Source organism: Ursus arctos, unplaced genomic scaffold, assembly GCF_023065955.2.
Source record: "Ursus arctos isolate Adak ecotype North America unplaced genomic scaffold, UrsArc2.0 scaffold_33, whole genome shotgun sequence".
NCBI classification, from domain to species: domain Eukaryota; kingdom Metazoa; phylum Chordata; class Mammalia; order Carnivora; family Ursidae; genus Ursus; species Ursus arctos.
In genome coordinates, this window is record NW_026623019.1 from 29605320 (window position 1) to 29744948 (window position 139629).

Here is a 139629-nt window from a genome sequence, read left to right on the forward strand (position 1 = left end):
GCCGGCCAGATCTGTTGGCTGTATGGCGAGCTACAGGGGCTGAGGTGAGGGTGTGGGGAGGGTGAGCGTGGGCCTCAGGGTTGGGTTGCGGGAGGCCGCCGAAGTTCGCTTGTGGCTCAGGAGGGCCCTCCTGGTTCTCCCGCCCTGAATGCTCTATGGCCTCCCAAGGAGCACGGTTTCCTGCAGGGTGACAAACTGAGTCCTGCTGTGGGGCTCAGGTGTCCTGAATCCCCACAGCTGTGCCTCCAGGCTCCTGGGGAGGGGCCCCTCCACAGATGAACTAGGGTTAGGGTTGGGGCCCAGGAACCCCGCAGGCCAGATCTTCCCACTATGAGGCGAGCTCCGCCCCGGGCTGAGTTGAGGACGCAGGTTGGGGTGAGCATGGGCTTCAAGGTTGGGTTTAGGGATCGCCGAAGTTCGCCGGGGGCTCTGGGGGCCCTCCTGGTTCTCCCACCCTGAATGCTCTACAGCCTCCCAAGGGGACAGTTTCCTGCAGGCTGGCAGGCTTTGTCCTGCAGTGGGGCTCAGGTGTCTCCAGTCCTGGGGCTGTGGCACCGGGCACCAGGGGTGGGACCCTACCCAGCCAACCTAGGGTCAAGTCTAGGCCTCAGGAACCCGGCAGGCCTGATCTGCCGGCTCTGCGACGAGCTCGGTGGCAAGCTGAAGGGAAGGCGTGGGGTGGGATGAACGTGGGCCTCAGGGTTGGGGTGTAGGGGGCTGCCGAGGATCGCTGGGGGCTCAGGTGGGCCCTACCAGTTCTCTTGCACAGGATGCTCTGCGGCACCCCAAGGTGCATGGTTTCCTGAGGGGTGGCAGGCTGAGTCCCGTGGTGGGTCTCAGGTGTACCCAATCCCTGGGGTTAGGGTACAGATTAGGGTATGGGTTAAGGTTAGGGTATGAGTTACGGTTAGGGTATGGGTGAGCGTAGGGGTTAGGGTTAGGGTAAGGAGAGGGTACGGGTTAAGGTTGGGTTTAGGGGTTACAAGTTAGAGGTTATGGGTTAGGGTACAGATTAGGGTTTAGGGTAAGGGTTAGGGTTTAGGGTTTGGGTTTAGGGTTAGGGTTAGGGTTGGAGTACGGGTTAGGTTTAGGGTATGGATTAGGTTTAGGGTATAGGTTAGGGTACACATTATGGTACGGTTTAGGGTACGGGTTAGGGTACGGTTTATGGTAAGTGTTGGTGTACGGATTTGGATACGGCTTAGGGTATGGGTTAGGGTTAGGGTACAGGTTAGGGAACAGGTTAGGGATAGGGATTGGGTACGGTTTAGGGTTAGGGTATGGGTTAGGGTACGGGTTAGGGTACAGATTAGCGTTAGGTATGGGTTAGGGTAATGGGTTAGGGTCCAGGTTAGAGATAGGTACGGGTTAGGGTATGGGTTAGGGTATGGGTTAGGGTATGGGTTAAGGTTAAGGTAAGCGTACTGGTTAGGGTTAGGGTACGTGTTACGGTTTAGGGTATAGGGTTACGGTTAGGGTACGGGTTAGGGTTAGGGTACGGGTAGGGTTAGGGTACGGGTTATGGTACGAGTTAGGGTATGGGTTAGGGTCAGGGTTTAGTGTTTAGGGTTAAAGTTAGGGTATGGGTTAGGGTACTTGTTAGGGTTACGGTTAGGTTTAGGGTACGGTTTACGGTACGGGTTAGGGTACAGTTTAGGGTTAGGGTTAGGGTATGGGTTAGAGTACGTGTTAGGGTTACGGTTACGGTTAGGGTACAGGTTAGGGTTAGGGTTAGGGTACGTGTAGAGGTAGGGTTAGGGTACGGGTTAGGGTTAGGTTTAGGGTTAGGTTACGGGTTAGGGGTAGGGTTAGCTGAAGGGGTAGGGTTGGGGTAGGGTTAGGGGTATGGTAGGGGTCGGGGTAGGGTTAGGGTTTAGGGTTAGGGTTTGGGTTTGGGGTTAGTAGTTAAGGTTAGGGTTTAGTGTTTAGGGTTAAAGTTAGGGTATGGGTTAGTGTACTTGTTAGGGTTACGGTTAGGTTTAGGGTACGGTTTACGGCACGGGTTAGGGTACAGTTTAGGGTTAGGGTTAGGGTATGGGTTAGAGTACGTGTTAGGGTTACGGTTATGGTTAGGGTACAGGTTAGGGTTAGGGTTAGGGTACGTGTAGAGGTAGGGTTAGGGTACGGGTTAGGGTTAGGTTTAGGGTTAGGTTACGGGTTAGGGGTAGGGTTAGCTGAAGGGGTAGGGTTGGGGTAGGGTTAGGGGTATGGTAGGGGTCGGGGTAGGGTTAGGGTTTAGGGTTAGGGTTTGGGTTTGGGGTTAGTAGTTAAGGTTAGGGTTTAGTGTTTAGGGTTTCGGGATTAGGGTTAGGGTTAGGGTTAGGGTTAGGGTTAGGGTAAGGGTTAGGGGTTAAGTTTTAGGGTTTAATGTTAGGGGTTAGGTTTTAGGCTTAGGGTTAGACCCCAGTAGGCCAGCAGGACCGATGCGCCGGCTGTGCGGGGAGCGGAGGAGTGCGACGAGGTGAGAGCGCTGGCAAGCAGGAGTATGGTATCCAGTGTTTTGGCGCAGGAGGCCTTTGAACGTTGCTAGAGGCTCAAAGGGCCCTGCCGTTATCCCGCTCTGAATGACCGGCGGCGCCCCTAACGGCCCGGATGGTGGCGGGGTGGCAGTTTGAGTCTGGCACTGCGGTTTGGGGGTCCCCAATGCCATGCGTTGCAGTGCAAGGCCCCTTGGGAGGGGCCCCTCTGGGGCCGTCCTACGGTTACTGTTAACACCCAGGAGTCCGGTAGACATGATCCGCCAGCTGTGTGGTAGCGGAGGGCCAGGCCGAGGTGAGGGCGCCAGCGAGCTCCAGCGTGGGCCCCAGCGTTGTGGGCGTGGATGGCCTTCAAAAGTCACTGGAGTCTCGAGGGCCCTGCCCATTCTCCCACCCTGGAGGACCAGTGACGCCCCAGCGGGCCCGATGTCGACGGAGCAGCAGGGTGAGTCCGGTGCTGCGGCTCGGGTGTCCCCAATCCCCGGCTTTGGTCACCAGTCCCCTTGGGAGAGGCCCCTCTGGGGCCAACCTAGGGTTAGGGTTAGCCCCCAGTAGGCCGGCAGGCCCCATACGCCAGGTGTGCGGCGAGCGGAGGGGCGGGCCATGGTGAGGGCACTGGCAAGCTGGAAGGTGGTACCCAAAGTTTTGGCGCCGGGGGCCCTCAAATGTTGCCAGGGACTTGGAGGGCCCTGCCCATTCTCCCGCCCTGAATGAGTGGCGGCTCCCCTAGCAGCCCGAGTGGTGGCGGGGCGGCAGGGTGGGTCTGGCGCTGAGGCTTGGGGGTCCCCAATGCCAGGCGTTGCGGCACCAGGCCCCTTGGGAGGGGCCCCTTGGGGGCCGACCTAGGGTAAATGTTAGCTCCTGGAGGCCGGCAGGAACGATCCGCAGTCTGGGGCGAATGGAGACGCGGTCGAAGATCAGGGCGCTGGCGAGCAGGAGAGTGGGCCCCAGCGTTTTGGCACTGGGGGCTTATGAAGGTCACCGGGGCAGGGAGGGCCCTGCCCGTTCTCCCACCCTGAATGATCAGCGGTACCCTAGCGGCCCGGTTGTTTGCGGGGCGGAACGGTGAGTCCAGCTTTGCAACTCGGGGCTCCCCAATCCCTGGCGTTCGGCTGCAGTCCCTTTGGGAGGGGCCCCTTGGAGGCCGACCTTGGGTTAGGGTTATCCCCCAGGAAGCCGGCAGGCTCGATCCACCGGCTCTGTGGCAAATGGAGGGGTGGGCCAAGGTGAGGTCGCTAGCGAGCAGACGCGTGGGCCCCAACATTTTGGCTCGGTGGGCCTTCGAATGTCACAGGGGGCTCGGAGGGCCCTGCTCGTTCTCCCACCATGAAGGACCGGCGACGCCCCTAGCTCCCTGGGTAGCAGCGGGGTGGCAGGGTCAGTCCGGCACTGGGTTTCCCCAATCCCCAGCGTTGCGGCGCCAGGTCCCTTGGGAGGGGCCCCTCGGGGACTGTCCTAGGGTTAGGTTAACCCCCAGGAGGCCAGCAGTCCCGATCCGCCGGCTGTGCAGTGAGCGGAGGGATTGACCGTGGTAGGGCGCAGTCGAGCAGTAGCGTGGTACCCAGCGTTTTGGCGTGGGGGGCCTTCTTATTTCATCGGAGGCTCGGAGGGCCCTGCCGGTTATCCCGCCCTGAATGCCCGGCGGCGCCCCTAGCGGCCCACGTGGCGGCGGGGCGGCAGGGTGAGCCCGGCGCTGGGGCTTGCGGGTCCCCAATCCCTGCTGTTGCGGCACCAAGCCTCTTGGGAAGGGCCATTCTGGGGCCCAACTAGGGTTACGGTTAGCCCCCAGGAGCCCGGGAGGCCGGATCCGCGAGCTGTGTGGCTAGAGGGGGGGCGGGCCGAGGTGAGGGCGCTGTAGAGCGGGAGCATGGGCCTCAGCGTTTTGGCGTGGGGGACCTACGAATGTTACCGGGGGCTCGGAGGGCCCTGCTCATTCCCCCACCCTGAATGACCGGCGGCGGCGCCCCAAGTGGCCCGGGTGGCGGCGGAGGGGCAGGTTGAGTACATCGCTGGGGCTTGGGGGTCCCCAATGTCCGGCGTCGCGGCACCAGGCCCTTTGGGAGTGCCCTTCGGGGGCCGACCTAGGGTTAGGGTTAGCCCCCAGGAGGCCGGCAGTCCCGATAAGATGGCTGTTGGGGGAGCGGAGGGGTGGGCTGAGGTGAGGGCTCTGAGGAGCGGAATTGTGGGCCCCTGCATTTTCGCGCTGGAGGCTTCAAATGTCGCTGGTTTCTCCAGGGCCCTGTCCGTTCTCCCACCCTGAATAAACAGCGGCGCCCCTAGAGGCCCGGGTGGCAGCGTTGTGGGAGGGTGAGTCTGGCTCTGGGGCTTGGGGTTCCAGATCCCTGGCGTAGTAGCACCAGGACCCTTGGGAGGCGCCCCTGGGGGGCAGACCTAGGGTTAGGGTTAGCCCCAAGGAGACCGTCAGGCCCAATCCGCACACTGTGCGGCAAGCGGAGGTGCGGGCTGAGGTGAGGGCGCTGGGGAGCGGGAGCGTGGGCACCAGCGTTTTGGCGTGGGGAGCCTTTGAAAGTCACCAGTGGCTCAGAAGGCCCTGCCCTTCTCTAGCTCTCTATGACCGGCAGCGCCCCTAGCGGCCCGGGTGGGTACAGTGCGGCAGGGTGAATCTGGCTCTGGGGCTCTGAGTCACCAATCCCCAGCATTGCAGAGCCAGGCCGCTTGGGATGTCCCCACAGGGCCGACCTAGGGTTTTGGTTAGCTGCCAGGAGCCCGGCAGGCCCTATCCACCAGCTCTGAAGCAAGCGGAGGGGCGGGCCGAGGTGAGGGCGCTGGCGAGCAGGATCCTGGGAGCCAACGTTTTTGCGTGGGGAGCCTTCAAAGGTCAGCGTGGGCTCGGAGGGCCCTGCCCGATCTCCTGCCCTGATTGACCGGCGGGGCCTCTAGCGGCTCGGGTGGCTGAAGGGCAGCAGGGTGAGTCCAGTACATGGGCTCGGGGTCCCCATCCCTAGCGTTGCAACGCTAGGCCCCTTGGGAAGGGCCCCTTGGGGGCCGACCTATGGTTAGGGTTAGCCTCCAGGAGCGCCGCAGGCCCGATACACCACCTGTGCATCGAGCGGAGAGTTGGGGCGAGGTGAGGGTGCTGGTGAACATGAGCCTGGGCCCAAGCGTTTTGGTTCGGTGCGCCTTCGAATGTCGGCAGGGGTTCGGAGGGCCCTCCAGTTCTCCCAGCCTGAATGAATGGCGGCGCCCCTAGCGGCCCGTGTGGGGAGGGTCGGCAGCGTGAATCCGGCGCTGGGGCTTGGGGGTCCCCAATCCCTGGCGTTGCGGCACCAGGCCCCTTAGGAAGGGACCTTCAGGGGCTGTCCTAGGGTTATGGTTAGCGGCCAGGAGGCCAGCAGGTCCGAGTCACCAGCTCTGCGAAGAGCGGTGGTGCGGGCCGAGTTGAGGGTGATGCAGAGCGGGAGGGTGGTCCCCAGCGTTTTTGCGCCCTGGGCCTTCGAATGTTGCCATGTCTCAAAGGGTCCTGCCTGTTCTCCTGCCCTGAATAACCAGCGGCACGCTTTGCTGCTCCGTTGGCAGTGGGGCGGCAGGGTGAGTCCCGAGCTGCAGCTCAGGGGTCCCCAATCCCCAGCGTTGCGGGGCCAGGCCCCTTGGGAGGGGCTCCTCGTGGGCCGACCTAGGGTTAGAGTTAGCACCCAGGAGGCTGGCAGGCCCAATCCTCTGGCTGGGCAGCGAGAGGTACAGGGGCCGAGGTAAAGGCTCTGGCGAGCGGGAGCGTGGGCCCCTGCATTTTGGCGTGGGAGGCTTCAAATGTCGCCGGTTTCTCCAGGGCCCTGTCCGTTCTCCCGCCCTGAATGAGCGGCGGCGCACTAGCGGCCCAGGTGGCGGCGTTGTGGCAGCGTGAGTCTGGTTCTGGGGCTTGGGTTCCCCGATCCCCGGCGTGTAGGCACCAGAATCCTTGGGAGGGACCCTGGAGGGCCGACCTATGGTTAGGGTTAGCCCACACAAGGCCGCCAGGCTGGATCCGCCCTCTGTGCAGGGAGCGGAGGGGCGGGCTGAGGTGAGGGCGCTGGGGAGCGGGAGCGTGGGCACCAGGGTTTTGGTGCGGGGAGACTTCGAAGGTCAGAGGTGGCTCAGAAGACCCTGTCTGTTCTTGTGCCTTGAATGACCGGCGGCGCCCCTAGTGGCCAGAGTGGCAGCAGGGAGGCAGGGTGAGTCTGGCGATGGGGCCTGTGGTCCTAGTCCCAGGCTTGGTGGCGCCAGGCCCCTTGGGAGGGGCCCCTCAGGGGCCTGCCTAGCTTTAGGGTTACCCCCAGGAGTCCGGCGGCCTGATCCGCTGGCTGTGCGTCGAGCGGAGGGGCAGGCCGACGTGAATGAGCTGGGAGCGGGAGCGTGGGCCCAAGCGTTTTGGCGCGGGGGGCCTTCGAAAGTCACTGGGGGCTCAGAGAGCCCTGCCTGTTCTCTCGCCCTGTGAGGACGTTGCCCCTAGCAGGCCGGGTCACGGCGGGGCGGCAGGGTGAGTCTGGAGCTAGGGCTCGTGGGTCCACAATCCCCAGCGTGGCAGCGCCAGGCACTTGGGAGTGGTCCCTCAGGGACCTACCTAGGGTTAGGGTTAGCCCAAAGGAGGCCGGCAGGCCCATTCCGCCAGCTGTGTGGCGAGAGGAGTGCTGGGCCGAGGTGAGGGCGCTGGCGAGCGGGAGCATGGGTCCAAGCGTTTTGGCGCGGGGGGCCTTCAAAAGTCGCTGGGGGCTCAGAGATCCATGCCCCTTCTCCCGCCCTGAATGACTGGCAGCGCCCCTAGCAGCCCGGGTGGTGGCGGGGCGGCTGGGTGAGTCTGGCGCTCACGTTTGTGGGTCCCCAATCCCTGGCGTGGTGGAGCCAGGACCCTTGGGAAGAGACCCTCGGGGGCCAACCTAGGTTTAGGGTTAGCCCCCAGGAGCCTGATCCACCAGCTGTGTGGGGATTGGAGGGGCGGGCTGAGGTGAGCGCGCTGGGAGCGGGAGCGTGGGCCCAAGCGTTTTGACGCAGGGGGCCTTTGAAGGGGGCCGGGGGCTCGGAGGGCCCTGCCCGTTCTCCCGCCCTGAATGACCCGCGGCGCCCTAGTGGGCCGGGTGGCGGCGGGGTGGCAGGGTAAGTCTGGCGCTAGGGCTCGGGGGTCCCCAATCCCTGCCATGGCAGCAGCAGTCCCATTGGGAGGGGCTCCTCGGGGACCGACCCTGGGTTAGGGTTATCTCCCAGGAGGCCAGCAGGCCCGATCAGCCGGCTGTGAGGTGAGCGGAGGGGCTGGCCAAGGTGAGGGCGCTGGCGAGCGGGAGTGTGGGCCCAAGCGTTTTGGGGCGGGGGGCCTTCGAAGGTCGCCGGGGCTCAGAGGGCCCTGCCCGTTCTCCTGCCCTGAATGACCGTCGGCTCCCTAGCAGCCCGGGTGGTGGCGGGCGTCAGGGTGAGTCCGGCGCCGCTGCTCGGGGGTCCCCAATCCCCAGCGTTGCGGTGACAGGCCCCTTGGGAGGGGCCCCTCGGGAACTGACCTAGGGTTAGGGTTAGACTCCAGGAGGCCAGCAGCCCCGATCGGCTGGCTGTGCAGTGTGTGGAGCAGCGGTCCGAGGTAAGGGCGTTGGCGAGTGGGAACGTGGGCCGAGGTGATGGCGCTGGCAAACCTGAGCATGAGCCGAAGCGTTTTAGCACGGGGGTCCTTCAAAGGTCAGCGGCGTCTCGGAGGGCCCTGCCCGTTCTCCTGCCCCGATTGACCGGTGGGCCCCTAACAGCTCGGGTGGCTGAAGGGCAGCAGGGTGAGTCCGGCACTTGGACTCGGGGTCCCCATCCCCAGCGTTCCGACGCCAGGCCCCTTGGGAAGGCCCCTCGGGGGGCAACCTATGGTTAGAGTTAGCACCCAGGAGGCCGGCAGGCCCGATACACCACCTGTGCATCGAGCAGAGAGTTTGGCCGAGGTGAGGGTGCTGGTGAACATGAGCCTGGGCCAAAGTGTTTTGGTTCGGGGCGCCTTCAAAGGTCGGCGGGGGTTCGGAGGGCCCTGCCTGTTCTCCCACCCTGAATGAACGTCAGCGCCCCTAGCGGCCCGGGTGGCGACAGTGCACCAGGGTGAGTCCTGCTCTGGGGCTCTGAGTCACCAATCCCAAGCGTTGCAGAGCCAGGCCCCTTGGGATGTGCCCCATGGGGCCGACCTAGATTTTCGGTTAGCCCCCAGGAACCCAGCAGGCCCAATCCTCTGTCTGGGTGGCGAGAGGTGGACGGGCCGAGGTAAAGGCGCTGGCGAGTGGGAGCGTGGGCCCCTGTATTTTGGCGCGGGAGGCTTCAAATGTCACCGGTTTCTCCAGGGCCATGTGCATTCTCCAGCCCTGAATGACCGGCGGCGCCCCTAGCGGGCCAGGTGGCGGTGTTGCGGCAGGGTGAGTCTCGCTCTGGGGCTTAGGGTCCCTGATCCCCGGCGAAGCGGTACCAGGACCCTTGGGAGGGGCCCATGGGTGGCCGACCTAGGGTTAGTGTTAGCCCCCAGGAGGCCAGCAGGTGGGATCCACCCACTGTCTGGGGAGCAGAGGGCGGGGCCGAGGTGAGGGCTTTGGGGAGCGGGAGGATGGGCATCAGCGTTTTGGCACGGGGAGACTTTGAAGGCCACCGGGGCCTCGGAAGGCCCTGCCCCTTCTTTCGCCCTGAATGACCGGCAGTGCTCCTAGAGGCCCAGGTGGCGGCATTGCGTTAGGGTGAGTGTGGCTCTGGGGCTTGAGGTTCGGGATCCCCGGCGAAGCGGCACCAGGACCCTTGGGAGGGGCCCCTGGGTGGCCGACCTAGGGTTATGGTTAGCACCCAGGAGGCCGGTAGGCGGGATCTGCCCGCTGTGCGTGGAGCGGAGGGGCGGACCGAGGTGAGGGCACTGGCGAGCAAGAGCATGGGACCAAGCGTTTTGGCACCGGGGGCCTTCGAATGTCTCCGGGGACTCGGCGGGCCCTGCCCATTCTCCTCCCTGAATGACCGGCGGCGACCCTAGCAGCCCAGGTGGCAGCGGGGCGGCATGTAAATCCAGGCATAGGGCTCGGGGGTCCCCAGTCCACTGTGTTGCGGTGCCAGGCCCCTTGGGAGGGGCCCCTCGGAGGCTGACCTAGGGTTAGGTTTAGCCCCTAGGATGCCGGCAGGCCCTATTCACCAGCTGTGTGGAGACTGGAGTGGAGGACCGAGGTGAGGGCACTGGTGAGCGGGAGCGTGGGCCAGGGTGTTTTGGCACGGGGGGCCTTTGAAGGTCGCCGTGTGTCGAGGGCCCTGCCCGTTCTCCCGCCCTGAATGAACGGCAGCACCCCAAGCCCCCACGTGGCGGCTGGGTGGCAGGGTGAATCCAGTGCTGAGTCTCGGGGGTCCCCCATCCCCAGCGTTGTGGCGCCAGACCCCTTGGGAGGGGCCCATCGGGGGTCGATCTAGGTTTATGGTTAGCACCCAGGAGGCCGGTGGACCCGATCAGCGGCTGTGCGGCACGCAGAGGGTTGGGCCGAGGTGAGGGCGATGCAGAGCGGGAGTGTGGTCCCCAGCATTTTGGCGCCCTGGGCCTTCGAATGTTGCCATGGCTCGAAGGGCCCTGCCCGTTCTCCTGCCCTGAATGACCGGGGGTGCCCCAGCAGCCCGGGTGGTGGCGCGGGGGCAGGGTGAGACCGCAGTCGGGGCTTGGGTTCCCCAATCCCCAGCGTTGCGGTGCCAGTCCCCTTGGGAGGGGTCCCTCTGGGGCCCAGCTTGGGTTAGGGTTAGCCCCCAGGAGGGCAGCAGGCCCGATCCGCCAGCTCTGTGGCGATTGAAGTGGCTTGCTGAGGTGAGGGCGCTGGCGACCGTGAGCTTCGTCCCAAGCGTTTTGGCGTGGATGGCCTTCGTAGTCGTCAGAGGATCGGAGGGCGCTGCCCGTTCTCCCGCCCTGAATGACCGGCAATGCCCATAGCAGCCCGGTTGGTGACGGGGCAGCAAGGTGAGTCCCGCACTGCGGGGTTCCCCAATCCCCAGTGTGGCGGCACTGGGCACTTGGGAGTGGTCCCTCAGGGGCCGACCTAGGGTAGGGTTAGCCCAAAGGAGGCCGGCAGGCCCGATCTGCCAGCTGTGCGGCGAGCGGAGTGGTGGGCCGAGGTGAGGGCACTGGGGATCGGGAGCGTGGGCCCAAGCGTTTTGGCACCGGGGGGCTTCGAAGGTCGCTGGTGTCTCGGAGGTCCCCGCCCGTTCTTCCGCCCTGAATGAGGATGGCGCTCCTAGCGGGCCGGGTCGCGGCGAGGCGGCAGGGTGAGTCTTGCGCTGGTGCTCGGGGGTCCCCAAGCCCCGGCGTGGTGGTGCCAGGCCCCTTGGGAGGGGCCCCTCGGGGGCCGACATATGATTTGGGTTAGCTCCTAGGAGGCCGTCAGACCCAATCAGCCAGCTATGCGGTGAGCGGAGGGGCGGGCCAAGTTGAGGCTGCTGGCGAGCGGGAGCGTGGGCCCAAGTGTTTTGGCATGGGGAGCCCTCGAAGGTCTCCGGGTGCTCTGAGGGCTCTGCCTGTTCTCCCGCCCTGAGTGACCGGCGGCGCCCCTATCGGCCAGGGTGGAGGCGGGGCGGCACGTTGAGTCCGGCTCAGGGGCTCGGGGGTCCCCAATCCCCACGTTGCGGCGCCAAGCCCCTTGTGAGGGGCCCTCGTGGGCCGACCTATGGTTAGGGTTAACCCCCAGGAGGCCAGCAGGCCCGATCTGCCGGCTGTGCTGCGAGGGGAGGCACGGGCCGAGGGGAGGGCGCTGGCGAGAAGGAGCATGGGCCTAAGCGTTTTGGGGCGGGGGGCCTTCGAATGTCACAGGGGGCTCGGAGGGCCCTGCCCGTTCTCCCGCCCTGAATGACCGGTGGCTCCCCTAGCAGCCCAGGTGGAGGCGGGGTGGCAGGGTGAGTCCGGCGCTGGGGCTTGGTGGTCCAAAATCACGGGCGTTCCGGCACCAGGCGTTTTGGTAGAGGCCCCTCTGGGGCCGACCTCGGGTTAGTGTTAGCCCCCATGAGGCCTGCAGGCCCAATCCGCTGGCTGTGCGGTGAGTGGAGGGGCAAGCCGAGGTGAGGTCACTGGCGAGCGAGAGCGTGTGCCCAAGCATATTGGCGTGAGGGGCCTTCAAGGTCGCCAGGGGCTCGGAGGGCCCTGCCCGTCCTCCCGTCCTGAAAGACCGACGGCGCCCATAGCGGCCCGGGTGGCGATGGGGAGGCACGGTGAGTCCGACGCTGGGTTTCATGGGTCCTCAATCCCCGGCGTTGCGGTGCAAGGCCACTTAGGGGGGATCCCTCGGGGGCCACCCTAGGGTTAGTGTTAGCCCCCAGGAGGCCGGCAGGCCCAATCCGCCGGCTGTGTGGCGTGCAGAGGGGCAGGCCGAGGTGAGGGCGCTGGCGAGCGGGAGCGTGGGCTCAAGCGTTTTGGCGCAGGGGGCCTTCGAAAGTCGCCGGAGGCTCAGAGGGCCCTGCCCCATCTCCCGCCCTGAATAACGCGCGGCGCCCCTAGCGGCCCGGGTGGCCTGGGGGCGGCAAGTTGAGTCTGGCGCTGGGGCTCAGGGGTACCCAATCCCCGGCGTTGTGGTGCCAGGCCTCTTGGGAGCCGACCTAGGGTTAGGGTTAGCCCCCAGGAGGCCGGCAGGCCCGATCCGCTGGCTGTGCGCTGAGCGGAAGGGCAAGCCAAGGTGAGGGCGCTGGCAAGCGGGAGCTTGGGCCCAAGCCTTTTGGCGCGGTGGGCCTTCGAAAGACGACGGGACTCGGAGGGCCCTGCCCGTTCTCCCCGCACTGAATGTCTTGCGGCGCCCCTAGCGGCCCATGTGGTGGCGGGGTGGCAGGCTGAGTCCGGCGCTGGGGGTCGGGGGTTCCCAATCCCCTGCATTGCGCGGCCAGGCCCCTTGGGAGGGGCCCCTCGGGGGCAGACCTAGGGTTAGGGTTAGCCCCCTGGAGGCCAGGAGTCCCGATCCGCCAGCTGTGTGTGAGCAGAGGGGCGGGCTGAGGTAAGGGCTCTGGCGAGCTGGAGCATAGGCCCAAGCATTTTGGCGCGGTGGGCCTTTGAAGGTCTCTGGGGGCACGGAGAGCCCTACACGTTCTTCCGCCCTTAATGACCGGCCGCGCCCATAGCGGCCTGGGCACCGGCGGGACGGCAGGTGAGTCCGGTTCTGGGGCTCAGGGGTCCCCAATCCCCACATTGTGGCGCCAGGCCCCTTGGGAGGGTCTCCTCGGGGGCCTCCCAAGGTGAGGGTTTCCCCAGGAGGCCGGCAGGCCCGATCCGCCGGCTGTGCAGCGAGCGGAGGGGCAGGCCGAGTTGTGGGCGCTGGCGAGCGGGAGCGTGGGCCCAAGCGTTTTGGCTTGGGGGGCCTTCGATTGTCGCCGGGGGCTCGGAAGGTCCTGCCCGTTCTCCCGCCCTGAATGACCGGCCGGCGTGCCTAGCGGCCCGGGTTGCAGCAGGGCAGCAGGGTAGAGTCTGGCGCTGGGGCTCGGGGGTTCCCAATCCCAGGCGTTGCGGCGATAGGCGCCTTGGGATGGGCCCCTCGGTGGCTGACCTAGGGTTAGAGTTTGCCCCCAGGAGGCCGGCAGTCCCGGTCCACCCGCTCTGCAACGAGCGGAGGGGTGGGCCAAGATGAGGGCACTGGCGAGCAGGAGCGTGGGCCCAAGGGTTTTGGTGCGGGGGGCCTTCAAAGGTCATTGGGGGCTCGGAAGGCCCTACTTGTTGTCCCGCCCTGAATGACCGGTGGCGCCCCTAGCAGTCCAGTTGGCAGTGGGACGACAAGGTGAGTCCTGGCTGTTGCTCGGGGGTCCGGAAACCCCGGCGTTGCAGCGCCAGGTCCCATGGGAGGGGCCCCTTGGTGGCCGACCTAGGGTTAGTGTTAGTCCCCAGGAGGCCAGTAGGCCCAATCCGCCGGCGGTGCGGCGAGCAGAGGGGTGGGCCGAGGTGAGGGCACTGGTGAGCGGGAGAGTGGGCCCAAGCGTTTTGGTGCGGGGGGCCTTCGAAGGTCGCCGGGGGTGGAGGGCCCTGCAAATTCTCCCGCGCTGAGTGACCAGCGGCGCTAGCAGCCCGGGGGACAGTGGTCCGGCAGGGTGAGTCCGGCACTGGGGCTGGGGGTCCCCAATCCCCGGCGTTGTGGCTCTAGGCCCCTTGGGAGGGGTGCCTCGGGGCCCGACCTAGTGTTAGGGTGAGACCCCATGATGCCGGGAGGCCCGATCCTCTGGCAGTGCGTGGAGAGGAGGGGCGGGCCGAGGTAAGGGCGCTGGCAATCGGGAGCGTGGGCCCAAGCTTTTTGGCGTGGGGGGCCTTCAAAGGTCTCTGGTGGCTCGGAGGGCCCTACCCTTTCTCCAGCCCTGAATGACCGGCGGCGACCTTAGCAGCCCGGGTGGCAGCGGGGCGGCAGGGTGTGTTCAGAGCTGGGGCTCAGGGGTCCCCGATTCCCACTTTGCGGCGCCAGGCCCCTTGGGAGGGGCTCCTCGGGGGCCGACCTAGGGTTAGGCTTAGCCCCCAGGAGGCCGGCAGGCCCGATACACCTGCTGTGCAGCGAGTGGAGGGGAAGGCCAAGGTGAGGGCGCAGGGAGCGGGAGTGTGGGCCCAAGCATTTTGGCGTGGTGGGCCTTTGAAGGACGACGGGGGCTAGGAGGGCTCTGCCTGTTCTCCCGCACTGAATGTACTGAGGTGCCCGTAGCGGACTGTGTGGCGGCGGGGCGGAAGGGTGAGTCAGCGCTTGTTCTCGGGGGTCCCCAATCCTTGGCGTTGCGGCGCCATGCCCCTTGGGATGGGTCCCTTGGGGTCCGACCTAGGGTTTGAGTTAGCACCCAGGAGGCTGGCAGAACCGATCCGCTGGCTCTGCGACGAGCAGAGGGGTGGTTCGAGATGAACGCGCTGGAGTGCAGGGCCGTGGGACGAGGCACATTGGCGCGGGGGGTCTTCGATTGTTGCCGGTGGCTCAGAAGGCCCTGCACGTTCTCCTGCCCTGAATGAACGGCGGCGACCCTAGCGGACCAGGTGGCGGCAGGGCAGCAGTGTGAGTCCAGTGCTGGGGCTTGGGAGTCCCCAATCCCCGGTGTTGCGGCACCAGGCCCCTTGGGAGGGGCCCCTTGGGGGCCAACCTAGGGTTAGGTTATCCCCTAGGAGGCCGGCAGGCCCTATTCGCCAGCTGTGTGGAGACTGGAGTAGCGGACCGAGGTGAGGGCGCTGGTGAGCGGGAGCTTGGGCTCGGGTGTTTTGGCACGGGGGGACTTTGAAGGTCGCCATGTCTCAGAGGGCCCTGCCCGTTCTCCCGCCCTGAATGAACGGCAGCACCCCAAGCCCCCGGGTGGCGGCTGGGTGGCAGGGTGAGTCAGGTGCTGAGGTTCGGGATCCCCAATCCCCGGCATTGAGGCACCCGGCCCCTTGGGAGGGGCCCCTCGGGCATCGATCTAGGGTTACGGTTAGCCAACAGGAGGCCAGTCAACCCAATCAGCGGCTGTGCGGCACGCAGAGGGTTGGGCCGAAGTGAGAGTGCTGGCGAGCAGGAGCGTGGGAGCCAACTTTTTTGAGCGGGGGGCCTTCGAAGGTCGCAGGGGAAAAGGAAGGCCCTGCCAGTTCTCCCACCTGAATGACCCGCGGCGCCCCTAGCGGCCCAGGTGTCGGCAGGGCGGCAGGTGAGTCCAGCGCTGGGGCTCGGGGGTCCCCAATCCACCGCGTTGCGGCACAAGGCCCCTTGGGAGGGGCCCCTCGGGGGCTGACCCAGGGTTAGGGTCAGACCCCAGGACGCCAGCAGGCTCAATCCGCCAGCTTTGCGGCGAAAGGAGTGGTGGGTCGAGGTGAGGTCTCTGTGGAGCGGGAGCGTGGGCCCCGGCGTTTTGGTGTGGGGGGCCTTTGAAGGTCACTGTGACTCGGAGGGCCCTGCCCTTTCTCCCTCCCTGAATAATGGCAGCACCCCAAGACCCCGGGTGGCAGCTGGGCGGCAGGGTGAGTCCAGCGCTGGGGCTCGGGAGTCCCCAATCCCCGGTGTTGCAGCGCCAGGCCTATTGGGAGGGGCCGCTGGGGGGTCAATCTAGGGTTACGGTTAGCCCCCAGAAGACTGGTGGACCCGATCAGCAGCTGTGCAACACGCGGAGGGTTGCCCCGAGGTGAGGGCGCTGGCGAGCCTGAGCATGACCCCAAGCGTTTTAGCGCGGGGGACCTTTGAAGGTCGGCGGGGGCTCGGAGGGCCCTGCCGGTTCTCCCACCCTGAATGAATGGCGGCGCCCCTAGCAGCCCGTGGGGGGCAGGGCAGCAGGATGCATCCGGCGCTGGGGCTTGGGGGTCCCCAATCCCCGGCGTTGCAGCGCCAGGACCCTTAGGAAGGGACCCTCAGGGGCCATCCTAGGGTTAGGGTTAGCACCCAGGAGGCCGGCAGGCCTGATCCGCCAGCTGTGGGAGGAGCGGAGTTGTGGGCCGAGTTGAGGGCGATGGCGAGCGGGATCGTGGGCCCCAGCGTTTTGGCGCGCTGGGCCTTGGAATGTTGCCATGGCTCAGAGGGCCATGCCCATTTTCCTGCCCTGAATAAAGAGCGGCGCCCCTAGCGGCTCTGTTGGCGGTTGGGCGGCAGGGTGAGTCTGGCGCTGCGGCTCAGGGTCCCCATCCCCAGCGTTGCGACAGCAGGCCCCTTGGGAGGAGCCCCTCAGGAGCCAACCTAGGGTTAGGTTTAGCCCCCAGGAGGCCAGCAGGCCCTTTTCACAACCTGTGTGGAGAGTGAAGTGGCGGACCGAGGTGAGGGCGCTGGTGATTGGGAGCGTGGGCCTGGGCGTTTTGGTGTGGGGGGCCTTCGAAGGTCACCATGTCTTGAAGGACCCTGCCCGTTCTACCGCCCTGAATGAACGGCAGCACCCCAAGCTCCCGGGGTTGCGGCTGGGCAGCAGGGTGAGTCAGGTGCTGAGGCTCGGGGTCCCCAATCCCCGGCTTTGCGGCACCAGTCCCCTTGAGAGGGCCCTCGGGGGTCGATCTAGGGTTACAGTTAGCCCCCAGGAAGCCGGTGGACCCGATCAGTGGATGTGGGGCATACGGAGGGTTCAGCCGAGGTGAGGGTGGTGGCGAGACTGAGCATGAGCCCAAGCTTTTTAGCGCGGGGGGGACTTCGAAGGTCAGCGGCGGCTCGGAGGGACCTGCCCGTTCTCCTGCTCTGAATGACCGGCGGGGCCCCTCGCGGCTCAGGTGGCTGAAGGGCAGCAGGGTGAGTCAGGCACTTGGGCTCGGAGTCCCCATCCCCGGCGTTGCGGTGCAAGGCACTTGGGAAGTGCCTCTTGGGGGCTGACCTACAGTTAGGGTTAGCCCCCAGGATTCTGGCAGGCCGGAAACACCGCCTGTGCATTGAGCGGAGAGTTGGGCCGAGGTGAGGGTGCTGGTGAACATGAGCCTGGGCCCAAGCGTTTTGGTTTGGGGCAGCTTCGTAGGTCTGCAAGGGTTCGGAGAGCCCTGCCCTTTCTCCCAACCTGAATGAACGTCGGCGCCCCTAGCAGCCCGGGTGGGGCGGGGCGGCAAGTTGCATCCGGTGCTGGGGCTTGGGGGTCCCCAATCCCGGACTTGTGGTGCCAGGCCCCTTGGAAGGGGCCCCTCGGGGGCCAACCTAGGGTTAGGTTTAGCCCGTAGGAGGCCTGCGGGCCCTATTCGCCAGCTGTGTGGAGAGCGGAGTGGCAGACCAAGGTGAGGGCGCTGATGAGTGGAAGGGTGGGCCTGGGCGTTTTGGCGCAAGGGGCCTTCGAAGGTCGCCATGTCTCGGAGGGCCCTGCCCCTTCTCCCGCCCTGAATGAACGGCACCACCCCAAGCCCCCGCGTGGCAGCTGGGCAGCATGGGGAGTCAGGTGCTGAGGCTCGGGATCCCCAATCCCCGGCGTTGAGGCGCCAGGCCCCTTGGGAGAAGGCACTCGGGGTCAATCTAGCGTTACGGTTAGCCCCCAGGAGGCCGGTAGACCCGATCAGCGCCTGTTCGGCACGTGGAGGGTTTGGCCGAGGTGAGGGCGCTGGCGAGACTGAGCATGAGCCCAAGCATTTTAGCGTGGGGGGCCTTCGAAGGTCGGCAGGGGCTCGGAGGGACCTGCCCATTCTCCCGCTCTGAATGACCGTTGGGGCACCTAAGGCTCGGGTGGCTGAAGGGCAGCAGGGTGAGTCCGGCACTTGGGCTTGGGGTCCCCATTCCCAGCGTTGCGGCCCCAGGCCACTTGGGAGGGGCCCCTGGGGGGCCGACCTAGGGTTAGGGTTAGCCCTCAGGAGGCCGGGAGGCCGGATCCTCCCACTGTGCGGTGAGCGGAGGGGAGGGCCAAGGTGAGGGCGCTGGGGAGTGGGAGCTTGGGTACCAGCGTTTTGGCGCCCTGGGCCTTTGAATGTTGCCATGGCTCGGAGGGCCTTGCCCCTTCTGGCTGAATAAGCAGCGGCGCCCCTAGCGGCTCTGTTGCTGGTGGGGTGACAGGGGGAGTCCCGCACTGCGGCTCGGGGATCCCCAATGCCCGGCGTTGCGGCACCAGGCCCCTTGGTATGGGCCCCTCGGGGGCAGACCTAGGCTTAGGGTTAGCCCCCAGGAGGCCTGCAGGCCCGATCAGCTGGCTGTGCAGTCTGCAGAGCAGCGGTCCAAGGTAAGGGCATTGGCGAGCGGGAGTGTGGGACAAAGCGTTTTGGCGTGGGGGCCTACGAAATCGCCGGGGACTCGGAGGGCCCTGCCCGTTCTTCCGCCCTGAATAACCGGCGGCGCCAATCGCGGCCCGGGTGTGGCAGGGCAGCAGGGTGAGTGCGGCACTGGGGCTTGGGGGTTCGAAATCCCTGGCGTTGCGGCGCCAGGCCACCTGGGAGGGTCCACTGGGGGCCGACCTAGGGTTAGGGTTACCCCCAGGAGGCCGGCAGGCCAGATCCACTGGCTGTGCGGTGTGCAGAGCGGAGGGCCGAGGTGAAGGCGCTGGCGAGCGGGAGCTTGGGCCCAAGCATTTTGACGTGGGGGGCCTTTGAAAGTCGCCGGGGGTTCGGAGGGCCCTGCCTGTTCTCCTTCCCTGAATGACCGGCGGCGCCACTCAAGCCCGGGTGGCATAGGGGCAGCAGGGTGAGTCTGGCGCTGGGGCTCGGGGGTCCCCAATCCCCAACGTTGCAGCACCAGGCCCCTTCGGAGGGGCCCCTCGGGGGCCGACCAAGGGTTAGGGTTAGCCCCCAGGAGGCTGGCAGGCCCAATCGGCTGGCTGTGCGGTGTGCGGAGCAGCAGTCCGAGGTGAGGGCGCTGGCGAGCGGGAGCGTGGGCCTGGGCGTTTTGGCGTGGTGGGCCTTTGAAGGTCACCATGTCTCAGAGCACCCTGCCCGTTCTCCCGCCCTGAATGAACGGCAGCACCCCAAGCCCCTGGGTGGTGGCTGGGCGGCAGGGTGAGTCCAGTGCTGAGGCTCGGGGTCCCCAATCCCCGGCGTTGCGGCACCAGACCCCTTGGGAGAGGCCGCTCGGGGTCGATCTAGGGTTACGTTTAGCCCCCAGGAGGCCGGTGAACCCGATCAGTGGCTGTGCAGCACGCGGAGCGTTGGGCCGAGGTGATGGCGCTGGCAAACCTGAGCCTGAGCCAAAGCGTTTTGGCACAGGGAGACTTTGAAGGCCTCCGGGGTCTCGGAAGGCCCTGCCCCTTCTCTTGACCTGAATTAATGGCAGTGCCCCTAGCGGCCCGGGTGGCGGCGTTGCGGTAGGGTAATTGTGGCTCTGGGGCTTGAGGTTCCCGATCCCCGGTGAAGCGGCACCAGAACCCTTAGGAGGGGCCCCTGGGTGGCCGACCTAGGGTTAGGGTTAGCACCCAGGATGCCGGCAGTGGTCTCCGCCTGCTGTGCGTGGAGCGGAGGGGAGGGCCGAGGTGAGGGTGCTGGCGAGCAAGAGCGTGGGCACAAGCGTTTGGGCACCGGGGGTGTTCGAATGTCTCTGGGGACTCGGCGGGCCCTGCCCATTCTCCCTGAATGACCTGCGGCGCCCCTAGCAGCCCAGTTGGCGGTGGGGCGGCATGTGAGTCCGGACATAGGGCTCGGGGGTCCCAGTCCACCGCCTTGCGGCGCCAGGCCCCTTGGGAGGGGCCCCTCGGAGGCTGACCTAGGGTTAGGTTTAGCCCCTAGGATGCCGGCAGGCCCTATTCGTCAGCTGTGTGGAGACTGGAGTGGCGGACCGAGGTGAGGGCACTGGTGAGCGGGAGCGTGGGCCCGGGTGTTTTGGCACGGGGGGCCTTTGATGGTCGCCGTGTCTCGGAGGGCCCTGCCTGTTCTCCCGCCCTGAATGAACAGCAGCACCCCAAGCACCCAGGTGGCGGCTGGGTGGTAGGGTGAGTCCAGTGCTGAAGGCTCGGGTGTCCCCAATCCCTGGCTTTGTGGTGCCAGACCCCTTGGGCGGGGTCCCTCGGGGGTCGATCTAGGGTTAAGGTTAGCCCCCAGGAGGCCGGTGGACCCGATCAGTGGCTGTGCGGCTCGCGGAGGGTTGGGCCGAGGTGAGGGCGCTGGCGAGACTGAGCATGAGCCCAAGCGTTTTAGTGCGGGGGGCCTCGAAGTTCGGCAGGGGCTCGGAGGGACCTGCCCGTTCTCCCGCTCTGAATGACTGGTGGGGCCCCTAGAGGCTCCGGTGCCTGAAGGGCATCAGGGTGAGTCCAGCACATGGGTTGGGGTCCCCATTCCCGGAGTGTGATGCCAGGCCACCTTGGGAAGGGCCCCTCCGGGGCCGACCTACAGTTAGGGTTAGCCCCCAGGAGGCCAGCAGGCCCAATACACCGCCTGTGCATCGAGCGGAGAATTGGGCCGAGGTGAGGGTGCTGGTGAACATGAGCCTGGGCCCAAGCATTTTGGTTCGGGGCGCTTTCGAAGGTCGGTGGGGGTTCGAAGGGCCCTGCCCGTTCTCCCACCCTGAATGAATGGCGGCGCCCCTAGCGGCACGTGTGGGGCGGGGCGGCAGGGTGCATCCAGCGCTGGGGCTTGGGGGTCCCCAATCCCCGGCGTGGTGGTGCCAGGCCCTTTGAGAGGGGCCCCTCGTGAGCCCACCTAGGGTTAGTGTTAGCCCCAGGGAGGCCGGCAGCCCGATCAACCGGCTGTGTGGCCAGTGGAGGGGCGGGCTGAGGTGAGCGTGCTGGCGTGCGGTAGCGTGGACCCATGCGTTTTGGCGCGGGGGCCTTCGAAGGTCGCCGGGGGCTTGGGAGGCCCTGCCCATTCTCTCGCCCTGAAAGACTGGCGGGCCCCCTACCAGCCCGGGTTGCTGCGGGGCGGCAGGGTGACTCTGGCGCTGGGCTCGGGGGTCCCCAATCCCCAGCGTTGTGGCACCAGGCCCCTTAGGAAGGGGCACCTCGGGGGCCGACCTAGGCTTAAGGTTCGTCCCCAGGAGGCCGGCAAGCCCAGCGCTAAGTGGTTCTGGCAATGTAACAAAAATGCCATACACTTATCTGTAAGAAATAACAGTGTACAGGAACCCTCTTAGCCCTAACATCATCCTTTGTGAATATGGAAGCCAGCCCCAAAGTGGTCATGGAAGGCTGACGAAAGGGCTAAGCACTTTTCTCTGAGTCACCACACTATACAGGGAAAGACCAATGTACATCATCTTTCACGAGTAGGAAGCATTAATGAAAAGGTTCTGGAATTTCGAGGACTCTGACCCATCCTTATTGGTAATAAACCACCGTGTACAGGAACACACCTTCAACTCTCATCAGCCTCCTCAATCCTGATTCGGATTCAACTTTGGGTGTGTAGGACTAGGGAAATGTCCACATCTTATTACTAAGAAAGAACGATGTCAGGGTAATGCCCTTCAAGTCACATCAGCCTTCCTGAAGACAGCAGGAATCAAGGTGGTTATGTTACCATGAGGTAAGGAAGATGAGCATATAAGTGAGAAACAACAGTGGGCAGGACCTCTCTTCCAAGGAACAGTATCTTTGCTTAATGTTGAATCCCTATGGTAAGTGGTTGTGGGCATTTGTGAGGTCAAAATCTTAAGTGTTTTGTAAAACCTCTTGGCCATTCACAGATGAGACTAAGGTAGTTGGGGACTCCTAGGCAGTGATTTGTCCACTGTCAAAAATATGAAAAGATAAAAGAGACAGATGAGGTCTCCTCAGGCATTGTCCTTTATCCTCATCCTCCGTGAGGATGGCCATCTCTGGACAGCTCAGTGACAGGGTCTCATTCACAGTGGGGGCATCTGTTCCTCACAGACATCAGGCAGGGAAATGGATTTGGTTCTCTGTGCCAGCCCAGCCACAGCTGAGTGTCGCAGCACCCTGTCGTGGGCTCATAAGAGTTTCACTGTCACCAGGCATGTCATTGTATTTGATAAACCACTGTGAGAGTTTGCAATCGCCTTCATCTGCAACCTCCTAGAGGCAAATGCAGATCTCTGGTACCATGTGAAGTCATGTGAAGGCATCGTGAGAAAGTGTCCTTTTGCTTAAGAAAAACATGGCTGGGGCTCCTGGCTGGCTCAGCCAGTTAAGCATCTGCCTTTGGCTCAGGTTATGATCCCAGGCTTCTGGGATCGAGCCCGGGTTCCCTGCTCAGCAGGAAAGGAGGTAGGCAAATAGCTTAGAACCCACAGAGAATGTGAATAAAGGGGAGTGAAATGGAACTTGGTCTGTGGTTTTGCTTTAGGGATTGGAAGTTAGTTTTTTCTCAATTGTGATTGTTCTTGAAACAGAAAAGCTGTATTGGTTTTTTTTTACCTTTAATTTTTTTCTAATAATAATTTTTATTATGATATGTTAGTCACAATACAGTATTTCCTTAGTTTTTGATGTAGTGTTCCGTGAATCTTTATTTGCATATAACACCCAGTGCTCCATGCAATATGTACCTTCCTTAATACCCATCACTGGCCCATCCCAATCCCCCACCCCTCTCCCATCTGAAGCCCTCAGTTTGTCTTCGAGAGTCCATCGTCTCTTGTGGTTCATTCCCCCTTCTGTTTAGGGTCCATTGTCTAAAGGGACAGACAGTGGAAGTTCACCAAATATAAGATCGAAATTTCATTGTTCATTATACATGCCGCCAAGTAGTTCCCAGACATTTCATTCTACTGTAGTAATTCATTATACCTGTGCAGGTGCACGTGGAAGATAATTGATGCATGTATAGTGGTAATAAAACACGCGCCCTCAGTAGTAGAATAATAGAGGATGCACATGTGTAAAATTATTCGACTACAGCTTCCATGCTTTCCCTTTGGTTCCTTATTATCTATGAAATTGGACAATTTTTGTTCTCTAGGCTGAAAACTCATTGTCAGTATTCAGAGTTTTTCAATGCTGATCTTCTCCTGTATAAGTTACCAAAAACCTAAAATATGTATGAACTTTAAAAAACGCTATATTGAAAATGACAGCAGGGAAGTTCCATTTTGTGAATATTGTGTCAGTGGATCTCTATTTTGACATCAGTGTTCATTAGAAATGATGACATTTCATGTGAGTATAAATATCAATGTGAAAAAGAAAAGGTAGGAAGAACCTTGAATGTTTAAGTAATTGGTGAAATGACAGGTGTGTGTGTGTGTGTGTGTGTGTGTGTGTGTAATCGATTTTCAGTGAATGGTTCAGCTTCTTGTAGGGCATCCGAGAGAGCCCAGGTGAACCTTTCAATGAGTTGGTATCTGTTTTCAGAACATGGGAATCTCTTAGTCCAATAGTCAATCAGGCAAGCTTTGAGGTCTTGAAGAGTTTCAGTCCTCAGTGATGGTATTACAGACCCTTGTGAGCAAACCCTAGGGTATGCTCAGAGCCCTCATTAGCTGGTACCAACGTGTGAGGATTTCAGACAGCATTTCCCAAAGAAGTACCTCTTGAATCTCTGTCCTTGTCAGTTCCCTACACTTCCTTACACTAGTTATGTGATCAGTGTGTTTCAGGATAATCCCCACATGTGATTTTTGCTATTTCCTATTAGTCCTATCTTTTTCTCATCTTCTTCTTTTATGGTAGGGGTTGGGAAGCTACCTGTGTGGTGTAGGAAGGATTGTGGTAGTTGTCTGCCTTCAGAGGACCGAATGATGCCTAGAAATTGTACTGTAGTTTGAGGTCAATTGTCCATTCTCTGAGTGTCAGGAATTCCATCACTTTACTTTGATGCTAGTCTGTTCTTCAAGCTGTCCTCAGAAATAAGGATGTCATCCATCTAAAGAATACTGGTTTGTGTGTATGTTTTCATTTTAGGAAAGGCCTTGCTGTTCCTGAAAATAATACTGTAGAGCACCCTTTCCTGTTCTTATTGGCCATCAGTCAATCTTTTGTGAAGTATCCGTTTATAAATAGACTTTCTATGGTTGATGAGCAGGAATTCTTTCTTGACAAGTCTTTGTCAGTGTGTGTATTGCAAATCTTTACTTCCCAGGCTGCGGTTCACTTTTTCATTTTCTTATGGTCATAAAATAAGGAGAAATGTCACATTTGTATGAAGTCCCACTGAATTCTTTTAAATGGTTAGTGCACCCTATGTCCTACCCCAAGATTGACAGGTTCTATGTTTTCTTTCAGAAACTGTCCAATGGGAAGCTACAATCCATCTCAAAGTTATAAATAGCATTTTTAATTCTAATAGGGTATTTATAGACTGGTTTGGATTTTCTATGTACACAATCGTATTATCTGTGAATAGTCACATTTATCCCCTCAATTCTTATACTTTTTGTTTCTCTTGCCTTCTAACACTGGTAGATTCTCCAATGCCACGTTGAATAGAGCAGCATTGTTTGAAGACTTTAATATACCTTTCTCAATATCTGACAGAAAAAGCAGACAAAACATTGGTAACAAATGTGACCTAATTGACATATAGGGAACATTCCATAATAAGGGCAGAATACATTATTTTCAAGTGGTCATAGACTCTTTACCCAAATAGATGATAGGTGGGGCCACGAATCAATTCTACAAATGTTAAGCCCTGAAATTAACTAGATTCTATTCTTAGAAAACAGGGGAATTGAGCCACAGTCAGAGCGAAAAGAAAACCAGGAAGTCCTTCAATGTTTAAAAATTAAATGGAACTTTGCTACATATCCTAAAGGTCAGAGAGGGAATCTCAATGGAAATTCTGAACCTTTTCTACATGAGGGCTCACACACAATGGCACTTTCTTTGTGAAGAGCATTATAATAACCTAGACAGGAGTTGAGCCTTAAGTCAGAGTTCTGCCTGCCCCAGCCACACCTGGCAGCCTTGGCCTGTGGTCCCCCTCAGCTGTCCTTTCTGGTGACCCTGAGCTAAGGGGGTCAACATGGCCATATGGAAATGGGAAGCTCCCCACTCATAGTGATGGCGGTGACCCCTCCCCAGCTGCCCTTTCTGGTGGCTCTGAGCTAAGGGGGTCAACATGGCCGTACAGAAATTAGAAGCTCCCCACTCTTAGTGATGACGTTGCCATCGTATCATCCTCACCAGTCCAACAACATGATTTCTGAGTGAAATATGACACAAAAGCGACTTCTTGGCCTTCCTTCAGGTTTGAAAATCATCTCGTGAGTCATCTATGAGAAATATGGATTCAACAGGTGTTCTTTCTTCTGGAAAAGAAATAGACCCAATAGCAATTATGGCTTCCTGAGCACCTGTTCTTGAGAGACATCATACTGGCTCTTTGTAGCCTTCTCCCTCTTAAACTTCTCAACTAGGGTGTAGATATTTTTAGGCACATTTTCAGGTGGTTAGACAGGGACTCAGATGATGGTGATCATTAAGATCATTATCTCAGTGGAGGACCTCTGGGTAAGATACTCAAAGATCCTTAGAAATACAGACAGTATAATATTTCCTGGTATTAAAGTTACTGAAACCAACTATCTTTTTTAGTCCATTCAGGCTCTGGTATGTTCAGAGGGTGCTGTAAAACAGGTCTGAAATAGTATTTAAAAACTCTCTGCTCAGCCTCTTCTACAACGTGAGCCAATGCTTATAAACATGGCTAAAATATTCCCTTACCTACAATGACTTCCCAGCCATCGTAGTGTTTATATGGTATGACTGTGACTTACATTAGTCAACATTTGCAGAGAAAGAACTTAGTGCATCCAGGGGGCACTTCATGTTGAAATTAGTTTGTATCAACGAGCTACTGTGTTTTATTCTGCAGTCCAAGGGAATGGTGCCAGACATCTCTAAGGTGTCTAGCAGTTCTACAATTCTGATTTTAAGTGGTCTGTGTGCTTCAGAGATTTGAGCAGGAGAAGGGCAGGAGTCGAGAGACTGTGAACACTTCTGTTACCTGTGCTGACCATGGAGCAGGTAGCCTTCTGTGGGCATCATTTTGATTTCTTGGTACGCTTGTGAAAGGTGCTTTTGTCTCGAATTCCTCCATTTAGGAGTAATTATAATGATAAAAGGAATTTTTATCTTATATCATCTGTGGCCCTGATCCTGGGCTCCCAGGGAAGCTATCCTTTAACATTTTACCTGGCTCAAAATGATTGGGCAAAAACTCAAAGCATGGGCCCTCTTTCTGCCCCAAGCACATGTTGTACATCTGCTTCGAGAAGAAAACAATAACCAAAAAATGCCAACATAAAGATAAGAAAAAATAAAGAACCTCTGTGTCTCCCATAAGTTAAAAGTCATACTGACATGTACATAATGAAAACATAAGAAAGAGTCTGTCACTTTCTGGAATCTAAGAAGATCCTCATTGTGGTGTGTAACTCTGTACATAAAACAAAACAGAAAAAAATATATAAGCCTGTCCCAATAGTTCTTTCCCTGAGCATTCCCTTCTTGGTGAAGTTTGTGTCTCCCAGGCAGCTGTCATGACTTGGGTTTGAATATAGGTCTGTTCCTTTCTCTCTAAAATGTTTTTAGAAGTTCATTCACGCAATGTCGACAATAACAGTGTTTTCTATTTAAGTGAGAAATAAATGTTCCACTCTAGTTCCATTGGGAATAGACGAATTGTGGGTTTCTTTAGAAGAGTAAGTCTGCTTTCCAGAAAAGGCAACGTCAGTGGTCTATTGAGAATGAAGATAATTACTGCTAAACAACAAGTATATGTTGCCCCTTTGGCCAGAAACAGAAGCAGGTGTGCAGGCTTTATGTCAGAGGTGCCTTCTTCACCCCAGCTGACAGCACTTCTCTTCTCTGGCTCCAAGACACCCGAGGTTTTGAACATCAGCATTGGAGTCAGCGAGACAGCTTGTCACAGGACGCCAGTGTTCAGAGAAATCACAGGTATGTTTGGCAAAATGTCCTATCTATGTCAGGGCTAGAGGTAAAACTTCTCATTATCCCAAAACCTCCTGGGCTTTTCTCTTTTCTCTAGTTGAGCCACAAAGTAAAATTGAAGTAGCTGTCAGCATTCTGGGTTTGGTGCAAGAATTACTTAGTTTCCCTGCAGGTAGAACTTTGCAGGGGATCACAATTTCTCTGTCCATTTGTTGCTTACAAATGGATTTTGACCATCTGTTTCCTAGGAACCCTCTTTTATTAGAAAGGGAAGGTGAGATTCACTCTGTGCCTGTTTGTAACATCTAATTTGTTCCTTCATCTAACAGTGTTTATTCAATTATGCCTTAGATATAGTTGAGTGGCCAGCATCTAGAGTTAGGTGGCTTTTTTCATCTGATACAGACTTGGATGATGTCATTTGACAAAGGTGATATTTCATAATTGATTAGTTTATTCATCAGAAGAGTTAAAATTAGGGTGGAGGGAAAATTGAAAATTATCCAAAGCGGCCTGTTCCTGTTTAAAAGTTGAGCTTGACTTTCTAGTTTTACTAAATGTATTATCTCGATATTTTGAGGTGCCATATTCTCTCTGTAGTTTCTTTGGTGGTGGAGTCAGAAGGAGAGTCTGGGAATTCTTTTGGATAGTGGCATGCTGGTGGCTTCAAGGGGCTTGGCGTCAGGAGCCTTGGTGTGAAGTCTGCAACTGGTTGCCTGACCCTGGGTGCACCTCCCAGAGGTTTTGTTTCCTGTTATGAAATTGCCGGCAGATAATGTTCTGCTTAAAGGGGAACCCTGCCATCCTGTTGGTGGCAATGCAAAGTGGTGCAGCCAGTCTGGGAAACAGTGGGGGGTTCCTCAAAAAGTTAAACATTGAACAACCACATGATCCACCAATTGCTCTCCTACGTATGTACCCAAAGGATACAAAAATGCAGATTCAAAGGGGGAACATGCTCCATGATGTTTATAGCAGCAATGTCCACAGTAGCCAAACTATGGAGAGAATCCCAAAGTCCATGCACTGATGAATGGATAAAGCAGATGTGGGATACATATATATAATGGAATATGACAAGCTTCAAAAAGAATGAAATCTTACCATGTGCAATGAAGTGGATGGACCTAGAGTGTATTAAGCTAAGCAAAATCAGTGAGGAAAGACAAATATCCTATGCTCTCACGCTTGTGGAATTTCAGAAAGAAAACAGATGAACAGAGTGGAGGGGTGATGAGAGAGGCAAACAAGGAAATAGACTCAACCTTGGAGAACAAACTGAGTGTTGCTGCAGGACAGGGGCGTGGGGGGAAGAGTTAAATGGGTGAGGGGTATTAAGGAGGGCACTTGTGATGAACACCGGGTACTGTATGCAAGTGAGGAATCACTAAATCCTCCCCCTGAAGCAAATATTCCATAGCATGTGAACTAACTGGAATTTAAGTAAGAGAAGAAAGAAAAAAGTGTTCTGCTTCATGAAGAGTGAGGTAAAATTGTAGTGAATTGGGCTGTACTATTCTAGAGATGAGAGTTTTAAAACACCCTGTTGTAGGATACACTAGTTTCTTATCACATAAGGAGTATTCAGAAAGCTGCAGTGAAAGATTCAGGTCTCAGAGCATATTCATATTCCACTGATATGTTACAGTTTGCACAGGTAGGAAAGAAGGTGTAAAGAAAGGCAACAGAAGGGGAAAGTAGGTGTGAACATTTCTTTAGTTAGCGTTATAGCTTTCTCATGAAAGCCTTGCGCCAGTGTGATTTTGGAAGAAGAGAAGGAATCCGGGAGCTTTGCAGGATACGGGAGAGTTCCAGGTCTGGGTAAAGCTGACAGGGGTCCCATAGGAGAGCTGAATGCATTCTGCAGCAGTGTGTGGGCAGGGTGGTCTCCAGAGGTGGCTGTGGGTCTCCTGGGTGGGAGTTGTGACAGGTGAGGGCTGTGTGCAAGTTCCTGGCTGAGGACAAGGGAGGCACAGGCGGAGAGCTGGCAGAGAACCTTCTTCTGGACCACCAGCCTCACGCAACACACACAGCCTCATCTTCTGTCCCTATCACTCCAATTCAGACTTCTCCGAAGGTGAGTGAGAACACATCAAGAGCATTCGAAACAGAAGGGAAAGCATGTACAAAGGCTCTGGGGCAGGAGAATTCCAGGTATGTCCAGGAGCAGCAAGAAGGCCCTGTGGCCACAGGAGACAGCTTAGGACATGAGCTCCGAGAGGTGACAGAGGGTGACAGAAAGCCATTGCAGGGCTATAACCCCATGAGACCCTGTTTCACTGGGCCATCCTGGCGACAGTGTTGAGAACAGATGACAGAGGGTTGAAGATGGCAAGGCAGGTCAATGACAAAGGTTTTCCAGGAACTCAGGCACTGTGGACCAGACAGGTGGCCTTGGATGGAGTGGTTAGACCTATTCTGGGTCCATTTTGAAGATGGAGCTCACAGGATTTGCTGATGGGTTAGCTATTAGGAGCAGGAGAACGGAGGAATTGGGGTACTCCCAGCTGTTGTGGGTTGTCCTGATCGAGGGGAAGGAGAGGGTTTCTGGGGAGTAGGAGGTAGTCCGTGTTCTGGGTGCTGAGGAAGGTGCCTTTCCCGGTGGATCTGCTGAGGTTTGTGTCTGGGAGAACCTTTCACATCTCCTCCCTCAGCAATGCTCAAGTACAAGTATCCCCCACTTTTTAAACGTTCACAGTAAGACACTTGGTTTTCTTGAAAGAACTACGTTATTACCCAGCTTCAGAAAGAGGAAGAGACCTGAAGAGGATTTCCCTCTTATGGAAAAAGGTGAACAGTGAGAATCGCGTCCAGCATCTGTTTTCGGGAGAAGCATGATTTAGGCCGCGTGCACCCCAACCAGCTCCTTCTGCTGGGAACCGCTCTCTGCATCCAGCCACTAGCACTTTCAATGGTGTCTGTGGGCCTCTGCTGTGCTTTATCTTCATTTATGCTGGGCCTCCCTTAGAAACTTGTGTCCTGAGGCCTAAGAAAATCCAAAGAGAAGAGATTTTGGAGTCTGAGCACACTGTCTAATTGTTCGTGTAAATTAATGGCCATTCCTCTTGACACCATTTCTGCTGCGCAAGGTTTCTCAGAAGCCCTATACTTTCAAAGAGCAGGGAAACGTATACCCCATGCTGCGGGGTTAGTTTTAGTCTCCATGCTGGACAGAACATTTCATGACTGTCAGATTTTCTCACTCAAACATTGAGACTTTGACCACCTTCACCCGTTTCTACCACCCCACCCCCGAAACTGGCACCTACCAATCTGCTCTCAGTATCTATGCGTTCAGTATTTGTTTATTCCACGTGGAATGTACATGAGAGCATCTGGTATTGGTCTTTCTGTGTCTGAGTTACTTGCCATAAGGCCCCCAAGGTCTGTGTTTCCATGTCTGGTTCTTGTGAGTAATGCTGCAGTGAACGTGGGAGTGCATCTGTCTTTTTGAGGCAGCATTTTTGTGTTCTCCAAATCAATACTCAGTAGAGCCATTACTGGGTCATGTGGTAGTTGCATTTATTTTTTCAGGAACCTCCATACCATTTGTCACAGTGGCTGCACCAATTTCCATTCCCACCAAGAGTGCACAGTGTCTCCTCATCTGCACACCCTTCACCCCACCTGGTGTCTGTCTCTGGGACAATTGCTGTTCCAACAGTTGTGAGGGGATAGCAGATTGTGGGTTTGACTGATGTTTCCCTGACGATGATGAGTGATGTCGAACAACTTTTTCTGTCTGTTGGCACCTGTGTGCCATCTTTGGAAAGTATCTATTCACATATTCCGCCCATTTTTTATACAGTATTTTTCTTTTTATTTGTATGAGTGTTGTGTGTATTTTGGATATTAGCCTCTTCTAACACATATGATTCACAGATATTCTTTTCTTATTGGGTCAGTGGCCTTTTAAGTTTTTGCTGGTTTCTTTTGCCATGTGGAAGATTTCAGTTTGATGTTGTTCCACTTGTTTATTTTTGCTTTTGTTGCCTTTGCATTTGGTGTCCGATCTGAAGACTCTTTGCCAAAACCAATGCCGAGAGACTTAGTACCTGTGTCTTCTTGGAGGTTTATGGATTCAGGTCTTATGTTCAAATCATTCATCCATTAAAAATTTTGTGTGTGGTGTAAGAAAGTGACCCAGTTATATTCTTCTGCATTTAGTGTCCAGTTTGCCTGTTACCGCTCACTGAAGAGACAGTCCTTCCCTCATGGCATATCTTCTGCTGCTGTGTCGTAAGTTAGGATCATCTATGTGTGGGTAAGTTTCTGAGCTTTCTGTTCTGTTCCACTGACCTGGTGTCTGTGTTTATGCCAGTACCATCCTGTTTTGATGACAACAGCTTTGTAATCTAGCTTGAAATCCAGGAGTGTGTTGACTGCACCTTTCTTTCTCCAGGTTACTTTGGGTATTTGGGGTCTTTTGTGATTCCATACAAGTTGGAGGACTGTTTTCTATTTGCTCGAATAATGCCACTGGAATTCAGATAGGGATTTCATCATATCTGTTGATTGCTTTGGGTACGATGGACATGTTCACATAATTAACTCTTCCAGTTAAGGAGCATGGCGTATGCTTCCATTTGTTTGTGTTGCCTTCCAAATCTTTGACCCATACATCCCGCCTCCCTCGACACACATGCTTTTCATTTCTTTTCTGCCATGTGTTGAGTATACTATGTCTTTCTCATTTTTGGGTACTTTTATTCCTAGATTTTTTTTTGATTCAATTGTAAATGGCATTGCTTTTTTAATTTCTCTTTGCGAAAGTGTGTTATCAGTATACAGAAATGCAAGAAGTTAGGTCATCTGGGTGGCCCCATAGGTGAAGTGTCTGCCTTCAGCTCAGGTCATGAACCCAGAGTTCTGGGATCGAGCCCCGCGTTGGGCTCCCCGCTTAGCGAGGGTCTGCTTTTCCCTCTTTCTGACACTCCCCCTGCTCGTCGTTTTTCTCTTCCTGTCAAATAAATAAATAAAATTTGAAAATAAATAAAGACAAGAGGTCTCTGTATATTGACGTTATGTCCTGCAGCTTTCTTGAATTTGTTTATTCTAACAGTTTTTTTTGTGTGTGTGTGTGGAATCATTCAGGATTTCATGCTATTTGCAAATAGTGACAGTTTACCTGTATGGATTTCATATCTTTCTCTTTTTTAAATATGATGTTAGTCACCCTACAATACTTCATTTGTTTTTGATGTAGTGTTCCATGATTCATTGTTTGCATATAACACCTAGTGCTCATTATGACACGTGCCCTCCTTAATACCCATCATCAGGATAACCCATTCCCCTACCCCTCCCTTTCTGCAACCTTCAGTTTGTTTCCCAGTGTCAAAGTCTCTCATGGTTCATCTCCCCCTCTCATTCCGCCCCTTCACTTTTCCCTTCCTTTACCTAATGTCCTCCATGCTATTCATTCCAATCCACATAGGAGTGAAACCATATGATAATTGTCTTTCTCTGCTTGACTTAATTTCACTTAGCATAATCCCCTCCTGGTCCATCCACGTTGGTGCAAATGGTGGGTATTCATCCTTTCTGATGACTGAGTAATATTCCATTGTACAGATGAACCACATCTTCTTTGTCTATTCATCTGCTGAAGGCCATCTTGGCTCCTTCCACAGTTTGGCTCTTATGGACATTGCTGCTCTGAACATTGGGATACAGGTGTCCCTTTTTTTCATTACTTGTGTCTATGGGGTAAATACCCTGTAGTGCAGTTGGTGGGTCGTAAGATAGCTCTGTGTTTAACGTCTGGAGGAACCTCCATATTGTTTTCAAAAGTGGCTGTACCAGCTTGAATTCTCACGAGTGGTGTAAGAGGGCTCCGCTTTCTCCACATCCTCTTTGACATTTTTTTTATTTCCTGTCTTGTTAATTTTTTTTCAAGATTTTATTTATTTATTCCACAGAGATAGAGACAGCCAGCGAGAGAGGGAACACAAGCAGGGGGAGTGGGAGAGGAAGAAGCAGGCTCATAACGGAGGAGCCTGATGTGGGGTTCGATCCCATAATGCCAGGAACACGCCCTGAGATGGAGGCAGACGCTTAACCACTGTGCCACCCAGGTGCCCCCTGCCTTGTTACTTTTAACCATTCTAACTGGTGTAAGGTGGTATCTCATTGTCGTTTTGATTTGTATTTCCTGATAGCAAGTGATGTGGAGCCTTTTTTCATGTGTCTGTTGGCCATTTGTATGTCTTCTCTGGAGAAATATCTCTTTGTGTCTTCTGCTCATTTTTGGGTGTCGAGTTTGAGGAGTTCTTTATAGATCTTGGATACCAGCCCTTTATCAGTAATATCATTTGCAGATATCTTCTTCGATTCCATAGGTTGCCTTTTTGTTTTGTTGATCCTTTGCTTTGCCGTGCAGAAGTTTTTATCTTGACGAAGTGCCAATAGTTCATTTTTGCTTTTATTTCCTTTGCCTTTAGAGACCTATCTTGCAAGAAGTTGTTGTGTCTAAGTTTGAAGAGTTCTTTTAATTTTGATATGAGACAGGAATCCATTATCTTTCTTTCCTGATTGTATTCGAGTCCTCTGTCTTTCTTGGTGAGTCTAGCTAAGTTTGTCAGTTTTGTTTATCTTTCCAAAAAAGGCAGCTCTCATTTTCATGGTTTTTATTTTTTTGTCTTTTTAGTCTCTGTTGGATTTATTTATGCCTTCCTTTTTGTTATTTCCTTATTTCCACTAATTTGTGGCTTTGTTTGTTGTTTTATTTTCTACTTCTTTACCACATAAATCAGGTTGTTTATTGGAGAGCATTCTCATGGATTGATGAAGACTTGAATTTCTATGAAGGTCCCCAGTAGAGCTACTTTTGCTTCATCCCATAAGTTTTTGTAGGTTGTCTTTTTCATCAGTGACGAGGTACTTCTAATTTTTTTTTCTTCTTTGACTGTTTGTTGTTCAGTAGCATGTTGTTAAATCTCCACATATTTTTTTAAGATTATTTAAGTATCTGACAGAGAGTGAGACAGCGAGAGAGGGAATGCAAGCAGGGGGTTGGGAGAGGGAGAAGCAGGCTTCCCACTGAGGAAGGAGCCTGATTCTGGGCTAGATCCATGGATCCTGGGATCACGACCTGAGCTGAAGGCAGATCCTTAAGACTGAGCCACTCAGGCCCCCCAATCTCCACCTATTATTGACTCTCCCATTTTTTCCTTGATACTGTTTTCTAGTTTCATAACATTGTGGTGGGACAAGATTTGAAGCAGAAGGTGAAGAGAGCATTCAGATGAAAGGTTTGTTTCCTGGAGGGTTTTGAGAGGACAGACCATGAGTTCCGTGGGGACGGAAGAAGGTTTTGTGAGATGGGGGTTGGGGTTAACCCTTGTTAGAATTACTGACTACTATCATGTAGGCTGTGTGCTACCATTCACACCGTAGTCCTCATGGACTTGTACTTCATTAGAAATATTTTCTAGGAGGTGTAGGCATAGCTGTCTCTAAAAGAAAGGTGCCATGTGAGTTCATGCAGTGACCCCAGGTCAGCAATCAGGATGTATGGTATTGTGGGGGATCAGAACCAGGCTTTCTGTGGGAAGTGACAGAAATAGGGTATGGTGAGCTCCATGACCATACTTGAGGTCCCAGGTGACCCACTGGGTGTTGGGTTCTGTGGATCTGTCTCATCAGGTGCTGTGGAATTCAAGGACACCCTCCTGTCTGTGGATTTGCGTGGAGACAGGTAGACATCAGTGTCTGGCCAGGCACGAGGGTCGCACTGGACCACCACCAGAGGTGCAGCGTGTGGGGGAGCCACTGCTTGGTTTCCACGAAAGCTGACCAGGGTCTGTGACCGTGATTCCTAGCAGCTACAAGGGGAGAGGAGGCTGGGGGTGGTGCATACTTCCTAGACTTGTGGTCAGGACTAGTCTGGAGCACACTGAAGTCAACCGCACCAGGCACAGAAGGCACCCAGTCAGTGTAGCTGTGGGCACTACTCCCATGGTACTTTCGGGCCGGCTCCATGCTGCCACCTCCTGCTTTTCATCATCATCTTCAAGGTCATGTGCCTCTGCTCTTGCCCCATGGCCTCCGGGGTATTGTCCGTCCTCCATCTGCCCTTGTCCCTGTTGCCTCGTGCAGGCCGATGCCAGGGTTGCCTTCTTGAGACAAACATCTGGCCCTGATGGAACACTTCCATGGATCTCGTGTGATGCGAGGATGATGCCCAGCCCTGGAAGGGGGCTGCAGGTCCCCAATCAGGAGAGCCATGTCTCCCTTTCCAGCATGGCCTGCCCTCCCCTCAGTCTTCTTCAGGGAAGCTCTCCCAACTTCCTGAGATGACAGCTCTGAACTTAAAAATGAATGTTTTTTTACATATCTCTATGCCTTATTTCATCCATGGCATGTCTTTCAACCCCGTTAGTGGTTTATTTTTAGCAGTTCTGAAGGTCTGTCTGCTCATGGAGGGGATGACCTGGGTGGGGCAGCTTTCCCTCTCATCTCCCTTAGGATGTCTCTGAGCCCTGGGGCCAGCTGTCCCACTGAGGATTGAGGGACCCGAGCCAGCCCATCCTGAGCCCAGGCTGTGTCAGTTGTGTAGACTGATGTGTGTCGGAGCGGTGGGAAGCTGGCATGGTCCAGGGGCAGGCAGTGTTCTCCTCATTCCTTCCCTACCTTCCTCCCAGAGGTAGCTCAGAGCAGCCTTCAACCCTTGCATCTCCAGATCCCTTGACCTATGCCTCCTGTCTTCAGCTGGTGACCTTGGAATTTCACATGGATTCTACCTCCTGTACCCTCTCCTGTAGCAGTTCCTGGATCGGGGGGGTCGGACTCTTGTCTGTTTTTGATCTTCTTCCTGTCTCGCACCAAGCCCCCTCACCGTTGCATCTTCCATGTATGTGCTTGGAAGCAAGCCCATCCACAGGGAACCTATTAGCCAAATGGATCCAGGCAATGAACATTGAAGTAGATATCCAGGATCCATAATAAACCTGCTCTGAAACCTGTCCCAAAGTCTGTGACTCTCTCACACTGAAACAGAAACAATAATAACTTTCTGGACTGTGAAGTGACATGTGTCTCTACTTCCAATCTTGAATGCATAAGTGCTGAGCCTGGACTGAAAAGGACCATGGCTCCCGTGGGCTGGGATCCACAGTAAGAACTCAGTGAAATCTGAATTCGAGGCATAGAGAGAATAATTATTGTAGAGTGAATCCTCCCAAGTAGGGCTTATGCACAGTGCATAGGAAAAGCTTTTTCAAAGAGCTTCCTGAAAGAAAAATCTTTTTTAAAAATTTATTTTAATTGCACTAGAGCTAACATACAGTGTTACATTCATTTCAGGTGTACAAAAGAGTGATTCAGTAATTCTATATATTACTCATGGTCATCAAGAAAAGCGTCCTCTTAATCCGCTTCATCTCTTTCACTCATCCTTCTATCCACCTCCTCTCTGGTAACATCCGTTTGTTCTCTATTGTTAAGAGTTTGTATTTTGGTGTGTCTCCTTTTTCTCTGTTAGTTATTTATTTTTGTTTGTTTCTTAAATTCCCCATTAGAGTGACATCGTATGGGATTTGTCTTTCTCTGACTGACTGATTTCAGTTAGGATAATACTCTCTAGCTCCATCCATGTGGCTGCAAATGGCAAGGTTTCATTCTTTTGCAAGCCGAGTAATACTCCATTGTGTGTGTGTGTGTGTGTGTGTGTGTGTGTGTATGAATACACACATCTATCATCTCATTTGTCAATTTTTCTACAGACACTTGGGTTGCTTCCATATTGTGATATTGTAAATAATGGTGCAAGAAACATAGGGGTGCACGTATCCTTTTAAGTTACTGTTTTCCTATTCTTTGGGTAAATACGAGTAGTATGATTGTTGGATCGTAGGGTAGTTCTATATTTAATTTTTTGAGGAACCTTCATACTGTTTTCCACGGTGGCCACCACAGTTTGCATTCCCACCCACAGTTCGTGAGGATTCCCCTTTATCCACATCCTCCCAACACCTGCTCTTTGTTGTGCTTTTGATGTTAGCCATTCTGACAGGTTTGAGGTATTACTTCATTGTCCTTTGGATTTACATTTTCCTGATGATGGGTGATGGTGAACATCTTTTCACGGGACTGTTGGCCATTTGTATTTCTTCTTTGGAGAAATGTCTGTCCATGTCTTCTGCCTATTTTTTAACTGGATTATTTTTGGGGGGGGCTCAGGTAGTATCAGTTGTATATGTTTTGGACACTATCCCTTTATTGCATATGATCATTGCAAATATCTTCTCCCTTTGAGTAGGTTGTCTTATTATTTTTACGTTTTCATTGTTCTTCTGCCATGTGGAAACTTTTTATTTTGCTGTATTCCCAATAGTTTATTTTTGCTTTCATTTCCTTTGCCTCAGGAGACAGTCCAGAAAAACGTTGGTATGGTCCATGTCAAGAAGTTATTGTCTTCCCTCCTGTAGGATTTTTATGGATTCAGGTCTCATATGGAGGTCTTGAAACTGTTTTGTGTTTGTCTTTATTGTGTAAGAAAGCAGTCTAATTTCATTCTTTTGTGCGTAGCTGTCTAGTTTTCCCAACACGATTTGTTGTAGATACTGACCTTTTCCCTTTTGATATCGTTGCTTGCTTTGTGGAAGATTCATGGACCACATAATTGTGGGTTTCTGTCTGAACTTGTATCCTGTTCCTTTGGTCGCTGTGTCTATTTTTGTGCCGTACTGTCTTGTTAGGCTGACTGCAGCTTTGTAGTATAACCTGAAATGTGAAATTCTGAGTCCTCCAGCTTTGTTTTTCTTTTCCACATTGCACTGGCTGTTTGGAATCTTTAGTGGTTCCATACAAATGTTTAGGATTGTTTATTCCAGGTCTTATGTTCTTTAATTTAAATTCAATTAGCCAACTTACAGTACATCATTAGTTTCAGATGTAGTCTTCAATAAATTCTCAGTCGTGTGTAACACCCAGTGCTCATTGTATCGTGTGACCTCCTTAATGATACTCATCCAGTTACCCCCCCCCCAACTTCTCTTCCAGCAATCATCAGTTTGTTGCGATAGTTAAGAGTCTATCATAGGTTTTCTCCCTCTATGATGACTTCCCATTCTATTTTCCCTTCCTTCCCCTATGGTCTTCTTCCCTTTTTCTGATATTCCACATAGGAGTGAAAACATATGATCATTGCCTTTCTTTCATTGGCTTATTCCACTCAGCATAATACCCTCCAGCTCCACCCAGGTCGGAGGGATGGTAAGTACTCATCCTTTCTGATGGCTGAGCAATATTCCATTATATATATGATCCACATCTTCTTTATCCATTCATCTGTTGATGGTCATCTGCACTCTTTCCACAGTTTGTCTATTATGGATATTGCTGCTATGAACACTGGGATGCATGTGTCCCGTGTTCACTACCTCTGTCTGTTTTGGGTAAATACCCAGTAGTGCAATTGCTGGGACATAGGGTAGCTTTATTTATAACTTCTTGAGGAAACTCCGTACCATTTTCAAGAGTGGCTGTACCGTACTGCATTCGTACAGGGGTGTAAGAGGGTTCCTGTTTCTCCACATCCTCTCCAACATATATAGTTTCATGTTTTCTTATTTTTAGATATTCGGCCTCGTGTGATATGGCATCTATAGGGGTTTAGATATGCATTTCCCTGAACCCAAGTGATATGAGGCATTTATGCATGTATCTTTTGGTCACCAGTACGTCGTCATCAGTGAAATGACTTCCCATTTTAATCCATCTCAAGACCTAAAGCTGGGTAAGGCACTGAAGCTGGATGATGCCATCGGTTGGAAGTGTGGAGAATTTCAAAAGATCTCCATGGAGAGCAAGTTTAAAGGTCAGTGTGAAGCTACTAATTGGATCCGGGGAGATCTCTGAAAGTGGGGGTTCCCTGGGATGGGCTAATGGGGGGCCCTTCGATTTTCCTGCTATGAATCCTTGCTGTAGCCCCAAACGTACAGTTTTCTGCTGTGGGGCAGGCTGAGTCCTCTAGTCGTGCAGAGGTGAGCCCAATGCCTGGTGCCTTGGAGGCAGGCAAACGGGGAGGGGACCCTCAGCAGAAGACCCAGGGTTAGGTTAGGCCTCAAGAGACAGCAGGTCTGAACTGCCCATTGCTCAGAGAACTCCCAGGCCGACTGAGATGAGGGCACAAGGGCGGGTGAATGTGAGCCTTGGGGTTTCATCCAGATGGGCACACAAATGTCAGAGTTCACCAGCAGGTGCTCTCAGGGGGTGCCCCAATTCTCTTGCCCTAAATGCTCTGTTGTGCCCCAAAATGGTACAGTTTCCTGTGGGTTGCAGGCTGAGTCCTATGGTGGGGCTTGGGTGTCCCCAATCCCCCAGAGTGGGGTGCCAGGACCCTGGGGAGGGGCCCCTCTGTGGCCATCCTAGGGTAAGGGTTAGGGTCCAGGCCCGGCAGCGCCAATCTGCAGGCTGTGCGGCGAGCTCCGTGGAGGGATGAGATGAGGCCATGGGGGAGGGTGAGCATGGGCCTCAGGGTTGGGGCACGGGGGCTGCCAAAGCTGAGGACAGGCTCCGGGGGCCTCCCCAAGTTCTCGAGCCCTGTATGCTCCATAGAGCCCCAAGGGGCACGGTTTCCTGCGGGGTGGCAGGCTTTGTCCTACAGTGGGGCTCAGGTGTCCCCAGTCCCCGGGGCTGCGACCCCAGTCCCCGGGGGAGGGCCCTCCCCACCCAAACTAGTGTCAGGTCTAGGCCCCAGGAACCCAGCAGTCCTGATCTGCTGGCTTTGCGACGAGCTCGGTGGCAGGCTGAAGGGAAGACGTGGGGCAGGATGAGGGTGGGCATCAGGGTTGGGGTGTAGGGGGCCGCTGAGGATCACTGGGGGCTCAGGTGGGCCCTACCAGTTCTCCTGCACGGGATGCTCTGTGGCGCCCCAAGGGGCATGGTTTCCTGAGGGGGGCAAGCTGAGTCCCGTGGTGGGGTTCAGGTGTACCCAATCCTCAGGGTTAGGGTACAGATTTGGATACGTGTTAGGGTTAGGGTATGGGTTACTGTTAGGGTACGGGTGAGTGTAGGGGTTAGGGTTAGGGTAAGGTGAGGGTATGGGTTAGGGTTGGCTTTAGGGGTTACAGGTTAGGGGTTATGGGTTAGGGTACGGATTAAGGTTTAGGGCACGGGTTAGGGATTAGGGTTTGGGTTTAGGGTTAGGGTTAGGGTTGGAGTTCGGGTTAGTGTTAGGGTATGGGTTAGGGTTAGTGTACGGGTTAGGGTACGCGTTAGGTACGGTTTAGGATACGGGTTAGGGTACAGTTTAGGGTACGGGTTAGCGTACAGGTTAGTGTATGGTTTAGGGTACGGTTTAGGGTAGGGTACGGGTTAGGGTTACATTACTGTTTTGGTTACGGATTAGGGTTAGAGTTAGGATACAAGTTAGGGAACAGGTTAGGAATAGGGTACAGTTTAGGGTTAGGGTATGGGTTAGGGTACATGTTAGGGTTAGGTACGGGTTAGGGTATGGGTTAGGGTCCAGGTTAGGGATAAGGTACGGGTTAGCGTATGGTTTAGGGTAGGGGTTAGGGTACGGGTTAGGTGTAGGGTTAGCTGAAGTGATAGGGTTAGGGGTAGGCTTGGGGGTAGTGTAGGGGTTGGGGTAGGTTTAGGGTTTAGGTTTAGGTTTTGGGGTTTAGGGTTAGGGTTAAGGGTTAGGGTTTAGGGCTTAGGGTTAGGGGTTAGGGGTTAGGGTTAGGGTTAGACCCCAGTAGGCCAGCAGGCCTGATCCGCCTGCTGTGCCACGAGCGGATGGTCCAGCCGAGGTGAGAGCGATGGTGAGCGGGAGTGTGGGCCCCTGAATTTTGGTGTGAGGGGCCTTCGAAGGTCGCCGGGGGCTCTGAGGGACCTGCCCTTACTCCCGGCCTGAATGAACGGCGGTGCCCCTATCGGACCGGGTGGCGACGTGTCAGCAGGGTGAGTGAGGTGCTGTGGCTCGGTGTCCCCAATCTCTGGCATTGCTGTGCCAGGCCCCTTGTGAGAGGCCTCTCAGTGGCTCACCTAGGGTTAGGGTTAGCCCCCAGGATGCCGGCAGGCCCGATCCGCCGGCTGTGCGGCGAATGAAGGTGTGGGCCTAAGTGAGGGCGCTGGCGAGCGGGAGCGTAGTACCCAGCGTTTTGGCTTGTGGGGCCTTCGAATGTTGACGGGAGCTAGTTGGGCCTTGCCCGTTCTCCCGTCCGGAATGACCGGTGGAACCCCTAGCGGCCCGGGTGGCGGCGGGCCAAATGGTGAGTCTGGTGCTGCGGCTTGGGGATTCCCAATCCCAGGCGTTGCAGTGCCAGGCCCCTAGGATGGGCCCCTTGGTAGGCGACCTAGGGTTAGGGTTAGCCCCCAGGAGGCTGGCAGGCTCGATCCGCCCATGTGCGGTAATGGAGGTGTGGGCTGAGGTGAGGTATCTGGCGAGCAGGAGCGTGGGCCAGAGCATTTTGGCTTTGATTTGGGGTGCCTTCGAAGGTCACAGGTGGCTCGGAGGGTACTGCCCGTTCTGTCACCCTGAAGGACTGGCAACACCCCTAGAACCCATTCTGGCGGTGGGGCTGCAGGGTGCATCCGGCGCTGGGACTTGGGGGTCCCCAATCCATGGCATGCGGTGCCAGGCCACTTGGGAGGGGCCCCACGGGGGCGACCTAGGGATAGGGTTAGGCCCAGGAAGCCAGCAGGCCCGATCCGCCAGCTCTGCAGAGAGCAGAGGGGTGGGCTGAGGTTAGGATGCTGGCGAGCAGGAGGGTGGGAGCCAGAGTTTTTGTGCCGGGGGCCTTCGAAGGTCGTAGGGGAATCAGAGGGCCCTGCCCATTCTCCCTTCCTGAATGACTGGCAACGCCCCTAGCGCCCTGGGTGCTTGCGGGGTGGCAGAGTGAGTCCAACACTGGGGCTTGGGGGTCCCAAATGCCCGGCATCGCGGTGCCAGGCTCCTTGGGAGGGGCCCCTCGGGGGCCAACCTAGGGTAAGTGTTAGCCCCCAGGAGTCCAGCAGGCCTGTTCCGCCAGCTCTGTGGCAGGCGAAGGGGCAGGCCGAGGTGAGGGCACTGGCGAGAGGCAGTGTGGGCCTAAGCGTTTTGGTGCGGGGGGCCTTCGAAGGTCGCTGGGGGCTTGGAGGGCCCAGCCCGTTCTCTCGCCCTGAAAGACTGGCGGCGCCCCTAGCAGCCCGGGCTGCTGCGGGGCGGCAGGGTGACTCTGGCGCTGGGCTCGGGGGTCCCCAATCCCCGGTGTTGTGGAGCCAGGCCCCTTGGGAGGGGCCCCTCGGGGGCTGACCTAGGGTTAGGGTTCGTCCCCAGGAGGCCGGCAAGCCCGGCGCTAAGTGGTTCTGGCAATGTAACAAAAATGCTATGCACTTATCTGTAAGAAATAACAGTGTACAGGAACCCTCTTAGCCCTAACATCATCCTTTGTGAATATGGAAGCCAGCCCCAAAGTGGTCGTGGAAGTCTGACGAAAGGGCTAAGCACTTTTCTCTGAGTCACCACACTATACAGGGAAAGACCAATGTACATCATCTTTCACGAGTAGGAAGCATTAATGAAAAGGTTCTGGAATTTCGAGGACTCTGACCCATCCTTATTGGTAATAAACCACCCTGTACAGGAAAACACCTTCAACTCTCATCAGCCTCCTCAATGCTGATTCCGATTCAACTTTGGGTGTGTAGGACTAGGGAAATGTCCACATCTTATTGCTAAGAAAGAACGATGTCAGGGTAATGCCCTTCAAGTCACATCAGCCTTCCTGAAGACGGAAGCAGGAATCAAGGTGGTTATGTTACCATGAGGTAAGGAAGATGAGCATATAAGTGAGAAACAACAGTGGGCAGGACCTCTCTTCCAAGGAACAGTATCTTTGCTTAATGTTGAATCCCTATGGTAAGTGGTTGTGGCCATTTGTGAGGTCAAAATCTGAAGTGTTTTGTAAAACGTCTTGGTCATTCACAGATGAGACTAAGGTAGTTGGGGACTCCTAGGCAGTGATTTGTCCACTGTCAAAAATATGAAAAGATAAAAGAGACAGATGAGGTCTCCTCAGGCATTGTCCTTTATCCTCATCCTCCGTGAGGATGGCCATCTCTGGACAGCTCAGTGGCAGGGTCTCATTCACAGTGGGGGCATCTGTTCCTCACAGACATCAGGCAGGGAAATGGATTTGGTTCTCTGTGCCAGCCCAGCCACAGCTGAGTGTCACAGCACCCTCTCGTGGGCTCATAAGTGTTTCACTGTCACCAGGCATGTCATTGTATTTGATAAACCACTGTCAGAGTTTGCAATTGCCTTCATCTGCAACCTCCTAGAGGCAAATGCAGGTCTCTGGTACCATGTGAAGTCATGTGAAGGCATCGTGAGAAAGTGTCCTTTTGCTTAAGAAAAACATGGCTGGGGCTCCTGGCTGGCTCAGCCAGTTCAGCATGTGCCTTTGGCTCAGGTTATGATCCCTGGGTTCTGGGATCGAGCCCGGGCTCCCTGCTCAGCAGGAAAGGAGGTGAAATGGAACTTGGTCTGTGTTTTGCTTTAGGGATTGGAAGTTAGTTTTTTCTCAGTTGTGATTGTTCTTGAATCAGAAAAGCTGTATTGGTTTTTTTTTTAACCTTTAATTTTTTTCTAATAATAATTTTTTATTATGATATGTTAGTCACTATACAGTATTTCCTTAGTTTTTGATGTAGTGTTCCGTGTTTCGTTATTTGCATATAACACCCCGTGCTCCATGCAATATGTACCTTCCTTAATACCCATCACTGGCCCATCCCAATCCCCCACCCCTCTCCCATCTGAAGCCCTCAGTTTCTTTCCCAGAGTCCATAGTCTCTCGTGGTTCATTTCCCCTTCTGTTTAGGGTCCATTGTCTAAAGGGACAGACAGTGGAAGTTCACCAAATATAAGATCGAAATTTCATTGTTCATTATACATGCCGCCAAGTAGTTCCCAGACATTTCATTCTACTGTAGTAATTCATTATACCTGTGCAGGTGCACATGGAAGACAATTGATGCATTCATAGTGGTAATAAAACACGCCCCTCAGTAGTAGAATAATAGAGGATGCACATGTGTAAAATTATTCGACTACAACTTCCATGCTTTCCCTTTGGTTCCTTATTATCTATGAAATTGGACAATTTTTGTTCTCTAGGTTTAAAACTCATTGTCAGTATTCAGAGTTTTTCAATGCTGATCTTCTCCTGTAAAAGTTACCAAAAACCTAAAATATGTATGAACTTTAAAAACACTATATTGAAAATGACAGCAGGGAAGTTCCATTTTGTGAATATTGTGTCAATGGATCTCTATTTTGACATCAGTGTTCACTAGAAATGATGCCATTTCATGTGAGTATAAATATCAATGTGAAAAAGAAAAGGTAGGAAGAACCTTGAATGTTTAAGTAATTGGTGAAATGACAGGTGTGTGTGTGTGTGTGTGTGTGTGTGTGTGTGTGTGTTTGTGTGTGTGTGTGTGTGTGTGTGTAATTGATTTTCAGTGAATGGTTCAGCTTATTGTAGAGTCTCTCAGAGAGCCCAGGTGAACCTTTCAATTAGTTGGTATCTGTTTTCAGAACATGGGAATCTCTTAGTCCAATAGTCAATCAGGCAAACTTTGAGGTCTTGAAGAGTTTCAGTCCTCAGCGATGGTGTTGCAGACCCTTGTGTGTAAACGCTAGGGTGTGCTCAGAGCCCTCATTAGCAGGTACCAAGGTGTGAGGATTTCAGACAGCATTTCCCAAAGAAGTACCTCTTGAGTCTCTGTCCTTGTCAGTTCCCTACACTTCTTACACTAGTTATGTGATCAGTGTGTTTCAGGATAATCCCCACATGTGATTTTTGCTATTTCCTACTAGTCCTATCTGTTTCTCATCTTCTTCTTTTATGGTAGGTGTTGGGAAGCAACCTGTGTGGTGTAGGAAGGGGTGTGGTAGTTGTCTGCCTTCAGAGGACCGAATGATGCCTAGAAATTGTACTGTAGTTTGAGGTCAATTGTCCATCCTCTGAGTGTCAGGAATTCCATCACTTTACTTTGATGCTAGTCTGTTCTTCAAGCTGTCCTCAGAAATAAGGACGTCATCCATCTAGGGAATACTGGTTTGTGTGTATGTTTTCATTTTAGGAAAGGCCTTGCTGTTCCTGAAAATAATACTGTAGAGCACCCTTTCCTGTTCTTATTGGACATCAGTCAATCTTTTGTGAAGTATTCGTTTATAAATAGATTTTCTATGGTTGATGAGCAGGAATTCTTTCTTGACAAGTCTTTGTCAGTGTGTGTATTGCAAATCTTTACTTCCCAGGCTGCGGTTCACTTTTTCATTTTCTTATGGTCATAAGATAAGGAGAAATGTCACATTTGTATGAAGTCCCACTGAATTCTTTTAAATGGTTAGTGCACCCTATGTCCTACCCCAAGATTGACAGGTTCTACGTTTTCTTTCAGAAACTGTCCAATGGGAGGCTACAATCCATCTCAAATTTATAAATTGCATTTTTAATTCTAACAGGGTATTTATAGACTGTTTTGGATTTTCTATGTACACAATCGTATTATCTGTGAATAGTCACATTTATCCCATCAATTCTTATACTTTTTGTTTCTCTTGCCTTAAAACACTGGTAGATTCTCTGATGCCACGTTGAATAGAGCAGCATTGTTTGAAGATTTTAATATAACTTTCTCAATATCTGACAGAAAAAGCAGACAAAACATTGGTAACAAATGTGACCTAATTGACATATAGGGAACATTCCATAATAAGGGCAGAATACATTATTTTCAAGTGGTCATAGACCCCTTAGCCAAATAGATGATAGGTGGGGCCACGAATCAAGTCTACAAATGTTAAACCCTGAAATTAACTAGATTCTATTCTTAGACCACAGGGGAATTGAGCCACAGTCATAGCGAAAAGAAAACCAGGAAGTCCTTCAATGTTTAAAAATTAAATGGAACTTTGCTACATATCCTAAAGGTCAGAGAGGGAATCTCAATGGAAATTCTGAACCTTTTCTACATGAGGGCTCACACACAATGGCACTTTCTTTATGAAGCGCATTATAATAACCTAGACAGGAGTTGAGCCTTAAGTCAGAGTTCTGCCTGCCCCAGCCACACCTGGCAGCCTTGGCCTGTGGTCCCCCTCAGCTGTCCTTTTTGGTGGCCCTGAGCTAAGGGGGTCAACATGGCCATATGGAAATGGGAAGCTCCCCACTCATAGTAATGGCGGTGCCCCCTCCCCAGCTGCCCTTTCTGGTGGTTTTGAGCTAAGCGGGTCAACATGGCCGTACAGAAATTAGAAGCTCCCCACTCTTAGTGATGACGTTGCTATCGTATCATCCTCACCAGTCCAACAACATGATTTCTGAGTGAAATATGACACAAGAGCGACTTCTTGGCCTTCCTTCAGGTTTGAATATCATCTGGTGAGTCATCTATGAGAAATATGGATTCAACATGTGTACTTTTTTCTGGAATAGAAATAGACCCAATAGCAATTATGGCTTCCTGAGCACCTGTTCTTGAGAGACATCATACTGGCTCTTTGTAGCATTCTGCCTCTTAAACTTCTCAACTAGGGTGCAGATATTTTTAGGCACATTTTCAGGTGGTTAGACAGGGACTCAGATGATATGAGTCACAGAGGATTTTAGTGTCAGAAACCTAAGTGGGATCCGCAAATTGACTCCAAATCCCTTGTTCCATGCAGGGCACTATTTCCCTCTTATCTCTGGTCTTCTCGATCTGGAAACCTATCAAGTATCAGGATTTTCTTGTCATGTGGACAACTGGAACGAATTCAGCGGGACTTTTCACCTCTGCCCATGGTGATCATTCAGATCATTATCTCAGTGGAGGACCTCTGGGTAAGACACTCAAAGATCCTTAGGAATACAGACAGTATAATATTTTTCTGGTATTAAAGTTACTGAAACCAACTATCTTTTTTAGTCCATTCAGGCTCTGGTATGTTCAGAGGGTGCTGTAAAACAGGTCTGAAATAGTATTTAAAAACACTCAGCTCAGCCTCTTCTACAAAGTGAGCCAATGCTTAGAAACATGGCTAAAATATTGCCTTACCTACGATGATTTCCCAACCATCGTAGTGTTTATATGGTATGACTGTGAAGTACATTAGTCAACATTTGCAGAGAAAGAACTTAGGGCATCCAGGGGGCACTTCATGTTGAAATTAGTTTGTGACAACAAGCTACTGTGTTTTATTCTGCAGTCCAAGGGAATGGTGCCAGACATCTCTAAGGTGTCTAGAAGTTCTACAATTCTGATTTTAAGTGGTCTGTGTGCTTCAGAGATTTGGGCAAGAGAAGGGCAGGAGTCCAGAGACCGTGAACACTTCTGTTACCTGTGCTGACCATGGAGCAGGCAGGCTTCCGTGGGCATCATTTTGAATTCTTGGTACTCTTGTGAAAGGTGCTTTTGTCTCAAATTCCTCCATTTAGGAGTAATTATAATGATAAAAGGAATTTTTATCTTATATCATCTGTGGCCCTGATCCTGGGCTCCCAGGGAAGCTATCCTTTAACATTTTACCCGGCTCAAAATGGCTGGGCAAAACCTCAAAGCATGGGCACTCTTTCTGCCGCAAGCACATATTGTACATCTGCTTTGAGAAGAAAACAATAACCAAAAAATGCCAACGTAAAGATAAGAAAAAATAAAGAACCTCTTTGGCTCCCATAAGATTAAAGTCATACTGACATGTACATACGGAAAACATAAGAAAGAGTCTGTCACTTTCTGGAATCTAAGAAGATCCTCATTGTGGTGTGTAACTCTGTACGTAAAACAAAACAGAAAAAAATATATAACCCTGCCCCAAATGTTCCTTCCCTGGAGCACTCCCTTCTTGGTGAAGATTGTGTCTCCCAGGCAGCTGTCCTGACTTGGGTTTGATAAAGCTCTCTTCCTTTCTCCCTAAAATGTTTTTAAAAGTTCATTCATGCAGTGTCAACAATAACAGTGTTTTCTATTTAAGTGAGAAATAAATGTTCCACTCTAGTGGCATTGGGAATAGACGAATTGAGGGTTTCTTTAGAAGTGTAAGTCTGCTTTCCAGAAAAGGCAAGGTCATTGGTCTATTGAGAATGAAGATAATCACTGCTAAAAAACAAGTATGTGTTGCCCCTTCACCCAGAAACCGAAGCAGGTGTGCAGGCTTTAGGTCAGAGGTGCTTTCTTCTCCCCAGCTGACAGCACTTCTCTTCTCTGGCTCCAAGACACCCGAGGTTTTGAACGACAGCATCGGAGTCAGCGAGGCAGCTTGTCACAGGACGCCAGTGTTCAGAGAAAGCACAGGTATGTTTGGCAAAATGTCCTATCTATGTCAGGGATGGAGGTAAAACCGCTCATTATCCCAAAACCTCCTGGGATTTTCTCTTTTCTCTAGTTGAGCCACTAAGTAAAATTGAAGTAGCTGCCAGCATTCTGGGTTTGGTGCAAGAATTACTTAGTTTTCCTGCAGGTAGAACTTTGCAGGGGATCAGAATTTCTCTGTCCATTTATTGCTTACAAATGTATTTTGACCATCACTTTCCTAGGAACCCTCTTTTATTACAAAGGGAAAGTGAGATTCACTCTGTGCCTGTTTGTAACATCTAATTTGTTCCTTCATCTAACAGTGTTTATTCAATTGGGCCTAAGATATGGTTGAGTGGCCAGCATCTAGAGTTAGGTAGCTTTTTTTCATCTGATAACGACTTGGATGATGTCATTTGACAAAGGTTGTGCTTCATCATTGATTAGTTTATTCATCAGAAGAGTTAAAATTAGGGTGGAGGGAAAATTCAAAATTATCCAAAGCGGCCTGTTCCTGTTTAAAAGTTGAGCTTGTCTTTCTAGTCTTGAGGAAACTCTGTACCATTTTCAAGAGTGGCTGTACCGGACTGCATTAGTACAGGGGTGTAAGAGGGTTCCCGTTTCTCCACATCCTCTCCAACATGTATAGTTTCATGTCTTCTTAATTTTAGATATTCGGCCTCATGTGATATGGCATCTATAGGGGTTTAGATTTGCATTTCCCTGAAGCCAAGTGATGTGAAGCATTTATGCATGTATCTTTTGGTCACCAGTACGTTGTCATCAGTGAAATGACTTCCCATTTTAATCCATCTCAAGACCTAAAGCTGGGTAAGGCACTGAAGCTGGATGATGCCATCGGTTGGAAGTGTGGAGAATTTCAAAAGATCTCCGTGGAGAGCAAGTTTAAAGGTCAGTGTGAAACTACTAATTGGATCCGGGGACATCTCTGAAAGTGGGGGTTGCCTGCGATGGGCTGAGGGGGGCCTTCCGATTTTCCTATGAATCCTTGCTGCAGCCCCAAATGGACAGTTTCCTGCTATGGGGCAGGCTGAGTCCTCTAGTCGTGCAGAGGTGAGCCCAATGCCTGGTGCCTTGGAGGCAGGCAAACGGGGAGGGACCCTCAGCAGAAGACCCAGAGTTAGGTTAGGCCTCAAGATGCAGCAGGTCCGAACTTCCCAGTGCTCAGAGAACTCCCAGGCCGACTGAGATGAGGGCACAAGAGCAGGTGAGTGTGAGCCTTGGGGTTTCATCCGGAAGGGCCCACAAAGGTCGGGGTTCACCAGCAGGTGCTCTCAGGGGGTGCCCCAATTCTCTTGCCCTGAATGCTCTGTTGTGCCCCAAAATGGTACAGTTTCCTGTGGGCTGAAGGCTGAGTCCTACGGTGTGGCTTGGGTGTCCCCAATCCCCTGGAGTGGGGTGCCAGGACCCTGGGGAGGGACCCCTCTGTGGCCAACCTAGGGTAAGGGTTAGGGTCCAGGAGCCCAGCAGGGACAATCTGCAGGCTGTGCGGCAAGCTCTGTGGAGGGCTGAGAGGAGGCCATGGGGGAGGGTGAGCATGGGCCTCAGGATTGGGGCATGGGTGGCTGCCAAAGGATGGGGACGGGCTCCGGGGGCCTCCCCAAGTTCTCATTCCCTGTAGGCTCCGTAGCCCCATGGGCACAGTTTCCTGTTGGGTGGCAAGCTGAGTCCTGCGGTGGGGCACAGGTATCCCAATTCCCCAGGGCTGCGGTGTAAGGCTCCTGGGGAGGCCCCCACAACCACGGCCGACCTAGGGCTAGGTTTAAGCCCCAGGAGCCCTGCAGGCCTGGTCTGCTGGCTGTATGGCTAGCTACACAGGCTGAGGTGAGGGTGTGGGGAGGGTGAGCGTGGGCCTCAGGGTTGGGGTGCGGGAGGCCGCCGAAGTTCGCTGGTGGCTCAGGAGGGCCCTCCTGGTTCTCCCGCCCTGAATGCTCTATGGCCTCCCAAGGCACACAGTTTCCTGCGGGGTGGCAGACTGAGGCCTGCTGTAGGGCTCAGGTGTCCCAAATCCCCGTGGCTGCGGCTCTAGGCTCCTGGGGAGGGTCCCCTCCACAGATGAACTAGGGTTAGAGTTGGGGCCCAGGAACCCCGCAGGCCAGATCTGCCCACTATGTGGCGAGCTCCGCTGCGGGCTGAGGTGAGGGTGCGGGGTGGGGTGAGCATGGGCTTCAAGGTTGGGTTTAGGGATCGCCGAAGTTCGCCGGGGGCTCTGGGGCCCTCCTGGTTCTCCCACCCTGAATGCTCTACAGCCTCCCAAGGGGCACGGTTTCCTGCGGGCTGGCAGGCTTTGTCCTGCCGTGGGGATCAGGTGTCCCCAGTCCCTGGGGCTTCGGCACCGGGCCCCAGGGGAGGGGCCCTACCCAGCCGACCTAGGGTCGGGTCTAGGCCCCAGGAACCCGGCAGGCCTGATCTACTGGCTCTGCGACGAGCTCGGCGGCAAGCTGACGGGAAGGCGTGGGGCGGGATGAGCGTGGGCCTCAGGTTTGGGGTATAGGGGGCCGCCGAGGATCGCTGGGGGCTCAGGGGGGCCCTACCAGTTCTTCACGGGATGCTCTGCGGCGCCCCAAGGGGCAAGGTTTCCTGAGGGGTGGCAGGCTGAGTCCCATGGTGGGGTTCATGTGTACCCAATCCCCGGGGTTAGGGTCCAGATTAGGGTACGGGTTAAGGTTAGGGTATGTGTTACGGTTAGGTTATGGGTGAGGGTAGGGGTTAGGTTTAGGGGAAGGAGAGGATACGGGTTAGGGTTGGGTTTAGGGGTTACAGGTTAGAGGTTATGGGTTAGGGTACAGATTAGGGTTTAGGGTACGGGTTAGGGTTTAGGGTTTGGGTTTAGGGTTAGGGTTAGCGTTGGGGTACGGGTTAGGTTTAGGGTATGGGTTAGGGTTAGGGTACGGGTTAGGGTATGCATTAGGGTACGGTTTAGGGTACGGGTTAAGGTATGGTTTAGGGTTAGTGTTGGCGTACGGATTTGGGTATGGTTTAGGGTACGGGTTAGGGTTAGGGTACGGGTTAGGGTTAGGGTACAGTTTAGGGTTATGGTACAGGCTAGGTTATGGTTTAGGGTTAGGGTTAGGGTACGGGTTAGGGAACGGGTTAGGGATAGGGATTGGGTATGGTTTAGGGTTAGTGTATGGGTTAGGGTACGGGTTAGGGTACAGGTAATGGTTAAATATGGGTTAGGTTATGGTTTAGGGTCCGGGTTTGGGATAGGGTACGGGTTAGGCTATGGGTTAGGGTACGGGTTAGGGTATGGGTTAAGGTTAAGGTAAGGGTACTGGTTAAGGTTAGGGTACGGGTTACTGTTTAGGGTTTAGGGTTATGGTACGGGTTAGGGTTAGGGTACGGGTAGGGTAAGGGTACGGTTTATGGTACGAGTTACGGTATGGGTTAGGGTCAGTGTTTCGGGTTTAGGGTTAAGGTTAAGATATGGGTTAGGGTACTTGTTAGGGTTACGGTTAGGTTTAGGGTACGGTTTAAATTGCAGGTTAGGGTACAATTTAGGGTTAGGGTTAGGGTACGGGTTAGGGTAAGGGTTAGAGTATGTGTTAGGGTTATGGTTAGGGTTAGGGTACAGGTTATGGTTAGGGTTAGGGTACGGGTTAGAGTTAGGGTTAGAGTACAGGTTAGGGTTAGGGTACGGGTTAGGGGCAGGGTTAGCTGAAGGGGTAGGGTTAGGGGTAGGGTGAGGGTATGGTAGGGGTCGGGGTAGGGTTAGGGTTTAGGGTTAGGGTTTGGGATTTGGGGTTAGTGGTTAAGGTTAGGGTTTAGTGTTTAGGGTTTTGGGATTATGGTTAGGGGTTAGGGTTTAGGGTTTAGTGTTAATGTTAGGGTTTACGGTTTAAGGATGAGGGTTTAGGGTTAGGTTTAGGGTAGGGTTAGGGTTAGGGTAAGGGTTAGGGGTTAGGGTTAGGATTAGGATTAGGGGTTAAAGTTTAGGGTTTAAGTTTAGGGGATATGGTTTTGGGTCAGGGTTAGACCCCAGTAGGCCAGAAGGACTGATGCGCCGGCTGTGTGGCTAGCAGAGGAGTGGGCCGAGGTGAGGGCGATGGCGAGCAGGAGTATGGTATCCAGCATTTTGGCACAGGGAGCCTTTGAACATCGCTAGAGGCTCGACGGGCCCTGCCTGTTCTCTCTCCCTGAATGACCGGCGGTGCCCCTAGCTGCCCGGGTGGTGGGGGGGTGGCAGTGTGAGTCTGGCAGTGCAGTTTGGGGGTCCCCAATGCCATGCGTTGCAGCGCAAGCCCCCTTGGGAGGTGCCCCTCTGGGGCCGTCCTAGGGTTAGTGTTAGAACCTAGGAGTCCGGCAGGCATGATCCGCCAGCTGTACGGAAGTGGAGGGCCAGGCTGAAGTGAGGGTGCCGGAGAGCTGGAGCGTGGGCCCAAGCATTTTGGCGCGGGGGGCCTTGGAAGGTTGCCGGGAGATTGGAGGGCCCTGCCCGTTCTCCCACCCTGAAGGAACGTCGGCGCCCCTAGTGGCCCATGTGGGGCGGGTCGGCAAGGTGCATCCAGCGCTGGGGCTTGGGGGTCCCCAATTCCCGGCGTTGTGGCACCAGGCCCTTTAGGAAGGGACCCTCAGGGGCCGTCCTAGGGTTAGGGTTAGCACCCAGGACGCCGACAGGCCCGATCTGCCGGCTGTGTGAGGAGCAGAGGTGCGGGCCGAGTTGATGGCGATGGCGAGTGGGAGCGTGTTCCCCAGCGTTTTGGCGCCCTGCGCCTTTGAATGTTGCCATGGCTCATAGCACCCAGCCCGTTCTCCTGCCCTGAAAAAGCAGCGGCGCCCCTAGCAGATCCGTTAGCGGTGGGGCGGCAGGGTGAGTCCTGCGCTGCGGCTCAGGGATCTCCAATCCCCAGCTTTGTGGGGCCAGGCCCCTTAGGAGGGGCTCCTCGTGGGCTGACCTAGAGTCAGAGTTAGCCCCCAGGAGGCCGGCAGGCCCAATCCTCAGGCTGGGCGGTGAGAGGTGGGCGGGCCGAGGTAAAGACTCTGGAGAGCGGGAGCGTGGGCCCCTGCATTTTGGTGAGGGTGACTTCAAATGTTGCTGGTTTCTCCAGGACCCTGTCCATTCTCCCGCCCTGAATGACCAGCGGCACCCCTAGCGGCCCGGGTGGCGGCGTTGCGGCAGGGTGAGTCTTGCTCTGGGGCTTGGGGTCCCCGATCCCCCGCGTAGCGGCACCAGGACCCTTGGCAGGGGCCCCTCGTGCCTGACCTAGGGTTAGGGTTAGCCCCCAGGAGGCCGGCAGGCCCGATCCGCCCACTGTGCAGCGAGTGGAGGGGCGGGCCGAGGTGAGGGCGCTGGGGAGCGGGAGCGTGGGCACCAGCATTTTGGTGCGGGGGGCCTTTGAAGGTCACCGGGAGCTCAGAAGGCCCTACAACTTCTTTCACCCTGAATTACCGACGACGCCACTAGCGACCTGGGTGGCAACAGTGCAGCAGAGTGAGTCTGGCTCTGGGGCTCTGAGTCCCCAATCCCAAGCGTTGCAGAGCCAGGCCCCTTGGGATGTGCCCCATTTGGCTGACCTAGGGTTTTGGTTAGCCCCCAGGAGCCCGGCAGGCCCTATCCACCGGCTCTGAATCAAGCGGAGGGGTGGGCCGAGGTGAGCGCACTGGCAAGCAGGAGTGTGGGAGCCAACTTTTTTGCACAGGGGGCCTTCGAAGACTGCAGGGGAAACGGAGGGCGCTGCCAGTTTTCCCACCCTGAATGACCCGCGGTGCCCCTAGCGGCCCGGGTGGTGGCAGGGCGGCAGGTGAATCTGGCACTGGTGCTCGGGGCTGCCCAATCCACCACGTTGCGGCGCCAGGCCCCTTGGGATGGGCCCATCAGGGGCTGACCTACCGTTAGGGTTAGCCCCTAGGACGCCAGCAGGCTCAATCCGCCAGCTGTGCAGCGAATGGAGTGGTGGGTCGAGGTGAGGTCTCTGTGGAGCGGGAGCGTGGGCCCAAGAGTTTTGGCGCCAGGGGCCTTGGAACATCCCCACGGACTCGGCAGGCCCTGCCCAATCTCTTCCCTGAGTGACCGGCAGCGCCCCCAGCAGCCCAGGTGGTGGGGCTGCAGGGTGAGTCAGGCGCTGTGGCTCGGGTATCCCCAATCCCCCGCATTGTAGCGCCAGGCCCCTTGGGAGGGACCCCTCGGGGGCCAACCTAGGGTTAGGTTTAGCCCCTAGGAGGCCAGCAGGCCCTATTTGCCAGCTGTGTGGAGACTGGATTGGCGGACCGAGGTGAGGGCGCTGGTGAGCGGGAGCGTGGGTTGGGGTGTTTTGGTGCGGGGAGCCTTTGAAGGTCTCCGTGTCTCGGAGGGCACTGCCCGTTCTCCCGCCCTGAATGAAGGGCACCACCCCAAGCCCCTGCGTGGCGGCTGGGCGGCTGGGTGAGTCCAGTGCTGAGGCTCCGGGGTCCCCAATCCCCGGCGTTGCGGTGCCAGACCCCTTGGGAGAGGCCGCTCGGGGTCGGTCTAGGGTTACGGTTAGCCCCCAGAAGGCCAGTGGACCCGATCAGTGGCTGTGCAACACGCGGAGAGTTGGGTCGAGGTGAGGGCGCTGGCAAGCCTGAGCATGAGCCTAAGCGTTTTAGCGAGGGGGGCCTATGAACATCCGCGGGTGCTCGGAGGGCCCTAACCGTTCTCCTGCCCTGATTGACCGGTGGGCCCCGAGCGGCTCGGGTGGCTGAAGGGCAGCAGGGTGAGTCCGGCACTTGGGCTCAGTGTCCCCATCCCCAGCGTTGCGACGCCAGCTCCCTTGGGAAGGGCCCCTCGGGGGCCACCCTATGGTTAGGGTTAGCCCCCAGGAGACCCGCAGGCCGATACACCACCTGTGCATTGAGCAGAGAGTTGGGCCGAGGTGAGGGTGCTTGTGAACATGAGCCTGGGTCCAAGTGTTTTGGTTTGGGGTGCCTTCAAAGGTTGGCGGGGGTTCGGAGGGCCCTGCCCGTTCTCCCACCCTGAATGAACGGCGGCGCCCCTAGCGGCCTGGGTGGGGAGGGGTGGCAGGTTGCATCCGGCGTTGGGGCTTGGGGGTCCCCAATCCCCGGCGTTGCGGTGCCAGGCCCCTTGGGAGGGGCCCCACGGGAGCCAACCTAGGGTTAGGTTTAGCCACTAGGAGGCCGGCAGGCCCTATTCACCAGCTGTGTGGAGAGTGGAGTGCCTGACCCAGGTGAGGGCGAGGGCGCTGGTGAGCAGGAGCATGGGCCCGGGCGTTTTGGCATGGGGGGCCTTTGAAGGTCGCCGTGACTCAGAGGGCCCTGCCCGTTCTCCCGCCCTGAATAAGGGCAGCACCCCAAGCTACCGGGTGGCAGCTGGGCAGCAGGGTGAGTCCAGTGCTGAGGCTCTGGGGTCCCCAATCCCCGGCGTTGAGGTGCCAGGCCCCTTGGGAGGGGCCGCTCGGGGGTTGATCTAGGGTTACAGTTAGCCCCCAGAGGCCGGTGGACCCGATCAGCGGCTGTGCAATACGCGGAGGGTTGGGCTGAGGTGAGGGCACTGGCGAGCCTGAGCATGAGCCCAAGCGTTTTAGCGTGGTGGGACTTCGAAGGTGGGCGGGGGCTCGGAGGGACCTGCCCTTTCTCCCGCTCTGAATGACCGGGGGGGGGGCCCTAGCGTCTCTGGTGGCTGAAGGGCAGCAGGGTGAGTCCGGCACTTGGGCTCGGGGTCCCCATCCCCGGCGTTGTGGTGCCAGCACACTTGGGAAGGGCCCCTTGGGGGCCGACCTACAGTTAGGATTAGCCGCCAGGAGGCCAACAGGCCCGATACACCACCTGTGCGTCGAGAGGAGTTGGGCTGAGGTGAGGGTGCTGGTGAACATGAGCCTGGGCTGAAGCGTTTTGGTTGGGGGCGCCTTCGAAGGTTGGCGGGTGTTCAGAGGGCCCTGCCTGTTCTCCCACCCTGAAGGAACGTCGGCGCCCCTAGCGGCCTGTGTGGGGCGGGGCGGCAGGGTGCATCCGGCGCTGGGGCTTGGGGGTCCCCAATCCCCAGTGTTGCGGCGCCAGGCCCGTTAGGAAGGGAGCCTCAGGGGCCATCCTAGGGTTAGGGTTAGCGCCCAGGAGGCTGACAGGCCCGATCTGCTGGCTGTGTGAGGAGCGGAGTTGCGGGCCGAGTTGAGGGAGATGGCGAGTGGGAGCGTGGGCCCCAGCGTTTTGGCGCCCTGGGCCTTCAAATGTTGCCATGGCTCATAGCACCCTGCCCATTCTCCTGCATGAATAAGCAGCAGCGCCCCTAGTGGATCCGTTGGTGGTGGGGCGGCAGGGTGAGTCCCGCACTGCGGCTCGGGGATCCCCAATCCCCAGCGTTGTGGCGCCAGGCCCCTTGGAAGGGGCTCCTCCTGGGCCGACCTAGGGTTAAAGTTAGCCCCCAGGAGGCCGGCAGGCCCAATCCTCTGGCTGGGCGGCGAGAGGTGGGCAGGCCAAGGTAAGGGCCCTGGCAAGCCGGAGCGTGGGCCCCTGCATTTTGGCGCGGGAGGCTTCAAATGTTGCCAGTTTCTCCAGGGCCCTGACTGTTCAACCACCCTGAATGACCGGCAGCGCACCTAGCGGCCCAGGTGGCGACAGTGTGGCAGGGTGAGTCTGGCTCTGGGGCTCTGAGTCACCAATCCCAAGCGTTGCAGAGCCAGGCCCCTTGGGATGTGCCCCACGGGGCCGACCTAGGATTTCGGTTAGCCCCCAGGAGCCTGGCAGGAACTATCCACTGGCTCTGCATCAAGCGGAGGGGCGGGCCGAGGTGAGGGCGCTGGCGAGCAGGAGTGTGGGAGCCAACGTTTTTGAGCGGGGGGCCTTTGAATTTCTCAGGGGAAACGGAGGGCCCTGCCAATTCTCCCACGCTGAATGACTTGCGGGGCCTCTAGAGGCCCGGGTGGTGGCGGGGTGACAGGTGAGTCCAGCGCTGGGGCTCGGGGTTCCCCAATCCACCGCGTTGGGGCACCAGGCCGCTTGGGAGGGGCCCCTTGGGGGATGACCTAGGGTTAGGTTTAGCCCCTGGGACGGCAGCAGGCTCAATCCGCCAGCTGTGCGGCGAAAGGAGGGGTGGGTCAAGGTGAGGTATCTGTGGAGCCGGAGCGTGGGCCCAAGCGTTTTGGTGCCGGGGGCTTTCGAATATCTCTGGGGACTCGGCGGGCCGTGCCCATTCTCCTCTCTGAATGACTGGCAGCGCCACTAGCAGCCCAAGTGGCGGTGGGGCAGCAGGGTGAGTCCGGCGCTGGGGCTCGGGGGTCCCCAATCCCCAGCGTTGCAGCACCAGGCCCCTTCGGAGAGGCCCCTCGGGGGCCGACCAAGGGTTAGGGTTATCCCCAGGAGGCCGGCAGGCCAGATCCACTGGCTGTGCGGTGTGCGGAGCAGCAGTCCGAGGTGAGGGCGCTGGCCAGAGGAAGCATGGGCCCGGGCGTTTTGACGTGGTGGTCCTTTGAAGGTCGCCGTGTCTCGGAGCGCCCTGCCCGTTCTCCCGCCCTGAATGAACGGCAGCACCCCAAGCCCCCGGGCGGTGGCTCGGCATCAGGGTGAGTCCAGTGCTGAGGCTCGGGGTCCCCAATCCCCGGCGTTGAGGTGCCAGGCCCCTTGGGAGAGGCCACTCAGGGTCAATCTAGGGTTACAGTTGGGCCCAGGAGGCCGGTGGACCATATCAGCGGCTGTGCAGCACGCGGAGGGTTGGGCCGAGGTGATGGAGCTGGCAAACCTGAGCATGAGCCGAAGCGTTTTAGCACGGGGGGCCTTCAAATGTCAGCGGCGGCTCGGAGGGCCCTGCCCGTTCTCCTGACCTGATTGACCAGTGGGCCCCTAAGGGCTCGGGTGGCTGAAGGGCAGCAGGGTGAATCCAGCACTTGGACTCGGGGTCCCCATGCCCAGTGTTCCGATGCCAGGCCCCTTGGGAAAGGCCCTCGGGGGGCGACCTATGGTTAGAGATAGTCCCCAGGAGGCCGGCAGGCCCGATACACCACCTGTGCGTCGAGCAGAGAGTTTGGCCGAGGTGAGGGTGCTGGTGAACATGAGCCCGGGCCAAAGCGTTTTGGTTCGGGGCGCCTTTGAAGGTCGGTGGGGGTTTGAAGGGCCCTGTCCTTTCTCCCACCCTGAATGAATGGCAGCGCCCCTAGTGGCACATGTGGGGCGGGGCGGCAGGGTGCATCCAGCTCTGGGGCTTGGGGGTTCCCAATCCCCGGCGTTGTGGCGCCAGGCCCCTTAGGAAGGGACCGTCAGGGGCCATCCTAGGTTTAGGGTTAGCGCCCAGGAGGCCGGCAGGCCCGACGCCGGCTGTGCAATTAGCGGAGGTGCGGGCCAAGTTGAGGGCGATGGTGAGAGGGAGCGTGAGCCCCAGCGTTTTGGCGTCCTGGGCCTTCGAATGTTGCCATGGCTCGGAGGGCCATGCCCCTTCTCATGCCCTGAATAACCAGCGAAGCCCCTAGCGGCTCCATTGGCAGTGGGGCGGCAGGGTGAATCCCACGCTGTGGCTTGGGGATCCCCCATCCCCGGTGTTGCAGTGCCAGGCCTCTTGGGAGGGGCTCATCGTGGGCCAACCTAGGGTTAGAGTTAGCCCCCATGAGGCCAGCAGGATCGATCCTCTGGCTGGGCGGTGAGAGGTGGGCACACTGAGGTAAAGGCGCTGGGGAGCGGGATTGTGGGCCCCTGCATTTTGGGGTGGGAGGCTTTAAATGTCGCCGGTTAATCCAGGGCCCTGTCCATTCACCCACCCTGAATGACCGGCGGCACCCCTAGTGGCCGGGGTGGCAGCGTTGTGGGAGGGTGAGTCTGGCTCTGGGGCTTGGGGTCCCAGATCCCCGGTGTAGTGGCACCAGGACCCTGCGGGGCCGAACTAGGGTTAGGGTTAGCCCCAAGGAGACCATCAGACCCAATCAGCACACTGCGGCCAGCAGAGGTGCGGGCCAAGGTGAGGGCGCTATGGAGCGGGAGCGTGGGCACCAGCGTTTTGGCGCGGGGAGCCTTTGAAGGTCACCGGGGACTGGGAAGGCCCTGCCCTTCTCTAGCCCTCTATGACCGGTGGTGCCCCTAGCGGCCCGGTTGGGGACAGTGTGGCAGTGTGTCTCTGGCTCTGGGGCTCTGAGTCACCAATCCCCAGCATTGCAGAGCCAGGCCGCTTGGGATGTCCCCACAGGGCTGACCTAGGGTTTTGGTTAGCTGCCAGGAGCCCGGCAGGCCCTATCCACCGGCTCTGAAGCAAGCGGAGGGGCGGGCCGAGGTGAGGGCGCTGGCGAGCAGGATCCTGGGAGCCAACGTTATTTTGCAGGGTGCTTCAAACGTCAGCATGGGCTCGGAGGGTCCTGCCCAATCTCCTGCCCTGATTGACCGGCGGGGCCTCTAGCAGCTCGGGTGGCTGAAGGGCAGCAGGGTGAGTCCGGCACATGGGCTCGGGGTCCCCATCCCCAGCGTTGAGACGCCAGGCCCTTTGGGAAGGGCCCCTTGGGGGCCGACCTATGGTTATGGTTAGCCTCCAGGAGCCCCGCAGGCCCGATTCACCACCTGTGCGTCGAGCGGAGAGTTGGGGCGAGGTGAGGGTGCTGGTGAACATGAGCCTGGGCCCAAGCGTTTTGGTTCGGTGCGCCTTCGGAGGTCGGCAGGGGTTCAGAGGGCCCTCCAGTTCTCCCACCCTGAATGAATGGCGGCGCCCCTAGCGGGCCGTGTGGGGCGGTGCGGCAGCGTGCATCGGCGCTGGGGCTTGGGGATCCCCAATCCCCGGCGTTGCGGTGCCAGGCCCCTTAGGAAGGGAGCTTCAGGGGCTATCCTAGGGTTAGGGTTAGCGCCCAGGAGGCCGGCAGGCCTGAGTCGCCAGCTCTGCAAAGACCGGAGGTGCCGGCTGAGTTGGGGGTGATGCAACGCGGGAGCGTGGTCCCCAGCGTTTTGGTGCCCTGGGCCTTCGAATGTTGCCATGGCTCGAAAGGCCCTGCCCGTTCTCCTGCCCTGAATGACCGGGGGCGCCCCTAGCAGCCCGGGTGGTGGCACGGGGGCAGGGTGAGACTGCAGTCGGGGCTTGGGTTCCCCAATCCCCGGCGTTGCGGCGCCAGTCCCCTTAGGAGGGGTCCCTCTGGGGCCCAGCTTGGGTTAGGGTTAGCCCCCAGGAGGGCAGCAGGCCCGATCCGCCAGCTCTGCGGCGATTGAAGTGGCGTGCTGAGGTGAGGGCGCTGGCGACTGGGAGTGTCGGCCCAAGCGTTTTGGTGCGGATTGCCTTTGTAGTTGCCAGAGGATCGAAGGGCGCTGCCCGTTCTCCCGCCCTGAATGACCGGCGGCGCCCGTAGCGGCCCAGTTGGCGACGGGGCGGCAAGGTGAGTCCGGCACTGGGGGGTTCCCCAATCCCCGGCATGGCGGCGCTGGGCACTTGGAAGTGGTCCCTTGGGGGCCGATGTAGGGTAGGGTTAGCCCAAAGGAGGCCGGCAGGCCCGTTCCACCAGCTGTGCGGCGAGAGGGGTGGTGGGCCGAGGTGAGGGCGCTGGCGAGGAGCATGGGCCTAAGCGTTTTGGGGCAGGGGGCCTTCGAATGTCGCAGGGGGCTCGGAGGGCCCTGCCCGTTCTCCCGCCCTGAATGACCTGTGGCGCCCCTAGCAGCCCAGGTGGAGGTGGGACGGCAGGGTGAGTCCGGCGCTGGGGCTCGGGGGTCCAAAATCACGGGCGTTCTGGCGCCAGGCCTGTTGGGAGAGGCCCCTCTGGGGCCGACCTCGGGTTAGTGTTAGCCCCCAGGAGGCCTGCAGGCCCAATCCACTGGCTGTGCGGTGAGTGGAGGGGCGACCCAAGGTGAGGTCGCTGGCGAGCGAGAGCTTGCGCCCAAGCGTATTGGTGTGGGGGGCCTTCAAGGTCGCCAGGGGCTCGGAGGGCCCTGCCCGTCCTCCCATCCTGAAAGACCGATGGCGCCCAAAGCGGCCCGGGTGGTGATGGGGAGGCACGGTGAGTCCGACGCTGGGTTTCGTGGGTCCTCAATACCCGGCGTTGCGGTGCAAGGCCACTTAGGAGGGCCCCCTCGGGGTCGACCTAGGTTTAGGGTTAGCACCCAGAATGCCAGCAGGCCCGATCCGCCCACTGTGCGGCGAGTGGAAGGGCGGCCCGAGGTGAGGGCGCGTCAAGCGGGAGCGTGGGCCCAAGCATTTTGGCGTGGGGTGCCTTCGAAGGTCGCCGAGGACTCGGAGGGCCCTGCCCGTTCTCCCGCCCTGAATGACCAGCGGCGGCCCAAGCAGCCCGGGTGGCGGTGGGGTGGCAGGGTGAGTCCGGCGCTGGGGCTCGGAGGTACCCAACCCGGCGTTGCAGTCCCAGCCCCTTGGGAGGGTCCCCTCAGGGGCCGCCCTAGGGTTAGTGTTAGCCCCCAGGAGGCCGGCAGGCCAGATCCGCCGGCTGTGTGGCATGCAGAGGGGCAGGCCGAGGTGAGGGTGCTGGCGAGCGGGAGCGTGGGCTCAAGCGTTTTGGCACGGGGGGCCTTCGAAAGTCGCCAGAGGCTCAGAGGGCCCTGCCTGTTCTCCCGCCCTGAATGACGCGCGGTGCCCCTAGCGGCCCGGGTGGCCTGGGGGCCGCAAGTTGAGTCCGGTGCCAGGGCTCAGGGGTACCCAATCCCCAGCCGACCTAGGGTTAGGGTTAGCCCCCAGGAGGCTGGCAGGCCCAATCTGCCGGCTGTTTGCTGAGTGGCGGGCCAAGGTAAGGGCCTTGGCGAGCGGGAGTGTAAGCCCAAGCGTTTTGGCGCGGTGGGCCTTTGAAGGTCTCCGGGGGCACGGAGGGCCCTACACGTTCTTCCGCCCTGAATAACCGGCCGCGCCTATAGCGGCCCGGGCGCCGGCAGGGTGGCAGGTGAGTCCGGTGCTGGGGCTCGGGGGTCCCCAATCCCCACGTTGTGGCGCCAGGCCCCTTGGGAGGGTCTCCTCGGGGGCCTCCCAAGGTGAGGGTTTCCCCAGGAGGCCGGCAGGCCCGATCCGCCGGCTATGCGGCGAGCAGAGGGGCAGGCCAAGTTGTGGGCACTGGCAAGCGGGAGCTTAGGCCCAAGCATTTTGACTTGGGGGGGCCTTCGATTGTCGCCGGGGGCTCGGAAGGCCCTGCCCATTCTCCCGCCCTGAATGACCCGACGGGTTGCCTAGCGGCCCAGGTTATGGCAGGGCAGCAGGGTAGAGTCTGGTGCTGGGGTTCAGGGGTCCCCAATCCCAGGCGTTGCGGCGATAGGCACCTTGGGATGGGCCCCTCGGTGGCCGACCTAGGGTTAGAGTTTGCCCCCAGGAGGCCGGCAGTCCCGATCCGCCCGCTCTGCAACGAGCGGAGGGGTGGGCTGAGATGAGGGCACTGGCGAGCAGGAGCTTAGGCCCAAGCGTTTTGGTGCGGGGGGCCTTCAAAGGTCGTTGGGGGCTCGGAAGGCCCTACTCGTTGTCCCGCCCTGAATGACCGGCGGCACCCCTAGAGGCCCGGGTGGTGGCGGTCCGGCAGGGTGAGTCCGGCGCTGGGGCTTGGGGGTCCCCATTCACCACGTTGCTGCCCCAGGCCCCTTGGGATGGGCTCCTCAGGGACCTACCAAGGGTTAGGGTTAGCCCCAGGAGGCCTGCAGTCCCGATCCGCCAGCTGTGCGGTGAGCAGAGCGGCAGGCCGAGGTGAGGGCACTGACTACCAGTTGCGTGGGCGCAAGCGTTTTGGCGCGGGGTGCCTCGAAGTTCGCTGGGGGCTCTGAGGGCCCTACCTGTTCTCCCGCCCTGAGTGACCGGCAGCACCCCTAGAGGTCCGGGCGCCGGCGGGCCGGCAGGGTGATTCCGGCGTTGTGGTTCGGGGGTCCCCAATCCCTGGCGCTGCGGCGCCAGGCCCCTTGGGAGGGGCCCCTCGGGGGCCGACCTAGGGTTAGTGTTAGCCCCCAGAAAGCCGGCAGGCCAGATCCCCCGGTTGTGTGGCGAGCAGAGAGGCGGGCTGAGGTGAGGGCGCTGCCTAGCGGCATTGTGGGCGCAAGTGTTTTGATGCAGGGTGCCTTCGAAGGTCGCCCGGGGCTCGGAGGGCCCTGCCAGTTCTCACGCCCTGAATGACCTGCGGCGCCGCTAGCGGCCCGGGTGGTGGCGGGGCAGGGGGAATCAGGCGCTGGGGTTCGAGGGTCCCCAATCCCTGGCGTTGCAGCGCCAGACCGCTTGGGAAGGCCCCTTGGTGGTCGACCTAGGGTTAGAGTTTTCCCCCAGGAGGCCGGCAGGCCCGATCTGCGGGCTCCGCTACGAGCGGAGGGCCGGGCCGATATGAGGGCGCTGGGGAGCAGGAGCGTGGTCCCAACCGTTTTGGCGCGTGGGGCCTTCATATGTCGCCGGGGGCTTGGAGGGCCCTACACGTTCTCCCGACCTGAAAGACCGGCAGCGCCCCTAGGGGCCCGGCCGCCGGCAGAGCGGTAAGCTTATTCCAGTGCTGGGACTCAGGGGTCCCCAATCCCCGCGTTGCGGTGTCAGGCCCCTTGGGAGGGGCTCCTCGGGGGCCTACCTAGGTTTAGGGTTAACCCCCAGGAGGCTGGCAGGCCCGATCTGCCCATTGGGCGGCGAGCGGAGGGGCAGCCTAGGTGAGGGCGCTGGCGAGCGCGAGCATTGACCCAAGCGTTTTGGGGCGGTGGGCCTTCGAAGGACAATGGGGGCTCGGAGGGCCCTGCCTGTTCTCACGCCCTGAATGACCGGCGGCGCCTCTAGCGGCCCGGGTGTCAGCGGGGCAGTACGGTGAGTCCGGTGCTGGAGCTCGTGGTTCAGCAGTCCCAGGCGTTGTGGCGCCAGGCCCTATCGGACGGGTCCCTCGGGGGCCGACCTAGGGTTAGGGTTAGCCCACAGGAGGCCGGCAGGCCGGATCTGCCGGCTGTGCAGCAAGCTGAGGAGCAGGCTGAGATGTGGGCGCTGGTGAGCGGGAGCGTGGGCCCAAGCGTTTTTGCAGGTGGGGCCTTCGAAGGTCGCCAGGGGCTCGAAGGGCCCTGCCTGTTCTCCCGCACTGAATAACCGGCGGCAACCCTAGCAGCTCAGGTGGCGTCGGGGCGGCAGGGTGAGTCCTGCGCTGGAGCTCGGGGGTCCCCAATCCCCGGCGTTGCGGCACCAGGCCCCTTGGGAAGGCCCCCTTGGGGGTCGACCTAGGGTTAGGGTTACCCCAGGAGGCCGGTAGGCCCGATCTGCCAGCTGTGCGGCAAGCAGAGGGGCGGGCTGAGATGAGGGCGCTTGTGAGCGAGGAATGTGGGCCCAAGCATTTTGGCGCCAGGGGCCTTCGAAGGTCGCCAGGGGCTCGGAGGGCCCTGCCCGTTCTCCTGCCCTGAACGATTGACGGTGCCCCTTGCGGCCAGGTTGGCAGCGGGGCGGCAGGGAGAGTGTGGCGCTGGGGCTCAGGGATCCCCAATCCCCGGCTTTGCGGCGCCAGGGCCTTTGGGAGGGGCCCTTGGGGATGGACCTAGGGTTAGGTTTAGCCCCTGGGAGGCCCGCAGGCCCGATCCGTTGCTGTGTGGTGAGCGGAGGGGCGGGCCGAGATGAGGGCGCTGGCGAGCAGGAACATGGGCCCAAGCGTTTTGGCATGAGTGGCCTTCACAGGTTGCTGGGGGCTAAGAGGGCCCTGCCCGTTCTCCCTCCCTGAATGACCGGCGGTGCCCCTACTGGCCCGTTTGGTGGTGGGGCAGCAGGGTGAGTCTGGTGCTGGGGCTCGGAGGTCCACAATCCCCGGTGTTGCAGCACCAGGTGCCTTGGGAGGGGCCCCTCGTGGGGGGACCTAGGGTTAGGGTTAGCCCCCAGGAGGCCAGCAGGCCCAATCGGCCAGGTTTGTGGTGAGCGGAGGGGCGGGCCGAGGTGAGGTCGCTGACAACAGGAGCGTGGGCACCAGCGTTTTGGCGCGGGGAGCCTTTGAAGGTCACCAGGGACTCGGAAGGACCTGCCACTTCTCTCGCCCTGAATGACCGGCGGCGACCCTAGCTGCCCGGGTGGCGACAGTGTGGCAGGGTGAGTCCGGCTCTGGGGCTCTGAGTCACCAATCCCAAGCATTGCAGAGCCAGACCCCTTGGGATATGCCCCACGGGGCCGATCTAGGGTTTCAGTTAGCCCCCAGGAGCCCGGCAGGCACTATCCACTGGCTCTGCAGCAAACGGAGGGGCGGGCCGAGGTGAGGGCGCTGGGGAGCGGGAGCGTGGGCACCAGCGTTTTGGCGCGGGGAGCCTTTGAAGGTCGCCGGGGACTCAGAAGGCCCTGCCCCTTCTCTCGCCCTGAATGACCGGCGGTGCCCCTAGCGGCCCAAGTGGCGACAGTGCGGCAGGGTGAGTCTGGCTCTGGGGCTCTGAGTCACCAATCCCCAGGGTTGCAGAGCCAGGCCCCTTGGGATGTGCCCCACGGGGTCGACCTAGGGTTTCGGTTAGCCCCCAGGAGCCTGGCAGGCAGTATCCACTGGCTCTGCAGCAAGCAGAGGGGCGGGCCGAGGTGAGGGCGCTGGCAAGCAGGAGCGTGGGAGCCAACTTTTTTGAGTGGGGGGCCTTCGAAGGTCGCAGGGGAAATGGAAGGGCCTGCCAGTTCTCCCACCTGAATGACCCGCGGCGCCCCTAGCGGCCTGGGTGGCGGCAGGGCGGCAGGTGAGTCCGGCTCTGGGGCTCGGGGTTCCCCAATCAACTGCGTTGCGGCGCCAGGGCCCTTGGGAGGGGCCCCTCGGGGGCTGACCTAGGGTTAGGGTCAGACCCCAGGACGCCAGAAGGCTCAATCTGCCAGCTGTGTGGCAAAAGGAGTGGTGGGTCGAGGTGAGGTCTCTGTGGAGCGGGACCGTGGGCCCAAGTGTTTTGGCGCGGGGGACCTTCGAATGTCTTCGGGGTCTCGGCGGGCCCTACCCATTCTCCTCCCTGAATGACCGGCGGCACACCTAGCTGCCCTGGTGGTGGCGGGGCAGCAGGGTGAGTCAGGCGCTTCGGCTCGGGTATCTCCAATCCCCAGCGTTGCGGCGCCAAGCCCATTGGGAGCGGCCCCTTGGGTGCCAACCTAGGGTTAGGTTTAGCCCGTAGGAGGCCGGCAGGCCCTATTCGCCAGCTGTGAGGATAGCAGAGTGGCGGACCGAGTTGAGGGCGCTGGTGAGCGGGACCGTGGGCCCGGGCGTTTAGGCGCCGGGTGCCTTTGAAGGTCACCATGTCTCGGAGGGCCCTGCCCTTTCTCCCTCCCTGAATAATGGCAGCACCCCAAGACCCCAGGTGGCAGCTGGGCGGCAAGGTGAGTCCGGCGCTGGGGCTCAGGTGTCCCCAATCCCCGGCGTTGCGGCGCCAGGCCCATTGGGAGGGGCCGCTTGGGGGTCAATCTAGGGTTGTGGTTAGCCCCCAGAAGGCCGGTGGACCCGATCAGCGGCTGTGCAACAAGCAGAGGGTTGCCCCGAGGTGAGGGCACTGGCAAGCCTGAGCATGACCCCAAGCATTTTAGCTCGGGGGACCTTCGAAGGTCAGCGGGGGCTCGGAGGGCCCTGCCTTTCTCCCACCCTGAATGAATGGCGGCGCCCCTAGCGGCCCGTGTGGGGCGGGGCGGCAGGGTGCATCCGGCGCTGGGGCTTGGGGGTCCCCAATCCCCGGCGTTGCGGCGCCAGGCCACATAGGAAGGGACCCTCAGGGGCCGTCCTAGGGTTAGGGTTAGCGCCCGGGAGGCCGGCAGGCCCGATCTGCCAGCTGTGCGAGGAGCGGAGGTACGGGCCGAGTTGAGGGCGATGGCGAGGGGGAGCGTGGGCCCCAGCGTTTGGGCGCACTGGGCCTTGGAATGTTGTCATGGATCGGAGGGCCCTGCCCCTTCTCCTACCCTGAATAACCAGCGGCGCCCCTAGCAGCTCCGTTGGCGGTGTGGCGGGAGGGTGAGTCCCGCACTGTGGCTCGGGGTCCCCATCCCCAGCGTTGCGATGCCAGGCCCCTTGGGAGGGGCCCCTCGGGGGCCAACCTAGGGTTAGGTTTAGCCCCCAGGAGGCCGGCAGGCCCTATTCGCAACCTGTGTGGAGAGTGAAGTGGTGGACTGAGGTGAGGGCACTGGTGATTGGGAGCGTGGGCTTGGGCATTTTGGCGCGGGGGGCCTTCGATGGTCACCGTGTCTCGGAGGGCCCTGCCCGTTCGCCCGCCCTGAATGAACGGTAGCACCCCAAGCCCCCGGGTGGCGGCTGGGCAGCAGGGTGAGTCAGGTGCTGAGGCTCGGGGTTCCCAGTCCCCGGCGTGGCGGCGCCAGGGCCCTTGGGAGGGCCCCTCGGGGGCCTACCTAGGTTTAGGGTTAGCCCCCAGGAGGCCAGCAGGCCTGATCAGCCACTGTGCGGCGAGCGGAGGGGCGCACCAACGTGAATGTGCTGGCGAGCGGGAGCATGGGCCCAAGCTTTTTGGCGTGGGGGGCCTTCAAAATTACCGGGGGCTCGGAGGGCCCAGCAAGTTCTCCCTCACTGAATGACAGGCAGCGCCCTAGCGGCCCGGGTGGTAGCGGGGTGGCAGGGTGAGCCCGGAGCTGGGGCACAGGGATCCCCAATCCCCGGCGTGACGGCGCCAGGCCCCTTGGGAGGGACCCCTCGTGAGCCAACCTAGGGTTAGGGTTAGCCCCCAGGAGGCCGGTAGGCCTGATCCTCCAGCTGTGCCGCGAGAGGAGTGGCTGCCCAAGGTGAGGGCACTTGCGAGCGGAAGCGTGGGCCCAAGCGTTTTGGCGTGGGGGGCCTTCGAAAGTCCCTGGGGGCTCGGAGGGGCCTACCCGTTCTCCCGCCTTGAATGACCCGTGGTGCCCCTAGCGGACCGGGTGGTGGTGGGGCAGTATGTTGCGTCCGGCGGTGGGGCTCGGGGGTCCCCAATTCCCGGTGTGGCGGCGCCAGGCACTTGGGAGGGGTCCCTCAGAGGCCGACCTAGGGTTAGTGTTAGCTCAAAGGAGGCCAGCAGGCCCGATCCGCTGACTGTTCGGCGAGCGGAGTGGCTGGCTGAGGTGAAGGCGCTGGCGAGCGTGAGCATGGGCCCAAGCGTTTTGGCGTGGGGGGCCTTCGAAGGTCCCCGGGGGCTCGGAGGGCCCTGCCCATTCTCCCGCCCTGAATGACCGGCAGCACCACTAGAGGACTGGGTGGCGGCAGGTTGCGTCCGGCAGTGGGGCTCGAGGGTCCCCAACCCCTGGCATGGCGGTGCCAGGCCCCTTGGGAGGGGCCCCTCTGGGGCCTACCTAGCTTTAGGGTTAGCCTCCAGGAGGCCAGCAGGCCCGATCCGCGGGCTGTGCGGCGAACGCAGGGGCGTGCCGACGTGAATGCGCTGGCGAGCGGGAGCGGGAGCCCAAGCGTTTTGGCGTGGCGGGCCTTCGAAGGTCACCGGGACTCGGAGGGCCCTGCCCATTCTTCCGTCCTGAAATAGAACAGCACCCCCAGCAGGTAGGGTCAAGGTGAGGTGGCAGGGTGAGTCTGGCGCTGGTGCTTGGGGGTCCCCAATCCCTGGCGTGGCAGCACCAGGCCCCTTGGGAAGGGCCCCTCCTGAGCCGTCCTAGGGTTAGAGTTAGACCCCAGGAGGCCGGCAGGCCTGGTCCTCCGCCTGTGCGGCGAGCAGAGGGGCAGGCCGAGGTGAGGGCGCTGGCGAGCGGGAGCGTGGGCCCTATCGATTTGGCGCGTGGGGCCTTCTAATGTCGCTGGGGGCTCGGAGGGCTCTGCCTGATCTCCCACCCTGAATGAGGACAGCGCCCCTAGCGGGCTGGGTCGCAGCGGGGCGGCAGGGTGAGTTCTGCACTGGTGCTCCGGGGTCCCCAATCCCTGGCGTGGCAGCGCCAGGCCCCTTGGGAGGGGCCCCTCGTGAGCCGACCTAGGGTTAGGGTTAGCCCAAAGGAGGCTGGCAGGCCCCATCCACCGGCTGTGCTGATTACGGAGTGGTGGGCCAAGGTGAGGGCTCTGGCGAGCAGGAGCGTGGGTCCAAGCGTTTTTGCGTGGGGGGCCTTCCAAGGTCGCTGGGGGCTCAGAGGGCCCTGCCAGTTCTACGGCCCTGAATGAGCGTCGGCGCCCCTAGTGGCCAGGGTGGCTGCGGGGCGGCAAGGTGAGTTTAGTGCTGGTGCTTGGGGGCCCCCAAGCTGGGGCGTGGGGGCTCCAGGCCCCTTGGGAGGGGCCCCTCAGGGGCTGACAGAGGGTTTTTGTTAGCCCCCAGGAGGCCGGCAGGCCCGATCTGCCAGCTGTGTGGCGTGCAAAGGGGCAGGATGAGGTAAGGGTGCTGGCGAGTGGGAGCGTGGGCCCAGGCGTTTTGGCGCAGGGGCCTTCGAAGATCGAGGGTGCCTCAGAAGACTCTGCATGTTCTCCAGCCCAGAATGACCGGTGGCGCCCCTAGTGGCCCAGGTGGTGGTGGGGTGGAAGGGTGCGTCTGGCGTTGTGGCTTGGGGGTCCCCAATCCCTGGCGTGGCAGCGCCAGGCCCCTTGGGATGGTCCCCTCTGTGCCCGACCTAGGGTTAGGATTAGCCCCCAGGAGGATGGCAGGCCCGATCCGCCAGCTGTGCAGAGAGTGGAGAGGCAGGCCAACGTGAGGGCACTGGTGAGTGGTAGCAATGGCCCAAGCATTTGGCGCAGGAAGCCTTGAATGTTCGCCGGGGGCTCGGAGGGCCCTGCCCGTTCTCCCGCCACGTGAGGACATTGCCCCTAGCGGGCCGGGTCGTGGCAGGGTGGCATGGTGAGCCCGCAGCAAGTGCTTGCGGGTCCCCAATCCCCGGCGTGGCGGCGCCAGGCACTTGGGAGTGGTCCCTCAGGGGCCGACCTAGGGTTAGGGTTAGCCCAAAGGAGGCAGCCAGGCCCGTTCCGCCAGCTGTGCACTGAGCGGAGTGGTGGGCGGAGTTGAGGGCGCTGCCGAGCGGGAGAGTGGGCCCAAGCATTTTGGCGCGGGGGGCCTTCAAAGGTCGCCAGGGGCTCGGAGTTCCATGCCCCTTCTCCCGCCCTGAATGACCGGCAGTGCCCTTAGCAGCCCAGGTGGCGGGGGGGGTGGTTGGGTGAGTCTGGCCCTCATTCTCGTGGGTTCCCAATCCCTGTCATGGCGGTGCCAGGACCCTTGGGAAGGGCCACTCTGGGGCCCACCTAGGTTTAGGGTTAGCCCCAGGAGGCCGGCAGGCCCGAACCCCCGGCCGTGCTGTGAGCGGAGGCGCGGGCCGACGTGAATGCTAGGCAAGCAGGAGGGTGGGCCCAAGCATTTTGGCGCGGGGGGCCTTCGATGGTCGCCTCAGTCTCCGAGGGCCCTGCCCGTTCTCCCGCCCTGAATGACCGGCGGCTGAGTGGTGGGAAGCGGCAGGGTGCGTCTGGTGGTGGGGCTCCAGTGTCCCCAATCTCTGGCGTGGCGGCGCCAGGCTCCTTGCTCTGGGCTCCTCGGGGGCTGACCTAAGGTTAGGATTAGCCCCCAGGAGGCCGGCAAGCCGGATCCGCCCAGTGTGCAGCAAGCGGAGGGGTGGGCCGAGGTGAGGGCACTGGCGAGTGGGAGTGTGGGCCCTAGCGTTTTGGTGCGGGGGGCTTTCAAAGGTCGCCGGGGGCTCGAAGGGCCCTACCCATTCTCCCGCCCTGAACGAGGACGGCACCCCTAGTGGGCTGGGTTGTGGCGAAGCGGCAGGGTGAGTCTGGCGCTGGTGCTCTGGGATCCCCAAGCCCCAATGTGGTGGCGCCAGGCCCCTTGGGAGGGGCCCCGCGGGGGCCAACGTAGGGTTTGGGTTAGCTCCCAGGAGGCCGACAGGCCTAATCAGCCGGCTGAGTGGCATGCGGAGGGGTGGGCGGAGTTGAGGGCGCTGGCGAGTGGGAGCATGGGCCCAAGCGTTTTGGCATGGGGGGCCTTCGAATGTCACCAGGGGCTCGGAGGTCCCAGCAAGTTCTCCCGCACTGAGTGACCGGCGGCACCCTAGCGGCCCGGGTGGAAGAGGGGGGGAGGGTGAGTCTGGTGCTTGGGCTTGGGTGTCCCAAATCCCCAGCTTGGTGGCACCAGCACCTTGGGAGGGGCCCCTCGGGTGCCGAACTAGTGTTAGGGTTACCCCCCAAGAGGCCAACAGGCCCGATCCGCCAGCTTTGCGGCGAGCGGGTGGGAGGGCTGAGGTGAGGGCGCTGGTGAGCGGGAGCATGGGCCCAAGCATATTGGAGCAGGGGGCCTTCAAAGGTCGCCAGGGGCTCGGAGGGCCCTGCCCGTTCTCGCGCCCTGAATGACCAGCGGAGCCCCTAGCAACCCGGGTGGTGGCGGAACGGCAAAGTGAGTCCTGGCTGGGGCTCGGGGGTCCCCAATCTCCGGCTTTGCCGCGCCAGACCCCTTGGGAGGGGTCCCTCAGGAGCCGACCTAGGGTTAGTGTCAGCCCCCAGGAGGCCAGCAGGCCCGATCCGCCAGTTGTGCGGCGAACGGAGGGGCGGGCCGAGGTGAAGGCGCTGGCGAGTGGGAGTGTGGGCCCAAGCGTTTTGGCTTGGTGGGCCTTCGAAAGACGACGGGGACTCGGAGGGCCCTGCCCCTTCTCCCGCACTGAATATCCTGCGGTGCCCCTAGCAGCCGGGTGGCGGCGGGTCGGCAGGATGAGTCTGGCACTGGGGCTCAGGGGTTCCCAATCCCCGTTGTTGCGCCACCAGGCTCCTTGGAAGGGACCACTCAGGGGCCGACCTAGGGTTAGGGTTAGCCCCCAGGAGGCCTGCAGGCCCGATATGCCAGCTGTGCGGCGAGCAGAGGGGCGGGCCGAAGTGAGGGCACTGACTAGCGGGAGCGTGGGCCCAAGCGTTTTGGCGTGGGGGGCCTTCGAAGGTCTCCGGTGGCTCGGATGGCCCTTCACTTTCCTCCGCCCTGAATGACCGGCGGCGCCCCTACTGGCCCGGGTGGTGGCGGGGCGGCAGGTTGAGTCCAATGCTGGGGCTCTGGGGTCCCCAGTCCCCGGCGTTGTGGCGCCAGGCCCCTTGGGGGCTGAGCTAGGCTTAGGGTTAGTTCCCAGGAGGCCAGCAGGCCCGATCCTCTGGTTGTGCGCTGAGCGGAGGGGTGGGCCAAGGTGAGGGCGCTGGTGAGCAGGAGCATGGGCCCAAGCCTTTTGGCGCAGTGGGCCTTCGAATGAGGACGGGACTCGGAGGGCCTTGCCGGTTCTCCCGCACTGAACGTCTTGCAGTGCCCCTAGCGGCCCGTGTGGTGGTGGGGCGGCAGGGTGAGTTCGGCGCTGGGCGTCGGGGGTTCCCAATCCCCGGAATTGCACCTCCAGGCCCCTTGGGAGGGGCCCCTTGGGGGCCGACCGAGGGTTAGGTTTAGCCCCCTGGAGGCCGGAAGGCCCGATCTGCCTGCTGTGCATGAGCGGAGGGGCGGGCTGAGGTAAGGGCTCTGGGGAGTGCGAGCGTAGGCCTAGCGTTTTGGCGCAGGGAAACTTTGAAGGTCTCCGGGGGCTTGGAGGGCCCTACATGTTCTCCCACCCTGAATGACCGGCCGCGCCCATAGTGGCCCGGGCGATGGCGGGGCGGCACAGTGAGTCCGGTGCTGGGGCTCAGGGGTCCCCAATCCCCACGTTGTGTCACCAGGCCTCTTGGGAGGGTGTCCTCGGGGGCCTCCCAAGGTGAGGGTTTCCCCAGGACGCCGGCAGGCCTGATCCGCCGAATGTGTAGCGAGCGGAGGGGCAGGCCGGGTTGTGGGCGCTGGCGAGCGGGAGCGTGGGCCCAAGAGTTTTGGCGTGGGTGGCCTTCGAAGGTAGCCGGGGGCTCTGAGGGCCCTGTCCGTTCTCCCGCCCTTAATGACTGGCTGCGCCCCTAGCAGCCTGGGTGGACGCCGGGCCACAGGGTGAGTCCGGAGCTGGGGCTCGGGTATCCCCAATCCCCGGCCTGGCGGCGCCAGCTCCATTGGGAGGGGTCCCTCGGGGTCAGACCTAGGGTTAGGGTTAGCAGAAAAGAGGCCGGCAGGCCGGATCCACTGGCTGTGTGGCGAGCGGAGGGGCAGGCCAGGCGAGGGCGCTGGCGAGCGGGAGCATGGGCCCAAGCGTTTTGGCATGGCTGACCATCGAAGGTCTCCGGGGACTCGGAGGGCCCTGCCCGTTCTCCCGCCCTGAATGAACGGTGGGGCCCCTAGCAGGCCGGGTCACAGCGGGGTGGCAGGGTGAGTCCGGCCCTGGGGCTCGGGGGTCCCCAAACCCCGGCGTGGCAGCGCCTGGTCCCTTGGGAGGGGCCCCTCGTGAGCCGACCTAGGGTTAGGGTTAGTGCCCAGGAGGCCGGCAGGCCCGCTCCGCCGGCTGTGCGGTGAACGGAGGGGCGGCCCGAGGTGAGGGCGCTGGCGAGTGGGGCGTGGGCCAAAGCGTTTTGGCGCGGGGGGGCCTTCGATGGTCACCGGGGGCTCAGAGGGTCCTGCATGTTCCCCTGCCCTGAATGACCGGCGGCGCCCCTAGAAGCCAGGGTGGTGGCGGGGTGGCAGGATGAATCTGGAGCTGGGGCTAGGGGTTCCCCAATCCCCGACGTGGGGGCGCCAGGCCCCTTGGGAGGGGCCCCTCAGGTGTCGACCTAGGGTTAATGTTAGTCCCCAGAAGTCCAGCAGGCCAGATCTGCCGGTAGTGGGGCAAGTGGAGGGGCGGGCTGAGGTGAGGGCGCTGGCGAGCGGGAGCGTGGGCCCAAGCGTTTTGGCGGCGTGGGTGTTCGAAGTACGACAGAGGCTTGGAGGATCCTGCCCGTTCTCCCACCTAAATGACCATAGGCGCCCCTAGCGGCCCCGGTGGCGGTGGAGCGGCAAAGTGAGACCGGCGCTTCGGCTTGGGGGTCCCCAATCCCCGGCATTTTGGCGCCAGACCCCTTGGGACGGGCCCCTCGGGGGGCCGATCTAGGGTTCGGGTTAGCCCCCAGAAGGCCCACAGGCCCGATCCGCCAGCTTTGCGGCGAGCGGAGGGGAAGGCCGAGGTAAGGGCGCTGGCGAGCAGGAGCGTGGGTGCAAGCATTTTGGTGGGGGGGGGCTTCGAAGTTCACTGGTGGCTTGGACGGCCCTGCTCTTTCTCCCTCCCTGAATGACCGGCGGCGCCCCTAGCGGCCCAGGTGGCGGTAGGCGTGAGGGTTAGTTGGGCGCTGGGGCTCGGGAGTCCCCAATCCCCGGTGTTGCGGCAATAGGAACCTGGGATGGGCCCTTCGGGGGCACACCAACGGTTAGGGTAACACCCAGGAGGCTGGCAGTCCCGATCCACCGGCTGTGCAGCGAGTGGAGGGGCGGACTGAGGTGAGGGCGCAGGCGAGCGGGAGCATGGGCCCAAGCGTTTTGGCGTGGGTGGCCTTTGAAGGTCGCCAGGGGCTCGGAGGGATCTGCCCATTCTCACTCCCTGAATGACCGGGGGCGCCCCTAGCAGCCCGGGTGGTGGCACGGGGGCAGGGTGAGACTGCAGTCAGGGCTCGGCTTCCAAAATCCCCAGCGTTGCGGTGCCAGTCCCCTTGGGAGTGGTCCCTCTGGGGCCCAGCTTGGGTTAGGGTTAGTCCCCAGGAGGGCAGCAGGCCCGATCCGCCAGCTCTGCACCGATTGAAGTGGCGTGCTGAGGTGAGGGTGCTGGTGACCGGGAGCGTCAGCCCAAGCATTTTGGCGCGGATGGTCTTCGTAGTCGACAGAGGCTCGGAGGGCGCTGCCCGTTCTCCCGCCCTGAATGACCGGCAGCACCCATAGCAGCCTTGTTGGCGACGGGGCAGCAAGGTGAGTCCGGCACTTAGGGGGGTCCCCAATCCCTGGCGTGGCGGCGCTGGGCACTTGGGAGTGGTCCCTCGGGGGCCGACCTAGGGTAGGGTTAGCCCAAAGGAGGCCGGCAGGCCCGATCTGCCAGCTGTGCGGCGAGCGGAGTAGGGGGCCGAGGTGAGGGCGCTGGCGATCAGGAGCGTGGGCCCAAGCATTTTGGCACGGGGGGCTTCGAAGGTCGCTGGTGGCTCGGAGGTCCCCGCCCGTTCTTCCACCCTGAATGAGGACGGCGCTCCTAGCGGGCCAGGTCACGGCGAGGTGGCAAGGTGAGTCTTGCGCTGGTGGTCAGCGTTCCCCAAGCCCCGGAGTGGCGGTGCCAGGCCCCTTGGGAGGGGCCCCTCGGGGGCCGATGTATGGTTTGGGTTAGCTCCCAGGAGGCCATCAGGCCCGATCAGCCAGCTGTGCGGTGAACGGAGGGGTGGGCCGAGTTGAGGCTGCTGGCGAGTGGGAGCGTGGGCCCAAGCGTTTTGGCGCGGGGAGCCTTCGAAGGTCTCCAGGTGCTCTGAGGGCCCTGCCCGTTTTCCCACCCTGAATGACCGGTGGCGCCCCTATCGGCCAGGGTGGAGGTGGGGCGGCACATTGAGTCCGGTGCAGGGGCTCGGGGGTCCCCAATCCCCACGTTGCGGCGCCAAGCCCCTTGGGAGGGGCCCTCGTGGGCCGACCTATGGTTAGGGTTAACCCCCAGGAGGCCAGCAGGCCCAATCCGCCGGCTGTGCCGCAAGGGGAGGCGTGGGCCGAGGTGAGGGCGCTAGCGAGAAGGAGCATGGGCCTAAGCGTTTTGGGGCAGGGGGCCTTCGAATGTCACAGGGGGCTCGGAGGGCCCTGCCCGTTCTCCCGCCCTGAATGACCGGCAGCGCCCCTAGCGGCCCAGGTGGAGGCGGGGCGGCAGGGTGAGTATGGCGCTGGGGCTCGGGGGTCCAAAATCACGGGCGTTCTGGCGCCAGGCCTGTTGGGAGAGGCCGCTCTGGGGCCGACCTAGGGTTAGTGTTAGCCCCCAGGAGGCCTGCAGGCCCGATCCGCTGGCTGTGCGGTGAGTGGAGGGGCGAGACGAGGTGAGGTCGCTGGCGAGCGAGAGCGTGCACCCAAGTGTATTGGCGTGGGGGGCCTTCAAGCTCTACGGGGGCTCAGAGGGCCCTACCCGTTCTCCTGCACTGAATGACAATTGGCTCCCCTAGTGGCCCGGGTGCGGCGGGGCAGCAGAGTGAGTCCGGCACTGGGGCTCGGGAGTCCCCAATACCTGGCGTTGCGGCGCCAGGCCCCTTGGGATGGGCCCCTAGGGGGCCTACCTAGGGTTAGGGTTAGCCCCCAGGAAGCCGTGAGGCTGGATCCGCCTCGTGTGCAGTGAGCGGAGGGATGGCCCGAGGTGGGGGCACTGGTGAGCTGGAGCGTGGGCCCAAGCGTTTTGGCGTGGGGGGCCTTCGAAAGTCGCTGGGGGTTCAAAGGGCCCTCTCCGTTTTTCTGCCCTGATTGAACGGCGGCACCCCTATTGGCCCAGGGGGCGATGGGGCGGCAGAGTGAGTCTGGCACTGGGCCTCAGGTCCCCAATCGCTGGCATTGCGGTGCCAGGCCCTTTGGGAGGGATCCCTCTGACGCTGACCTAGGGTTAGTGTTAGCCCCCAGGAAGATGGCAGGCCCGAAACGCCGGATGTGCGGTGAGTGGAGGGGTGGGCTGAGGTGAGGGTGCTGGCGAGCGGGAACATGGGTCCAAGCGCTTTCGAGCTGGTGGCCTTCGAAGGTCGCTGGGGTTCCGAGAGCCTGCCCGTTCTCACACCCTGAATGAGCAGTGGCACCCCTAGAGGTCCGGATGGTGGCGGGGTAGCAGGGAGAGTCTGGTGCTGGGGCTTGGGGTTCCCCAATACCCGGCGTTGTGGCGCCAGGCCCCTTGGTAGGGAACCCTCTGGTTCCTACTTAGGGTTAGGGTTAGCACCCAGGAGGCTGGCAGGCCCCATCCGCTGGCTGTGCGGCGTGTGGAGGGGCGGGCCTAGGTAAGGGCGAGAGCGGGAGCGTGGGCCCATGAGTTTTGGCGCGGGGGGCCTTCAAAGGTCGCCGGGGCTCAGAAAGCCCTGCCTGTTCTCCCGCCCTGAAGACCAGTGGCGCCCATAGCCACCCGAGTGGTGGGGGGGTGGCAGCATGAGTCCGGCGCTAGGGCTTGGGTGTCCCCAATCCCGGGCAATGCAGTGCCAGGCCCCTTTGGAGTGCTTTTTGGGGACCAACCTAGGGTTAGGGTTAGCCCCCAGGATGCCGGAAGGCCCGAACCGCCAGGTGTGCGGTGAACGGAGGGATGGCCCGAGGTGAGGGCAATGGAGTGCGGGAGCGTGGACGCCAGCGTTTTGGCACGGGTGGCCCTCGAAGGTCTCCGGGGGCTTGGAGGGTCCTTCACGTTCTCCCATACTGAAACCGGTGGTGCCCCTAGCGGCCTGGGTGGAGGCGGGGTGGCAGGGTGAGCGGGCGCTAGGGCTGGCAGGTCCTCAAACCCCGGCGTTGCGGCACAAGGCCCCTTGGTAGTGTCCCTTTTGGGGCCGACCTAGGGTTAAGGTTATCACCCAGGAGGCCGGCTGGTCCAATCCGCCGGCTGTGCGGCGAGCAGAGGGGCATGCCGAGATGAGGGCGCTGGCGAGCTGGAGCGTGGGCTCAAGCGTTTTGGGGCGGGGGCCTACGAAGGTCGCTGGGGTCTTGGAGGGCCCTACCCGTTCTCCCGCGCTGAATGACCGGCGGCGCCCCTAGTGGCCTGGCTGGCGGCAGGGCTGCAGGGTGAGTCCGGCGCTGCTGCTGAGGGTCTCCAAACACAGGCATGGTGGCTCCAGGCCCATTGGGAGGGGCCCCTCGGGGGCTGACATAGGGTTCGTGTTAGCCCCCAGGAGGTCGGCAGGCCCGATCTGCCAGCTGTGCGGTGTGCAGAGGGGCAGGCCGAGGTGAGGGTGCTGGCGAGCGGGCGCGTGGGCCCAGGCGTTTTGGCGCGGGGGCCTTCAAAGATCGAGGGTGGCTCGGAAGACCCCGCACGTTCTCCTGCCCTGAATCACCAGCGACGCCCCTAGCGGCTCAGGTGGTGCTGGGGCGGCAGGGTGAGTCCGGCCCTGGGGATCGGGGGTTCCCAATTTCCAGCATTGCGGTCCCAGGCCCCTTGGGAAAGGACCCTCGGGGGCCGAGATAGGGTTAGGGTTAGCTCCAAATATGCTGGCAGGCCCTATCCGCTGGCTCTGCGGCCAGCGGAGGGGCACACCAATGTGAGGGCGCTGGTGAGCGGGAGCATGGGCCCGAGCGTTTTGGCGCTTGGAGCCTTCGAAGGTCGCCAGGGTGTCGGAGGGCCCTGCACGTTCTCCCGTACCGAATGACCGGCGGCGCCCCTAGCAGCCCGGGTGTCGGCGGGGCGGCAGGTTGCGTCCCACGCTGGGGCTCGGGGGTCCCCAATCCCTGGCGTTGCAGTGCCAGGCCCCTTGGGAGGGGCCCCTCAGTGGCCGACCTAGGGTTAGAGTTTGCCCCCAGGAGGCCGGCAGGCTGATCCGCCCACTCTGCAACGAGCGGAGGAGTGGGCTGAGATGAGGGCGCTGGCGAGCAGGAGCGTGGGCGCAAACATTTTGGCGCGGGTGGCCGTCGAAAGTCACAGGAGGCTCGGAGGGCCCTGCCCGTTCTCCTGCCCTGAATGACCAGCGGCGCCCCTAGCAGCTCGGGTGGTGCCGGGGCGGCAGGGTGAGTCTGGCGCTGGGGCCCGGGGGTCCCAATCCCCAGCGTTGCGGCGCCAGGCCCCTTGGGTGGGCCCCTCGGGGGCCGAGATGGGGTTAGGTTTAGCCCCAAATATGCTGGCAGGCTCTATCCACCAGCTCTGCAGCGAGTGGAGAGGCACGCCGATGTGAGGGCACTGGCGAGCGGGAGCGTGGGCCCAAGCGTTTTGGGGCAGGGACCCTTCGAAGGTCACCGGGGGGTGGAGGGCCCTGCACGTTCTCCCGCCCTGAGTGACCGGCGGCGCCCATAGCGGCCCGGGTGGCGGTGGTCCAGCATGGTGAGTCAGGCTCTGGGGCTCGTGGGTCCCCATTCCCCAGCCTTGCGGCTCGAGGCCCCTTGGGAGGGGACCCTCGGGCCCGACCTAGTATTAATGTGAGACTCCAGGATGCCGGGAGGCCCTCTCCACCGGCTGTGCGTCAAGAGGAGGGGCAGGCCGAGGTAAGGGCGTGGGCGAGCGGGAACGTGGGCCCAACCGTTTTGGCACGGGGGGCCTATGAAGGTCTCCAGGGGCTCAGAGATCCCTACCCATTCTCCCGCCCTTAATGACCTGAGGTGCCCCTAGCGGGCCGGGTGGCAGCTGGGCGGCACGGTGTGTTCGGAGCTGGGGCTCAGGGGTCCCCAATCCCTGTGTTGCGAAGCCAGGCCCCTTGGGAGGGGCTCCTCGGAGGCCGACCTAGGGTTAGGGTTAGCCCCCTGGAGGCCAGCAGCCCCAATCCGCCATCTGTGCAGGGAGCGGAGGGGCAGGCCGAGGTGAGGGCACAGGCGAGCGGTAGCGTGGGCCCAAGCGTTCTGGCGCGGGGTGCCTTCGAAGGTCGCCCGGGGCTTAGCGGGCCCTGCCCGTTCTCACACCCTGAATGATCAGCGACCTGCTAGCGGCCTGGGTGTTGGCGGGGCAGCAAGGTGAGTCCGGCGCTGCAGCTCGGGGATCAGCAATCAGAGACGTTGTGGTGCCAGGCCCCATCGGACGAGCCCCTCGGGGGCCGACCTAGGGTTAGGGTTAGTCCCCAGGACGCCGGCAGGCCGGATCCACCAGCTGTGGGGCGAGGGGAGGGGCGGACCGAGGTGAGGGCACTGGCGAGCGGGACGGTGGGCCCAAGCGTTTTGGCGTGGGGCGCCTTCGAATGTCGTCGTGGGCTAAGAGAGCCCTGCTTGTTCTCCCGCACTGAATGACCGGCAGCGCCCCTAGCAGTCCGGGTGGTGGCGGGACGGCAAGATGAGTCCTGGCTGGGGCTCGGGGGTCCCCAATCTCTGGCTTTGCTGCACTAGACCCCTTGGGAGGGGCCCCTCAGGAGCTGACCTAGTGTTAGTGTCAGCCCACAGGAGGCCAGCAGGCCAGATCCGCCAGTTGTGCGGCGAGCGGAGGGGTGGGCCGAGGTGAAGGCGCTGGCGAGCGGGAGCGTGGGTCCAAGCGTTTTGGCTTGGTGGGCCTTCGAAAGACGACGGGGACTCGGAGGGCCCTGCCCGTTCTCCCGCACTGAATATCCTGCGGCGCCCCTAGCAGCCGGGTGGCGGCGGGGCGGCAGGATGAGTCCGGCACTGGGGCTCGGGGGTTCCCAATCCCCGGCATTCTGCCGCCAGGCTCCTTAGAAGGGACCACTCGGGGCTGACCTAGGGTTAGGGTTAGCCCCCAGGAGGCCGGTAGGCCCGATCTGCTGGCTGTGCGGCAAGCAGAGGGGCGGGCCGAAGTGAGGGCACTGACTAGCGGGAGCATGGGCCCAAGCATTTTGGCGTGGGGGGCCTTCAAAGGTATCCGGTGGCTCAGAGGGCCTCTCACGTTCCTCCGCCCTGAATGACCGGCGGCGCCCCGACTGGCCCGGGTGGTGGAGGGGCGGCAGGTTGAGTCCGATGCTGGGGCTCTGGGGTCCCCAATTCCAGGCGTTGCAGCGATAGGCGCCTTAGGACGGGCCCCTCGGGTGCCGACCTTTTGTTAGGGTTAGCACCCAGGAGTCCGGCATGAACGATCCGCTGGCTGTGCGGCGAACGGAGGGACGGGCCGATGTGAGGGTGCTGGAGAGTGGGAGCGTGGGCCCAAGTATTTTCATGCGGGGGACCTTCGAAAGTTGCCGGTGGCTCGGAGGGCCCTGCCCGTTCTCACGCCCTGAATGACCGGCGGTGCCGCTAGTGGCCTGGGTGTCAGCGGGGTGGCACGGTGAGTCCGGCGCTGCGGCTCGGGGTTCAGCAGTCAGAGACGTTGTGGCGCCAGGCCCCATCAGACGAGCCCCTCGGGGGCAGACCTAGGTTTAGGGTTAGCCCCCAGGAGGCCAGAGGCCCGATCCGCCGGCTGTGCAGCGAGCAGAGGGGCAGGCCGAGGTGTGGGTGCTGGCGAGCGGGAGCGTGGGCCCAAGCATTTTGGCATGGGGGGCCTTTGAATGTCGCCGGGCCTCGAAAGGCCCTGCCCGTTCTTCCGCCCTGAGTGACCGGCGGCGCCCGTAGTGGCCCGGGTTGTGGTAGGGCGGCATGGTGAGTCCGGCGCTGGGGCTCGGGGGTCCCCAATCCCTGGCGTTGTGGCACCAGGCCCCTTGGGATGGGTCCCTTGGGATCCGATCTAGGGTTTGATTTAGCCCCAAGGAGGCCGGCATGATGGATCCACTGACTCTGCGACAAGCGGAGGGGCGGGCCGAGGTGAGGGCGTTGGCGAGCAGGAGTGTGGGCCCAAGCGTTTTGGCGCGGTGAGCCTTCAAAGAGGACGGGGGCTCGGACGGCCCTGCCCTTTCTCCCGTACTGAATGTCCTGCGGCGCCCGTAGCGGCCTGTGAGGCTGCGGGGTGGAAGAGTGAGTCCAGCGCTAGGGCTCGGGGGTTCCCAAATCCCAGCGTTTCAGCACCAGGCCCCTTGGGAGGGGCCCCTCAGGGGCCGACCTAGGGTTAGGGCTAGCCCCCAGGAGGCTGGCAGCCTCGATCCGCCCATGTGTGGTGAATGGAGGTGTGGGTCGAGGTGAGGTAGCTGGCGAGCGGGAGCGCAGGCCAGAGCATTTTGTCTTTCGCTCGGGATGCCTTCGAAGGTCGCAGGTGGCTCGGAGGGTCCTGCCCATTCTGTCTCCCTGAAGGACTGGCGACGCCCCTAGCGCCCCATGTGGCGGCGCGGCGGCAGGGTGCGTCCGGAGCTGGGACTTGGGGGGTCCCCAATCCCTGGCATGCGGCGCCAGGCCACTTGGGAGGGGCCCCTCGGGGGCAACCTAGTGATAGGTTTAGCCCCCAGGAAGCCAGCAGGCCCGATCCGCCAGCTCTGCAGTGAGCGGAGGGGTGGGCCGAGGTTAGGGCGCTGGCGAGCAGAAGCGTGGGAGCCAGTGTTTTTGTGCGGGGGGCCTTCGAAGGTTGCAGGGGGATTGGAGGGCCCTGCCCGTTCTCCCTTCCTGAATGACTGGCAACGCCCCTAGCGCCCTGGGTGCTTGCAGGGTGGCAGAGTGAGTCCAGCACTGGGGCTCGGGGGTCCCAAATCCCCGGCATTGCAGTGCCAGGCTCCTTGGGAGGGGCCCTTCGGGGGCCGATCTAGGATAAGTGTTGGCCCCCAGAAGTCCAGCAAGCCCATTCCGCCAGATCTGCGGCAGGTGGAGGGGCAGGCCGAGGTGAGGGCGCCGGCGAGAGGGAGTGTGGGCCCAAGTGTCTTGGTACGGGGGGCCTTCAAAAGTCACCAGGGGCTTGGAGGGCCCTGCCCGTTCTCTCGCCCTGAAAGACTGGCGGCGCCCCAGCAGCCCGGGTTGTTGTGGGGCGGCAGGGTGACTCCAGCGATGGGCTCGGGGGTCCCCAATCCCCGGCGTTGTGGCGCCAGGCCCCTTGGGAGGGGTCCCTCGGGGGCCGACCTACGGTTAGGGTTCGTCCCCAGGAGGCCGGCAAGCCCAGCACTAAGTGGTTCTGGCAATGTAACAAAAATGCCATACACTTATCTGTAAGAAATAACAGTGTACAGGAACCCTCTTAGCCCTAACATCATCCTTTGTGAATATGGAAGACAGCCCCAAAGTGGTCGTGGAAGTCTGACGAAAGTGCTAAGCACTTTTCTCTGAGTCACCACACTATACAGGGAAAGACCAATGTACATCATCTTTCACGAGTAGGAAGCATTAATGAAAAGGTTCTCGAATTTCGAGGACTCTAACCCATCCTTATTGGTAATAAAACACCGTGTACAGGAAAACACCTTCAACTCTCATCAGCCTCCTCAATCCTGATTCCAATTCAACTTTGGGTGTGCAGGACTAGGGAAATGTCCACATCTTAATGCTAAGAAAGAACGATGTCAGGGTAATGCCCTTCAAGTCACATCAGCCTTCCTGAAGACGGAAGCAGGAATCAAGGTGGTTATGTTACCATGAGGTAAGGAAGATGAGCATATAAGTGAGAAACAACAGTGGGCAGGACCTCTCTTCCAACGAACAGTATCTTTGCTTAATGTTGAATCCCTATGGTAAGTGGTTGTGGGCATTTGTGAGGTCAAAAACTGAAGTGTTTTGTAAAACGTCTTGGCCATTCACAGATGAGACTAAGGTAGTTGGGGACTCCTAGGCAGTGATTTGTCCACTGTCAAAAATATGAAAAGATAAAAGAGACAGATGAGGTCTCCTCAGGCATTGTCCTTTATCCTCATCCTCCGTGAGGATGACCATCTCTGGACAGCTCAGTGGCAGGGTCTCATTCAGAGTGGGGGCATCTGTTCCTCACAGACATCAGGCAGGGAAAGAGATTTGGTTCTCTGTGCCAGCCCAGCCACAACTGAGTGTCACAGCACCCTCTCATGGGCTGATAACAGTTTCACTGTCACCAGGCAGGTCATTGCATTTGATAAACCACTGTGAGAGTTTGCAATTGCCTTCATCTGCAACCTCCTAGAGGCAAATGCAGGTCTCTGGTACCACGTGAAGTCATGTGAAGGCATCGTGAGAAAGTGTCCTTTTGCTTAAGAAAAACATGGCTGGGGCTCCTGGCTGGCTCAGCCAGTTAAGCATGTGCCTTTGGCTCAGGTTATGATCCCAGGTTCTGGGATCGAGCCCGGGCTCCCTGCTCAGCAGGAAAGGAGGTAGGGAAATAGAACCCACAGAGAATGTGAATAAAGGGGAGTGAAATGGAACTTGGTCTGTGTTTTGCTTTAGGGATTGGAAGTTAGTTTTTTCTCAATTGTGATTGTTCTTGAAACAGAAAAGCTGTATTGTTTTTTTTACCTTTAATTTTTTTTCTAATATTTTTTTATTATGATATGTTAGTCACTATACAGTATTTCCTTAGTTTTTGATGTAGTGTTCCGTGATTCATTATTTGCATATAACACCCAGTGCTCCATGCAATATGTACCTTCCTTAATACCCATCACTGGCCCATCCCAATCCCCCACCCCTCTCCCCTCTGAAGCCCTCAGTTTGTTTCCCAGAGTCCATAGTCTCTTGTGGTTCATTCCCCCTTCTGTTTCGGGTCCATTGGCTAAAGGGACAGACAGTGGAAGTTCACCAAATATAAGATCGAAATTTCATTGTTCATTATACATGCCGCCAAGTAGTTCCCAGACATTTCATTCTACTGTAGTAATTCATTATACCTGTGCAGGTGCACGTGGAAGACAATTGATGCATGCATAGTGGTAATAAAACACGCCCCTCAGTAGTAGAATAATAGAGGATGCACATGTGTAAAATTATTCGACTACAGCTTCCATGCTTTCCTTTTGGTTCCTTATTATCTATGAAATTGGACAATTTTTGTTCTCTAGGCTTAAAACTCATTGTCAGTATTCAGAGTTTTTCAATGCTGATCTTCTCCTGTATAAGCTACCAAACACCTAAAATATGTACGAACTTTAAAAAACGCTATATTGAAAATTACAGCAGGGAAGTTCCAATTTGTGAATATTGTGTCAATGGATCTCTATTTTGACATCAGTGTTCATTAGAAATGATGACATTTCATGTGAGTATAAATATCAATGTGAAAAAGAAAAGGTAGGAAGAACCTTGAATGTTTAAGTAATTGGTGAAATGACAGGTGTGTGTGTGTGTGTGTGTGTGTGTGTGTGTGTAATCGATTTTCAGTGAATGGTTCAGCTTCTTGTAGGGCCTCTGAGAGAGCCCAGGTGAATCTTTCAATTAGTTGGTATCTGTTTTCAGAACATAGGAATCTCTTAGTCCAATAGTCAATCAGGCAAGCTTTGAGGTCTTGAAGAGTTTCAGTCCTCAGAGATGGTGTTGCAGACCCTTGTGAGCAAACCCTAGGGTATGCTCAGAGCCCTTATTAGCAGGTACCAACGTGTGACGATTTCAGACAGCATTTCCCAAAGAAGTACCTCTTGAGTCTCTGTCCTTGTCAGTTCCCTACACTTCCTTACACTAGTTATGTGATCAGTGTGTTTCAGGATAATCCCCACATGTGATTTTTCTATTTCTTACTAGTCCTATCTGTTTCTCATCTTCTTCTTTTATGGTAGGGGTTGGGAAGCAACCTGTGTGGTGTAGGAAGGGGTGTGGTAGTTGTCTGCCTTCAGAGGACCGAATGATGCCTAGAAATTGTACTGTAGTTTGAGGTCAATTGTCCATCCTCTGAGTGTCAGGAATTCCATCACTTTACTTTGATGCTAGTCTGTTCTTCAAGCTGTCCTCAGAAATAAGGACGTCATCCATCTAGGGAATACTGGTTTGTGTGTATGTTTTCATTTTAGGAAAGGCCTTGCTGTTCCTGAAAATAATACTGTAGAGCACCCTTTCCTGTTCTTATTGGCCATCAGTCAATCTTTTGTGAAGTATTCGTTTATAAATAGACTTTTTATGGTTGATGAGCAGGAATTCTTTCTTGACAAGTCTTTGTCAGTGTGTGTATTGCAAATCTTTACTTCCCAGGCTGCGGTTCACTTTTTCATTTTCTTATGGTCATAAGATAAGGAGAAATGTCACATTTTTATGACGTCCCACTGAATTCTTTTAAATGGTTAGGGCACCCTATGTCCTACCCCAAGATTGACAGGTTCTACGTTTTCTTTCAAAAACTGTCCAATGGGAAGCTACAATCCATCTCAAAGTTATAAATTGCATTTTTAATTCTAATAGGGTATTTATAGACTGGTTTGGATTTTCTATGTACACAATCGTATTATCTGTGAATAGTCACAATTATCCCCTCAATTCTTATACTTTTTGTTTCTCTTGCCTTCTAACACTGGTAGATTCTCCGATGCAACCTTGAATAGAGCAGCATTGTTTGAAGATTTTAATATACCTTTCTCAATATCTGACAGAAAAAGCAGACAAAACATTGGTAACAAATGTGACCTAATTGACATATAGGGAACATTCCATAATAAGTGCAGAATACATCATTTTCAAGTGGTCATAGACTCCTTACCCAAATAGATGATAGGTGGGGCCATGAATCAAGTCTACAAATGTTAAACCCTGAAATTAACTACACTCTATTATTAGACCACAGGAGAATTGAGCCACAGTCGTAGTGAAAAGAAAACCAGGAAGTCCTTCAATGTTTAAAAATTAAATGGAACTTTGCTACATATCCTAAATGTCAGAGAGGGAATCTCAATGGAAATTCTGAACCTTTTCTACATGAGGGCTCACACACAATGGCACTTTCTTTGTGAAGAGCATTATAATAACCTAGACAGAAGTTGAGCCTTAAGTCAGAGTTCTGCCTGCCCCAGCCACACCTGGCAGCCTTGGCCTGTGGTCCCCCTCAGCTGTCCTTTCTGGTGGCCCTGAACTAAGGGGGTCGACATGGCCATATGGAAATGGGAAGCTCTCCACTCATAGTGATGACGGTGCCCCCTCCCCAGCTGCCCTGTCTGGTGGCTCTGAGCTAAGGGGGTCAACATGGCCGTATGGAAATTAGAAGCTCCCCACTCTTAGTGATGACGGTGCTTTCGTATCGTCCTCACCAGTCCTACAACATCATTTCTGAGTGAAATATGACACAAGAGCGACTTCTTGGCCTTCCTTCAGGTTTGAAAATCATCTGGTGAGTCATCTATTAGAAATATGGATTCAACATGTGTTCTTTCTTCTGGAAAAGAAATAGACCCAATAGCAATTATGGCTTCCTGAGCACCTGTTCCAGAGAAACATCATACTGGCTCTTTCTAGCATTCTGCCTCTTAAACTTCTCAACTAGGGTGTAGATATTTTTAGGCACATGTTCAGGTGGTTAGACAGGGACTCAGATGAGATGAGTCACAGAGGATTTTAGTGTCAGAAACCTAAGTGGGATCCCCAAATTGACTCCAAATCCCTTGTTGTTCCATACAGGGTACTATTTCCCTCTTATCTCTGCTCTTCTCGATTTGGTAACCTATCAAGTATCAGGATTTTCTTGTCATGTGGACAAATGGAACGAATTCAGTGGGCCTTTTCACATCTGCCCATGGTGATCATTAAGATCATTATCTCAGTGGAGGACCTCTGGGTAAGACACTCAAAGATCCTTAGGAATACAGACAGTATAATATTTTTCTGGTATTAAAGTTACTGAAACCAACTATCTTTTTTAGTCCATTCAGGCTCTGGTATGTTCAGAGGGTGCTGTAAAATGGGTCTGAAATAGTATTTAAAAACACTCAGCTCACCTCTTCAACAAAGTGAGCCAATGCTTAAAAACATGGCTAAAATATTGCCTTACCTACGATGACTTCCTAGCCATCCTAGTGTTTAAATGGTATGACTGTGACTTACATTAGTCAACATTTGCAGAGAAAGAACTTAGTGCATCCAGGGGGCACTTCATGTTGAAATTAGTTCGTGACAACGAGCTACTGTGTTTTCTTCTGCAGTCCAAGGGAATGGTGCCAGACAACTCTAAGGTGTCTAGAAGTTCTACAATTCTGATTTTAAGTGGTCTGTGTGCGTCAGAGATTTGGGCAGGAGAAGGGCAGGAGTCCAGAGACTGTGAACACTTCTGTTACCTGTGCTGACCGTGGAGGAGGTAGCCTTCTGTGGGCATCATTTTGATTTCTTGGTACTCTTGTGAAAGGTGCTTTTGTCTCAAATTCCTCCATTTAGGAGTAATTATAATGATGAAAGTAATTTTTATCTTATATCATCTGTGGGCCCTGATCCTGGGCTCCCAGGGAAGCTATCTTTTAACATTTTACCTGCCTCAAAATGATTGGGCAAAAACTCAAAGCATGGGCCCTCTTTCTGCCCCAAGCACATGTTGTACATCTGCTTTGAGAAGAAAACAATAACCAAAAAAGACAACATAAAGTTACGAAAAAATAAAGAACCTCTTTGGCTCCCATAAGATGAAAGTCATACTGACATGTACATACTGAAAATGCATGAAATCATTGCATTTCCTAAAGCCCAAGCCCTGAATGGTCTGAGAGCCACTGAGCTTGCCCAGAACCAGGCACACCCTAGCAGGGAGGTCTGGTGCAGAAAGTGAAGGGGCAGGACTCTGAGGGAGGTCTGCAGCTAGAGGGGTCCCTGGAAGGGGCCAGGTGTGTGGGGGGAGCCCGACCCAGGACCCCACCCATGCCTGTGCTGGGTTTTGGGTAGAGGAGGCACCTCTTGGACCCCCTGCACTTTCAGGGTTCCAGGGGCTTGAGGGCAGGTTGCCTGGCATCCCAGGGGCTGGGGCACCACCCTCCCTGACCAATCACTGCTTGGGGGTGGAGCTATGTCTCTGTGGGCTGTTCCAGAGTTGTAGTGGGGTGCAGACCTGGGGCAGAAGAAGGGGCACTGGGAGAGAGAGAGTTGCCATGTGGAGGTCCCGGCTGGTTAGTGAGCAGCGTGCACCGGGGGTGGGGGGGTCCGGGGGTAGGGTGCGCCCCAGGTGGGAGGCAGGGTTCTGGAAGGGCACCTGGAGAGGGTTCATTGTGGGGACTCAGGTGAGTTTTCTTTTTCCCTTTAAAGTCTCTTCTGCCCCATGTCCTCAACTGGCCTTATTCCCCATACCCGTGAACTCCAGGGCGCCCACTCACCTGACCTTTTGTGGGATGGGTTGCAGAATTTCAGGGTTTCACCCTGTTCCCTGGGAAGAGAGCGGGTAAGGACCTCACAGAGTCCCCACCTTCAGTGATGTGTCTCCCGGTTCTCTGACACAGTGCAGGTGATGCATCTTGAGCAGTACCCCAAGTTCAGCAGGGTGTGCCCTGGTCCCCCAGGCACAGGTGTGGCAGTAGCAAGCCTCAGAGCCGTCTCCCAACTTCAGCATTATGCCCCGTGTGCCTCCAGGTTAGTGGTAATTGGCTGTTAGAATCATGCAGGAAAATTCTCCAGGTGGGGGCCTGAAGGAGGGTGTAAACCAGACCCCACTCTAATTGCATTGGGAATAGACGAATTGAGGATTTCTTTAGAAGAGTAAGTCTGCTTTCCAGAAAAGGCATGGTCATTGGTCTATTGAGAATGAAGATAATACTGCTAAACAACAAGTATGTGTTGCCCCTTCACCCAGAAACCGAAGCAGGTGTGCAGGCTTTAGGTCAGAGGTGCCTTCTTCCCCCAGCTGACAGCACTTCTGTGCTCTGGCTCCAAGGCACCCGAGGTTTTGAATGTCAGCATCGGAGTCAGGGAGGCAGCTTGTCACAGGACACCAGTGCTGAGAGAAAGCACAGGTATGTTTGGGAAAATGTCCTATCTATGTCAGGGCTGGAGGTAAAACCTCTCATTATCCCAAACCTCCTGGGCTTTTCTCTTTTCTCTAGTTGAGCCACAAAGGAAAATTGAAGTAGCTGTCAGCATTCTGGGTTTGGTGGAAGAATACTTAGTTTCCCTGCAGGTAGAACTTTGCAGGGGATCACAATTTCTCTGTCCATTTATTGCTTACAAATGTATTTTGACCATCTGTTTCCTAGGAAACCTCTTTTATTAGAAAGGGAAGGTGAGATTCACTCTGTGCCTGTTTGTAACATCTAATTTGTTCCTTCATCTAACAGTGTTTATTCAATTGGGCCTAAGATATGGTTGAGTGGCCAGCATCTAGAGTTAGGTGGCGTTTTTCATCTGATACAGACTTGGATGATGTCATTTGACAAAGGTGATGTTTCATCATTCATTAGTTTATTCATCGGAAGAGTTAAAATTAGGGTGGAGGGAAAATACAAAATTATCCAAAGCGGCCTGTTCCTGTTTAAAAGTTGAGCTTGACTTTCTAGTTTTACTAAATGTATTATCTCGATATTTGGAGGTGCCATATTCTCTCTGTAGTTTCTTTGGTGGTGGAGACAGAAGGAGAGTCTGGGAATTCTATTGGATAGTGGCATGCTGGTGGCTTCAAGGGGCTTGGCGTCAGGAGCCTTGGGGTGAAGTCTGCAACTGCTTGCCTGACCCCGGGTGCATCTCCCAGAGGTTTTGTTTCCTCTTATGAAATTGCCGGCAGATAATGTTCTGCTTAAAGGGGAACCCTCCCATCCTGTTGGTGGCAATGCAAAGTGGTGCAGCCAGTCTGGGAAACAGTGTGGGGGTTCCTCAAAAATTTAAACATTGAACAAACCCATGATCCAGCAATTGCTCTCCTAGGTATTTACCCAAAGGATACAAAAATGCGGATTCGAAGTGGGTCCATGCACCATGATGTTTATAGCAGCAATGTCCACAGTAGCCAAACTATGGAGAGAATCCCAAAGTCCATGCACTGATGAATGGATAAAGCAGATGTGGGATACATATATATACTGGAATATGACCCAGCTTCAAAAAGAATGAAATCTTACCATTTGCAAGGATGTGGATGGACCTAGAGTGTATTAACCTAAGCAAAATCAGTGAGGAAAGACAAATATCCTATGCTCTCACGCTTGTGGAATTTCAGAAAGAAAACAGATGAACAGAGTGGAGGGGGGGTGAGAGAGGCAAACAAGCAAATAGAATCAACCTTGGAGAACAAACTGAGTGTTGCTGCAGGACAGGGGCATGGGGGGAAGAGTTAAATGGGTGAGGGGTATTTAGGAGGGCACTTGTGATGAGCACCGGGTTCTGTATGCAGGTGAGGAATCACTAAATCTTACCCCTGAAGCGAATATTCCATGGTATGTGAACTAACTGAAATTTAAGTAAAAGAAGAAAGGAAAAGGTGTTCTGCTTCATGAAGAGTGAGGTAAAATTGTAGTGATTTGGGCTGTACTATTCTATAGATGAGAGTTGTAGAACACCCTGTTGTAGGATACACTAGTTTCTTATCACATAAGGAGTCCTCAGAAAGCTGCAGTGAAAGATTCAGATCTCAGAGCATGTTCATGTTCCACTGATATGTTACAGTTTGCACAGGTAGGAAAGAAGGTGGAGAGAAAGCAACAGGAGGGGAAAGTAGGTGTGAACCTTTCATTAGTTAGCGTTATAGCTTTCTCATGAAAGCCTTGCGCCAGTGTGATTTTGGAAGAACAGGGGGAATCCAGGAGCTTTGCAGGAGATGGGGGAGGTCCAGGTCTGGGTAAAGCTGACAGGGGTCCCAGAGGAGAGCTGAATGCATTCTGCAGCAGGGTGTGGGCAGGGTGGGCTCCAGGGGTGGCTGTGGGTCTCCTGGGTGAGAGTTGTGACAGGTGAGGGTTGTGTGCAAGTTTCTGGCTGTGGACAAGTGAGGCACAGGGGGAGAGCTGGCAGAGAACCTTCTTCTGGGCCACCATCCTCACCCAACACACACAGCCTCATCTTCTGTCCCTGTCACTCCAATTCAGACTTCTCCGAAGGTGAGTGAGAACACATCAAGAGCATTCTGAACAGAATGGAAAGCATGTGCAAAGGCTCTGGGGCAGGAGAATTCCAGGTATGTCCAGGAGCAGCAAGAAGGCCCTGTGGCCACAGGAGACAGCTTAGGACATTAGCTCAGAGAGGTGACAGAGGGTGACAGAAAGCCATTGCAGGGCTATAACCCCATGAGACCCTGTTTCACTGGGCCTTCCTGGCTACAGTGTTGAGAACAGATGACAGAGGGTTGAAGATGGCAAGGCAGGTCAATGACGAAGCTTTTCCAGGAATTCAGGCACTGTGGACCAGACAGGTGGCCTTGGATGGAGTGGTTAGACCTATTCTGGGTCCATTTTGAAGATGGAGCTCACAGGATTTGCTGATGGGTTAGCTATTAGGAGCAGGAGAACGGAGGAATTGGGGTAACTCCCAGCTGTTGTGGGTTGTCCTGATCAAGGGGAAGGAGAGGGTTTCTCGGGGGGTAGGAGGTAGTCCGTGTTCCGCATGCTGAGGAAGGTGCCTTTCCCGGTGGATCTGCTGAGGTTTGTGTCTGGGAGGACCTTTCACATCTCCTCCCTCAGCAATGCTCAAGTACAAGTATCCCCCACTTTTTAATCGCTCACAGTAAGACACTGGGCTTTCTTGAAAGAACTACATTATTACCCAGCTTCAGTAAGAGGAAGAGACCTGAAGAGGATTTCCCTCTTATGAAAAAAGGTGAACAGTGAGAATCACGTTCAGCATCTGTTTTGGGGAGAAGCATGACAGAGGCGGCGTGCAACCCAACCAGCTCCTTCCGCTGGGAACTGCTCTCCGCATCCAGCCACCAGCACTTTGAATTGTGTCTGTGAGCCTCTGCTGTGCTTTATCTTCATTTATGCTGGGCCTCCATTAGAAACTTGTGTGCTGAGGCCTAAGAAAAGCCAAAGAGAAGGAATTTTGGAGTCTGAGCACACTGTCTAATTGTTCCGTGTAAATTAATGGCCATTCCTTCTTGACACCATTTCTGCTGTGCAAGGTTTCTCAGAAGCCCTGTACTTTCAAAGAGCAGGGAAACCTATACCCCATGCTGCGGGATTAGTTTTAGTCTCCATCATGGACAGAACATTTCATGACTTTCGGATTTTCTCACTCAAACATTGAGACTTTGACCACATTCACCCGTTTCTACCATCCCATCCCCGAATCTGGCACCTACCAATCTGCTCTCAGTATATATGCGTTCAGTATTTGTTCATTCCACGTGGAATGTACATGAGAGCATCTGGTATTTGTCTTTCTGTGTCTGAGTTACTTGGCATAAGGCCCCGAAGGTCTGTGTTTCCATGTCTGGTTCTTGTGAATAATGCTGCAGTGAACGTGGGAGTGCATCTGTCTTTTTGAGGCAGTATTTTTGTGTTCTCCGAATCAATACTCAGTAGAGCCATTACTGGGTCATGTGGCAGTTGCATTTATTTTTTCAGGAACGTCCATACCGTTTGTCACAGTGGCTGCACCAATTTCCATTCCCACCAAGAGTGCACAGTGTCTCCTCGGCTGCACACCTTTGACCCCACTTGTTGTCTGTCTTTAGGACAATTGCTGTTCTAACAGTTGTGAGGGGATAGCTGATTGTGGGTTTGACTGATGTTTCCCTGACGATGATTAGTGATGCCGAACAACTTTTACTGTTTGTTGGCACCTGTGTGCCATCTTTGGAAAGTATCTATTCACATATTCCCCCCATTTTTATACGTTTTTTTTTTTGTTTTGATTTGTATGCGTGTTGTGTGTATTTTGGATATTAGCCTCTTATCCCACATACGATTTGCAGATATTTTTTTCTTATTGAGTCAGTGTCCTTTTAAGTTTTTGCTGGTTTCTTTTGCCATGTGGAAGATTTCAGTTTGATGTTGTTCCACTTGTTTATTTTTGCTTTTGTTGCTTTGCATTTGGTGTCCGATCTGAAGACTCTTTGCCAAAACCAATGTCGAGAGACTTAGTACCTGTGTCTTCTTGGAGGTTTATGGATTCAGGTCTTATGTTCAAATCATTCATCCATTAAAAATTTTGTGTGTGGTGTAAGAAAGTGACCCAGTTATATTCTTCTGCATTTAGTGTCCAGTTTGCCTGTTACCGCTCACTGAAGAGACAGTCCTTCCCTCATGGCATATCTACTGCTGCTGTGTCGTAAGTTAGGATCATCTACGTGTGGGTAAGTTTCTGAGCTTTCTCTACTGTTCCACTGACCTGGTGTCTGTGTTTATGCCATTACCATCCTGTTTTGATGACAACAGCTTTGTAATCTAGCTTGAAATCCAGGAGTGTGTTGACTGCACCTTTCTTTCTCCAGGTTGCTTTGGGTATTTGGGGTCTTTTGTGATTCTATACAAGTTTGATGACTGTTTTCTATTTGCTCGAAGAATGCCACTGGAATTCAGATAGGGATTTCATCACATCTGTCCAAATCCATTATCTTTCTTTCCTGATTGTATTGGAGTCCTCTATCTTTCTTGGTGAGTCTAGCTAAGTTTGTCAGTTTTGTTTATCTTTCCAAAAAAGGTAGCTCTCATTTTCACTGTTTTTTTTTTTTGTCTTTTTAGTCTCCGTTTGATTTATTAATGCATTCCTTTTTGTTATTTCCTTATTTCTACTAATTTGGGGCTTTGTTTGTTCTTTTTTTTTTCTACTTCTTTACCACATAAATCATGTTGTTTATTGGAGAGCATTTTCATGGACTGATGAAGACTTGAATTTCTATGAATGTCCCCCATAAAGCTACTTTTGCTGCATCCCATAAGTTTTTGTAGGTTGTCTTTTTCATCAGTGTCAAGGTACTTTTAAAATTTTTTTGATTTCCTCTTCGACTGTCGGTTGTTCAGTAGTATGTTGTTAAATCTCCACGTATTTTTTTAAGTTTATTTAGTATCTGACAGAGAGTGAGACAGCGAGAGAGGGAACGCAAGCAGGGGGGTGGGAGAGGGAGAAGCGGGCTTCACAGTGAGCAAGGAGCCTGATTCGGGGCTAGATCCCAGGATCCTGGGATCACGACCTGAGCTGAAAGCAGATCCTTAGTGACTGAGCCACTCAGGCCCCCCAATCTCCACCTATTTTTGACTGTCCCATTTTTTTCTTGAGACTGATTTCTAGTTTCATATCATTGTGGTTGGACAAGATTTGAAGCAGAAGGTGAAGAGAGCATTGAGATGAAAGGTTTGTTTCTTGGAGGGTTTTCTGAGGGCAGACCATGAGTTCAGTGGGGATGGAGGAAGGTTTTGTGAGACGGGGGTTGGGGATAACCCTTGTTAGAATTACCGACTACTACCATGAGGCTGTGTGCTACCATTCACACCAAAGTCCTGATGGACTTGGACTTCATTAGAAATATTTTCTAGGAGGTGTAGGCATAGCCTTCACTTAATGAAAGGTGCCATGTGGGTTCATTGCATGACCCCAGGTCAGCAACCAGGATGTATGGTATTGTGGGGGATCAGAACCAGGCTTTCTGTGGGAAGTGACAGAAATAGGGTATGGTGAGCTCCATGACCATAGGTGAGGTCCCGAGTGACCCACTGGGTGTTGGGTTCTGTGGATCTGTCTCATCAGGTGCTGTGGAATTCAGGGACACCCTCCTGTCTGTGGATTTGTGTGGAGACAAGTAGACATCAGTGTCTGGCCAGGCACGAAGGTCTTACTCAACAACCACCAGAGGTGCAGCATGCGGGGGAGCCACTGCTTGGTTTCCACAAAAGCTGACCAGGGTCTGTGACCGTGATTCCTAGCAGCTGCAAGGGGAGAGGAGGCCGGGGGTGGTGCACACTTCCTGGACTTGTGGTCAAGACTAGTCTGGAGCCCACTGAATTCAGCCACACCTGGCACAGAAGGCACCCAGTCAGTGTAGCTGTGGGCACTGCTCCCATGGCACTTTCGGGCCAGCTCCATGCTGCCACCTCCTGCTTTTGATCATCATCTTCAAGGTCATGTGCCTCTGCTCTTGCCCCATGGCCTCCGGGGTATTGCCCGTCCTCCATCTAGCCCTCTTCCCTGGTGCCCTGTGCAGTCCGATGCCAGGGTAGCCTTCTCGAGACAAACATCTGGCCCTGATGGAACACTTCCATGGATCTCGTGTGATGCGAGGGTGATGCCCTGCCCTGGAAGGGGGCTGCAGGTCCCCAATCAGGAGAGCCATGTCTCCCTTTTCAGCATGGCCTGCCCTCCCCTCAGTCTTCTTCGGGAAGCTCTCCCCACTTCCTGAGATGACAGCTCTGAACTAAAAATGAATGTCATTTTACATATCTCTATGCCTTAGTTCATCCATGGCATGTCTTTCATCCCCGTTAGTGGGTTTTTTTTAGAAGTTCTGAAGGGCTGTCTGCTCAAGGAGGGGATGACATGGGTGGGCAGCTTTCCCTCTCATCTCCCTCAGTATGTCTCTGAGCCCTGGGGCCAGCTGTCCCACTGAGGATTGAGGGACCTGAGCCAGCCCATCCTAAGCCCAGGCTGTGCCAGCTCATAGACTGATGCGTGTCAGAGCGGTGTGCAGCTGGCATGGGCCAGGGGCAGGCAGTTTCTCCTTCTCATTCCTTCCCTCCCTTCCTCCCAGAGGTAGCTCAAAGCAGCCTTCAACCCCTGCATCTCCAGATCCCTTGACCTGTGCCTCTTGTGTTCAGCTGGTGACCTTGGAGTTTCGTATGGATTCTACCTCCTGTACCCTCTCCGTAGCAGTTCCTGGATCAAGGGAGGGGTCGGTCCCTTGTCTGTTTTTGGTCTTCTTCCTGTCCTGCACCAAGCCCACCCACCTTTGCATCTTCTATGTATGTGCTTGGAAGCAAGCCCATCCACAGGGAACCTATTAGCCAAATGGATCCAGGCAATGAACATTGAAGTAGAGATCCAGGATCCATAATATACCTGCTCTGAAACCTGTCCCAAAGTCTGTGACTCTCTCACACTGAAACAGAAACAATAATAGTTTTCTGGACTGTGAAGTGACATGTGTCTCTACTTCCAATCTTGAATGCATTGGTGCTGAGCCTGGACTGAAAAGGACTATGGCTCCCATGGGCTGGGATCCATGGCAAGAACTCAGTGAAATCTGAATTTGAGGCATGGAGTGAATAATTATTGTAGAGTGAATCCTCCCAAGTAGGGCTTATGTACATTGCCCAGGAAAAGCTTTTTCAAAGAGCTTCCTGAAAGAAAAATCTTTTTTAAAAATTTATTTTAATTCCAGTAGAGCTAACATACAGTGTTACATTCGTTTCAGGTGTAGAATAGAGTGATTCAGTAATTCTATATATTAGTCAGTGGTCATCAAGAAAAGCGTCCTCTTAATCCCCTTCATCTATTTCACTCATCCCTCTATCCACCTCCTCTCTGGTATCCATCCGTTTGTTCTCTATTGTTAAGAGTTTGTATTTTGGTGTGTGTCCTTTTTCTCTTTTAGTTATTTATTCTTGTTTGTTTCTTAAATCCCCATAAGAATGACATTGTATGGGATTTGTCTTTCTCTGAATGCCTGATTTTAGTTAGGATAATACTCTCTAGCTCCATCCATGTGGCTGCAAATGGCAAGGTTTCATTCTTTTTCAAGCCGAGTAATACTCCATTGTGTGTGTGTGTGTGTGTGTGTGTGCGTGTGTGTGTGTGTGTGTGAATACACACATCTATCATCTCATTTGTCAATTTTTCTACAGATACTTGGGTTGCTTCCATATTGTGATATTGTAAATAATGGTGCAAGAAACATAGGGGTGCACGTATCCTTTTATGTTACTGTTTTCCTATTCTTTGGGTAAATACGAGTAGTGTGATTGTTGGATCGTAGGGTAGTTCTATATTTAATTTTTTGAGGAACCTTCATACTGTTTTCCACGGTGGCCACCACAGTTTGCATTCCCACCCACAGTTCAGGAGGATTCCCCTTTATCCACATCCTCTCAACACCTGCTCTTTGTTGTGCTTTTGATGTTAGCCATTCTGACAGGTTTGAGGTATTACCTCATTGTCCTTTGGATTTACATTTTCCTGATGATGGGTAATGGTGCACATTTTCACGGGACTGTTGGCCATTTGTATTTCTTCTTTGGAGAACTGTCTGTCCATGTCTTCTGCCTATATTTTAACTGGATTATTTGTTTTTTGGGGGTCGAGTAGTATCAGTTGTATATGTTTTGGACACTATCCCTTTATTGCATATGATCTTTGCAAATATCTTCTCCCTTTGAGTAGGTTGTCTTATTATTTTTACGTTTTCATTGTTCTTCTGCCGTGTGGAAACTTTTTATTTTGCTGTATTCCCAATAGTTTATTTTTGCTTTCATTTCCTTTGCCTCAGGACACAGTCTAGAAAAACGTTAATATGGTCCATGTCAAGAAGTTACTGTATTCCCTCCTGTAGGATTTTTATGGATTCAGGTCTCATATTGAGGTCTTGAAACTGTTTTGTGTTTGTCTGTATTGTGTAAGAAAGCAGTCTAATTTCATTCTTTCGTGCGTAGCTGTCTAGTTTTCCCAACACCATTTGTTGTAGAGACTGTCCTTTTCCCTTTTGATATCGTTGCTTGCTTTGTGGAAGATTCATTGACCACATAATTGTGGGTTTCTGTCTGAGCTTGTATCCTGTTCCTTTGGTCGCTGTGTCTATTTTTGTGTCGTACTCTCTTGTTAGGATGACTGCAGCTTTGTACTATAACCTGAAATCTGAAATTGTGAGTCCTCCAGCTTTGTTTTTCTTTTCCACATTGCACTGGCTGTTCGGAATGTTTAGTGGTTCCATACAAATGTTTAGGATTGTTTATTCCAGGTCTTTTGTTCTTTAATTTAAATTCAATTAGCCAACTTACAGTACATCATTAGTTTCAGATGTAGTCTTCAATAAATTTTCAGTCGTGTGTAACACCCAGTGCTCATTGTATCGTGTGACCTCCTTAATGCTACTCACCCAGTTAACCCCCCCAGCTTCTCCTCCAGCAATCATCAGTTTCTTGCGATAGTTTAGAGTCCATCATGGATTTTCTCCCTCTCTGATGACTTCCCATTCTATTTTGCCTTCTTTCCCCTATGGTCTTCTTCCTTGTTTCTGATATTCCACATAGGAGTGAAAGCATATGATCATTGTCTTTCTTTCATTGACATATTCCACTCAGCATAATACCCTCCAGCTCCACCCAGGTCGGTGTGATGGTAAGTATTCATCCTTTCTGATGGTTGAGTAATATTCCATTATAGATATGATCCACATCTTCTTTATCTATTCATCTATCCATGGTCATCTGCACTCCTTCCACAGTTTGTCTATTATGGATATTGCTGCTATGAACACTGGGGTGCTTGTGTCCCATCTTCACTACCTCTGTCTCTTTGGGGTAAATACCCAGTAGTGCAATTGCTGGGACATAGGGTAGCTTTATTTATAACTTCTTGAGGAAACTCCGTACCATTTTCAAGAGTGGCTGTGCAGGACTGTGTAAGAGGGTTCCCGTTTCTCCACATCCTCTCCAACATGTATAGTTTCATGTGTTCTTATTTTTAGATATTCGGCCTCGTGTGATATGGCATCTATAGGGGTTTAGATTTGAATTTCCCTGAAGCCAAGTGATATGAAGCATTTATGCATGTATCTTTTGGTCACCGGTACGTCATCATCAGTGAAATGACTTCCCATTTTAATCCATCTCAAGACCTAAAGCTGGGTAAGGCACTGAAGCTGGATGATGCCATCAGTTGGAAGTGTGGAGAATTTCAAAAGATCTCCGTGGAGAGCAAGTTTAAAGGTCAGTTTGAAGCTACTAATTGGATCCGGGGGTTCTCTGAAAGTGGGGGTTGCCTGCGATGGGCTGAGGAGAGCTCTCCGATTTCCCTATGAATCCTTGCTGCAGCCCCAAATGACAGTTTCCTGCTGTGGGGCAGGCTGAGTCCTCTAGTCGTGCAGAGGTGAGCCCAATGCCTGCTGCCTTGGAGGCAGGCAAACAGGGAGGGAACCTCAGCAGAAGACCCAGGGTTAGGTTAGGCCTCAAGAGACAGCAGGTCCAAACTGCCCATTGCTCAGAGAACTCCCAGGCCGAGTGAGATGAGGGCACAAGGGCGGGTGAGTGTGAGCCTTGGGGTTTCATCCGGAAGGGCCCACAAAGGTCGGGGTTCACCAGCAGGGGCTCTCAGGGGCTGCCCCAATTCTCTTGCCCTGAATGCTCTGTTGTGCCCCCAAACGGTACAGTTTCCTGTGGGCTGCAGGCTGAGTCCTACGGTGTGGCTTGGGTGTCCCCAATCTCCCGGAGTAGGGTGCCAGGACCCTGGGGAGGGGACCCTCTGTGGCCAACCTAGTGTAGGGGTTAGGGTCCAGGAGCCCGGCAAGGACAATGTGCAGGCTGTGCGGTGAGCTCTGTGGAGGGCTGAGAGGAGGCCATGGGGGAGGGTGAGCATGGGCCTCAGGGTTGGGGCACGGGGGGCTGCCAAAAGTGGGGATGGGCTCCGGAGGCCTCCCCATGTTCTCGTGCCCTGTAGGCTCTGTAGAGCCCCAAGGGGCACGGTTTCCTTTCAGGTGGCAAGCTGAGTCCTGCGGTGGGGCACAGATATCAAAATTCCCCGGGGCTGTGGTGTAAGGCTCCTGGGGAGTCCCCCAGACCCGCGGCCGACCTAGGGCTAGGGTTAGACCCCAGGAGCCCCACAGGACCAATCTGCTGGCTGTATGGCGAGCTACACGGGCTGAGGTGAGGGTGTGGGGAGGGTGAGCATGGGCCTAAGGGTTGGGGTGCGGGAGGCTGCGGAAGTTCGCTGGTGGCTCAGGAGGGCCCTCCTGGTTCTCCTGCCCTGAATGCTCTATGGCCTCCCAAGTTGCACGGTTTCCTGCGGGGTGGCAGGCTGAGCCCTCCTGTGGGGCTCAGGTGTCCCGAATCCCCGCAGCTGCGGCTCCAGGCTCCTGGGGAGGGGCCCCTCCACAGATGAACTAGGGTTAGGGTTGGGGCCCAGAAACCCCGCAGGCCAGATCTCCCCAACATGTGGTGAACTCCGCCACGGGCTGAGGTGAGGGTGCGGGGTGGGGTGAGTATGGGCTTCAAGGTTGGGTTTAGGGATAGCCGAAGTTCGCCGGGGGCTCTGGGGGCCCTCCTGGTTCTCCCGCCCTGAATGCTCTACAGCCTCCCAAGGGGCACGGTTTCCTGTGGGGTGGCAGGCTTTGTCCTGCAGTGGGGCTCAGGTTTCTCCAGTCCCTGGGGCTGCGGCACCGGGCCCCAGGGGACGGGCCGTATCCAACCGACCTAGGGTCAGGTCTAGGCCCCAGGAACCCGGCAGGCCTGATCTGCCAGCTCTGTGACGAGCTCGGTGGCAAGCTGAAGGGAAGGCGTGGGGCGGGATGAGCGTGGGCCTCAGGGTTGGGGTGTAGGGGGCCACCGAGGATCGCTGGGGGCTCAGGGGGGCCCTACCAGTTCTCCCACACGGGATGCTCTGTGGCGCCCCAAGGGGCATGGTTTCCTGACTGGTGGCAGGCTGAGTCCCGTGGTGGGGCTCAGGTGTACCCAATCCCCGGGGTTAGGGTACGGATTAGGGTACGGGTTAAGGTTAGGGTATGGTTTACGGTTAGAGTATGGGTGAGGGTAGGGGTTAGGGTTAGGGTAAGGAGAGGGTATGGATTAGGTTTGGGTTTAGGGGTTACAGGTTAGAGGTTATGGGTTAGGGTACAGATTAGGGTTTAGGGTACGGGTTAGGGTTTAGGGTTTGGGTTTAGGGTTAGGGTTAGGGTTGGAGTACAGGTTCGGTTTAGGGTACAGGTTAGGGTTAGGGTATGCGTTAGGGTACGCATTAGGGTATGGTTTAGGGTACGGTTTAGGGTTAGTGTTGGCATTCGGATTAGGGTACGGTTTAGGGTACGGGTTAGGGTTAGGGAACGGTTTAGGGTTGGGGTACAGGTTAGGGTTATGGTACAGGTTAGGTTATGGTTTAGGTTTAGGGTTAGGTTATGGGTTAGGGGCAGGGTTAGCTGAAGGGGTAGGGTTAGGGGTAGGGTTAGGGGTATGGTAGGGGTCGGGGTAGGGTTAGAGTTTAGGGTTAGGGTTTGGGGTTTGGGGTTAGTGGTTAAGGTTAGGGTTTAGTGTTTAGGGTTTCGGGATTAGGGTTAGGGGTTAGGATTTAGGGTTTAGTATTAATGTTAGGGTTTAGGGCTTAAGGATTAGGGTTTAGGGTTAGGTTTAGGGTAGGGTTAGGGTTAGGGTAAGGGTTAGGGTTAGGGGTTAGTGTTAGGGTTAGGGTTAGGGGTTAAGGTTTATGGTTTAACGTTAGGATTTAGGGTTATGGTTAGGGTTAGACCCCAGTAGGCCAGCAGGACCGATGCGACGGTTGTGCGGCGAGCGGAGGAGTGGGCCGAGCTGAGGGTGCTGGCGAGCGGGAGTATGGTATCCAACGTTTTGGCGCAGGGGGCCTTTGAACGTCTCTAGAGGCTCAGAGGACCCTGCCCGTTCTCCCGCCCTGAATGGCCGGCTGCGCCCCAAGCAGCCAGGGTGGTGGTGGGGTGGCAGTGTGAGTCTAGCGCTGCGGTTTGGGAGTCCCCAATGCCATGTGTTGCAGCGCAAGGCCCCTTGGGAGGGGCCCCTCTTAGGCCATCCTAGGGTTCGTGTTAGCACCTAGGAGTCCGGCAGGCATGATCCTCCAGCTGTGCGGTAGCGGAGGGCCGGGCCAATGTGAAGGGGCCGGTTAGCTGGAGCGTGGGCTGAAGCATTTTGTCACGGAAGGCCTTGGAAAGTCGCCGGGGGATTGGAGAGCCCTGCTGGTTCTCCCACCCTGAATGGCCAGTGGCTCCCTTAGCGGCCCGGGTGTTGGCGGGGCGGCATGGTGAGTACGGTGCTGGGGCTCGGGGGTCATCAATCCCCGGTGTCGCGGCGACAGGCCCCTTGGGAGGGGCCCCTCGGGGGCCAACCTAGGGTTAGGGTTAGCCCGCAGGAGCCCGGTAGGCCCGATACACCACATGTGCGGCGAGCGGAGGGGTGGGCCAAAGTGAAGGCGCTGGTGAGCGGGAGCATGGGCCCAACCATTTTGGTACAGGAGGGCCTTCGAAAGTCGCCAGGGGCTCGGAGTGCCTTCCACGTTCTCCCGCTCTGAATGACTAGCGGGGCCCCTAGCGGCTCTGGTGGCTGAAGGGCAGCAGGGTGAGTCCGGCACATGGGCTCGGGGTCCCCATCCCTGGCTTTGCGGCGCCAGGCCACTCGGGAAGTGCCTCTCGGGGGCTGACCTTCACTTAGGGTTAGTCCCCAGGAGGCCGGCAGGCCGGATACACCACATGTGCGGCGAGGGGAGCAGTGGGCCGAGGTGAGGGTGCTGGTGAACATGAGCCTGGGCCGAAGCGTTTTGGTTCCGGGCGCCTTCAAAGGTTGGAGGGAGTTCGGAGGGCCCTGCCAGTTCTCCAACACTGAATGAATGGTGGCGCCCCTAGCGGCACGTTTAGGAAGGGACCCTCAGGGGCCGTCCTAGGGTTAGGGTTAGTGCCCAGGAGGCCGGCAGGCCTGATCTGCCGGCTGTGCGATGGGCAGAGATGCGGGCCGAGTTGAGGGCGATGGGGAGCGGGAGCGTGGTCCCCAGCGTTTTGGCGCCTTGGGCCTTGGAATGTTGCCATGGCTCGGAGGGCCCTGCCCTTTCTCCTGCCCTGAAAAACCAGCAGCGCCCCTAGTGGCTCCGTTGGCGGTGGGCCGGCAAGATGAGTCCTGCACTGCGGCTTGTGGATCCCCAATCCCCGGCTTTGCAGGGGCAGGCCCCTTGGGAGGAGCTCCTCCTGGGCCGACCTAGGGTTAGAGTTAGCACCCAGGAGGCTGGCAGGCCCAATCCTCTGGCTGGGCGGCGAGAGGTGGGCGGGCAGAGGTAAAGGCGCTGCCGAGCGGGAGCGTGGGCCCCTGCATTTTGGCGTGGGAGGCTTCAAATGTCACCGATTTCTCCAGGGCCCTGTCCGTTCTCCCGCCCTGAATGACCGGCGGCGCCCCTAGCGGCCCGGGTGGCGGCGTTGAGGCAGGGTGAGTCTGGCTCTGGGACTTGGGGTCCCCGATCCCCAGTGTAGCAGCACCAGGACCCTTGGGAGGGGCCCCTGAGGGGCCGACCTAGGGATAGGGTTAAGACCCAGGAGGCCAGCAGGCCTGATCCGCCCACTGTGCTGAGAGCTGAGGGGCAAGCCAAGGTGAGGCCATGGGGAGCGGGAGCCTGGGCACCAGCGTTTTGGCCCAGGGAGCCCTTGAAGGTCACCGGGGGCTCAGAAGGCCCTGCCCCTTCTCTCGCCCTGAATGACCTGCGGCGCCCCTGGCAGCCTGGGTGGCGACAGTGCGGCAAGGTGAGTCTGGCTCTGAGGCTCTGAGTCACCAAACCCCAGCGTTGCAGAGCCAGGCCCCTTGGGATGTGCCCCATGGGGCCGACCTAGGGTTTCAGTTAGCCCCCAGGAGCCCAGCTGGCCCTATCCACCAGCTCTGCAGCAACCGGAGGGGCGGGCCAAGGTGAGGGCGCTGGCGAGCAGGAGCGTGGGAGCCACCTTTTTTGCACGGGGGTCCTTCGAAGGTCGAAGGGGAAATGGAACGCCCTGCCAGTTCTCCCACCCTGAATGACCCGCGGCGCCCCTAGCGACCTGGGTGGTGGCGCGGTGGCAGGTGAGTCCAGCGCTGGGGCTTGGGGGTCCCCAATCCACCACGTTGTGGCACCAGACTCCTTGGGAGGGGCCCCTCGGGGGCTGACCTAAGTAAGGGTCAGCCCCCAGGACGCCAGCAGGCTCAATCCGCCAGCTGTGCGGTGAATGGAGGGGTGGGTCAAGGTGAGGTCTCTGTCAAGGGGGAGCTTGGGCCCAAGCGTTTTGGCTCCGGGGTCTTCGAATGTTTCCGGGGACTTGGCGGGCCATGCCCATTCTCCTCCCTGACTGACCAGCAGTGCCCCTAGCTGCCCAGGTGGTGGCAGGGCGGCAGGGTGAGTCAGGCGCTGCGGCTCGGGTATACCCAATCCCCGGTGTTGCGGCGCCAGGCCCCTTGGGAGGGGCCCCTAGGGGCCAACCTAGGGTTAGGTTTAGCCCCTAGGAGGCTGGCAGGCCGTATTCGCCAGCTGTGTGGAGACTGGAGTGTTGGACCGAGGTGAGGGCGCTGGTGAGCGGGAGCGTGGGCTCGGGTGTTTTGGCGCGGGGGACTTTTGAAGGTCGCCGTGTCTCGGATGGCCCTGCCCGTTCTCCCACCCTGAATGAACAGCAGCACCCCAAGCTCCCGGGTGGCGGCTGGGTGGCAGGGTGAGTCAGGTGCTGAGGCTCGGGGTCCCCAATCCCTGGCGTTGGGGCGCCAGGCCCCTTGGGAAGGGCCCCTCAGGGGTCGATCTAGGGTTACGGTTAGCCCCCAGAAGGCCAGTGGACCCGATCAGCGGCTGTGCAACACGCGAAGGGTTGGGCCGAGGTGAGGGCGCTGGCGAGCCTGAGCATGAGCCCAAGCATTTTAGCGCGGGGGGCCTTTGAATGTCAGTGGGTGCTCGGAGGGCCCTAACCGTTTTCTTGACCTGATTGAACGGTGGGCCCCTAGCGGCTCGGGTGGCTGAAGGGCAGCAGGGTGAGTCCAGCACTTGGGCTCGGTGTCCCCATCCCCAGCGTTGCGACGCCAGGCCCCTTGGGAAGGGCCCCAGGGGGGCTGACCTATGGTTAGGGTTAGCCCCCAGAAGTCCGGCAGGTCCTATAAACCACCTGTGCGTCGAGCGGCGAGTTGGGCCGAGGTGAGGGTGCTGGTGAACATGAGCCTGAGCCCAATCGTTTTCATTTGGGGCGCCTTCGAAGGTCGGTGGGAGTTCGGAGGGCCCAGCCCGTTCTCCCACCCTGAATGAACGGCGGTGTTCCTAGCGGTCCGGGTGGGGCGGGGCGGCAGGGTGTAACCGACGATGGGGTTGGGGTTCCCCAATCCCCAGCGTTGGGCCGCCAGGCCCCTTGGGATGGGCCCTTTGGGGGCCAACCTAGGGTTAGGGTTAGCCCCTAGGTGGCCAGCAGGCCCTATTCGCCAGCTGTGTGGAGAGCGGAGTGGCTGACCAAGGTGAGGGCACTGGTGAGTGGGAGGGTGGGCCTGGGGGTTTTGGCATGGGGAGGCCTTCGAATGTGGTCATGTCTTGGAGGTCCCTGCCCGTTCTCCCACCCTGAATGAACGGCACCACCCCAAGCCCCCGGGTGGCGGCTGGTCGGCAGGGTGAGTCAGGTGCTGAGGCTCGGGATCCCCAATCCCTGGCGTTGTGGCACCCGGCCCCTTGGGAGGGGCCCCTTGGGTGTCGATCTAGGGTTACTGTTAGCCAACAGGAGGCTGGTGGGCCCGATCAGCGGCTGTGTGGCATGCAGAGGGTTGGGCCTAGGTCAGGGCGCTGGCGAGCAGGAGCATGGGAGCCAACTTTTTTGAGCGGGGGGCCTTCGAAGGTTGCAGGGGAAACGGAAGGCCCTGCCAGTTCTCCCACCTGAATGACCTGCGGCGCCCTTAGCGGCCCGGGTGGTGGCAGGGTGGCAGGTGAGTCCAGTGCTGGGGCTCGGGGGTCCCCAATCCACCGCGTTGCGGCACCAGGCCCCTTGGTAGGGGCCCCTCGGGGGCTGACCCAGGGTTAGGTTCAGACCCCAATATGCAAGCAGGCTCAATCCGCCAGCTGTGCAGCGAAAGGAGTGGTGGGTTGAGGTGAAGTCTCTGTGGAGCGGGAGCGTGGGCCCGGGCGTTTTGGCACGGGGTGCCTTTGAAGGTCACCGTGTCTCAGAGGGCCCTGCCCTTTCTCCCTCCCTGAATAATGGCAGCACCGAAGACCCCGGGTGGCAGCTGGGCGGCAGGGTGAGTCCGGCGCTGGGGCTCAGGAGTCCCCAATCCCCGGTGTTGCGGAGCTAGGCCCATTGGGAGGGGCCACTCGGGGGTCAATCTAGGGTTACGGTTAGCCCCCAGAAGGCCGGTGGACCCGTACAGCGGCTGTGCAACACGTGGAGGGTTGCCCCGAGGTGAGGGCGCTGGAAAGCCTGATCATGACCCCAAGCGTTTTAGCGCAGGGGGCCTTTGAAGGTCGGTGGGGGCTCGGAGGGCCCTGCCGGTTCTCCCACCCTGAATGAATGGCGGCGCCCCTAGCGGCCCGTGGGGGGCGGGGCGGCAGGGTGCATCCGGAACTGGGGCTTGGGGGTCCCCAATCCCCAGCGTTTGGGCGCCAGGCCCTTAGGAAGGGACCCTCAGGGGCCGTCCTAGGGTTAGGGTTAGTGCCCAGGAGGGTGGCAGGCCCGATCTGCCTGCTGTGCGAGGAGCGGAGTTGTGGGCCAAGTTGAGTGCGATGGGGAGCGGGAGCGAGGGCCCCAGCGTTTTGGCGCGCTGGGCCTTGGAATGTTGCCATGGCTTGGAGGGCCCTGCCCATTTTCCTGCCCTGAATAAAGAGCGGTGCCCCTAGCGGCTCCATTGGCGGTGGGGCGGCAGGGTGAGTCCGGCGCTGCGGCTCGGGGTCCCCATCAGCAGCGTTGCGACGCCAGGCCCCTTGGGAGGGGCCCCTCAGGGGCCAACCTAGGGTTAGGTTTAGCCCCCAGGAGGCCGGCAGGCCGTATTCGCAACCTGTGTGGAGAGTGAAATGGCGGACCGAGGTGAGGGCGCTGATGATTGGGAGCGTGGGCCTGGGCGTTTTGGCCTGGGGGGCCTTCGAAGGTTGCCATGTCTCGGAGGGCCCTGCCCGTTCTCCCGCCCTGAATGAACGGCAGCACCCCAAGCCCCCGGGTGGCGGCTGGGCGGCAGGGTGAGTCAGGTGCTGAGGCTCGGGGTCCCCAATCCCCGGCGTTGCGGTGCCAGGCCCCTTGGGAGAGGCCACTCAGGGTCAATCTAGCATTACGGTTAGCCCCCAGGAGGCCGGTAGACCCGATCAGCGCCTGTTCGGCACGTGGAGGGTTTGGCCGAGGTGAGTGCACTGGCGAGACTGAGCATGAGCCCAAGCATTTTAGCTTGGGGGGCCTTTGAAGGAGGGTGGGGGCTCAGAGCGACTTGCCCATTCTCCCGCTCTGAATGACCGGCGGGGCATCTAAGGCTCGGGTGGCTGAAAGGCAGCAGGGTGAGTCCGGCACTTGGGCTCAGGGTCCCCATCCCCAGCGTTGTGGCCCCAGGCCACTTGGGAGGGGCCCCTGGGGGGCCGACCTAGGGTTAGGGTTAACCCTCAGGAGGCTGGCAGGCCCGATCCGCCCACTGTGCAGTGAGCGGAGCGGCGGCCCGAGGTGAGGGCGCTGGGGAGCGGGAGCGTGGGCACCAGCGTTTTGGTGCCCTGGGCCTTTGAATGTTGCCATGGCTTGGAGGGCCCTGCCCCTTCTCCTGGCTGAATAACCAGCGGCGCCCCTAGCGGCTCTGTTGCTGGTGGGGCGACGGGGGGAGTCCCGCACTGCGGCTCAGGGATTCCCAATCCCCGGCGTTGCAGCGCCAGGCCCCTTGGGATGGGCCCCTGGGGGGCAGACCTAGGCTTAGGGTTAGCCCCCAGGAGGCCGGCGGGCCCTATTGGCTGGCTGTGTGGTCTGCGGAGCAGCAGTCCGAGGTGAGGACGCTGGAGAGCGGGAGTGTAGGCACAAGCGTTTTGGCGCGGGGCACCTTCGAATGTCTCTGGGGGCTCGGAAAGCACTGCCCCTTCTTTCGCCATGAATAACCAGCGGCGCCCTTAGCGGCCCGGGCGTGGCAAGGCGGCAGGGTGAGTCCGGCACTGCGGCTCGGGTTTCCACATTATCTCGCTTGCGGAGCTAGGCCCCTTGTGAGGGGCCACTCGGGGGCTGACCTAGGGTTAGGGTTAGCCCCCAAGAGTCCAGCAGGCCCTATTCGCCGGCTGTGTGGTGAGCTGATCGGCGGGCCGAGGTGAGGGCGCTGGCGAGCGGGAGCGTGGGCCCAAGCTTTTTGGCGCGGGGGGCCTTCAAAGGTTGCTAGGGCTCCAAGGGCCCTGACTATTCTCCCATCCTGAATGACCAGCGGCACCCCTAGCGGCCCAGGAGGCAGCGGGGCGGCAGGGTGAGTCCGGTGCTGGTGCTCGGGGGTCCCCAATCCCCGGCGTTGAGGCGCCAGGCCCCTTGGGAGGTGCCCCTCGGGGACCGACCTAGGGTTAGGGTTAGACCCCAGGAGGCCGGCAGCCTGGATCGGCTGGCTGTGCGGTGTGTGGAGCAGCGGTCCGAGGTAAGGGCGTTGGCGAGCGGGAGTGTGGGACAAAGCGTTTCGGTGTGGGGGCCTACGAAATCGCCGGGGCTCGGAGGGCCCTGACCATTCTCCCATCCTGAATGCCTGGCGGCGCCCTAGCGGCCAGGGTGGCGGAGGGACGGCAGGGTGAGTCTGGAGCTGGGGCTCGGGGGTCCCCAATACCCGCCATGGCACTGCCTGTCCCCTTGGGAGGGGTCCCTTGGGGGCCGACCTAGGGTTATCCTTAGCCCAAAGGAGGCTGGCAGGCCCGGTTCGCTGGCTATGTGGCCTGCGGAGGGGCTGGCCTAGGTGAGGGCGCTGGTGAGCGGGAGCGTGTGCCCAAGCGTTTTGGCGCGGGGGGCCTTTGAAAGTCACCGGGGGCTCGAAGGGCTCAGCAAGTTCTTCTGCCCTGAATGACCGGTGGCGCCCTAGCGGCCCGGGTGGCGGCGGGGTAGCAGGGTTAGCCCAGAGCCGGGGCTCGGGGGTACCGAAGCCCCGGTGTGGCGGCACCAGGCCCATTGGGAGAAGCCCCTCGGGGGCTGACATAGGGTTTGGGTTAGCCCCCAGGAGGCCGGCAGGCCTGATCCGGCAGCTCTATGGTGTGCAGAGGGGCTGGCCGAGGCAGGGCACTGGCGAGCGGGAGCGTGGACCCTAGGGTTTTGGCACTGGGAGCCTTCGAATGTTGGCGGGCGCTCTAGGGTCTTGCCCGTTCTCCCTCCCTGAATGACCGGCGGAGCTCCTAGCGGCCCGGGTGTCGGCAGCGCGGCAGGATGCATCCAGCGGTGGGGCTTGGGGATCCCGAATCCCAGGCGTGGTGGCGCCAGGCCCCTTGGGAGGGGCCCCTCTGGGGCCGACCTAGCATTAGGGTTAGCCCCCAGGAGGCCGGAAGGCCTGATCCCCCGGCTCTGCCACATGAGGAGGGGCTAGCCGAGGTGAGGGCACTGGTGAGCGGGAGCGTGAGCCCAAGAGTTTTCACGCGGGGCTTTCAAAGTTTGCTGGGGGCTCGGAGGGCACTGCACATTGTCCCGCCCTGAATGACCAGCGGCGCCCCTAGGGGCCAGGGTGGCGGCAGGACTGCAGGGTGAGTCCGGCGCTAGGGACTCAGTAGTAGAATAATAGAGGATGCATATGTGTAAAATTATTCAACTACACCTTCCATGCTTTCCCTTTGGTTCCTTATTATCTATGAAATTGGACAATTTTTGTTCTCTAGGCTTAAAACTCATTGTCAGTATTCAGAGTTTTTCAGTGCTGATCTTCTCCTGTATAAGTTACCAAACACCTAAAATACGTATGAACTTTACAAAACGCTATATTGAAAATGACAGCAGGGAAGTTCCATTTTGTAAATATTGTGTCAATGGATCTCTATTTTGACATCAGTGTTCATTAGACATGATGACATTTCATGTGAGTATAAATATCAATCTGAAAAAGAAAAGGTAGGAAGAACCTTGAATGTTTAAGTAATTGGTGAAATGACAGGTGTGTGTGTGTGTGTGTGTGTGTGTGTGTGTGTGTGTGTGTGTAATTGATTTTCAGTGAATGGTTCAGCTTCTTGTAGGGCCTCTGAGAGAGCCCAGGTGAACCTTTCAATTAGTTGGTATCTGTTTTCAGAACATGGGAATCTCTTAGTCCAATAGTCAATCAGGCAAGCTTTGAGGTCTTGAAGAGTTTCAGTCCTCAGCGATGGTGTTGCAGACCCTTGTGAGCAAACACTAGGGTATGCTCAGATCCCTCATTAGCAGGTACCAACGTGTGACGATTTCAGACAGCATTTCCCAAAGAAGTACCTCTTGAGTCTCTGTCCTTGTCAGTTCCCTACACTTCCTTACACTAGTTATGTGATCAGTGTGTTTCAGGATAATCCCCACATGTGATTTTTGCTATTTCCTACTAGTCCTATCTGTTTCTCATCTTCTTCTTTTATGGTAGGGGTTGGGAAGCAACCTGTGTGGTGTAGGAAGGGGTGTGGTAGTTGTCTGCCTTCAGAGGACCGAATGATGCCTAGAAATTGTACTGTAGTTTGAGGTCAATTGTCCATCCTCTGAGTGTCAGGAATTCCATCACTTTACTTTGATGCTAGTCTGTTCTTCAAGCTGTTCTCAGAAATAAGGACGTCATCCATCTAGGGAATACTGGTTTGTGTGTATGTTTTCATTTTTGGAAAGGCCTTGCTGTTCCTGAAAATAATACTGTAGAGCACCCTTTCCTGTTCTTATTGGCCATCAGTCAATCTTTTGTGAAGTATTCGTTTATAAATAGACTTTTTATGGTTGATGAGCAGGAATTCTTTCTTGACAAGTCTTTGTCAGTGTGTGTATTGCAAATCTTTACTTCCCAGGCTGCGGTTCACTTTTTCAATTTCTTATGGTCATAAGATAAGGAGAAATGTCACATTTGTATGAAGTCCCACTGAATTCTTTTAAATGGTTAGTGCACCCTATGTCCTACCCCAAGATTGACAGGTTCTAAGTTTTCTTTCAAAAACTGTCCAATGGGAAGCTACAATCCATCTCAAATTTATAAATTGCATTTTTAATTCTAATAGGGTATTTATAGACTGTTTTGGATTTTCTATGTACACAATCATATTATCTGTGAATAGTCACAATTATCCCCTCAATTCTTATACTTTTTGTTTCTCTTGCCTTCTAACACTGGTAGATTCTCCGATGCAACCTTGAATAGAGCAGCATTGTTTGAAGATTTTAATATACCTTTCTCAATATCTGACAGAAAAAGCAGACAAAACATTGGTAAAAATGTGACCAAATTGACATATAGGGAACATTCCATAATAAGTGCAGAATACATTATTTTCAAGTGGTCATAGACTCTTTACCCAAATAGATGATAGGTGGGGCCACGAATCAAGTCGACAAATGTTAAACCCTGAAATTAACTAGATTCTATTCTTAGACCACAGGAGAATTGAGCCACAGTCATAGCGAAAAGAAAACCAGGAAGTCCTTCAATGTTTAAAAATTAAATGGAACTTTGCTACATATCCTAAAGGTCAGAGAGGGAATCTCAATGGAAATTCTGAACCTTTTCTACATGAGGGCTCACACACAATGGCACTTTCTTTGTGAAGAGCATTATAATAACCTAGAGAGGAGTTGAGCCTTAAGTCAGAGTTCTGCCTGTCCCAGCCACACCTGGCAGCCTTGACCTGTGGTCCCCCTCAGCTGCCCTGTCTGGTGGCTCTGAGCTAAGAGGGTCAACATGGCCGTATGGAAATTAGAAGCTCCCCACTCTTAGTGATGACGTTGCTATCGTGTCGTCCTCACCAGTCCAAAAACTTGATTTCTGAGTGCAAATGACACAAGAGCGACTTCTTGGCCTTCCTTCAGGTTTGAAAATCATCTGGTGAGTCATCTATTAGAAATATGGATTCAACATGTGTTCTTTCTTCTGGAAAAGAAATAGACCCCATAACAATTATGGCTTCCTGAGCCCCTGTTCCAGAGAGACATCATACTGGCTCTTTGTAGCATTCTGCCTCTTAAACTTCTCAACTAGGGTGTAGATATTTTTAGGCACATTTTCAGGTGGTTAGACAGGGACTCAGATGATATGAGTCACAGAGGATTTTAGTGTCAGAAACCTATGTGGGATCCCCAAATTGACTCCAAATCCCTTGTTGTTCCATACAGGGTACTATTTCCCTCTTATCTCTGGTCTTCTCGATCTGGAAAACTATCAAGTATCAGGATTTTCTTGTCATGTGGACAAATGGAACGAATTCAGCGGGCCTTTTCACATCTGCCCATGGTGATCATTAAGATCATTATCTCAGTGGAGGACCTCTGGGTAAGATACTCAAAGATCCTTAGGAATACAGACAGTATAATATTTTTCTGGTATTAAAGTTACTGAAACCAACTATCTTTTTTAGTCCATTCAGGCTCTGGTATGTTCAGAGGGTGCTGTAAAACGGGTCTGAAATAGTATTTAAAAACACAGCTCAGCCTCTTCTACAACGTGAGCCAATGCTTATAAACATGGCTAAAATATTGCCTTACCGACGATGACTTCCCAGCCATCCTAGTGTTTAAATGGTATGACTGTGACTTACATTAGTCAACATTTGCAGAGAAAGAACTTAGTGCATCCAGGGGGCACTTCATGCTGAAATTAGTTTGTGACAACGAGCTACTGTGTTTTATTCTGCAGTCCAAGGGAATGGTGCCAGACATCTCTAAGGTGTCTAGCAGTTCTACAATTCTGATTTTAAGTGGTCTGTGTGCTTCAGAGATTTGGGCAGGAGAAGGGCAGGAGTCCAGAGACTGTGAACACTTCTGTTACCTGTGCTGACCATGGAGCAGGCAGCCTTCTGTGGACATCATTTTGATTTCTTGGTACTCTTGTGAAAGGTGCTTTTGTCTCACATTCCTCCATTTAGGAGTAATTATAATGATAAAAGGAATTTTTATCTTATATCATCTGTGGGCCCTGATCCTGGGCTCCCAGGGAAGCTACCCTTTAACATTTTACCCAGCTCAAAATGACTGGGTAAAACCTGAAAGCATGGGTCCTATTTCTGCCCCAAGCACATGTTGTACATCTGCTTCGAGAAGAAAACAATAACAAAAAATGCCAACATAAAGATAAGAAAAAATAAAGAACCTCTTTGGCTCCCATAAGATTAAAGTCATACTGACATGTACATACTGAAAATGCATGAAATCATTGCATTTCCTAAAGCCCAAGTCTTGGAGGGTCTGAGAGCCACTGACCTTGCCCAGAACCAGGCACACCCCAGCAGGGAGGGCTGGTGCAGAAAGGGAAGGGGCAGGACTCTGAGGGTGGTCTGCAGCTAGAGGGGTCCCTGGAAGGGGCCAGGTGTGTGTGGGGGCCCTAGCCCACGAGCCTACCCATGTCTGTGCCTGGTGTTGGGTAGAGGAGGCGCCTCTTGGGCCCCCTGCACTTTCAGGGTTCCAGGGGCTTGAGGGCGGGTTGCCCAGCATCCAAGGGGCTCAGGTACCACCCTCCCCAACCATTCACCGCTTGGGGGTGGAGCTAAGTCTCTGTGGGCAGTCCCAGATTTGCAGTGGGTTGCAGACCTGGGGCAGAAGAAGGGGCACTGAGAGAGAGAGAGTTGCCCTGTGGAGATCGCTGCTGCTGAGTGAGCAATGCGCAATGGGGTGGGGGTCCGGGGGTAGGGTGCACCCCAGGTGGGAGTCAGGGTTCTGGAAGGGCACGTGGAGAGGGTTCATTGTGGGGACTCATGTGAGTTTTCTTTTTCCCTTTAAAGTCTCTTATGCCCCATGTCTTCAACTGGCCTTGTTCTCCATACCCGTGAACTCCAGGGCGCGCACTCACCTGAGCTTTTGTGGGATGGGTTGCAGAACTTCAGAGTTTCCCCTGTTCCCCTGGAAGAGTGCGGGAAAGGACCTCACACAATCCCCACCTTCACTTCTCTGACACAGTACAGGTGATGCCTCTTGAGCAGTAACCTGAGTTCAGCAGGGTGTGTCCTGGTCCCCCAGGCACAGGTGTGGCAGTAGCAAGCCCCAGAGCCGTCCCGCAACTTCAGCATTATGCCCCCTGTGCCCCCGGGTTAGTGGTAAATGGCTATTAGAATCAAGCAGAAAAATCCTCCAGGTGGGGGCCTGGAGACGTGCGTAAACCAGACCCCACTCTAGTTGCATTGGGAACAGACAAATGGAGGGTTTCTTTAGAAGAGTAAGTCTGCTTTCCAGAAAAGGAAAGGTCATTGTTCTGTTGAGAATGAAGATAATTACTGCTAAACAACAAGTATGTGTTGCCCCTTCGCCCAGAAACCGAAGCAGGTGTGCAGGCTTTAGGTCAGAGGTGCGTTCTTCTCCACAGCTGACAGCACTTATCTGCTCTGGCTCCAAGACACCCGAGGTTTTGAACGTCAGCATCTGAGTCAGCGAGGCACCTTGTCACAGGACGCCAGTGTTCAGAAAAAGCACAGGTATGTTTGGCAAAATGTCCTATCTATGTCAGGCCTGGAGGTAAAACCTCTCATTATCCCAAAACCTCCTGGGCTTTTCTCTTTTCTCTAGTTGAGCCACAAAGTAAAATTGAAGTAGCTGTTAGCATTCTTGTTTAGGTGCAAGAATTACTTAGTTTCCCTGCAGATAGAACTTTGCAGGGGATCACAATTTCTCTGTCCATTTATTGCTTACAAATGTATTTTGACCATCTGTTTCCTAGGAACCCTCTTTTATTAGAAAGGGAAGGTGAGATTCACTCTGTGCCTGTTTGTAACATCTAATTTGTTCCTTCATCTCACAGTGTTTATTCAATTATGACTTAGATATGGTTGAGTGGCCAGCATCTAGAGTTAGGTGGCTTTTTTTCATCTGATACAGACTTGGATGATGTCATTTGACAAAGGTGATATTTCATCATTGATTAGTTTATTCATCAGAAGAGTTAAAATTAGGGTGGAGGGAAAATTCAAAATTATCCAAAGCGGCTTATTCCTGTTTAAAAGTTTAGCTTGACTTTCTAGTTTTACTAAATGTATTATCTCGATATTTTGAGGTGCCATATTCTCTCTGTAGTTTCTTTGGTGGTGGAGTCAGAAGGAGAGTCTGGGAATTCTTTTGGATAGTGGCATGCTGGTGGCTTCAAGGGGCTTGGCGTCAGGAGCCTTGGGGTGAAGTCTACAACTGCTTGCCTGACCCTGGGTGCATCTCCCAGAGGTTTTGTTTCCTCTTATGAAATTGCCGGCAGATAATGTTCTGCTTAAAGGGGAACCCTCCCATCCTGTTGGTGGGAATGAAAAGTGGTGCAGCCAGTCTCGGAAACAGTGTGGTGGTTCCTCAAAAAGTTAAACATTGAACAACGCCATGATCCAGATATTGGTCTCCTAGGTATTTACCAAAAGGATACAAAAATGCAGATTCAAAGTGGGTCCATGCACCATGATGTTTATAGCAGCAATGTCCACAGTAGCCAAACTATGAAGAGAATCCCAAAGTCCATGCACTGATGAATGGATAAAGCAGATGTGGGATACATATATATAATGGAATATGACCCAGCTTCAAAAAGAATGAAATATTACCATTTGCAAGGATGTGGATGGACCTAGAGTGTATTAACCTAAGCAAAATCAGTGAGGAAAGACAAATATCCTATGTTCTCACGCTTGTGGGATTTCAGAAAGAAAACAGATGAACAGAGTGGAGGGGTGATGAGAGAGGCAAACAAGGAAATAGACTCAACCTTGGAGAACAAACTGAGTGTTGCTGCAGGGCAGGGGCGTGGGGGGAAGAGTTAAAAGGGTGAAGGGTATTAAGGAGGGCACTTGTGATGAGCACCGGGTACTGTATGCAGGTGAGGAATCACTAAATCCTACCCCTGAAGCACATATTCCATGGCATGGGAACTAACTGGAATTTAAGTAAAAGAAGAAAGGAAAAAGTGTTCTGCTTCATGAAGAGTGAGGTAAAATTGTAGTGATTTGGGCTGTACTATTCTATAGATGAGAGTTGTAAAACACCCTGTTGTAGGATACACTAGTTTCTTATCACATAAGGAGTCCTCAGAAAGCTGCAATGAAAGATTCAGATCTCAGAGCATGTTCATGTTCCACTGATATGTTACAACTTGCACAGGTAGGAAAGAAGGTGGAGAGAAAGGCAACAGAAGGGGAAAGTAGGTGTGAACCTTTCATTAGTTAACATTATATCATTCTCATGAAAGCCTTGCGCCAGTGTGATTTTGGAAGAAGAGGGGGAATCCGGGAGCATTGCTGGAGACGGGGGAGTTCCAGGTCTGGGTAAAGGTGACAGGGGTCCCAGAGGAGAGCTGAATGCATCTGCAGCAGGGTGTGGGGAGGGTGGGCTCCAGGGGTGGCTGTGGGTCTCCTGGGTGAGAGTTGTGACAGGTGAGGGCTGTGTGCAAGTTCCTGGCTGAGGACAAGTGAGGCACAGGCAGAGAGCTGGCAGAGAACCTTCTTCTGGGCCACCAGCCTCACCCAACACACACAGCCTCATCTTCTGTTCCTGTCACTCCAATTCAGACTTCTCCGAAGGTGAGTGAGAACACATCAAGAGCATTCTGAACAGAAGGGAAAGCATGTGCAAAGGTTCTGGGGCAGGAGAATTCCAGGTATGTCCAGGAGCAGCAAGAAGGCCCTGTGGCCACAGGAGACAGCTTAGGACATGACCTCAGAGAGGTGAAAGAAAGCCATTGCAGGGCTATAACCCCATGAGACCCTGTTTCACTGGGCCATCGTGGCTACTGTGTTGAGAACAGATGACAGAGGGTTGAAGACGGCAAGGCACGTCAATGACTAAGCTTTTCCAGGAACTCAGGCACTGTGGACCAGACAGGTGGCCTTGGATGGAGTGGTTATACCTATTCTGGGTCCATTTTGAAGACGGAGCTCACAGGATTTGCTGATGGGTTAGCTATTAGGAGCAGGAGAACGGAGGAGTTGGGGTAACTCCCAGCTGTTGTGGGTTGTCCTGATCAAGGGGAAGGAGAGGGTTTCTGGGGGTAGGAGGTAGTCTGTGTTCCGCATGCTGAGGAAGGTGCCTTTCCCGGTGGATCTGCTGAGGTTTGTGTCTGGGAGAACCTTTCACATCTCCTCCCTCAGCAATGCTCAAGTACAAGTATCCCCCACATTTAAAACGTTCACAGTAAGACACTAGGTTTTCTTGAAAGAGCTACATTATTACACAGCTTCAGTAAGAGGAACACACCTGAAGAGGATATCCCTCTTATGAAAAAAGGTGAACAGTGAGAATTGCGTTCAGCACTTGTTTTGGCGAGAAGCACGACAGAGGCTGTGTGCACCCCAACCAGCTCCTTCCGCTGGGAACCGCTCTCCGCATCCAGCCACCAGCACTTTGAATGGTGTCTGTGAGCTTCTGCTGTGCTTTATCTTCATTTATGCTGGGCCTCCCTTAGAAACTTGTGTCCTGAGGCCTAAGAAAAGCCAAAGAGAAGGAATTTTGGAGTCTGAGCACACTGTCTCATTGTTCCGAGTAAATTAATGGCCATTCCTTCTTGACACCATTTCTGCTGTGCAAGGTTTCTCAGAAGCCCTGTACTTTCAAAGAGCAGGGAAACCTATACCCCATGCTGCGGGGTTAGTTTTAGTCTCCATGATGGACAGAACATTTCATGAGTGTCGGATTTTCTCACTCAAACATTGAGACTTTGACCACCTTCACCTGTTTCTACCACCCCATCCCCGAATCTGGCACCTACCAATCTACTCTCAGTGTCTATGCGTTCAGTATTTTTTTATTCCTCGTGGAATATACATGAGAGCATCTGGTATTGGTCTTTCTGTGTCTGAGTTACTTGGCATAAGGCCCCGAAGGTCTGTGTTTCCATGTCTGGTTCTTGTGAATAATGCTGCAGTGAACGTGGGAGTGCATCTGTCTTTTTGAGGCAGTATTTTTGTGTTCTCCGAATCAATACTCAGTAGAGCCATTACTGGGTCATGTGGTAGTTGCATTTATTTTTTCAGGAACGTCCATACCGTTTGTCACAGTGGCTGCACCAATTTCCATTCCCACCAACAGTGCACAGTGTCTCCTCATCTGGACACCCTTGACCCCACCTGGTGTCTGTCTCTGGGACAATAGGTGTTCCAACAGTTGTGAGGGTATAGCCAATTGTGGGTTTGACTGATGTTTCCCTGACGATATTTAGTGATGTCGAAAACTTTTTCTGTCTTTTGGCACCTGTGTGCCATCTTTGGAAAGTATCTATTCACATATTCCCCACATTTTTTATACAGTTTTTTTTTATTTGTATGAGTGTTGTGTGTATTTTGGATATTAGGCTCTTCTCACACATATGATTCGCAGTTATTTTTTTCTTATTGGGTCTGTGGCCTTTTAAGTTTTTGCTGGTTTCTTTTGCCGTGTGGAGGATTTCAGTTTGAAATTGTTCCACTTGTTTATTTTTGCTTTTGTTGCCTTTGCATTTGGTGTCCGATCTGAAGACTCTTTGCCAAAACTAATGTCGAGAGACTTAGTACCTGTGTCTTCTTGGAGGTTTATGGATTCAGGTCTTATGTTCATATCATTCATCCATTAAAAATTTTGTGTGTGGTGTACGAAAGTGACCCAGTTATATTCTTCTGCATTGAGTGTCCAGTTTGCCTTTTACCGCTCACTGAAGAGACAGTCCTTCCCTCATGGCATATCTTCTGCTGCTGTGTCGTAAGTTAGGATCATCTACGTGTGGGTAAGTTTCTGAGCTTTCTGTTCTGTTCCACTGACCTGGTGTCTGTGTTTCTGCCAGTACCATCCTGTTTTGATGACAACAGCTTTGTAATCTAGCTTGAAATCCAGGAGTGTGTTGACTGCACCTTTCTTTCTCCAGGTTGCTTTGGGTATTTGGGGTCTTTTGTGATTCCATACAACTTTGAGGACTGTTTTCTATTTGCTCAAATAATGCCAGTGGAATTCAGATAAGGATTTCATCACATCTGTCGACTGCTTTGGGTACGATGGACATGTTCACATAATTAACTCTTCCAGTTAAGAGCATGGCGTATGCTTCCATTTGTTTGTGTTGCCTTCCAAATCTTTTACCCATACATCCTGCCCCCCTCGACACACATGTTTTTTCATTTCTTTTCTGCCATGTGTTGAGTGTACTATGTCTTTCTCATTTTTGGTTACTTTTATTCCTAGATTTTTTTTTGATGCAATTGTAAATGGCATTGCTTTATTAATTTCTCTTTGCGAAAGTGTGTCGTCAGTATAGAGAAATGCAAGAAGTTGGGTCATCTGGGTGGCCCCATAGGTGAAGCGTCTGCCTTCAGCTCAGGTCATGAACCCAGAGTTCTGGGATCGAGCCCCATGTTGGGCTCCCCGGTTAGCGAGGGTCTGCTTCTCCCTCTTTCTGACACTCCCCCTGCTCGTGCTTTTTCTCTTCCTGTCAAAAAAATAAATAAAATTTGAAAATAAATAAAGACAACAGGTCTCTGTATATTGACTTTACATCCTGCAGCTTTCTTGAATTTGTTTATTCTAACAGTTTTTTTTTTTTTTTTTTTGTGGAATCATTCGGGATTTCATGTCATTTGCAAATAGTGACAGTTTTCCTGTACGGATTTCATATCTTTCTTTTTTTAAAATGATGTTAGTCACCCTACATTACTTCATTTGTTTTTGATGTAGTGTTCCATGATTCATTGTTTGCATATAACACCTAGTGCTCATTATGATACTTGCCCTCCTTTTTTAAAAAAATAATTCATTTATTTATTCGACAGATATAGAGACTGCCAGGGAGAGAGGGAACACAAGCAGGGGGAGTGGGAGAGGAAGAAGCAGGCTCACAGCGGAGGAGCCTGTTGTGGGGCTCGATCCCATATTGCCGGGATCACACCCTGAGCTGAAGGCAGACGCTTAACCGCTGTGCCACCCAGGCGCCCCAACACGTGCCCTCCTTAATACCCATCACCAGGATAACCCATTCCCCTTCCCCTCCCTTTCTGCAAACTTCAGTTTGTTTCCCAGTGTCAGTAGTATCTCATGGTTCATCTCCCCCTCTCATTCCCCCCCTTCACTTTTCCCTTCCTTCTTCTAATGTCCTCCATGCTATTCCTCCCATTCCACATAGGAGTGAAACCATATGATAATTGTCTTTCTCTGCTTGACTTAATTTCACTTAGCATAATCCCCTCCTGGTGCATCCATGTTGCTGCAAATGGGGGGTATTCATCCTTTCTGATGACTGAGTAATATTCCATTGTATAGATGAACCACATCTTCTTTGTCCATTCATCTACTGAAGGACATCTTGGCTCCTTCCACAGTTTGGCTATTATGGACATTGCTGCTATGAACATTGGGATACAGGTGCCCCTTCTTTTCATTACTCTTTGTCTATGGCGTAAATACCCAGTAGTGCAATTGGTGGGTCGTAGGATAGCTCTGTGGTTAACGTCTTGAGAAACCTCCATATTGTTTTCAAAAGTGGCTGTATCAGCTTGAATTCTCAAGAGTAGTGTAATAGGGCTCCCCTTTCTTCACATCCTCTCTGACTTTTTTTTATTTCTCTCTTGTTAATTTTTTTTCAAGATTTTATTTATTTATTCCACAGAGATAGAGACAGCCAGCGAGAGAGGGAACACAAGCAGGGGAGTGGGAGAGGAAGAAGCAGGCTCATAACGGAGGAGGCTGATGTGGGGCTCGATCCCATAATGCCAGGATCACGCCCTGAGCCGAAGGAAGACGCTTAACCTCTGTGCCACCCAGGTGCCCCCTGACTTGTTAATTTTAACCATTCTAACTGGTGTAACGTGGTATCTCATTGTCATTTTGATTTGTATTTGCCTGATGGCAAGTGATGTGGAGCATTTTTTCATGTGTCTGTTGGCCATTTGTATGTCTTCTCTGGAGAAGTATCTCTTTGTGTCTTCTGCCCATTTTTTTGGTGTCGAGTTTGAGGAATTCTTTATAGATCTTGGATACCAGCCCTTTATCTGTAATATCATTTGCAGATATCTTCTTCAATTCCATAGTTTGCCTTTTTGTTTTTTGATCATTTGCTTTGCCAAGCAGAAGCTTTTATCCTGATGAAGTGCCAATAGTTCATTTTTTGCTTTTATTTCCTTTGCCTTTAGAGACGTGGCTTGCAAGAAGTTGTTGTGTCCAAGGTTGAAGAGTTCTTTTGATTTTGATATGAGACAGGAATCCATTATCTTATTTTCCTGATTGTATTTGAGTCCTCTGTCTTTCTTGGTGAGTCTAGCTAAGTTTATCAGTTTTGTTTATCCTTCCAAAAAAGGCCGCTCTCATTTTCATTGTTTTTTTTTTGTCTTTTTAGTCTCCATTGGATTTATTTATGCATTCCTTTTTGTTATTTCCTTATTTCTACTAATTTGGGGCTTTGTTTTTTGTTTTTTTTCTACTTCTTTACCATATAAATCAGGTTGTTTATTGGAGAGCATTTTCATGGATTGATGAAGACTTGAATTTCTATGAATGTCCCCCATAAAGCTACTTTTGCTGCATCCCATAAGTTTTTGCAGGTTGTCTTTTTCATCAGTGTCAAGGTACTTCTAAAATTTTTTTGATTTCTTCTTTGACTGTTGCTTGTTCAGTAGCATATTGTTAAATATCCACATATTTTTTTAAGATTATTTAAGTATCTGACAGAGAGTGAGACAGCGAGAGAGGGAACACAAGCAGGGGGGTGGGAGAGGGAGAAGCGGGCCTCCCACTGAGCAAGGAGCCTGATTCGGGGCTAGATCCCAGGATCCTGGGATCAAGACCTGAGCTGAAAGCAGATCCTTAATGACTGAGCCACCAGGCCCCAAAAATCTCCACCTATTTTTGACTGTCTTTTGTTTTTCTTGAGACTGATTTCTAGTTTCATATCATTGTGGTTGGACAAGATTTGAAGCAGAAGGTGAAGAGAGCAATCAGATGATAGGTTTATTTCCTGGAGGGTTTTCTGAGGGCAGACCATGAGTTCCTTGGGGATGGAGGAAGGGTTTGTGAGACGGGGGTGGGGTTAACCCTTGTTAGAATTACTGACTACTACCATGCAGGCTGTGTGCTACCGTTCACACCATAGTCCTGATGGACTTGGACTTCATTAGAAATATTTTCTAGGAGGTGTAGGTATAGCCTTCACTTAAAGAAAGGTGCCATGTGGGTTCATGGCATGACCCCAGGTCAGCAACCAGGATGTATGGCATTGTGGGGGATCAGAACCAGGCTTTCTGTGGGAAGAGACAGAAATAGGGTATGGTGAGCTCCATGACCATAGGTGAGGTCCCGAGTGACCCACTGGGTGTTGCGTTCTGTGGATATGTCTCATCAGGTGCTGTGGAATTCAGGGACACCCTCCTGTCTGTGGATTTGTGTGAAGACAGGTAGACATCAGTGTCTGGCAAGGCACGAGGGTCGCACTGAACCACCACCAGAGGTGCAGCATGCGGGGATCCACTGCTTGTTTTCCATGAAAGCTGACAAGGTTCTGTGACCATGATTCCTAGCAGCTGCAAGGGGAGAGTAGGCCGGGGGTGGTGCACCCTTCCTAGACTTGTGGTCAGGACTAGTCTGGAGCCCACTGAAGTCAGCCAAACCGGGCACAGAAGGCACCCAGTCAGTGTAGCTGTGGGCACTGCTCCCATGGCACTTTTGGGCCGGCTCCATGCTGCCACCTCCTGCTTTTCATCATCATCTTCAAGGTCAGGTGCCTCTGCTCTTGCCCCATGGCCTCCGGGGTATTGTCCGTCCTCCATCTGGCCCTCGTCCCTGGTGCCCTGTGCAGTCCGATGCCAGGGTAGCCTTCTCGAGACAAACATCTGGCCCTGATGGAACACTTCCATGGATCTCGTGTGATGTGAGGATGATGCCCTGCCCTGGAAGGGGGCTGCAGGTCCCCAATCAGGAGAGCCATGTCTCCCTTTTCAGCATGGCCTGCCTGCCCCTCAGTCTTCTTCAGGGATACTCTCCCCACTTCCTGAGATGACAGCTCTGAACTTAAAAATGAATGTTATTTTACATATCTCTATGCCTTAGTTCATCCATGGCATGTCTTTCAACCCCATTAGTGGGTATTTTTTAGGAGTTCTGAAGGGCTGTCTGCTCAAGGAGGGGATGACCTGGGTGGGGCAGCTTTCCCTCTCATCTCCCTTAGGATGTCTCTGAGCCCTGGATCCAGCTGTCCCACTGAGGATTGAGGGACCCGAGCCAGCCCATCCTGAGCCCAGGCTGTGTCAGCTGTGTCGACTAATGCGTGTCGGAGTGGTGGGCAGCTGGCATGGGCCAGGGTCAGGCAGTGTCTCCTTCTCATTGCTTCCCTCCCTTCCTCCCAGAGGTAGCTCAGAGAAGCCTTCAACCCCTGCATCTGCAGATCCCTTGACCTGTGCCTCCTGTCTTCAGCTGGTGACCTTGGAGTTTCGCATGGATTCTACCACCCGTACTCTCTCCCGTAGCAGTTCCTGGATCAGGGGAGGGTCGGACCCTTGTCTGTTTTTGGTCTTCTTCCTGTCCCGCACCAAGCCCACCCACCGTTGCATCTTCCATGTATGTGCTTGGAAGCAAGCCCATCCACAGGGAACCTATTAGCCAAATGGATCCAGGCAATGAACATTGAAGTAGAGATCCAGGATCCATAATAAACCTGCTCTGAAACCTGTCCCAAAGTCTGTGACTCTCTCACACTGAAACAGAAACAATAATATCTTTCTGGACTGTGAAGTGATATGTGTCTCTACTTCCAATCTTGAATGCATAGGTGCTGAGCCTGGACAGAAAAGGACAATGGCTCCCGTGGGCAGGGATCCATGGTAAGAACTCAGTGAAATCTGCATTTGAGGCATGGAGTGAATAATTATTGTAGAGTGAATCCTCCCAAGTAGGGCTTTTGCACGGTGCACAGGAAAAGCTTTTTCAAAGAGGTTTCTGAAAGAAAAATCTTTTTTTTTAATTTATTTTAATTCCAGTAGAGCTAACATACAGTGTTACATTCGTTTCAGGTGTACAATAGAGTGATTCACTAATTCTATATATTACTCAGTGGTCATCAAGAAAAGCGTCCTCTTAATCCCCTTCATCTATTTCACTCATCCCTCTATCCACCTCCTCTCTGGTAACTATCCATTTGTTCTCTATTGTTCAGAGTTTGTATTTTGGTGTGTCTCCTTTTTCTCTTTTAGTTATTTATTTTTGTTTGTTTTTTAAATTCCCCATTAGAGTGACATTGTATGGGATTTGTCTTTCTCTGACTGACTGATTTTAGTTAGGGTAATACTCTCTAGCTCCATCCATGTGTCTGCAAATGGCAAGGTTTCATTCTTTTGCAAGCTGAGTAATACTCCATTGTGTGTGTGTGTGTGTGTGTGTGTGAACACACACATCTATCATCTCATTTGTCAATTTTTCTACAGACACTTGGGTTGCTTCCATATTGTGATATTGTAAATAATGGTGCAAGAAACATAGGGGTGCACGTATCCTTTTATGTTACTCTTTTCCTATTCTTTGGGTAAATACGCGTAGTGTGATTGTTGGATCGTAGGGTAGTTCTATATTTAATTTTTTGAGGAACCCTCATACTGTTTTCCACGGTGGCCACCACAGTTTGCATTCCCACCCACAGTTCGCGAGGATTCTCCTTTATCCACACCCTCCCAACACCTGCTCGTTGTTGTGCTTTTGATGTTAGCCATTCTGACAGGTTTGAGGTATTACCTCATTGTCCTTTGGATTTACATTTTCCTGATGATGGGTGATGGTGAACATCTTTTCAGGGGACTGTTGGCCATTTGTATTTCTTCTTTGGAGAAATGTCTGTCCATGTCTTCTGCCTATTTTTTAACTGGATCATTTGTTTTTTGGGGGTCGAGTAGTATCAGTTGTATATGTTTTGGACACTATCCCTTTATTGCATATGATCTTTGCAAATATCTTCTCCCTTTGAGTATGTTGTCTTATTATTTTTACGTTTTCATTGTTCTTCTGCCGATTGGAAACTTTTTATTTTGCTGTATTCCCAATAGTTTATTTTTGCTTTCATTTCCTTTGCCTCAGGACACAGTCTAGAAAAACGTTGGTATGGTCCATGTCAAGAAGTTACTGTCTTCCCTCCTGTAGAATTTTTGTGGATTTAGGTCTCATATTGAGGTCTTGAAACTGTTTTGTGTTTGTCTGTATTGTGTAAGAAAACAGTCTAATTTTATTCTTTTGTGCGTAGCTGTCTAGTTTTCCCAACACCATTTGTTGTAGAGACTGTCCTTTTCCCTTTTGATATCGTTGCTTGCTTTGTGGAAGATTCATGGACCACATAATTGTGGGTTTCTTTCTGAACTTGTATCCTGTTCCTTTGGTCGCTGTGTCTATTTTTGTGTCGTACTGTCTTGTTAGGCTAACTGCAGCTTTGTAGTATAACCTGAAATCTGAAATTCTGAGTCCTCCAGCTTTGTTTTTCTTTTCCACATTGCACTGGCCGTTCGGAATGTTTAGTGGTTCCATACAAATGTTTAGGATTGTTTATTCAAGGTCTTTTGTTCTTTAATTTAAATTTAATTAGCCAACTTACAGTACGTCATTAGTTTCAGGTGTAGTCTTCAATAAATTTTCAGTCGTGTGTAACACCCAGTGCTCATTGTATCGTGTGACCTCCTTAATGCTACTCACCCAGTTACCCCCCCCCCCAACTTCTCCTCCAACAATCATCAGTTTCTTGCGATAGTTAAGAGTCCATCATGGGTTTTCTCCCTCTCTGATGACTTCCCATTCTATTTTCCCTTCCTTCCCCTATGGTCTTCTTCCTTGTTTCTGATATTCCACATAGGAGTGAAAGCATGTGATCATTGTCTTTCTTTCATTGACTTATTCCAATCAGCATAATACCCTCCAGCTCCACCCAGGTCGGTGAGATGGTAAGTATTCATCCTTTCTGATGGCTGAGTAATATTCCATTATAGATATGATCCACATCTTCTTTATCCATTCATCTATCCATGGTCATCTGCACTCCTTCCACAGTTTGTCTATTATGGATATTGCTGCTATGAACACTAGGGTGCATGTGTCCCGTCTTCACTACCTCTGTCTCTTTGGGGTCAATACTCAGTAGTGCAATTGCTGGGACATAGGGTAGCTTTATTTATAACTTCTTGAGGAAACTCCGTACCATTTTCAAGAGTCGCTGTACCGGACTGCATTCGTACAGGGGTGTAAGAGGGTTCCCGTTTCTCCACATCCTCTCCAACATGTATAGTTTCATGTCTTCTTATTTTTAGATATTCGGCTTCATGTGATATGGCATCTATAGGGGTTTAGATTTGCATTTCCCTGAAGCCAAGTGATATGAAGCATTTATGCATGTATCTTTTGGTCAACAGTACGTCGTCATCAGTGAAATGACTTCCCATTTTAATCCATCTCAAGACCTAAAGCTGGGTAAGGTACTGAAACTGGATGATGCCATCGGTTGGAAGTGTGGAGAATTTCAAAAGATCTCCATTGAGAGCAAGTTTAAAGGTCAGTGAGAAGCTACTAATTGGATCCGGGGAGATCTCTGAAGGTGGGGTTTGCCTGGGATGGGCTGAGGGGGCCCTCTGATTTCCCCATGAATCCTTGCTGCAGCCCCAAATGGACAGTTTCCTGCTGTGGGGCAGGCTGAGTTCTCTAGTCGTACAGAGGTGAGCCCAATGCCTGGTGCCTTGGAGGCAGGCAAACGGGGAGGGACCCTCAGCAGAAGACCCAGAGTTAGGTTAGGCCTCAAGAGACAGCAGGTCCGAACTGCCCAGTGCTCAGAGAACTCCCAGGCCGAGTGAGATGAGGGCACAAGGGCGGGTGAGTGTGAGCCTTGGGGTTTCATCCGGAAGGGCCCACAAAGGTCGGGGTTCACCAGAAGGCGCTCTCAGGGGTGCCCCAATTCTCTTGCCCTGAATGCTGTGTTTTGCCCCAAAATGGCACAGTTTACTGTGGGCTGCAGGCTGAGTCCTACGGTGGGGCTTGGGCATCCCCAATCCGCTGGAGTGGGGTGCCAGGACTCTGGGGAGGAGCCCCTCTGTGGCCAACCTAGGGTAAGGGTTAGGGTCCAGAAGCCTGGCAGGGACAATCTGCAGGCTGTGCAGCGAGCTCTGTGGAGGGCTGAGAGGAGGCCATGGGGGAGGGTGAGCATGGGCCTAAGGGTTGGGGCATGGGGGGATGCCAAATGATGGTGATGGGCTCCGGGGGCCTCCCCAAGTTCTCGTGCCCTGCAGGCTCCTTAGAGCCCCAAGGGGCACGGTTTCCTGTTGGGTGGCAAGCTGAGTCCTGCGGTGGGGCACAGGTATCCCAATTCCCCGGGGCTGTGGTGTAAGGCTCCTGGGGAGGCCCCCACACCCACTGCTGACCTAGGGCTAGGGTTAGGCCCAGGAGCCCCGCAGGCCCGATCTGTTGACTCTATGGCAAGCTACACGGGTTGAGGTGAGGGTGTGGGGAGGGTGAGCGTGGGCCTCAGGGTTGGGGTGCGGGAGGCCGCCGAAGTTCGCTGGTGGCTCAGGAGGGCCCTCCTGGTTCTCCTCCCCTGAATGCTCTATGGCCTCCCAAGGCGCACGGTTTCCTGCAGCGTGGCAAACTGAGTCCTGCTGTGGGTCTCAGGTGTCCCGAATCCCCGCAGCTGCGGCTCCAGGCTCCTGGGGAGGGGCCCCTCCACAGATGAACTAGGGTTAGAGTTGGGGCTCAGGAACCCCGCAGGCCAGATCTGCCCACTATGTGGCGAGCTCCGCCACGGGGTGAGGTGAGGGTGCGGGGTGGGGTGAGCATGGGCTTCAAGGTTGGGTTTAGGGATCGCTGAAGTTCGCCGGGGGCTCTGGGGGCCCTCCTGGTTCTCCCGCCCTGAATGCTCTACAGCCTCCCAAGGGGACAGTTTCCTGCGGGCTGGCAGGCTTTGTCCTGCCGTGGGGCTCAGGTTTCTCCAGTCCCTGGGGCTGCGGCACCAGGCGCCAGGGGAGGGGCCCTACCCAGCCGACCTAGGGTCAGGTCTAGGCCTCAGGAACCCGGCAGGCCTGATCTGCCGGCTCTGCGACGAGCTCGGTGGCAAGCTGTAGGGAAGGCGTGGGGCGGGATGAACATGGGCCTCAGGGTTGGGGTATAAGGGGCTGCCAAGGATTGCTGGGGGCTCAGGTGGGCCCTACCAGTTCTCCTGCACAGGATGCTCTGTGGCGCCCCAAGGGGCATGGTTTTCTGAGGGGTGGCAGGCTGAGTCCAGTGGTGGGGCTCAGGTGTACCCAATCCCTGGCGTTAGGTTACGGATTAGGGTACAGGTTAAGGTTAGGGTATGGGTTACGGTTAGGGTATGGGTGAGCGTAGGGGTTAGGGTTAGGGTAAGGAGAGGGTTAGGGTTAGGGTTGGGTTTAGGGGTTACAGGTTAGAGGTTATGAGTTAGGGTACAGATTATTGTTTAGGGTACGGGTTAGGGTTTAGGGTTTGGATTTAGGGTTAGGGTTAGGGTTGGAGTACGGGTTAGGTTTAGGGTACGGATTAGGTTTAGGGTATGGTTTAGGGTATGCATTAGGGTACAGTTTAGGGTATGGGTTAGGGTACGGTTTAGGGTAAGTGTTGGTGTAGGGATTTGGGTACGGCTTAGGGTACGGGTTAGGGTTAGGGTACAGGTTAGGGAACAGTTTAGGGTTAGGGATTAGGTACGGTTTAGGGTTAGGGTATGGGTTAGGGTACGGGTTAGGGTACAGATTAGGGTTAGGTATGGGTTAGGGTATGCATTAGGGTCCAGGTTAGAGATAAATATGGGTTAGGGTATGGGTTAGGTTACGGGTTAGGGTATGGGTTAAGGTTAAGGTAAGGGTACTGGTTAGGGTTATGGTACGGGTTACGGTTTAGTGTTTAGGGTTACAGTTAGGATACGGGTTAGGGTTAGGGTTAGGGTACGGGTAGGGTTAGTGTAGGGGTTATGGTACGAGTTAGGGTATGGTTTAGGGTCAGGGTTTAGGGTTTAGGGTTAAAGTTAGGGTATGGGTTAGGGTACTTGTTAGGGTTACAGTTAGGTTTAGGGTAAGGTTTAAGTTATGGGTTAGGGTACATTTTAAGGTTAGGGTTAGGGTACGGGTTAGGGTACGGGTTAGATTACGTGTTAGGGTTACAGTTAGGGTTAGGTTACAGGTTAGGGTTAGGGTTAGGTTACGGGTAGAGTTAGTGTTAGGGTATGGGTTAGGGTTAGGTTTAGGGCTAGGTTACGGCTTATGGGTAGGGTTAGCTGAAGGGGTAGGGTTGGGGTAGGGTTAGGGGTATGGTAGGGGTCGGGGTGGGGTTAGGGTTTAGGGTTAGGGTTTGGGGTTTGGGGTTAGTGGTTAAGGTTAGGGTTTAGTGTTTAGGGTTTCGGGATTAGGGTTAGGGGTTAGGGTTTAGGGTTTAGTGTTAATGTTAGGGTTTAGGGTTTAAGGATTAGGGTTTAGGGTTAGGTTTAGGGTAGGGTTAGGGTTAGGGTTTGGGTAAGGGTTAGGGATTAGGGTTTGGGTTAGGGGTTAAGTTTTAGGGTTTAAGGTTAGGGGTTAGGTTTTAGGCTTAGGGTTAGACCCCAGTAGGCCAACAGGACTGATGCGCCGGCAGTGCGGGGAGCGGAGGAGTGGGACGAGGTGAGGGCGCTGGCGAGCAGGAGTATGGTGTCCAGTGTTTTGGTGCAGGAGGCCTTTGAACGTCGCTAGAGTCTCCGAGGGCCCTGCCATTCTCCCGCTTTGAATGACCGGCGGTGCCCCTAGCAGCCCGGGTGGTGGCAGAGTGGCAGTTTGAGTCTGGCACTGCGGTTTGGGTGTCCCCAATGCTATGCGGTGCAGCGCAAGGCCCCTTGGGAGTGGCCCCTCTGGGGCTGTCCTACGGTTACTGTTAGCACCCAGGAGTCTGGTCGACATGATCCGCCAGCTGTGTGGTAGCGGAGGGCCAGGCCGAGGTGAGGGCGCCGGCGAGCTTCAGCGTGGGCCCCAGCGTTGTGGCGCGAATTGCCTTCAAAAGTCACTGGAGTCTCGAGGGCCCTGCCCATTCTCCCACCTTGGAGGACCAGTGAAGCCCCAGCGGGCCCGATGTCGACAGGGCAGCAGGGTGAGTCCGGCGCTGTGGCTCGTGTGTCCCCAATCCCCGGCTTTGGTCACCAGTCCCCTTGGGAGGGGCCCCTCTGGTGCCAACCTAGGGTTAGGGTTAGCCCCCAGGAGGCCGGCAGGCCCCATACGCCAGCTGGGCGGCGAGCGGAGGGGCGGGCCATGGTGAGGGCACTGGCGAGCTGGAAGGTGGTACCCAAAGTTTTGGCGCCGGGGGCCCTCGAATGTCGCCGGGGACTCGGAGGGCCCTGCCTGTTCTCCCGCCCTGAATGAGCGGCGGGGCCCCTAGTGGCTCAGGTGGCTGAAGGGCAGCAGGGTGAGTCCGGCACTAAGGCTCGGTTGCCCCATCCCTGGTGTTGGGGCGCCAGGCCACTTGGGAAGGGCCCCTCGGGGGCCGACCTACAGTTAAGGTTAGCCCCCAGGAGGCTGGCAGGCCCTATACACCACCTGTGCGTAGAACAGAGAGTTGGGCCGAGGTGAGGGTGCTGGTGAACATGAGCCTGGGCACAAGCATTTTGTTTCTGGGTGCCATCGAAGGTGGGCAGGGGTTCGGAGGCCCCTGCCAGTTCTCCCACCCAGAATGAATGGCGGCGCCCCTAGCAGCCTGTGTGGGGCGGGGCGGTAGGGTGCACCTGGCACTGGGGCTTGGGGGTCGCCAATCCCCAGTGTTGCGCCGCAAGGCTCCTTAGGAAGGGACCCTCAGGGGCCATCCTAGGGTTAGGGTTAGCGCCCAGGAGGCCGGCAGGCCCAATCCGCCGGCTGTGCGAGGAGTGGAGGTGTGGGCCGAGTTGAGGGGGATGCCGAGAGGGAGCGTGGGCCCCAGCGTTTTGGCTCCCTGGGCCTTCGAATGTTGCCATGTCTCCCAGGTCCCTGCCCATTCTCCTGCCCTGAATAACCAGAGGCGCCCCTACTGGCTCCGTTGGCGGTGGGGCTGCAGGGTGAGTCCTGAGCTGTGGCCCGGGGATCCCCAATCCCCAGCATTGTGGGGCCAGGCCCCTTGGGAGGGGCTCCTCATGGGCCGACCTAGGGTTAGAGTTAGCACCCAGGAGGCCAGCAGGCCCAATCCTCTGGCTGGGCGGTGAGAGGTGGGCGGGCCGAGGTAAAGGCGCTGGTGAGCGGGAGCATGGGCCCCTGCATTTCAGCGCAGGAGGCTTCAAATATCGCTGGTTTCTCCAGGGCCCTGTCCGTTCTCCTGCCCTGAATGAGCGGCGGCGCCCCTAGCGGCCCGGGTGGCAGCGTTGAGGCTGCGTGAGTCTGGTTCTGGGGCTTGGGGTCCCCGATTCCCGGCGTATAGGCACCAGAATCCTTGGGAGGGACCCTGGAGGGCCGACTTATGGTTAGGGTTAGCCCACACAAGGCCGGCAGGCCGGATCCGCCCTCTGTGCAGGGAGCGGAGGGGCGGGCCGAGGTGAGGGCGCTGGGGAGCGTGAGCATGGGCACCAGGGTTTTGGCTCCAGGAGCCTTCGAAGGTCAGTGGTGGCTCGGAGGACCCTGTCTGTTCTTGTGCCTTGAATGACCGGCGGCGCCCCTAGTGGCCTGAGTGGCAGCAGGGAGGCAGGGTGAGTCTGGCGATGGGGCCTGTGGTCCTAGTCCCAGGCTTGGTGGCGCCAGGCCCCTTGGGAGTGGCCCCTCTGGGGCCTGCCTAGCTTTAGGGTTACCCCCAGGAGTCCGGCGGCCTGATCCGCTGGCTGTGCGTCTAGCAGAGGGGCGGGCCGACGTGAATGCGCTGGCGAGCAGGAGCGTGGGCCCAAGCGTTTTGGCGCGGGGGGCCTTCGAAAGTCACCGGGGGTTCAGAGCGCCCTGCCCTTTCTCTCGCCCTGTGAAGACGTTGCCCCTAGCGGGCCGGGTCAAGGCGGGGCGGCAGGGTGAGTCTGGAGCTAGGGCTCGTGGGTCCCCAATCCCCAGCGTGGTGGCGCCAGGCACTTGGGAGTGGTTCCTCGGGGGCCTACCTAGGGTTAGGGTTAACCCAAAGGAGGCCGGCAGGCCCGTTCCGCCAGCTGTGTGGCGAGAGGAGTGGTGGGCCGAGGTGAGGGCGCTGGAGAGCGGGAGCGTGGGCCCAAGCGTTTTGGTGCGGGGGGCCTTCGAATGTCGCTGGGGGCTCAGAGATCCATGCCCCTTCTCCAGTCCTGAATGACTGGAGGCGCCCCTAGCAGCCCGGGTCGGGCGGGGCGGCTGGGTGAGTCTGGCGCTCATGTTTGGGGGTCCCCAATCCCTGGCGTGGCAAAGCCAGGACCCTTGGGAAGGGACCCTCGGGGGCCGACCTAGGTTTAGGGTTAGTCCCCAGGAGCCCGCAGGCCAGATCCACCAGGTGTGTGGCGAGCGGAGGGGTGGGCTGAGGTGAGCGCGCTGGGAGTGGGAGCGTGGGCCCAAGCGTTTTGGCGCAGGGGGCCTTCGAAGGTCGCCAGGGGCTCGGATGGCCCTGCCCCTTCTCCTGCCCCGAAGGACCGGCGGTGCCCCTAGCAGCCCGGGTGGCGGCGGGGTGGCAGTGAAAGTCCGGCGCTGGGGCTCGATTGTCCCCAATCCCCGGCGTGATGGCGCCAGTCCCCTTGGGAGGGGCTCCTCAGGGGCCGAACTAGGGTTAGGGTTAGCCCCCAGGAGGCTGGCAGGCCCGATCCGCCGGCTGTGTGGCAAGCGGAGGGTGGGGCCCAGGTGAGGGCAATGGTGAGCGGGAGCGTGGGCCCTAGCCTTTTGGCGCGGGTTGCCTTCAAAGGTCGCAGGGGGCGCGGAGGGCCCTGCAAGTTCTCCCACTCTGAATGAGGACGGCGACCCTAGTGGGCCGGGTCTCGGCAGGGCAGCAGGGTGAGTCCGGCGCTGGTGCTCGGGGGTCCCCAATCCCCAGCGTGGTGGTGCCAGACCCCTTGGGAGGGGCCCCTCGACAGCCAACCTAGGGTTAGGGTTAGACCCCAGGAGGCCGCCAGGCCCGATCCGCTGGTTGTGTGGCTTGTGGAGGGGCTGGCCAAGGTGAGGGCACTGGTGAGCAGAAGCGTGGGCCAAAGCATTTTGGCGCGGGGGGCCTTGGAATGTCACCGGGGGCTCGGAACGCCCTGCCTCTTCTCCCGCCCTGAATGACTGGTGGCGCCCCTAGTGGCCGGTGTGGTGGCGGGCTGGCAGGGTGAGTCCAGAGCTGGGGCTCGGGGGTCCCCAATCCCCGGCGTGACAGCGCCGGGCACTTGGGTGTGGTCCCTCGGGTGCGACCTAGCGTTAGGGTTAGCTCAAAGGAGGCCGGCAGGCCCCATCCACCGGCTGTGCGGATTATGGAGTGGTGGGCCAAGGTGAGGGCTCTGGTGAGCGGGAGCGTGGGCCCAAGTGTTTTTGCGCGGGGGGCCTTCCAATGTCGCTGGGGGCTCAGAGGGCCCTGCCCGTTCTCCTGCCCTGAATGAGCGTCGGCGCCCCTAGCAGCCCGGGTGGCTGCGGGGCAGCAGGGTGAGTTCGGTGCTGGTGCTTGGGGGTCCCCAAACAGGGGCATGGCATCTCCAGGCCCCATGGGAGGGGCCCCTCGGGGGCTGACATAGGGTTTGTGTTAGCCCCCAGGAGGCTAGCAGGCCCGATCTGCCAGCTGTGCGGCGTGCAGAGGGGCAAGCTGAGGTAAAGGTTGCTGGAGAGCGGGAGCGTGGGCCCAGGCATTTTGGCGCGGGGCCTTCGAAGATGGAGGGTGGCTTGGAAGGCTCTGCACGTTCTCCAGCCCGGAATGACCGGCGGCGCCCCTAGCGGCCCTGGTGGCGGTGGGGCGACAGGGTGCGTCTGGTGTTGCGGCTCAGGGGTCCCCAATCCCTGGCGTGGCAGCGCCAGGCCCCTTGGGACGGGCCCCTCTGGGGCGGACCTAGGTTTAGGGTTAGCCCCCAGGAGGATTGCAGGCCCGATCCGCCAGCTGTTCAGAGAGTGGAGGGGCGGGCCCACGTGAGGGCGCTGGTGAGTGGTAGTCTTGGCCCAAGCGTTTTGGCGCGGGAGGCCTTGGATGTTCGCTGGGGGTTCGGAGGGCCCTGCCAGTTCTCCCGCCCTGAATGACCGGCCGCGCCCCTAGCGGGCACGGTAACAGCAGGGCGCAGGGTGAGTCTGGAGCTGGGGTTCAGGGGTTCCCAATCCCCGGTGTGGCGGCTCCAGGCACTTGGGTGGGGAACCTCAGGGGCTGACCTAGGGTTAGGGTTAGCTCAAAGGAGGCCAGCAGGCCTGATACAACGGCTGTGCAGTGAGGGGAGTGGCGGGCCGAGGTCAGCGTGCTGGAGAGCGGGAGCGTGGGCCCAAGCGTTTTGGCGAGGGGGCCTTCGAAGGTCGCCGGGGGCTCAGAAGGGCCCTGCCCATTCTCCCGCCCTGAATGACCGGTGGTGCCCCTAGCGTCCAGGGTGGCGGTGGGTCGGCAGGATGAGTCTGGAGCTAGGGCTCAGGGGTCCCCAATCCCCAGCATGGTGACGCCAGGCCCCTTGGGAGGGGACCTTCTTGACCCGACCTAGGCTTAGGGTTAGCCCCCAGGAGGCCGGCAGGTCCGATCCGCCAGCTGTGAGTGGAGCGTAGGGGCAGGTCGAGGTGAGGGCATTGGCGAGCTGGAGCGTGAGCCCAAGCGTTTTGGCGTGGCGGGCCTTCAAAGGTCGCCGTGGGTTCAGAGGGCCCTGCCCATTCTCCCGCCCTGAATGAAGACAGCGCCCCTAGCGGGCCTGGTCACGGCAGGGCGGCAGGGTGAGTCTGGCGATGGGGTTCGGGGGTGTCCAATACCCGGGGAGGTGGCGCCACGCACCTTGGGAGGGGCCCCTAGGGGGCCGACCTAGGTTTAGGGTTAGCCCACAAGAGGCTGGCAGGCCCGATCCACCGGCTGTGCGCGAGCGGAGGGGCGGGTCAGGGGAGGGCGCTTGCGAGCGGGAGCGTGGGCCCAAGCGTTTTGGCATGGCCAGCCATCGAAGTCCCCCAGGGGCTCAGAGGGCCCTGCCCGTCTCCCGCCTGGAATGAGGACAGCGTTCCTAGTGGGCCGGGTGGCGGCGGGGCGGCAGGGTGAGTTCGGCGCTGGTGCTCAGGGGTCCCCAATCCCTGGCCTGGCGGCGCCCGGCCCCATAGGAGGGGTCCCTCGGGGTCAGACCTAGGGTTAGGGTTAGCCGAAAAGAGGCCAGCAGGCCCAACCCACTGGCTGTGCAGCCAGCCGAGGGGCGGGCCGAGGTGAAGGTTTTGTCGAGCGGGAGCGTGGGCCCAAGCGTTTTGGTGCGGGGGGCCTTCGATGGTCTCCCGGGAATCAGAGGGTCCTGCCTGTTCCCCCGCCCTGAATGACCGGCAGTGCCCCTAGAAGCCAGGGTGGCAGTGGGGCGGCAGGGTGAGTCCAGACCTGGGGTTCGGGGTTCCCCAATCCCCGTCGTGATGGCGCCAAGCACTTGGGAGAGGTCCCTCGGGGGCCGAACTAGGGTAGGGTTAGCCTAAAGGATGCCGGCAGGCCCGATCTGCCAGCTGTGCAGCGAGCGGAGGGGCTAGCCGAGGTGACGGCGGTGGCGAACAGGAGCGTGGGCCCAAGCGTTTTGGGGCGGGGGGCTTCGAAGTTCGCCAGGGCTCGGAGGGCCCTGCACGTTCTCCCGCCGTGAATGACTGTCGGCGCCCGTAGCGGCCCGGGTGGCGGCAGGGCGGCAGGGTGAATCTGGAGCTGGGGCTCCGGGGTCCAACTGTCCAGATGTGGCAGCGCCTGGCCCCTTGGGACGGGTCCCTCGGGGGCCGACCTAGGGTTAGGGTTAGCGCAAAGGAGGCCGGCAGGCCGATCTGCCGGCTGTGTGGCGAGCGGAGGGGTGGGCCGAGGTGAGGGCACTGGCGAGCGGGAGCGTGATCCCAATCGTTTTGGCACGGGTGCCTTCGAAGTTCGCTGGTGGCTCGTAGGGCCCTGTCCGTTCTCCCGCCCTGAATGACCGGCCGCGCCCCTAGCGGCCCGGGTGCTTGCGGGGCGGCTGGGTGAGTCAGGCGCTCGTGCTCGGGGGTCCCCAATCCCTGGCCTGGTGGCGCCCGGCCCCATGGGAGGGGTCCCTCGGGGTCCGACCTAGGGTTAGGGTTAGCCGAAAAGAGGCCACCAGGCCCGACCCGCTGGCTGTGCAGCGAGCGGAGGGGCGGGCCGAGGTGAGGCTGCTGGCGAGCGGGAGCGTGGGCCCAAGCGTTTTGGCACGGGGAGCCTTCAAAAGTCTCTGGGTGTTCTGAGGGCCCTGCCCGTTCTCCCGCCCTGAATGACCGGCGGTGCCCCTATCGGCCAGGGTGGAGGCGGGGCAACACGTTGAGTCCGGCGCAGGGGCTCGGGGGTCCCCAATCCCCACGTGCAGCACGAAGCCCCTTGTGAGGGGCCCTCGTGGGCCGACCTATGGTTAGGGTTAACCCCCAGGAGGCCAGCAGTCCCGATGTGCAGTCTGTGCCGCGAGGGGAGGCTCGGGCCGAGGTGAGGGCGCTGGCGAGAAGGAGCATGGGCCTAAGCATTTTGGGGTGTGGGGCCTTCGAATGTCGCAGGGGGCTCAGAGGGCCCTGCCTGTTCTCCTGCCCTAAATGAGCAGCGGCGCCCCTAGCGGCCCAGGTGGAGGTGGGGCGGCAGGGTGAGTCCGGCGCTGGGGCTCAGGGGTACAAAATCATGGGCGTTCCGGTGCCAGGCCTGTTGGGAGAAGCCCCTCTGGGGCCGACCTAGGGTTAGTGTTAGCCCCCAGGAGGCCTGCAGGCCCGATCTGCTGGCTGTGCGGTGAGTGGAGGCACGAGCTGAGGTGAGGTACTTGGCGAGCGAGAGCGTGCGCCCAAGCGTATTAGCTTGGGGTCCTTCAAGTTCTCCAGGGGCTCTGAGGGCCCTGCCCGTCCTCCTGTCCTGAAAGACCGACGGCGCCCATAGCGGCCCGAGTGGCGATGGGGAGGCACGGTGAGTCCGACGCTGGGTTTCATGGGTCCTCAATCCCTGGCGTTGCGGTGCAAGGCCACTTAGGAGGGGCCCCTAGGGGGTCGACCTAGGTTTAGCGTTAGCACCCAGGATGCCAGCAGGCCCAATCCGCCCGCTGTGTGGCCAGTGGAAGAGCGGCCCGAGGTGAGGGCGCTTCGAGCGGGAGCGTGGGCCCAAGCGTTTTGGCGTGGGGGGCCTTCGAAGGTCGCCGAAGACTCGGAGGGCCCTGCCCGTTCTCCCGCCCTGAATGACCGGTGGCGCCCCAAGCAGCCCGGGTGGCGGGGGGTGGCAGAGTGAGTCCGGCGCTGGGGCTCGGGGGTCCCCAACCCGGTGTTGCTGTCCCAGGCCACTTGGGAGGGTCCCCTCGTGGGCCGACCTAGGGTTAGTGTTAGTCCCCTTGAGGCCGGCAGGCCCGATCTGCTGGCTGTGCGGCGTGCAGAGGGTCAGGCCGAGGTGAGGGCGCTGGCGAGCGGGAGCGTGGGCCCAGGCATTTTGGCATGGGGGCCTTCAAAGTTCACCAGTGGCTCAGAGGGCCCTGCCCGTTCTCCCGCCCTGAATGACCAGCGGCAACCCTAGCGGCCTGGGTGGCCTGGGGGTGGCAATTTGAGTCCAGCGCTGGGGGTCGGGGGTTCCCAATCCCCGGCATTGCGCGGCCAGGCCCCTTGGGAGGGGCCCCTCGGGGGCCGACCTAGGGTTAGGGTTAGCCCCCTGGAGGCTGGGAGGCCAGATCCACCAGCTGTGCGGCGAGCAGAGGGGCCGGCCGAGGTGAGGGCGCTGACTAGCGGGGGTGTGGGTGAAAGCATTGTGGCGCAGGGGTCCTTCGAAGGTCGCCGGGGGCTCAGAGGGCCCTACCCGTTCTCCCGCCCTGAATGACCGGGGTCACCGCTAGCGGCCCGGTTGGTGGCGGGACGGTAGGGTTGAGTCCTACGCTGGGGCTCTGGTGTCCCCAATCCCCGGCGTTGCGGCACCAGGCCCCTTGGGAGGGGCCGCTCAGGGGCCGACCTAGGCTTATGGTTATCCCCCAGGAGGCTGGCTGGCCCGATCCGCCGGCTGTGCGACGATCAGAGGGGCGGGCTGAGGTGAGGGCGCTGCCTAGCGGGAGCATGGGCGCAAGTGTTTTGATGCAGGGTGCCTTCGAAGGTCGTCCAGGGCTCGGAGGGCCCTGCCCTTTCTCACGCCCTGAATGACCTGCGGCGCCGCTAGCAGCCCAGTTGGCCGCGGGGCGGCACGGTGAGTCTGGTGCTGGGGCTCACGGGTTCCCAATCCCTGGCGTTGCGGAGCCAGGCCCCTTGGGAGCCGACCTAGTTTAGGGTTAGGCCCCAGGAGGCCAGCAGGCTCGATCCGCTGGCTGTGCGACGATCAGAGGGGAGGGCTGAGGTGAGGGCGCTGCCTAGCGGTATTGTGGGCGCAAGCGTTTTGATGCAGGGTGCCTTTGAAGGTCTCCCGGGGCTTGGAGGGCCCTGCCCGTTCTCACGCCCTGAATGAACTGCGGCGCCGCTAGCGGCCCGGGTGGTGGCGGGGCGGCACGGGAGTCAGGCGCTGGGGTTCGGGGGTCCCCAATCCCTGGCGTTGCAGCGCCAGGCCGCTTGGGAAGGGCCCCTTGGTGGTCGACCTAGGGTTAGAGTTTGCCCCCAGGAGGCCAGCAGGCCCGATCCGCGGGCTCTGCTACGAGCGGAGGTGCGGGCCGAGATGAGGGTGGTGGCGAGCAGGAGCGTGGGCCCAACCGTTTTGGCGCGGGGGGCCTTCGTAGGTCGCCGGGGGCTCGGAGGGCCCTACACGTTCTCCCGCCCTGAATGACCGGCGGCGCCCCTAGCGTCCCGGCCGCTGGCAGAGCGGTAAGGTTAGTCCAGTGCTGGGATTCGGGGGTCCCCAATCCCCACGTTGCGGTGCCAGGCCCCTTGGGAAGGGCCCCTCGGTGGTCGACCTAGGGTTACGGTTAACCTCCAGGAGGCCGGCAGGCCTGATCCACCCATTGGGTGGCGAGCGGAGGGGCGGGCTGAGGTGAGGGCGCTGGCGAGCGCGAGCCTGGACCTAAGCGTTTTGGCAGGGTGGGCCTTCGAAAGACAACCAGGGCTCGGAGGGCCCTGCCCGTTCTCACGCCCTGAATGACCTGTGGTGCCTCTAGAGGCCCGGGTGTCAGCGGGGCAGCACGGTCAGTCCGGCGCTGGAGCCGTGGTTCAGCAGTCCCAGGCGTTGAGGCGCCAGGCCCCATCGGACGGGTCTCTGGGGGGCCGACCTAGGGTTTGAGTTAGCCCCCAGGAGTCAGGCAGGCCGGATTTGTGAGGTCAAAATCTTAAGTGTTTTGTAAAACCTCTTGGCCATTCACAGATGAGACGAAGGTAGTTGGGTACTCCTAGGCAGTGATTTGTCCACTGTCAAAAATATGAAAAGATAAAAGAGACAGATGAGGTCTCCTCAGGCATTGTCCTTTATCCTCATCCTCCGTGAGGATGGCCATCTCTGGACAGCTCAGTGGCAGGGTCTCATTCACAGTGGGGGCATCTGTTCCTCACAGACATCAGGCAGGGAAATGGATTTGGTTCTCTGTGCCAGCCCAGCCACAGCTGAGTGTCACAGCATCCTCTCGTGGGCTCATAAGAGTTTCACTGTCACCAGGCAGGTCATTGTATTTGATAAACCACTGTGAGAGTTTGCAATTGCCTTCATCTGCAACCTCCTAGAGGCAAATGCAGGTCTCTGGTACCATGTGAAGTCATGTGAAGGCATCGTGAGAAAGTGTCCTTTTGCTTAAGAAAAACATGGCTGGGGCTCCTGGCTGGCTCAGCCAGTTAAGCATGTGACTTTGGCTCAGGTTATGATCGCAGGGTTCTGGGATCGAGCCCGGGCTCCCTGCTCAGCAGGAAAGGAGGTAGGGAAATAGCTTAGAACCCACAGAGAATGTGAATAAAGGGGAGTGAAATGGAACTTGGTCTGTGTTTTGCTTTAGGAATTGGAAGTTATTTTTTTCTCAATTGTGATTGTTCTTGAAACAGAAAAGCTGTATTGGTTTTTTTTTACCTTTAATTTTTTCTACTAATAATTTTTTATTAAGATATGTTAGTCACTATACAGTATTTCCTTAGTTTTTGATGTAGTGTTCCGTGATTCATTATTTGCATATAACACCCAGTGCTCCATACAATATGTACCTTCCTTAATACCCATCACTGGCCCATCCCAATTCCCACCTCTCTCCCCTCTGAAGTCCTCAGTTTGTTTCCCAGAGTCCATAGTCTCTCGTGGTATATTCCCCCTTCTGTTTAGGGTCCATTGTCTAAAGGGACAGACAGTGGAAATTCACCAAATATAAGATCGAAATTTCATTGTTCATTATAGATGCTGCCAAGTAGTTCCCAGACATTTCATTCTACTGTGGTAATTCATTATACCTGTGCAGGTGCACGTGGAAGACAATTGATGCATGCATAGTGGTAATAAAACACACCCCTAAGTAGTAGAATAATGGGGGATGCATATGTG